Source organism: Phacochoerus africanus, chromosome 15 (genome assembly GCF_016906955.1).
Source record: "Phacochoerus africanus isolate WHEZ1 chromosome 15, ROS_Pafr_v1, whole genome shotgun sequence".
NCBI classification, from domain to species: domain Eukaryota; kingdom Metazoa; phylum Chordata; class Mammalia; order Artiodactyla; family Suidae; genus Phacochoerus; species Phacochoerus africanus.
In genome coordinates this window covers 131,060,908-131,205,086 of record NC_062558.1, presented here as the reverse complement: position 1 = coordinate 131,205,086, position 144,179 = coordinate 131,060,908, and positions in this window count along the sequence as shown.

Genomic DNA, 144,179 nt, shown 5'->3' with positions numbered 1-144,179 from the left:
TTTTTGTTGCTTTCCATCCTGTCACCCCAGGCAGGTCTGTCTGCCCTTTGGGCTTGGTACTTGGTGGTCACCCTCTAACATCTTAATCACCTTGTGGAGGTCCCTTTTCTCCCTTGTTGGGGCCCATGATCTTAAATCTAATTTCTTCCTCTTCCTGCTTTGTTACATTTATATGTTACATATATTCTCTGAAGCTTCCAGAGAAAAAGAAGCATGAAAAGTGTAGCTTGGAGAACTTGCATATCTAAGAAGATCATTAGTTCACCCTCAAGCTCAACTGAGTGTCTGGTTAGATATATAATTCTAATTTGGAAATCATCCTTTCGCAGAATTTTGAAAGCTTTGCTTATGGTCTAACAGTTTGAGAAGTCTGATGCTTAAGTTTTTAAAAGTGATTTTTCTCCCCACAGTTGGCTCACTCTCTCTGCTGGAACACCTATATTCCAGGATGTTGGACCTCCTGGAATTCTCTTCTAATTTTCTTTTCTCTTTATTTCCTACCCCTCTGGTCTTTCTTTCTTCCTCAACTTTATCTTCCAAAATTGTTATTGCATCTTTCATTTCTGCACTCTGATTTTTGGCTTTAGGTTTTTTTTATTGTTCCTGTTTTATGACTACTCCTTTTTTTTATAACTTCTGATTCTTATTTCATGGGTAAAATAATTTCTCTTGACTTTCTGAGAATAGCAGTTATAGTGTTCTTTTAAAAAAAAAAAAGCTTTGCTTTGATTTCCCACAAGTTTATTTTTTAAATTTTGTTATCTTTGGTCTCTGGCTTACAAGCTTGCTCTAGGTTAATGATGCTCCTTGATTGTTTATGATTAAGAGTTTTATGTTTGTGTGTGTGTATGTACATTATTTATTTGTGCACTCACTGTAGGTTGATCCACTTTCTTCATTTGGGAACCCTAAACCTTCAGCACTTCTGGATTTTTCTGTCAAGCCAATCAGTTTTCTAGAGAGGTGTCTTTTCATTCTTCTTCCTGGGAAATGGGAGGCTTGCTTCAAGTTCTTTCATTGCTGAGTGGTGGAAAGCAGCTGGGGTTTTCATAGTCCACTCCGTGACTTCCAGTTATTATTTTTTGTAGCCCAAAATGTTACTGCTCCAAAAAGACCCACCTCAGATCTCTTTTTCCCACTCACTGTGTGCAACTGTCTCTAGGTATTAGATGCTGTTGTCTCTGAGAGTAGGCACCTGTGACTTTTCTTGGGGGAATTTCCCATATGATACTGGAGCACTTTGCTGATATGTGCAGAGTTGCAATGCCTGGGAGTTTACACTGACCTTGCCCCAGCCTAAGCAGTCCTTGACCAATGATTTTCAGGATGGGTGTGAAAGCCTGGCGAGTCCTGGCTCAGGATGGGCAGCTCTGAAGCTTTCCTTACCTTTAGGGTTTTGTGGCGCTTTGCTTGAAATTCCCCCCACTTGCTTAGATCCCTCCCTCTTTCCTTTCCCTGGACTTCCTTACTCGTCTCCCCTGAACCGCTGCTGTATTGCTTGCCTTCCTCTCAAGGACTTTTCAGAGAACTTGATCTAAGACATCCCATTTTCTATATGGTACCCATGCCTGAAGACCCTCTCCAGGGCATCTTATTTCAAGTGTCTGACAGCCTGTCAAGTGAAGAAAAAGTTACACACAGAATATGTAGCTCCAAATGTAGCTTAGGTCTCGGATGGAATTTATCAGGAGGTAGAATTTGGTTTATTAGAAGAGCTCCTTAGTAAGTAGTAAGTTCACCATCCCTGAAGGTATACAAGCCAAGGCTAATGCGTGCTTGATGAAGTGCTTGAAGGTAGGGATTCACACAATTTGTGGGAAGGCCGACCTCAGATTCTGGGGCATTTGTATTTCAATATAGGACCTCTGTAATGAAATAATATAGTGTAGAAGCTACAAAACCTCATTGGGGAAGCAAATTTTCAATTTGGAAGATTTGTTTCAGTACCGTGTGGTACTCTTTTGATATTGTGAGTATAATTAGAGCTTGTAAGATTGCAGCGAGGTACCCATGTATTAATTTTCCAACAGCAATTCAAGCTTGATTAAAAGAGTACCTAAACAATTGCAGTAAAAATGCATTGACAGTAAATGCTTTGTGTGCTGTTGGCATTTCTCTGCCTCACTTTCATTACCAAGAATGTAAGTCAGAATTAAACATTCACATGCTTCCAGAATCACGTGCCTGGAGCTCATTGTTCCTGGGATCTGTTTGTCATCTCCCCAGTGGCAGTGTGTACACATAGAACAGAGTTTGCTGATTCAGCCCATCTAGTCCCTTTGCAGCTCTCTGACCCAACAACCTGGCATTGTTTCCAGCCCTGAAGACAGTCAGGCCGAGAGCACTGGTGATTTCACTTTTGTATAGTTGTAAAGACTGAGGGTATGCCTCTGTCAATGAAGACTGAGATTGGAAACTCAAGGTCAGGTGCAAGGAGCTATTGTCCCCATCACCCCAAGTCATCCCTCATAGTTGTGGAGAATTTAGGCTGGAGTAGTAATTCCATCAGCACATGAGATTCTTGGGTATTTATTACTCAAGTTCTTTAAAACCTAGATGAAAGAAGCACAAATAACCAATTTTTGTAACTTTTAAATGATAAGAAGTTTCTCTTTCAGAAAATAAATATTATAGTCTCTACCTCCATTTATTTTATTTTATTTTTTTGCATTGCAAAAAGTATGGCATAACCTGTAAAGGGCAAATAAGCAAGCACACTGACAGTGCACAAAGCAGCTAAGGGTCCTTCAGTCTTGCCTGACTCTAGAAGCACTAATGCCAGGATGATTTGCTCTAATTTCTGCCTTAGATTCTTTTTAAAAATATTTTTAATTGAAATGTAATTGATGTACAATATTATGTACAATCTACACTATATTCAGATTCTGGACACTGCAGGTGCACTGCGTTAAGCACCTTCCCCTGTGAAATGGGGAATACATTGAGTAACTGTTAGATTCCTTCCTTCTGCTCATTTGGTCAATCCATCAGAAAAGAGATGTTGAGTCTCCACTACTGCCAGAGACCTTCCTAGGAGTCACGATACCCGATAATCCACAATATGGATGTAGCCCCCATCCTTACAAGCCTTCTGTTCTAAGGAAGGAGGCAGCGTGATATAAGATGTCAGTTGGTAAGGAGAGCTCTGATGACAAGTACAGCAGAGGAAGGGACATGTCAGGAGCTGCTCTTCTAGAAGGGTGGTCAGGGAAGACTCTTTAAGAAGCTAAGGGGAATGAGGTGAGGAAGGGAATGGTCCAGGGTGACCGTATTCAGACAGATGGCACATAAGTGAAAAGCCCTGAGGTGGGTACATGCTTGATACATTGAAGGAAAAACAAAGATACCAATACACTACAGGGGACATGGCAGAGAGATTGCAAGAGAAGTAGAGGGGACCAGCCACACCAGGTCTGTGGGTCCATGGAAAAGAGTCAGGTTCTCCTCTGGTGAGGTGGTGAGTCCTGGGAGAAATTCGAGTAGGTGTGTGATATGGTCTGATTTGCATTTCAGGAACCAGCTGGCTGCTGAACTGAGGATGGACTAGGAGGAAATGTTGGAAATACGGGCCAAGTTCTCATGTTCTTTTACTCTTCATGAGAGAGGTGATGGTAGCATAGGCTAAGGGCAGTGGTGTGACTCAGGATTTATTTTGAAGATGTGATTGACCCATTTAGGGGATAAGAGGAGCCATAGGTGATGTCAAGACTTTCAATCTGTGAGCTATTGACTCATGGACCCATTTACTGAACCTGGGCAATGTGGCTGAAACAACTCTACAAATTATGATTCAATTTCACTGAAATGGATAAAGCCACTGTTTATGGGACACTCTACTGGCAACTGGAGATGCACGTGATCTCCTGCGTCTTTGATGTCTGGTCAGCAATCTTCCCCAACTTTTGGTATAGAGAGTTTTGCTAGACTTTAATGTCATTGAGGATAATCCCTCTAAGGCGGGCCCTCACATTCTTGAATTCTGTCTTTAGACTTCAAAGTCCATGGGCATATCCTGGTCCTTGTCTTCTCCATTTCTGTAAATATAACTTTTAGACACCTTACCCTCTGCTCACAAAATCCTATTGGCTCTACCCTGTCCTTAGCTTCCAATAAACCTACCTTTTGAGCTCTGCAAGCCCCGCTCTCTGTACAGCCCTCCCTCCCTACCTGTGCAACAATACCCTCTCTCACCTGGCACGGACCACATCATTTGTGACTTTTATGCAGCACCTTTGGTGCCCCCCCTCCCCGAAACCAGTCTCCAACACTGACTGAATCAAATTCTCAGCCTTCCCTGTTCTTCTTAAGCTAAGCTCTCTCTAATCTTGATAGAGAGGCTTCCAGATATGACTAATGTGATTCTGAATTCAGCTGGACCTTGCTACCCATCTGCTATCTTTGTCTCTATCTGTGGTAGACAGATCCTTCCGTGACTCCCAGTGATCCTGCTCCTATTGCTCATGCTTTTATATGAGGTCTTCCCCTTGAGGGTGGACAGAACCTGTGACTTGCCTCTAACAATAGGATATGGCAAAGGTGTTGGGATGTCACTCCCAGGAGTGTGTACCATTATGCATTAATCCCCCTTAACACACTGCAGGCAGGGACTCTCCTTCCAGGCTTGATGGAATGAGTGACCTGTTGAAGAAGTTCATGTGGCAAGGAACTGCAGCTAGCCCCTAGGGTTCAAGGATGGCTTCCGGCTGACCTCCAGCAAGAGCTGGGGTCCTTGGTCACAGAGCTACAAGGAAATGAGTTTTGACAACAACTTGAATAAACTTGGAAGCAGATCCTTCCCCAGTCACATTTCCAGATGAGAACACAGCCCAGGCAAACACCTCAATCGTATCCCTGTGAGACCCTGAGCAGAGAATCCTGGACAGCCATGTTCATATTCTTCACCCACAGAGGCTGAGGCAGTAAGTGTACATTGTTTTAAGCTGCTAAATTTATGGTAATTTGTTATACAGCAGTTAGGAAAGTATACAGAATCCATGATCCCTTTGTCATTTGCAAGGGATTTGTTTCAACCTTTGCCTGCTTCTCTTCATGCCCCTACTACATGCCAGGGCTAAGTAGAATGGTCTTGAGAGCAGAGAAAATGAGAAACTTGGCTATAAATTCCATTACCTTTCTTCTCCATCACTTCCAAATGTATCCATATGTCCTCCCATTCTCCCTCCTTGTCTCCACCCCTGGACCAGCCTCTCCAACTGTCATTGGACTCAATCTTCCTAAGTCACCCCAGGACCTTGTTATACCCTCTCTTCCCTGTCTATTCAGTTATCACCCCTCAACCTGCTTCTTCCCTTCAGCGTCTCTGCAAAGCTCCCCTCCCTCTCCTCAGAGAATCAAATAGTAAACACACACAAAACACAACAAGTTCCCTTGGCCTTGCTCTTCTGTCAAGGTGTAGTTCTTACTTTCTCACTCTCTTTACTACAAAGTTCTCTACCAAGTAGAGTCGATGTGTCATATCCTGAAACCTTGCATCCCCCCCATTCTCAAACTTGCCGTTTGTCCCCATTACCTCACTGAGGATGCTCTGAGTAAGGACAGCCCATAGGCTTCTAGAAGTCACTGGATTTTGCTCATCACTGCCTTCTGGAACATTTCCCCAGCTCATGTCAAACTACTCTCAGGGGTGTTCCCCTGTGTGTCTGTGGGTTTCTTCTCAGTTTCCTCTGTGGTTTCCCTTTCTACTGTCCTCTGTTATCGTTTGGGATTAAAAAAAAATGTTTCTTTGTAATTAATCAAGAAACCCTCACTCCTGAGTTTTATCTGCTGCCTTTCTCTGGTACAGTTAATCCCTATGGAAATTTTTAGAAGTGATTCTTCAATTCTTAATTATCTACTCTAAACCATGTGGGGTTATTAAGAGATTTCCTCCATAATGCATTTTCTCATTTGTGCCTTTCGCTAATAGAAAACTATGTTAATTAGAATTGGAAAAATTTTGCAAATGATTCCTCAAACTTTTCTGATTTCATGAGGAGAGAAAGGGTGCTGTTTTCTGGGGGCAGAGGAGAAGGAGAAGGGCCATGTGTGAAAATAGAGTAGAAAAGAAATAGATTAGGGATCTCCCACTGTGGCTCCGTGGGTTACAAAACTGACTAGTATTCCTGAGCATGTGGATTCAATCCCTGGCCTCACTCAGTGGGTTAAAGATCCGGCGTTGCTGTGAGCTGTGGTGTAGGTTGCAAACATGGCTCAGATCCCATGTTGCTGTGGCTATGGCATAGGCTGGTAGCTCAGCTCTGATTCAACCCCTAGCCTGGAAACTTCCATATGCCACAGGTGATAAAGAAAAAAACAAAAAGAAAATAAAGGAAAGAAGTAGATTACACTGACACTCAATTTTTGATGGATTGATTGATTAGTTGAATAGTGCCATTTTGTTCACCTGGCCTGTTCATACCGAAATTCTATTCTGCAGTTTCAAGGATAGTTTGTTTCACATTTTAATATTTTAATAATTACAGAAATTTAACTTAGGCATTTAAACCAGTACAATTTTCCCAACTAATCTGAATTTATTGATAAGTAAACATTTATGGATTGTTTACTATGTCTGTGGCATTCTGCCCGTCTTGTGGGTAGGCATCATGAGATGAACCATACAGATCTAAAGAGCTCTGAGCCAGTGGCAGAGACAAAGTGCAGATGTAACCCCTGTGCAGAGATAGTGCTGCTTTGATTTTGCCCCAGCGTTGCCTCTCACTGGTACAGTGGAAGCCCACATTTCCCGGCATTCCTGGCAGGGAGTTGCTAAGCCCATGACTGAGTTGAATTGGGGCCAGGGGCTCTCTCTATGCGGCACTGCCTCCTCTGGGGACACCCGGCATCATGGGCCAAGATTTTTGCCATCACCTGCGTCATCACATTCAGCCAGCTTTGCTCCACTCCAGGACTCTGGTGATCTGCTTATTCCTTTTAGAGTAATGTATTTGCTACCAACTGCTGCTCTCATCATGGTTGGTTCATAATAATAAGGAGTAGCTACTGTTAATTGAGCACCTACTATGTGTAGGAGCTGGCATCTGCCTCCAAAGCCTGTGCTCTTAACAACCATCCTTAGCGCCCTACACCTGCCTGGCACAGGCACTCAGCAAAGGGTGGTTTGTGTTTTTTGAGTTGCATAGAAAGGAAAATGATTGGAGGGCACAAGACAGGTGTCTGCATGTAATTTAAAGCGAAGCTTCATTCTTGGAAGCTAAGCATCCTGGAAGGAGCTGGAGACATCACTCCCATCAGTCCCCACGTGAGCTGTGCGGTCCTCCAGGCTTCATTTTGCTTCAGAGTGAGCTGGCTGTTCTGACAATGCTGTGTTGTTTCTGTCGCTATCGGCTGACCGCCCCAGCGAGCGCACAGCCTCTGTGACTCCAGCCTTATCTCCGAACAGGACACCCTCCTCTGCACATCATTGAGCCGCTTGTGATGCCAGCTCCGCTCCTCAATTGAGCTCTATTCGTCTGTGACCTCAGGCGGGAGCAGAGAAGGGACAGGCCAGCTGCCCCTTTTCCACCTGAGTGGCTGTGATATGAAGTCCCACTTTGGAACACTGAGATGCCCCGAGCCTGGCTGGGCCCCCGGGCACCCGCACCCCTGCATGAAAGGCCCTTCTTGTTCTGCAGAGTGCGGCCAACTGTGAGAGCGCCTCTAAGGTGCTTTTCATGTGGCCGCATCCAGCCGCTCCCCTCTGCATTTTAATAGTCAAGTTAAAGGTAACTTGATAGGCAGATATGCTGGGAGCCTGGGAAGAGGGCTTATACTCATTTATCCCTACTTTTAAATTTTTATTTCTTTATTTATTGCTTTATATGGAGTTTCCCAGGCTAGGGGTCTAATCAGAGCTACTGCTGCTGGCGTACACCACAGCCATGGCAATGCCAGATCTGAGCTGAGTCTGCGACCTACGCCACAGCTCATGGCAATGCCAGATCCTTAATCCACTGAGCGAGGCCAGGGATCGAACCTGCAACCTCATGGATACTAGTTGAGTTCACTAGTTGGGTTCGTTTCTGCTGAGCCACGATGAGAACTCCCTAATCTTTTTTTTTTTTTTTGAGTATAATCAATTTATAGTGTTGTGTCAATTTCTGCTATCATTGCTAATTTCCCCCCTGCTTTCTTAAATATCTCAATGAGCAGTGTAACAAGCAGCTAAATTTACTTTATGGCAAGACGCTAAAGCCCCTGAAATATAATTCGCTTATGTCAGATTTTCCCAGATTTATCTTGTCCGATCCATACATAGCTTCACAGTTGATCCAATAAGCCACGGGGTGCAGATCACAGGACCCTGCTTATCCTCTCATTGTGCGGTCTCTGCTCTCTGCCAGGCTTTAGTGCCTCCTAGAAAAAGCCAGGAGTTACCCAGAGCTAAGTGGAGGGTGAATCAGTTCCTTAAGGAGATGCAAGGGTACTGGAGAATAAATTGAATTTTCATTTTACTTTGGATGTTGCTGTGGCTGGTGGGAATTTGCTCTCCTAGGAAATCCTTGCTGGGTGACCTTGGCAGAGTCACCTTCCTCTCTGAGATTGAGCCTCTAGTCTGTAACAGGAAGGGTCTTTGTACACTAGGGCTGGAGATCAGCTTTGGGAGAAATGTATACTCCCTTTGAGGTTCAGGTTGGTTCCAGAGTGACCAACTATCTGGGTTTGCCTGGGACTGATGGACTTCCTGGGACACTAACATTAGGAAAGTCCTGGGAAAATATGAAGAGTTGGTCATATGATTGCTAACGATTTTATCTCATCTTTCTGAATTCTTTTAATAGTAAAAGCCAGAGGATTTGTGTAACATTTGTGTTTTTAGTAGTAAAAATCTGTGCTTGGTTAGTGGCATTTCTGTCTTTTTCAGACTGCTGGACACTTTCTATGGCAATGGTGGCAGCCACTGTAATAAGACACTGCAACTGTGCTTCTCCATCAGAGAAATTTGTGCTCACAGAGCCTAGGGAGTGAGTCCATCATGACTGTCGAGGGTCCAGGATGCCAATTGTCCTGTAAGAAGAGTGATTTCATCCAAAACACCAGGAGCATCCCTGCTGAGGAGCCCTGGATCTGGCCAGGGTCCTGCCCCCATCCCTGATCTGCTACTTGATGGGTTGGTGGTCCAGTCCATTGGGAGAAATGCAGCCAGTCCTGAGGGTGATGGGGAAGCTACTCTGTAATAGAAGAGGTGCCTCCACATTATTCACCCATGCATTTATGTCAGGGAACATTTATTGAGCACTTGCTATGCATTCTGGGAATCAAGTGGTGAATAAGACATAGTTCCATCCTTATGTTGCTTCTAGTCTAGCAAGGAAAGCAGTACCAAAGATCTGAAGAGGGGAGTTCCCATCGTGGCTCAGTGGTAATGAACCTGACTAGTATCCATGAGGATGCTCATTTGATCTTGGGCCTTACTCAGTGAGTTAACAGTCTGGCATTGCTGTGAGTTGTGGGGTAGGTCACAGACTTGGCTCAGATCCTGCGGTGCTATGGCTATGATGTAGGCTGGCAGCTGTAGCTCCAATTCTATCCCTAGTCTGGTAACCTAGGTCACAGGGGCACAGACCAAAAAAACAGCAAAAAAAAAAAAACCCAACAGCAAAAAATAACCAAAAACCAAACAAACAAAAAAACAAAAAGCTGAGGATTGCTAGGAGAAAGGACACCCAGGGTGATGGGGAGCCCAAGGCAGGGCAGCTCTCTTCATCCAGGGACAGTGAAGAAAGGAGTGCAGGAAATGACTGTCGCCTGGCACCTCCCCTTGGGTAGCTAACAGCGTTATGAACAGTTCCAAAATAGTGCACTGGATTACGCCAAACCCTGCTCTTCCCACAATCTTCCCCATCTAAGAAGAAAGCACTTCCATCCTTCCATGGCTCAGGCCAAAATCTTTGCAACGTCCTTTCTCTCCCATCCCACACCCAATCTGCCAGTAAATTTGGTTGGATAAACCTCACAGTGGAATCCAACCCCATCTCTCCACCTTCCTATTACAGCCATCATCTTGGCTCACCTGGCATTTTGCAACAGTCTCCTAAGTGGACTCTGGGTTTGCCCACTTACAGCCTGTTGTCAACACAGCTGCTGGAGTAGCCCCTTGAAGGGCATGCCTCTTGCAATAATAACAACAGTAAACACAAGTTCATATACCTCTAAGGATGTGCTAGCTAGCCATGTCATTGCTTTGTAAGCAAATTAATACAATAATCCTATGAGGTGAGTATTGGAGTCAGTTCTGCTCTAATGTGGCATATGCATTCCTAAAAATCAGTGTGCAAAATACATAAATACTACCCTAGGTATGGCACTTTCCCTTGGAAAAGACAAAATGTACCTGTCAAAGGGAAGAGTCAGGGTCAGCTTGTGAGCTTATCCCAAGTGGGAAAATGTTGCTCGAAATGATAAAAATAATAAATAATATGTGTACACGTCCAATGTGTGTGGTATTCATCATGAACCAGACACTGGGGTAGTCTCTTTACTCAAAGTGGGACTGAAAAAGCAGAGGTGGGTACCTGTGCTCACCATTTTACAAGTGAGGTGAAAGAGGCACAGAGTAGCTGACTGCCTTGCCCAAAATCACACAGCAGAGCAAGGATGCGAATCTGGATGGTGTCACTAAATCGTCACACTGCTGAGAATGATCTTCCTTTCAGCAAATGGAATGTGATTTTAGAGCAAAGGGACTTGGGATTCATGTGGATCACTTTGTCATTGAAGAGAAGGGCAGTGGCTTGCCCACATCCACACAGCCAACCCGGGCCAATGTCCTCCCTTCCAAGCCTAGTGCTGTTCATCTTGCCACTGCACCTGTTACCTGTGATGGCTGGTGTCCCTGAAATGGACAACCATCTAAGGGCAGTTGAGATGAACTTTTATCTTCAAGGACTTTGAGATCTTGGGCACTTTTCCAAAAAGAAAAACACTTCTTAACACCCACAACATATGGTAGCAATAACCTCCCCTTTCTGAGCGTGTTTGAAACTTGACAGATCTCTGGGTAATTACCACATCATTTGGTAAACGAGCATTACCCACCGGTCTCTAAGGAGTAACTCAATGCCGATCCCTTGTCACAGCCCTGAAACCGACCCCAGCCAAGCAATGGCTTCTGCCATCCTTGTGCCTCCCACAGTGGAGTCACGGTAGGGACAGTGAACAAACGACCAGCTGTTGGAGGGAAGGGGGTTTGCTCAGACTGTCCCTGCCCTGAAGGGCTTCACTCTGCAAGATGATTCTTGGCTCCTGGGGAAGGAGGGCCATGTCCCACTCACCTCCCTCCCACCTCGGTGGACGGTGACAGACAGAGCGCTGAGAACACTCTCTGGGCTCCTGGAGTCAAAAGAGGTTTGGCCTCTAGAGGAAAGATTTTAGGCATATCCTTGATCTTCTTTGAGTCCTGGGATCATGTGGAAATAGGAAATAGATAAAACCTACTTCACAGGTTATTATGAGAATGAAGTTAGGTTAATGAAAGGGCCAGAGTGAAATATTTTCAGCCTTGCAATCTGAATGGGGTCTAGGGTCTGTACATCTCTATTGTCATGGCTCAAAGCAGCCATAGACAATATGTAAACAAGGGGGCATTGCTGAGTCCCAGTAAAGCCTCATTTACAAAAACAGGTGCGGTGGGAATTGACCTTCGGGCTGCCCTCTGATAGAGCATCTCGCTTAAAATCCGGCACATGCTCGGAACTAAGGAGAACATATTGTTATTACTCTTTCATTATAACTATTATTACTATTTCTTTTCTTTCTTTCTTTCTTTTTTTTTTTTTGTCTTTTTGCTATTTCTTTGGGCAGCTCCCGTGGCATATGGAGGTTCCCAGGCTAGGGGTCGAATCGGAGCTGTAGCCACCGGCCTATGCCAGAGCCACAGCAACACGGGATCCGAGCCGCGTCTGCAACCTACACCACAGCTCACGGCAACGCCGGATTGTTAACCCACTGAGCAAGGGCAGGGACCGAACCCACAACCCCATGGTTCCTAGTCGGATTCGTTAACCACTGCGCCACGACGGGAACTCCAACTATTTCTATTACTACTAACACTCTGCCTATTCCACCACTGTGGCTGGATAACCATGGCCAACCCTGATGCTTTGGTGGTGCCGAAATAGAGTAACTTGCTCAAAGCATCTAGCTGGGATTCCAGCCCAGACAATACGGCTTCAGAGCCCAGATAACTTCTAAGGGTACTCGGAGAATACTGTATCGTGATCATTTATTACATGATTCTGTAACACGCTTCTTGGCCTCTTCTTCAAGTGTGATGCCTTCCTGAGGATGCTGGGCACTCTCCTTGCTTGGTCTGCTGCAGAGCTGGCCGGGCCACTGGCCTGGTCCTGTCCTCACCTGGGGCAGAGTCTTCTCCCAGGGCACTCAGCTCCCCATCCTCAGCTCTAATTGCAGGCCGACATGGGAGATGTTTGGGGCACAGCTAATTGCACGCTAGCACCTGGGTCACTCTCATTTACTGGCACTAATTAAATGACTTCAGCGCCAGGGGTGCCCATTACCTAGCTGATTACGTTCCCTCTGCCCATTAACAGTAAAATTACTAGAGCCTGGAAAAGGTCTGCTGGGAGAGAAATAACTTAGTCGGGTGGGACAATGACTTCATTTTTACTATGTATTACGTCCTTTAAAACAAACAACTTGTAGACATCATTTCATTTTGGAACCCTCTTTACTAACCGCCCCCCCCCCATCCAAAATCTAGCAGATCTAGGTGATGGTAAAATTTCCATTTCAAGTGAAATTTTAATTTCTCATGGATGTATTGCCATCTTTCCACCACTGGGTGTATTTCCCTCTGTGTTTAGGGCACTGCATCTCCTTTGAACTTGTCTCCAGCGCCTGCCTGGTATGTGCGGGGGGGTTTGCGAGGCCAGGGAGTGGGCTTTGCTCCCTCCCCAGTGACCTTACAATGGCAAATTCAATCACAAAGGCAAAACGATCCATTCCTTGCTGGAGGCATGAAATACCAGCCCTGGGGAAGGAGACACAGGCGTACCCTCTTGTTGGGCCGCCAGCTGAGCAGGATGATCTAATGGATCTTTTCCACATCTGACATGTGATTCTCTCTCTCATACACACACACACACACACACGAGTGTGGTTCTCAAGTGAGCCAGGCCAGGGGCTGACCACAGAGAACAAACTTTGCCTTATTTCCATTTTATTCTCATCTTTATAGGCTGGGGTCCTGGGTTCTATACATTCTTTCATTGAGCACATGGGGGGAGATGAGTTTTCCATGCATGGCGGGTATTCTTTGAGGCCACACAGTCTGCTGTTTCTGAAACCAAAGCTGGGCCATCAGCCTCCGCTGGGTTTTATTGGGAAACATCAGCATCCTCCGTGCCACTTGCCCATCAGAGGTGGAGAGTGAGCTAGCTCGGGCCAGATGGCATCTCTGCAAGCTCCAGGCTCCCAGATGCAGCTATGTGGGGTGGGAGCGAGGGATGCAGGCAAGGTTTATGGGAGCCGATCAATCCAGAGCAGGAAAGCGGGCGAGCGCTGGATAAAAATAGCACGCGTATGAACTCCTGCCCCCCACTCCTTAATGACTTCTCCGCTGACTTGTGTTTGGCTCCGGGAGGAACAGCGGGCGCCGAGAACTGTTGCTCAACTGGGGCGAAATGGAGGGAGCCCGCCTGCCAGGTGGGTTTTCCAAGCCCTCGCAGCTCTAAACTTCTCCACATGTGAACAAGTGTTTACAGTTTTAAAGATGTGTTGAGTAATTGCACATGCAAGCTATCTCCCCTTTAATGCACACAGCATGTTCCAGGCTCCCCGAGAACACCCTGGTTGACAATGAAATTGTTTGCCTTCCCTGTGTCCAGGCTTAAGGAGGCACTGGTTTGTGTTGAGATATAATTGGTAGCACTTGTGCCTTTGTAGTTCTTTTTTAGCTACTGAAAATTACTGGCTTAATCCACTCTTTACTTTCCCGGATTAGAGAGCGAAGCCCCACGGAGCCCCCTTCACACTAGAGAACAGCGTGGCCATTCTTAAAACTGACTTTGAGGCTCCCCTAATATCTCGGAAGGCTGGTGAAACAGCAAGAAGACGATAACAGCATGATTCGCCTTCGCGTTCTCTCCATTTTCAGGAATTTGGGATTCCCCCCAGAATAATATAATAATTGTTCTTTTGCTACTGGAAAGTCATTGAAAACCTTCCTGTTTTTACAGATGGGTTGCTCCCCCGCCTCTTAATTATTCCTTGCTCTCTTTATTTTCCTGGGAAAATAGCTGGTGTCACCTCAGGGAGACAGGCAGGGCATTCTGCTTTGCTTGTTATTTTTTATAGTGTTCTTTGTCTTCTCTCTGGCTTCCAGCAAAACACGGCCAAAATGGTTTGGCAGATCACTTTGCATTAGCAAAACTCTGTGTCAGCCGCAACCAAGGCCCAGAGTAAAGGACTAGCGTCAGCGTGCAAGTTGGAGAAATGTACCAGGCCCTGAAAATGTCTTCCCATCAGCTTCCCCAAAGGGATTCTGTAGGCAACAAGACCAGTGGGATGGATGACATGTTTCCGCTGCCTGTCACCTGCCTGCTGGTCCCCTGGCTGCTCCGGGATCTCCCCATCTCATCTGACAAATGATGGAAGACCATGACCTGGCCGGTGCCTATCAGTTGACTTCAGGGCTGTATCTTCCAAGTTGAAAATGCTTTTACTACTGTTTTGCAATTTTCCCCACTGAGCACTTTGGCATCAGAGGAAGAATCTCTGAGAAGTGGGGCCCAGGGGAACTGTATCCTCTTTCCCAGTTTGGCAGCTCTGTCTCGGCTCCAGACACCCTGCTGACATGGATTTCATTTCTCCTCCAGCCCTTCCGTGAAGTCAGACACACAGATCCTCACCTGAGGGATGGGTACCTGTTTGGAGAACAGACCTTACAATTTCCAAAATATTTGCAACACCTTTGCAGCCTGAGCCTCTGCCTTGCTGGAATGAGACACTTAAAAGAGAAGTAAAATTTTGTCCCCACTCCAAGCTTTCACCCTTCACCTTTCCACAGGCTCTCACTACCTCCCCTCCCCCTAACCCAGGGTAGGGCAACCAATCCACCAGTGCTCCCTGTGGCAGGATGGTCTGGTGGAGAGACAACTGGAGACGCTGGTCTTTTCTGCCCTCTGCCCCCACCCCCGTAATGGTAACAGCAGAATTGGGGTGTTTGTCATTCTAGGATAGTTATCAGTTTCTTTGCCCTTTGGGGATTCTCAAGAGCGGTTTCTGTGGTCCCTCAGTTTTGAACAACTCTCAGCAGAAGACTTGGAACATATCAGATGCTCAGTAAATATCACGTGAGTGAATCCTAGATTCTCTCTGGACTTGTGCCTAATTCCGAGCTTGGTACTCATCCCAGAATAGGCATGAGAGATAACATGCCTGCTTGGAACAGGGACAAGTGGACTGGACAGGAAATGGAAGCAGAAGACCACACCTGTCTCTGGAGGACCCGGGCGCAGGCAGCAGAGTGGTCAGCGTGGAGGGAACTCCAGCATGGAGAAAGGCAGTGAGCCATGGGCAGTCCTGCAAGGTCTAGACCAGACAGAAGGGTCAAGGCCTCTGTGCAGTCATTAGCAGCCAGGTATCAGGGGAGAGAACCAGGCACTAGGTGGGGTACTGTGGATCCAACGGGAAACAAAAGAGAAGCAATCACTGTCGTCCTTGCCCATACTGCTTACTGAAGGAGGCAGATGATGATATGTCAAACTGGTAACCTTGGGAAGTGCTAGGAAGGAAATGCATGCCTGCCCAGCAAAGGTCAAGGGTAGACCCTAATCCAGGAACCCTGTGGACAAGATCCAGGAAGGGGCTTGGCTTATAGAATCAGAGGAGGCACCTGGGATCCTGACTGGGGAGAAGCAGGGGTGGAATCCCAGCAACGGAGGCTGGGTACCGAATCCCAGAATCCAGGCTCAAGCTCCTTAAGCCCATCCTGCCTTGGGTCAGGATTTGTCCTGAAGAAGGAAGCAGGACTAAGCTTCAGGTTCAGGACAAGTTTCTTTCATTCATTCATTCATTCATTCATCAAATATTTGTAGAGCATCTACCACGGGACTGACACTGTTGTGGGCACACAGAAAGATCAAGACAAAATCACCACCTGTGAATATCTTACCTGACATTGCAAGAGGAACTTGGCTGATGAAGGTTATGGACCAGGAGTTGGGAGGATATCCTGGATGATCTGGTGGACCCAGCCTAATCATGAAAGTCCTTAAAAGCAGAGGCCTTTCCCTGCTGTATCACAGAAATATATGATCTTAGAAAAAAGCGTCAGAGAGATGCAGTGTTTGGAGATGGAAGAAGGGGCCTCAAGCCAAGGAATGCAGGTGGCCTCTAGAAGTTTGAGAGTCAGGGAGACAGATTTCCCTTAGAGCCCCCAGAAGAGAACACAGTCTTGCCAACACATGGACTTCAGCCCAGTGGGACCCATGTGAGACCTCTGACCTACCGAACAATAAGAAAGTTGTGTTGTTTTAAGCTACTAGGTTGGTGGAGATTTGTTTCCGCAGCAATAGGAAACTCATACGGGCTAGAGGCAGAAAAGAGCGTGGTACATGCCAGAGACCATAACGGGGCTGGTATGGCCAGAACCTTGTAGGTGAAACACACAACCAAAGATGTAACTGATTTAAGCAGGGGAGGGGCAGACATAATATTGCCATTTCCATTTTGCAGCTTCCCTTGGATGTTAGGTGGAGAAGGGGTTAGAGGGGGCAGGCGTGGTGGGAGAGACTGGTTAGGGGCTATTTTAGGAACCCTCATAAAAGGTGACAGGTGCTCAGCTTAGGGGGATGTCAGAGACAAGGGAAAGTAGTGGGTGGATTTGAGAGCCGTCTGGATGTGGAATTAATCAGATGTGATGACTGACTGCATTCAGAGGACAAGGGACAAAGAGGAATCAGGGATGACCCCCAGCTTTCCTGCTTGAGCAGAGGCTGGGAGCAAAGGTCGGGGGAATCTGGGAAGAAGGCAGGCGGGACCCCAGCCCATGCAGCCACTGCACAGATGGTCCCACTACCACCAGCAAAGCTGATCTTTGGGAAGCATCTGTCCCTTTAGAAGATGATGGAAAATCCTCTAGGATGCAAGTAAAATGCCTGTTACAAGGCCCATTGGTCGAGACTCTTTTTGAAGATGTGAGTGATGGAAAAACCAGCTCCAAGTGCTTTAAGCCTGAAGAGAATTTGTTTATTTTAAGCTCAAAGTCCAGGGGATACATCCGGCTTCATCACCGCTCCATTCAGGGTATCATTTTTTTGAGTTCCCTTGTGGCACAGTGGGTTAAGGAGCCTGCTTTGTCACTACAGCAGTTGGATAGCACTGCCGTGGCGAATGTTCGATCCCTGGTCTGGGAACTTTCACATGCTGCTGGAGCAGACACAAAGAAAGGATAGGTGCCATCTCCTGGCCTCACTTCCTCCAGTCCTGTGTGTCAGCATCCCCACGCCCAGCAGAGTAAATGACTTTGCCCCCAGAATGCCCAGAAAAACTATGGTGATGACTCTGATGGGACCAGCCCAAATCATGGGATCCATCTCTTGGCCCTCTTCCTTTGTGGACTCAGTAACTACACAAGAGAAAGGCATGGGTTAGAGTCCGGAGGGCTCTCTGTAGGACAGAGAGGAGTGTCTGGCCTCCCTTCCCCCCTCCCTGGCCTCCCTTCCCCCCCTCCCCTTCCACCTTCCCACCACAGGTCCTAGAGCAGGAAAAGGAAGGAGCTGAATGGCTTGGCCTGGGTCATGAGCTCTACTCTTTAAGTTGTGGTCCAAGTGAGTAGGAGGGATGCAGGCCTGAAACAGAAGTCAGGGATGCTACTGGAAAAAGGCAATAGACCCAAATCCCTGTGGAATTTCCCACCCCTCCCCCAACCCCCATGTGCAGAATCCCTTACGCTTTCCAGGTTGGCAGAAAAGTGCGCACAGCCCGGGCATAGGGCTTGTTCACTGAGAACCATGGGAAAGCAAAGCATACTGAGTCCTGGAGACTGTGGCTTCCCCAAGTGCTGGCCATTTACAGTCACAATGGGCAGCGCCACAGAAATACTGGGTTGGAGGACACAGGCCAGTGACAGGAGGAGACGGAACACTTAGGCACTCCAGGCACTGAGGCTGCTCAATGTTAGTGGGGGCGATGCAGCCTTCCCTGGGTATGGCCAGGGGGTGGGGGGGTTCCTCTCTGAGGAGGGGTCCTTTGCCCCATGACACCTTCCTTTGTGTGGAAGAGCAGTGTCTCTTCACTGCTGAGGGTTCTCCCACCCCCACTTCTGGCACCTTGTCTCTTGAGCTTAAGTGGCTGATAATTTCAGAGGGGCGTGGGGAGCTCTCGTCAGTGGCTGCGTGGCTTGACATTGTTTGAGGGGCTGAGCGGGGGCTCGGATCATGGGATCCATCTCTTGGCCCTCTTCCTTTGTGGACTCAGTAACTACACAAGAGAAAGGCATGGGTTAGAGTCCCGAGGGCTCTCTGTAGGACAGAGAGGAGTGTGGTCCTGTCTCAGAAAAGGTTCTAACAAAACCTATAATCTTAAAACCATGGAGCATGGGCAGGGGACATTGTATTCTGTGTAGCCTGTGGGGAGCTTAGACCCATAGCAGATGCTGTGAAGCCCCCAGCCATGGCCCTGCCTTTTCCCCATTCCCTTATGTGCTAAGAGTTGCCCCCAGCCGGGAGGCATTCTGAGGCTGGTGTGTGCATGTCCCAGTCCAGGGCAGGTTGGAGTGCTGGGCAGGTAACCCTCTGGGAGCAGCCCTCAGCCAGAGATGGGTGGGTTTGGTGGGGAAACACCCCAGCTCCCACAGTGCCTTCTGCCCTCAGGAAGACAGCATCTCTCAGAGGTCCCCAGTGGGTGGTGGGGTGCTGCTGAACAGGCTCTGGTGGGAAGAGGGAGCTGAGAAAGTGCCTCAATTATCCAACCAAATCTCTCTCCCCCATTAGGACAGAGGGAGGCAGGCATGACTGTGTGTATTTCTCTCTGATAGTATCTTGGCCTTCCCTATGGGGAACCCCGCTTGAGGTTGTCCATGTAACCAGGGACCAGCACCCCCTCTGATCCTGGCTCCAGGAAACCTGTCTGCCATGGCGGCCTGGAAGCTGTCACTGCCTCTCTGGGCTGGTCATGCTTCCCATCCAGCTGGTGCAGCCCAGCCCCAGCAGGCCCTCTCCAGTTTGGGCTCAGAGCTTCAAGTCACTCTCTAAGACCCTTGGGCAAGGGGCTGAATGGATGGAACCAACAGCCCCCAATTCCCTTCCCAGCATCCCTTCCGTGATGCATCTCACTTTTGCGCTGCCTTGATTTTTGCACCAGAAGATGCTGTCTAGGCTTTACTCTCAGGAGGATTCTTTAAAACAGCGTTTCTATGGTGAAACAATGTCCCTTGTTTGGAAACACACGGAGCTTCTAAAATATGTTCCTGTGTTTTCCTGGATCGGGGCATATGGTAGAGTCTAGGGATTTATTTACAATGAAGAAATTGTTTTTGTGGAATTGTGGTTAAACAAAAGGATCATTTCTGGCGTGCTGAGCAAAGGAGATACTGTTTATTATATTAGTTATTTGGGACACAAGCTGGAAAGGGATGCTCTTACAGGGCATGGGGGGAGGGAAGCGCCATCGAACGGAATCCTCCGTTGCTTTGGGCTGGGCAGGCTAGACGTAAAACACAACCTTCAGCGTACAACTCCTTGTTTCTAAACTGAACTTCACCTTCTCCGCTCCAGCCCTCCCAAGGGAACAGACATCAGCTCTCAGCCTCTCCATACCCCCTTTACCCAGGGTCCCGTCACGCTGTCCCCCCCCCCCCCCCCCCGCCAACGTCCGGGAATAGGAGATTTGCTGTCTGATCTTCCTTATCTTGCTCCAAGGCTTTGCTTCCAAGGAGCTCTCAGCACTTCGGAGACAGAACATCTCCTTCACCCGCCCAAAGTCCCCAAGCAGTAGGGAAACAGAGCGTGTCAGAGTTCACAGGATGAAAATAAGAGCCGAATCCAAAAGCTTTCCATGGTCACAGTTTCATCTTCGGCGCTTTCCCACGTGGCAAAACTGGGGCACAGAGAGGGAGAGCCTCTTAGCGGGACCCCGTGGTCTGGAGGATCCAAGCAGTGGCGTAACTGCCCCTGGGAAGAGAGGTCCTTATTTAAGGAAGCCGTCATCTTCCAGGCCCTACACGTTCTGCATTTTGAATTTGACTTTGGGGGAAGCAGAACAAACATCACTTATTGGTTGTGTGTGGGTGTCTGGGTGTTGGGAGGGGATGAGTCTTGGTAGCCTAAAATATCTACTCCACAAATACCATTTGAACACCTTAGGAGAGCTTGAAGACTCTTCTTTCTGGAGCCCTAGTCTAGTGAAAATATCCCTAAGACGTTGTGAGTTCCTGAGCGAAGAATATTTTGTTAATCTGCTAAATGGTAGGAATTGGTTGGCTGCCAGTAGGAAGAGGATTACAGGTGTGTATGTGGGGAAAAGGCAGGGGAGAGGGAGGTGGCGTGTGGGCTTCGTTCCACTTACTTAGCAGTCCTTTCCACGGCTGGGGACATTGCATTCAGTGTAGATCCTGGGCAGTTCAGACTCATAGCGATTGCTGTTAGGACCCTGGCCTTGGTCCCTCAGTCATCTCTAGGCTCTTACGTGCTAATGGTTTTCGACTCCAACCAACTCAGGCTCCCCATCTGCAATATACTAAATGTTTATGTCCCTGAGAATTCATATGTTGAAATTCTAATGCCCAGAGTGATGGTATGAAGAGGTGGGGCTTTGGGGGGGGGGGTCGTGATTTGATCCTGAGGGTGGAGCCCTCGTGAATGAGATTAGTGCCCTTTCTAAGCCTCCCCAGAGAGCTGGCAGAGAAGCTCCCTGCTTCTGCCACACGAAGACACAGCACAAAGACACAGCAAGAAGAGGGTCATTGATGAACCAGGGACCAGGCCCAAAGTTTCAGGCACCTTTAGCTTGGACATCCAGCCTCTAGAACTGTGGGAAGTAAATATTCACTGTTAAAAACATCCAGTCCATGACATTTGGTTAGAGCAGCCCTAATGGACTAGGACACCAGCCAAGGGCATTTTTCAGCTGGGGGTGGACTCGCCCTGTTCTAGGAACATGGGGCAGGTAACCCTCCTGCAGCAGCTCTCAGCCCACGACTGATGGGTATTGGTGGGTGAACACCCCGGCTCCCCAGTGCCCTCTACTCTGGGAAGACAGGACAAGATCATCTTTCAGAGGTCCCCAGATGGCAGAGGTGTACTGGTAAGCCGGCTCTTCAGGAGGGGACAGACACAGGTAAAGGCTTAATTGGTAGCATTTGTCAGTTTCTGTGGTTAACACTCCCACTGGGGCAGAATTCGAGTCACTATCACATGTGGCTGGAACTCAGAGCTGGGGATGGATGCATACAGTTGGCTCTTGGGAGGCCATCTGAGCAGTCTCAGCACGTCCCTATCAGTGGGTCAGAGGCCTGGTTGCCCCTCGTGGTAACCTGCTCATTAACACCCCCCGGAATTGGCATCGCTCCCTTCCCCGTCTCCACCCCCCACGGCCTCCCCAATGCTTTCTTGGATCACCTCCCAAAGAAACAACTGGCACCCAAATACTTGTTTCAGGATCTGCTTCAGGTGGAATCCAAATTAGAATGAGATAAACTCATCAATTATTGTTCTTTGAACAAAGTGGTCAGAATTCACCCCTGGATGGAGAAATCCGAGTGTTCTCGTTCTGGTCCCAGTCTAGATACCAGCCTCACTCCTCGGAGCCCAGCACCTCTCTCTGGATTTTCTCTCCACCTACCAGCCCCAGGGTTTTGCTCCCTGAACCCTCTTCACCTGACATCCTTTCAAGGGCTATTTCTTAACCCTCCATCATTTCTGCCAGTCTCTCTTTCGGCCGCAGCCTCCTCTTCAAGGCAGTTTCTGGCTGCTCTGGAAGGAATGACAGGCTTCCTCCCTAGTTTGTTGAGCTGTTTTGACCTTGATTATGGCATTTATATATATGTGTTAGCTTTACTTGGGTTTGCGTCCTTCCCTCGCTGCCTGGGGAGCCTGGGGGGCAGAGACCATGAGCGGAACCATTTCCCGCCCAGGTGCTACTGGGCTGGCATCAATAAATGTTCATGAGTCAGAGACAAAACCGACTAATACCCATGAGGATGCGGTTTTCCCCTGGCCTTGCTCAGTGGGTTAAGGGTCCGGCATTGCTGTGAGCTGTGGTGTAGGTTGCTGTGGCTGTGGTGTAGGCTGGCAGCTACAGCTCTGAGTGGAGCCCTAGCCTGGGAACTTCTGTATGCCTCAGGTGCAGCCCTAAAAAAGAAAAGAAAAGGAAAAAAAAAAGCAAAATAAATAGATAAATAAAAAATAAAGGTTTGCTGAAATAAATGAACTTGGTACCGCCCAGAATTGCTCACTCTTCAGCCTCTTTGACTTCCCCCAAGTCCCAGCCAGTGGCACCCCCTCCCCAAAGTAGGTGGCCTCAGTCATGGATGCGAGCCCAGGGAGGGCAGTCCTGGGGTGTGTGTGTGTGTGTGACTGCTCCTTTTCCTAGAGGAGAAAAAATACCAAGCTCCAAGGAAGACTTTTCTGTCTGCCCTCCGGGTGTGTTCCGCACAGCAAGGAGGGGGCAGGAGAATCGCCATTCCCCAGATTTCTCTCAGAGGAGAGCAGGGCATCACCTGGCAGTCACCACAGTCCAGCGAACACTCTCTGACTGGCAAGATCACTGGCCAGGGGAGGGGGGGGCACTTTCGTTTGTTCTTTCATCTGTTAGTTCACTGGGTATCGGGTGCCTGGTCGTGTTCAGGGATTAAGAGCTTTGTCTGAACAGCCTGGGCTGTGAACTTGGCTCTGTCTCTGTCACAAGCCAGGAGACTCTGAATGAGCCATTTAACCCCCAAACCTCTGTCTCCACTCTGCATAATGGGTAGCTACCTCTCAGGCTTTGGGGGATGCTTGGATGCGAAGAGGTGTATGAAGAGTGTGGTGTTTAGCATCTGGCACAGGTATTAAATATGTATATCCGTTATTATCAAAATAAAAACGTGGGCCGGTCTCTGTGCTAAGCCTGAGGAGTGAGCCTTTGAATGGGATGCAGCCTCTGTCCTCAGGAAGGCCACCATCTAGAGGGAGACACGGACCAGACCTGTGACCCGTGAGGGATGCTATGTGGTCTCAGAGTGAAGTTTGCTGGGGGCTCAGAGCCCCGGGGGGAGGAGACCTAGAGCCACAGTCCCCCAGCCTGGGGCTGTCCTTGAATTGTTCCTACTTCTGATGGAAAATGTTTCCTTTGGCATAAAACTCTCCCTATTCTTACTCTGACATGACGGAGCAGGCTGGCTGGGGTAGAGCTGGTATTGATGGAGTAGGCGGGACAGTGGGGAGATGCCAGGGGGCTTTTCGGGCCATCTTCCCCCACCCAAGGCCTCTCCCATCAGACAGGAAGGTGCGGTGAAGGGGTCACAGAGGCGAACCGCACGCTGAGTTAAATCCACTCAACCTCAAGGAACCATGCCTGCTTCCTCTGCAAGTCTATTCTTCCTCCGACAAATTCTTGGATTTTCTCCCAACTACTTAAACTCCTCGATTTGTTTAATCCAGGAAATAAATTGTAAAAGGGGAACTTTCTTACTGAACATCTAGTACGTCTTGGTTTCTCAGAAAGCTAGAAATGATACAGCCCTTCGGGTCTAAGGAAATGGTGGTTTGCAGTGAAGGGGAGAAGGATGTTACTCCCGGGGAGGGGGCGGATTTGGGGGTTCCCCCTGCGGAGGTGCCACTGGGTATCTCTGGGGACAGAGATGCTGCAAAACATCCCACAATGCACAGGACAGTCATACACAATGCACTATCCCTCCAAGGATGCCAACAGTGCCAAGTTGCACGTGCGCATGTGTGCGCGCACGCAGGCACATGCACCCGCATGAAGAGCAAGACGCATAGACAGGGCGCGAGCAGGGACGTGCCAGAGGATTTTTCAAATATCTGCAAAGGCAGGAATGGGCACCATGTTAGATCACCTGGTATAGGAATCAGGCTTCCAGGTCAAGTCAATTAACCAGCACAAATTCCTATTCAGTTTCTAGTGGGAGGCGACTGGGAAACAGATCTGTGAAAGACACCCGTGAAGCCTGAGTTGACTAGAAGGCATTCACGGCACAGCTGAAACTCAGGGGTGCAGGTCCACCATCGTATCTGGTCCTGTGATGGCTGCTGGAGAAACCCGGCCTTCAAAATGCCAAACACGGAAGTTGGGAGTTGTGGGGGGTGACAGGGTGTGGAGTGGAAAAGAGCCTGGTATTACAGATGTGTCTCCCCCCGTCCCACCAGTAACAAGCAAGTGGAGTTCAAAATAAACAGGACGTCCTCCCACCAGGAGGCACAGATGATGCTGATTGGTTTGGAGGTTCATTAGTGAGCATCTGGGGGTGGGCTGGGGAGACCGAGGGCTTGACCAGCCCTGAATCTCAAGCCTGCTCTTCCCCTGGAGGGGCCAGGAAGCAGTGGCGGTAAAACATCTGCCTTGCAGGCCCCTGGGTCCCAGGCCGTCTGGGCCACGATTCTCGTGCAGACTTGCAAACAAGTGGCCTGAAGCCTTTGCCCCCTTTGCAGAGATCTGGCAATTACTCTCCTATTGAAGTGGCCGAGCATTCCAGGGCTTTGGATCTTGTGCAGACTTCTCATCAAGATGGGTCTTGCTCAAGTCACTATCTGAACCCTCCCTGCTTGCACATGGCTCCCGAGGGCCAGCTGCACAGACTCTCCATTTCTGGCTGAAGGCATTTCCAGTGTGGATTGTCCAGGTGGAATGCAGTCAGAGGCGAAAACGTTGAGTGCAGGTGGTCACCACACTTCCTGTGTATCAGCGAGGCCCTAAATTTCCCTCAAGGCCTTCCCAAACCAGGAAAAGACCCCATGACACCCTGTGTTTGGATACAGCCCAGGAAGAAAAAATACAGACCTCGGTGGGATAACCTCCAACATAATCTAGTTTGATCACTTAGTTAGTGGAGGGTGGAGTTCCCGTCGTGGCTTAGTGGTCAACGAACCCGACTAGCAACCATGAGGACGTGGGTTCCTTCCCTGGCCTTGCTCAGTGGGTTAAGAATTTGGCGTTGGCGTGAGCTGTGATGGCAGTTGCAGATGGGCTTGGATCCTGCGTTGCTGTGGCTGTGGCTGTGGCTGGAGGCTAGAGCTCCGATTAGACCCCTAGCCAGGGAAGCTCCATATGCTGCAGGGTGTGGCCCTAAAAAGACAAAAAAAAAAAAAGATTAGTGGAGGGCTCACTATTTTCTCCAGTTGTTAAATTCATTCTTTTAAGTGTCTTAAGTCTCCATCATATCCTTGATAAGAAAATTAGATCCTCGGGTGGAATGGTGTGGAGATGAGAAGTGACAATACACACCTGTCAAGGAGCTTGGGGGCAGAATGTGGGGCCACTCAGAGGCCCTACTCTTTTGTGAAAGCATTTGGGGTGGTGGAATTGGGGTATAGACGGTGCTGGCAGTGAGGTGTGGTACCCGAGAGGAGTTGGCCACTGTGCTGATTTTATTGGATCCCAGACAAACTGTGTGATTCAGTAGCATATAGACGTGGAATCCTCAGTCCCCTTTAAGACATCTTAGGTAAGACTTTGCCATCCATTGGTAGAAATGGTTGAAGCCAAGAAGGCTTTATTTGATGGATCTAAGCTGTCCTGACTCTAGGGCCAGTTGTCAGGCTGGTTTCTACCTATAGGTCAGTTCTAGGCGCCATTAAAAGAAGGGTTTTATGGGAGAATCTACACTTGGCAGGAAAGTGTTCTGACTGATTATTGCTGTCTGCCAAGAGAACAGAATAGGCAAGTGTGGGACAGACACATCTTTGCCTTCCTTCACAGAGCTGTGACCCTTCAAAGCAGCCACTAGGTGGGTGAGTCTTGCCTTCTGCCTGCTATGTGAGCTTTGGGGGGGGATCACATCCTATTTAAATGGTTCTTGTGCATTAATATTCCCCACCACCACCCGCCCCCGCCAAGAGGCTGTGGTGAAGCCCCTGTTACAGAAGACTTTGAATAAGGGGAAAGTCTGTGGTTGTCACCGCAGATACAAAACCTCCTGTCCACTAATCACAGGCTATCTCTGGATGTGCCATCATTGTTTATCTCATGGGAAGTGGTGCTTTGCTTACTCCTTGCAGATCTCCGTGGACACTGAGTTACTGAGGCCAGCTAACTCTTTTAAAGACTCCCTTCCCAAAACCTTGATTGACAGTTTATTGGTTTAAGAGTTCTCATTATGGTTCAGTAGGTTAAGAACCCCGACATAACGTCTGTGAGGATGCCATTTCAATCCCTGGCCTCCTTCAGTGGGATAAAGATTTCGTGAAGCTTGTGGCATAGGTTGCAGATGCGGCTTGGATCCCGTGATTCTGTGGCTGGGGTGTAGGCCGGCAGCTGCAGGTCCGATTCGATCCCTAGCCTGGGAGCTTCCATATGCAGAGGTGTGGCCTTAAAAAGAAAAAAAAAAGTTTATTGTTTTGTTTTCTCTTGTTTCATTTATTAATGTTTTAATGTATTGAATCGTGGCCAGAGTAATCTTATTTGACATATCTAGAGGATCCAAAATTATAGCTTCAAGTGCTTTTGAAACATGGCTAAAGAAATCTTACCATGGAGTTCCCTTCATGGCGCAGTGGTTAAGGAATCTGACTAGGAACCATGAGGTTGTGGGTTCGATCCCTGGCCTTGCTCAGTGTGTTAAGGATCCGGCGTTGCCGTGAGCTGTGGTGTAGGTCGCAGATGTGGCTTGGATCCTGAGTTGCTGTGGTTGTGATGTAGGCCAGCGGCTACAGCTCTGATTAGACCCCTCGCCTGGGAACCTCCATATGCTGCGGGAGCGGCCCTAGAAAAAGCAAAAAAGACGAAAAAAAAATAAAGAAATCTTACCTTGAGGAGGGTCTGAAAATGAAATTGTGGCAGATTTCTGAAGAACCTGCTGCTAAACCTGCAGAGCAATTACTTACCACCTATGAGTCAGCGCAGATCAAGTATTCCCCCCTTTACTTTAAAAATAATGTTTCCAATTTATTCTCCTAAATATGGAAGCAAAATGACATACATTAGAGAGCACTTGGAAAATACAAAGAAGTATACATATGAAAATAAAAATTATCCTTTTCTCCTCCATCAGGGCAATAACCACTGTTAACATTTGGGTGTTTAATTCTTCCAGCCTTTTTCTGTGCATGTATAATGATATGCATTTAAAATATGCTTTATAAATATATACTGTATTTAATGTTATGCCATGCTTTCCCACGACATTGTAACATCTTCCTATGTTACCACATATTCATCAAAAACAAGATTTATAAACATTGTATCATAGTCTCTGGTATAGATTCAACACGGTCCATTTAACCATCATCCTCTTGCTCAACATAAATTATTACCCTTTTTAGAAAAACTATGATGACTAAAAGATAAATATTTCATAAATGTTTGACTGCAAATTTGCTGATTCCCTTAGGATAGTTTCAACAAGGGGTATTACTCTGGCGTAGGACTTGAGTATTTTCAAAGTTCTAGAAGTGCATTGTTGCCTTAGGAAAAAAACATGCTGATCACAGTTCTAGCAATGCTGGGCAGTATCATTAAAAACTGTTTAATTTTAATTACATTTAAAATGTAATAGAAATAATGTTCCATTCTGCAGTGTTTTTTTATTGAAGTATAATTGGTTTACAATATTGTGTTAGGTTCAGGTGTACATATGTATATATTCTTTTTCAGATGCCTTTTCATTATGGATTATTACTAGAGATTGAATATAGTTCCCTGTGCTATACAGTAAATCCTTGTTATTTATCTGTTTTGTATATAGGCGTGTATAGCTGTCAATTCCACACTCCTAAATTATCCCTCTCCTCAGCCTTCCCCCTTTGGTAATGATGTTTATTTTCTGTGTCTCTGAGGTGGTTTTAAACACGTCCGTGGAGTTCCCGTTGTGGCTCAGTGGTAGCGAACCTGACTAGTATCCATGAGGATGTGGGTTCGATCCCTGGCCTTGCTCAGTGGGTTGAGGATCCAGTGTTGCTGTGAGCTCTGGTGTAGGTCGCAGAGGCAGCTTGGATCCCATGTTGCTGTGGCTGTGGCATAAGCCGGCAACTGCAGCTCTGATTTGACCCTTCACCTAGGAACTTCTGTATGCCTCAGGTGCGGCCCTAAAAAGCAAACAAAACCAAAAAATGTCCAAAAAATCTCAAATTCCTCCCATAGAGCGGAGGGATGTGTGGCCCTCCCTATTTGTCTGGTTTGATCTTAGTGACTCATTTGCAATCAATTCACTCAGTACAAGGCCAGGGATGTGATGCTATGTGACGGCCTAGCTTTGGTGAGAAGTGGCCACTTGGTTGTCCTTTTATATTTGCTTACAAGCCAGCTGTGATTTATGAAGTCTGTTCCCCCAAAACCTCTGTGCTGGAGAAGCCATGTGTAGATGGTCTATCCGCAGCCCAGCCGAGCTCCCAGCTCCCAGCCATCATCAACTACTGGCCAAATGAATGACCACCCCTTTTTGGTGGTTTATTCGTGTCCCTTGCCAATTTTTAAATGTAGGGACTAGTGCTTTCCTTAGTGATTGAAAAAATGTCTTATGGCTTATTAAGAATAATTATGCTGGGGTTCCCATTGTGGCGCAGCAGAAACGAATCTGACTAGTATCCCTAGGTTCAATCCTTGGCCTCACTCAGTGGGTCGGTGATCCTGCATTGCTGTGAGCTGTGGTATAGGCCAACAGCTGCAGCTCCGATTCAGCCCCTAGCCGGGGAACTTCCATATGCCATGGGTGCGGCCCTAAAAAGCAAAAATAAATAAATACATAAAAATAAAAGCTTTTTTTTAAAAAAAAAAAAGAATTATACTACAGGCTGAAAATATTTTTCTAAGTTTTCATTTGCCTTTTTAAAAAATTCTATTTTGGAAATCAAAATTGCTGACCAATTAAGTGTTTCATGTGTGATCTCATAAATCATTCCTAGATTAGAAAATGCTCCTTTTAGAGTTCAGTTATTTACCTGTATTTTTGAGTTTTTTTACTTTTCTTTCCTTCCTTCCACATTTAACACTTAAATAGGTCTTTTGCTATTTTGGTGGTTGATAATAATTTGGGTTGATGGCTGAATTTTCCAATAATATTTGTTGAATAATAAACTGTTCCTTATCAATTCATTTATGCTGCTGATTGCTAATTTTACCATGACACACACACACACACACACACACACACACACTTTGTAGAGTCCAATTTAGGGCTACCTCCTTATTTGGTTTGCTATTCAGTCCTTGTTCCAGTTAAATATGGCTTTAAATTCTGATAGGACAAGATAGGCATTATTTTTTAAATTCCAAAATCATTCTTAGCTAGTCTTCCATATTCTTTTGAAAGCCCTTTAAAATTATTTTTCAAATTAAGTTCAGCACATAAGTTTTTGACAAATAAATGAAATCTTTTTTTTTTTCTTTTTGTGGCTGCACCTGCAGCATATGGAATTTCCTGGGCTAGGGGGTCAAATTTGAGCTGCTGCTGCTGGCCTACACCACATCCACAGCAATGCTGGATCTGAGCCACATCTTCAACTTACACCACAGCTTGCAGCAACACTGGATCCTTAACCCACTGAGTGAGGCCAGGGATCAAACCTGCATCCTCAGAGAGATAGCATCAGGTTCTTAACCAGCCGAGCCACAAGGGGAACACCCCCAACTCTTTATTGCCCTGGGTTTTTGTCTTGCAGCACAATACCTTTCTCTATTTCCTCAGATTTTATGCTTGCCAGAAAGTCTCTGGTAGGTTTCATTTGTTGGGAACCTATGTGCAGAAGCCAAGGGCTTTAGAATCCCATGACCTAGACTTCAGTGCTGGTTGCTAAGTACTAGCTGGAGAACCTTGACAAATCACAACTTTGGGGGACCCTCGGATTCTCTACCTATACAATGGAATAAAACTCCAAATGGCATCATCATTCTTATTTTTAAAAGATGAAGAGGTCCATCCATGCTCTCAAATACCCGCATCACTTCTTGCCCCCTCCTTCCCTATATGGAACTTCACAGTCCAGCCATGCAGACACCTTCTACTTGTCTGTGCTGTTCCCCATACCTGAGCTTTGCTCTTTCTCTCTTTTGCCTGGAAGCCTCTTCCACCACACCTTGCCCTGGCCACACCCCTACACATCCTCTGAGAGCCAACTCAGGAGCCACCTCCACAGGAAGCTCTCCAAGACTGGATGGTCCCCATCCAGCATCCACAGCTCCCTAAGGCTGTGACAGGTACCTGGTTGGTAATCGCTCACAGGCCACAGGACACGTCTCTCTCAGGGCACTGGCCGCTTTGTTGTTGGGTTGTCTGTCTTCCCTGTTAGACGAGGAGCATCTCAAAGGCAGGGACTCTGTCTTATTCTCTTATCTTCCTGGTACCAGCCCCCTGCCTCGCCCTTAGAAAGCTTCAGAGCCACTGGCTGCAGTTCAGTGGATTGCATGGATCGACTGAACAGCGTTCCTCTCTTGGAGCATCCGCTTTTAAGTGGGGTGCTAGAGGATTGGGGTGGGAGGAAAGGAAGGATGCCTTCGGGTTAGGGGGAAGACCCACGTGGTGGTAGCCAGACCGGCTTCGCCTTTCAGATGCGGGAGTTGGGCCCATCTGATCCAGAGGCTTCCGGGCAACTTCACTTTCAAATGGAAATGGCTCGTCCTTGCAATGCAGCCCTTGCTCAAGAGCTGGCCCCGTCTCCTTCCTTCTGATGAGAATGGCCAAATTCAACATGCAGGAGGGATGGATACGGAGACACATGTGTCACACCCAGGCAGCTCCCAGCTCCCGGCTCCAAACAAGGCCCCACTGAAAGGATCAAAGGCTGCACATGGCCCAGCAGTGACAAATTTATGAAGTCCCGTCATCCACATGAAAACGTTGTGTATTTAATCTGCCCAGTGGAAATAAATCAATCTCAAGTTTCTGTTGAAGGAATTGCAAGTCAGCTACAACGTCTCCATAAAGACGTAAGGGGTCTGTTTAAAGCAACTTGTACCTCTTTCAAAGCCTTGAGGTCTTCTCTTTGCCATGGAGGCATCTACAGGCACCTTTGTATTCTGCCTTTCACAACGGGTTCTGAACATCGAGCTTCCAATGAGTATACAAGCTTTGTTATTGCACTTAGATTTACAAACAAAATTGTTGGCACAGGAAAGCCTGTGGTAGGTAGGACAGACCACCCGTAAGTGTGCGTATGAAAGCCCAGTTGGAAAATCTCCTCTGTCAGCCAAAAGTGTGACTGCATTTCTAAAAACTTGGCTGTTCTCTTGGTGGTCGAAACAGTGAACCTTTTTGTTCATTGAATGCTGAAAAAACAAGTATGCCAAAAAGTGCCTTTTCCTAAAGGGTTTCAAGACTCTTAGCTATTTTTGACTCTTTTCTCTCAGGGCTTGAGAACATTCAACCAACGTGAATCAGAGATGCTTTATTGTTTCATGTGTATGTTGGTGATTCCAGACCATGGCCAGCAAGCGTTGGCCCATTTGCCTGCCATGTGGCTGACAATAAGGCCTCTTTCTGCCCCTGTCCTCTGGCCCCAGGCAGGGGCGGATGCTGGAGCTATTCACTTCACTTGTTGGGGATGTGGAGAGGCTTCGGCATTGGATGAGCATGAAAGGGAGTATGGTCTTTCGTCCAGGAGCGTCCTTTGTGCAAGATGGCTGACCAAGTCTTGGTCATGCAATTATGCAAGAGAGAAGCTACGTCTCCAGATTAGGAGAGGACTAGTAACTCCTAGTAACTAGGAATTTCATGAGCTTGCTACTTCTCACCAATGGAGCCAACACATTCTCCAAATGTTATGTATGTGTGTGTATACACACACATATATTATAATGCCATTGACATCAATCCCATATATATACTGTGTAAAACTACATATAATGCTGTATGTGTAAGTGGGTATGTAATACTTTATATAATATAGCTGACATAATTTCTCTGCTGTATTCTTGTGTTTTTGTCACAGCCTCTGAGAGATTGAGAAACATTTTTTGAAGTTTTTTTCTTTTTAAGAAAAAGTAATTACATGTTCAAAGCAAAAAATTCAGAGTACAAAATGCTCTGCAATAAAAAAATAACTCTTTCATTCTGATTCCCCAGATTCCTTCCACATGGCAACCACTGTTAATGATTATTATCTAAGCAAATCCTTCCAGAGCAGTACACACACACACACACACACACACACACACACCTTCAAACCATAAGCCGAACCAAATAAGAGCATACAATATTGTTCTGTACTTTTTTCTCTTAATTATTTCTTTCAGATATCCTTCTCTAATAGCTTAGGTTCATCTACCTTATTCTTTTTGATGACGGTGTAGTGTTCAAAATTGAATGTAATTCAGTTATTACACCAGCCCTCACCAAAGAGTACTTAGTTCAGTGCCAGCTCTGTGTCACAATAAACAGCACTGTTGTTTATCTTCCACGTGCGAATGTCTCTAGGGGAATCTCCTAGGTGTGGCTTATCAGTGTCAATGGGTGTAGCATTGTAACATATTATGGCTTTCATTGTCATTGTTTATTATTATTATCATATTTTTATAGATTTCCAAAGTGGTTGAGCTGGTTTACTCACCCTCCGGTGGACCAAGAGCACCTGTTTTGTTATTCATTCATCAGCCCAATGTGTTTTGAATTTTATTCTTTGCCAATCTAATGAATGAAAAATGCCACATTAAATGTTAAGGTTTGTAGAGACAGAGTCTTTATTGCTTTCCCACGATATTATAACAGTGTAGAGCTAAACACTTCTTAGAGGTCATTTAGTCCAATTTTTTCATTTTATGATTTTACAGTTGAGGAAGAAAGCCCGGCATGGGACCTGCCCTCTGCCTGGCCATGTAACACTCCCCCTGACCTCCTTAACCCAACCCCTGCCAGTGCAGAGCCAGCAGCAGAGCTAATGCAGGGCTAAGGTGAAAAAGGATGTTTTACTCTCTCCATTAGTGGCATTTCAAGTATCAAGTCACTGAAATGATGTGTGATGGAAAATTCTTCCTGTGTATGATCTGTGTTTCCAGCAAACATTCATTTCTCATAGTTCTGGAGGCTTGAAAATCCAAGATCAAGGTGCTGGCATATTCAGTGTCTGATAAGAACTTGCATCCTGGTTCGTAAACGATGGTCTTCTGGCTGTATCCTCCCACAGCAGAAGAGACGGTGGTGCTCTTGGGGGTCTCTTTTATAGGGGCACTTATCTCATGACCCAGCCAACTTCCAAAGGCCCCACCTCCGAATAGCATCACTCTGGGGATTCAGTTTCAACCGATGAATGTGGGAGAATACAAACATTCAGCCTATAGCTGAGCCAGGAGACTTCCTGAGCCAGGAGCCAGAGTCAAATGCACAAGCGTTCTAATTCTGGTCCTCTCCTCGTGAGTGCTGCAACTTGGGGCAAGATGTCTAATTCTTCCAGGTCTCAGTTTCCTCATCTGCAAAATGGTGATCAGGATAGGATCCACGTCATATGGTCTCCATGCAGATTGTTATGATAACACAGGAACAGCATTTGACACAGTGCCCAGCGGATGGTTAAGCCCTAGCATGTGAAGGTGTCTGTGTCAGGGTTGTCATTTTCGGCTCTCGTAAGTTTATTTCTTACTTCAATCCAGGGGCCCTTGCTCTTCCTTTCTTAAGCTGCCCTTCTTTTTGCTCCCAGACCACTCTCCTGTACAAGATGTTATCTAAAAAAGAACATTGTCAAAGAAAAAGGACAACCACTTGGAATAAACAAGCCGTACTTCCCAGGAAAGCAGGGGAAAGATGCTGCCCAGAAAGGATATTCCCTCTCCTAGTTGTGCTGAAGTGACCCTGGGAGATTTAGGTGGTGCTATTTGTAACCTGAGTTCATCCAAATGCATTTGGGAAGGGGACACATCAGGGTTTATCTTGACCTGCACAGAACCAACCACGAGAGTCCTTCGGGCAGGTGGACACCGCGGGGCTGTTCTGAACCCCCTGACATTTCTCCACTCGTGTTGGATTTCAGAAGCTGGGCACCTTAACAATAAAACCCCTGGGGCAAGATAAAACAAGAAGGCTGATTGGGATATACAGTTTTTCTAGACTGTGGCAATGTTGAGTAGGAACTACTCCCGTCCAGGGTTTTAAATCTAAAGTTTCTATGTGTTTTAGCACTTTTCTCTCTCCTTCTCTTGTAATGGGACAGTCTGTGGTCTAACTCCTGGGGTTTTGAAGCTGGTGGTTGACTGGTGTTCTTGGCTTTCGGTACTCAAAGCATGCACATGTGTGTGTTGTGTGTGTGTTGTGTGTGTGTGTGTGTGTGTGTGTGTGAGAGAGAGAGAGAGAGAGATGATCTCTTCTTATTAGCCATTCTCTTTATATCAGTAGAACAGGTTTCTAGGAGGTTTGTTAGCTTCTAGGGGATGTATTCTGTGTGACCAGGTTGCAGGTTTGGATATCTATAACCAGTATATTTTTTGGCCTCCTCACAAAAATGTCAGGTCTTTTTGATACAACTGAAACTGATGCTACATCCACTGCTTTACTAGAAAAGATTAACTGTAAAGATTAGTTCCTATAGCTCCCTTTTCACCGAATTTTTATGTTACACATTCTTCTAATTTTCCCAGCACTGCCTCCACCTCAACAATCAGGGCTCTGTCACAGAGCTTTCAGCCATGTTTCAAGCACCTTCAAAAAATAACACATACACCCCCCCCTAAGTATAATGTGAGCATTTCAGTCAGCTTCAACCATAAGAAATCTGTAGAAAAATATAATTAACTCTTTTTTTTTTGGTCTTTTTAGGGCCATGCCTGTGGCATATGGATGTTCCCAGGGTAGGGGCTGAATCAGAGCTTCAGCTGTCAGCCTACACCACAGCTCACAGCAACACCAGATCCTTAACCCACTAAACGATGCCAGGGATCAAACCTGCATCCTCATGGATGCTAGTCAGATTCGTTTCTGCTGAGCCATGATGGGAACTCCAAATTGACTCTTGTTTTATTAAGAGAATGCAAAGGGCAGGAGGCTGGTGGTTACGGGGTTAGGACTCTGGAGTAGGCAGTGACCCTCTCACACTGCAGTGGGCTGTGGTCCTTTGGGGTCCCGTTTCCTCATCTACATCACAGGATATTAATTAGAAGATTGAGGCTGGGCACGGAGCCCTTCCATCCATGATATATCTGAACTCCAAATTCACACTGCTGCTTTTTTATTCCTCACTGGTTTACTTGTGTTTTCCCCCATTTTTGAATACTTACAAAACAAAATAAAAGAAGAAACTAACAATCATTTTATTTCCATCACCTCAAAATCATAAGTGGATATATATGCATCTAGGATCTTCCTCTCCTCTTGTTCTCTTTTAAAAATCGTGCTATTGGGAATTCCTACTGTGGCACAGTGGGTTAAGGATCCAGCATTGCTGCAGCTGCTCAGTTTGATCCCTGGCCCAGGAACCTCCATATGCCATGGGTACAGACAAAACTAAACAAATTTTATTTTTTAAAATCTTTTATTCTTGTGTATATTTTTCCTACTGTACAGCATGGTGATCCAGGTATACTTATATGTATACATTCCTTTTTCTGATATTACGTGTTCCATCATAAGTGACTAGACAAGTTCCCAGTGCTACAGAGCAGGATCCCATTGCTATTCCATCCCAAAGGCAACATTCTGCATCTATTTACCCCAAGTGCCCAGTACCTACCACTCCCTCCCCCTCCCCCTCCCCCTTGGCAACCACAAGTCTATTCTCTAAGTCCATGATTTTCTTTTCCGTGGAAAGATTCCTTTGTGCTGTATATTATATTCCAGATATAAGTGATATCCTATAGTATTTTTTTTTCTCTTTCTGACTTCCTTCACTCAGGATGAGAGTCTCTAGTTCCATCCTGTTGTTGCAAATGACATTATTTTGTTCTTTTTTATGGCCGAGTAGTATTCCATTGTGTATGTATACCACATCTTCCTAATCCAATCATCTGTCTGTGGACATTTGGGTTGATTCCATGTCTTGGCTATTGTGAATAGTGCTGCAATGAACATGCAGGTGCATTTATCAAGGAAATTAAGGGAAATGTAAAGAAATGGAAAGATAGTCCATGCTCCTGGGTTGGAAAAATCAATATTGTAAAAATGGCCATACTACCCAGAGCAATCAGCAGATTCAATGCAATCCCTATCAAATTACCCATGACATTTTTCACAGAACTAGAACAAACAATCCAAAAATTTATATGGAACCACCAAAGACCCAGAATTGCCAAAGCAATTCTGAAGAACAAAAACCAAGCAGGAGGCATAACTCTCCCAGACTTCAGGCAATATTACAAAGCCACAGTCATCAAGACAGTGTGATACTGGTACCAAAACAGACATACAGACCAATGGAACAGAACAGAAAACCCAGACACCTATGGTCAATTAATCTTTGACAAAGGAGGCAAGAACATAAAATGGGAAAAGACTTTTCAGCAAGTATTGCTGGGAAACCTGGACAGCAACATGCAAATTGATGAAACTAGAATACACTCTCACACCATGTACCAAAATAAACTCAAAATGGATGAAAGACTTAAATATAAGACAAGACACCATCAAACTCCTAGAAGAGAACATAGGCCAAACATTCCCTAACAGCAACCTTACAAATGTTTTCTCAGGTCAGTCTCCCAAAGCAACGGAAATAAAAGCAAAAATAAACTAATGGGACCTAATCAAACTGACAAGCTTTTGCACAACAAGGAAAACCAAAAAAAAAAAAAAAAAGACAGTTTACAAAATGGGAGAAAATAGTTTCAAATGATGCAACTGACAAGGGCCTAATCTCTAAAATATACAAACAACTTATACAACTCAACAGCAAAAAAGCCAACAACCCAATTGAAAAATGGGCAAAAGACCTGAATAGACATTTCTCCAAGGAAGATATGTGGATGGCCAATGAGTATTTGAAACAATGCTCAACACCCCTGATTATTAGAGAAATGCAAATCAAAACTACTATGACATACTACCTCACACCAGTCAGAATGACCATCATTAGCAAGCCCATAAATAATAAATGCTGGAGAGGGTGTGGAGAGAAGGGAACCCTCCTGCACTGTTGGTGGGAATGGAAGCTGGTACAATCACTATGGAGAACAGTGTGGAGGTACCTTAGAAAACTAAATGTAGAACTACCATATAACCCAGCAACCCCACTCTTGGGCATATATGCAGACAAAACTCCCCTTAAGAAAAAAAAAACTAAACAAATTTTAAAAAATGAAATTCATGCTATTGATATAATAAATGTGATATATGCTCATGTTAAACAAAAACTGACACACTCAATGCAGAAAAGTACAAAGGTGAAAATGAGTAATAGACATGAAATCCCATCCTCCAGAAACAAAAATTCTTAAAGTGACTGTTATTTATTCCATATACACATGTAAAAGTATTAATAGACATATCAAGTTGATAGAGATGGTTATAAAGATGGATTTAACCGATTCTTTTAATGACAAGTACTTAAATTTAACTTTATTTGAATTTAAAAGAAGAAAATCTGAATCGAGGAGTTTCCTCGTGGCCTAGTGGTTCAGGACTCAGCATTGTCACTGCTATGGCGTAGGTTACTACTGGGGCTCAGATTTGAATCCAGAAATTTCCACATGCCCTGGGCATGGTGAAAAACAACAACAAAAACTCTAGGAGTTCCATCGTGGCTCAGTGGTTAACGAACCCGACTAGCATTCATGAGGACATGGGTTCGATCCGTGGCCTCCTCGCTCAGTGGGTTAAGGATCTAGCATCACCATGAGCTGTGGTGTAGGTCGCAGACATGGCTTGTATCTGCTCTGCTGTGGCTGTGGTGTAGGCTGGTGGCTGCAGCTCTGATTCTACCCCCAGCCTGGGAACTTTCATATGCCACAGGTGCAGCCCTAAAAAGACCAATAAATAAATAAATAAATAAATAAATAAATAAATAAATAAATAAATAAAAGGACTCTTATAAAAAAAAATCTAAACTGAAATAGGTTTTGTTGACCCATAAATTTTTTTGTATCATAGATTATTTTCTAAAAGAATTTTCTAAGGCTGAAAAATTAATTTTTAGCCTATGAAAAGAATAAGTAATTGGCTCATGTCACTAGAAAGTCTTAGGGTGTTAATTCTAGAATCAGCTGGATATAGAAATGATAATGATGTCTCTCTCTCCCTTTTACCCATTTCTCTTGCTCTGTTTTCCTCTGGTTGGGTTCATGCTCATGCAGCTTCACACTTACTCTATGCTAAAGTAGAGATGCTGGAATCGTCAAGCAGCTGGAGCCATTGCATCTTCTGTGGTTTGCTATTTGCTTGCATTTCAGACACTACTCCCCCACTTCCTGCTCTAGGTGATGGGAGCGTTAGCAACATTGTATTTCTTTACTTATCTCCTCCTAGGAGATAGCAATTGCTCCTGATGACTGTGTTTATATTGGCAGGTTTATAACATTCACCTTTCTCATAATTCCCACAGTTGTTTAGTGTTGGTTTGACATAACAGTGAATTTGAGATTTTCTACCAGTCATCTTAATGTGGTTCTCTATTGCCGATGTCACTATTTTGATTTATCATAATTGGTTGGATTTTGTTGTCAAGCAGCTTTGTCAAAATTGTTCAGTATTACTGTACGCTCAATTTTTTTTTAAGTTGGAGGTTGTTTCCATGTTGCTTTTATACTTGAAGGATATCTTAGGTAGATAAAACTATTGTGGACACATTTTCTTTACTTTGGGCCACTTGTCATTGTGCCAATGTCTTCTGCTTTGAATTCTGCTAAAGAGAATTCAGAAGCCAGCTTGAGTCTCTCTCCTCAACCCCCGCAATTATAGGTACCTTTTGGCTTGACAAATTATTTCTTTCTCCTTTACATTTAATAACTTAAAAAGCATGTCTTAATGTTATGCATGTTCCTTCGTGTTTTCCTGGAATACTATAAATTACATAGAGTATAAATATGTTCTATATTTATATAACATATATAAATAAAGATGGGTTTGTGTGTTTGCTTGGGGGGCATCCTTATATACTATATATCTAAATTCATTTTATGTTCAGTTGTATTCTCTATTATAAGGTACCAATTATTTTTATGTTGGATTGTTTTTTCTGACTTCCATCTTTATTGGCTTTTATCACCGTTTTCCCCATCTTTGTGAATTTTTAGAAACTCTATATTTAGGTGAATTATTTCCAACCTCTATAACAGGAATATAAATTTATGTTTTACTTCATATTTACCACTCCAGGTCCTCTTTATTTCATCTTGTAATTTCATTTACTCAGGAGCCCTACAGAAGCAAAAGTGGGGCTGCCACATTAAGATTTTACTAACTGGAGAATAAGCCCTACTTGGCCGCAGACTTGAGCCAATCCCAGTCATTTCCAATGTCATATTGCCCGAAGTTGGCAATCAGTTCCTTCTTCCATCTACAATAGTATCCATTAAGACACGCTTTGGTGCAAATGGCAGAATCTGTCTCAGATTGGCTTGAGCTTGAAGGGGAAATTCATTGACATGCATAACTGGGAAGTCCAGGGATGTGTCATGTCACATGCTGCTTGATCTAGGAGAGCAGATAAAGACACATTTTCCCTCTCTCTGTCTCTCACATAGACCCTTGGAAGAGCTCCCTTGATGAGTGGGCTCCATTCTCAGTAGCCTCTCACCTTGTAGTGGAAAGATGGCCACCCGAGGCCCACTGTGGTCCAGGTTGGAGTCCAGCAGGAATACAAGGGACTGAATGTCTCTGAGTGAGAGCAGTTGCCTCACACAGGCTCTGGCTGCAACGTGCTGCTCCTGGACCCATCACGGTACCAGGAGAATGTAATCCTCTCACGGGCAGCCCTGGGTCAGTGGCTGCCTCCAGATGCAGGGCTGGAGTCGGCTCCACTGAAGCACATGGACTGAGGGTGCAGGAACTAGTTTCCCAGAGGAAAACTGGAACAGTGTCAATAGCAGACAGGTGTTCAGACTCTGGAACCCCATAGAACAACACACCATATTCATCTCAGGGTAGAGTGTTGGTTGGCTGGTTTGTTTGAGGTATTACTTTAAAAATCAATTTTTATGACTTACTTTTCTCAGTATGAGAGTCTCTAGTTCCATCCAAGTTGCTGCAAATGGCATTATTTTGTTCTTTTTTATGGTTGAGTAGTATTCCATTGTCTATATACACACATACACCACAGCTTCTTAACCCAATCATCTGTCGATGGACATTTAGGTTGTTTCCATGTCTTGGCTATTGTGAATAACACTGCAATGATCATGTGGGTGCATGTGTCTTTTTCAAGGAAAGTTTTGCCTGGAGAGATGCTCAAGAGTGGGATTGCTGGGTCGTATGATAGTTCTATGTATAGTTTTCTAAGGGTCACCATGCTGTACAGTTGAAAAAAAAATAATGTATTGGGGAAATTAAAAAATAATAATAAAAAAGATATTCTGAAAAAAAAAATCAAACGTTCTGAATGGCATTAACTTTTCTGTCTATCTCTTGACCTTCAGGGTTTGTCTTAAGACCTACAGAGAACATCCTGGAGGAATCTACCAGAGTTATCCCAGCAGACAATCAGATATAAGAGCTGGATGGCCCCGTCCCAGGCTTATGTGAGGTAAAATAAGTGTTTGAATTTTATTAAAAAATAACTAGTGGCATTCTCTTGCGGCGCAGTAGGTTAATGATCCTGCTTTGTCACTGTAGCAGCTTGGGTTACTGCTGTGATGCAGGTTCAACCTCTGCCCTGGGAAATTCCACATGCTGGGGACACAGCAAAAAAAAAAAAAAAAAAATTCTTACGGGCATTAAGATCACACATCCATTTAAAAATATTTAATATTCTAAGAAAAAAGATACGGTGGAGGCTACAAAAGCCTCCGATTGGCTCCGTTCCTTTCTTCTTTTTTCTCTCTGATTTTTAGAAGAAATAAGACTCTAGTGTGGTGCAGTCTGTTTCTGCAAAGCTTCACATCTTTAGAGAGACATGTGGGTGAAAGGGGTCTGAGAGGCCTATCTGGAATTTGTTTACAGTAAATCAGACAAAACTAAAAAGAAGAGATTGTGCTCCTTTGCTATGTAGCATGAAAAAGAATTATCCTCTAGGATGAGCAGAGCTGGTTTGCGTGTATTCTTTCTTTGGGACACTTACCATTATTTATGATCTCTGTTTCTTGTCACTTCTCAGGTTATCTGGGAACTTTTAAGGCTAATGTGAAGACTGGTTAGTTTCTCTTAATCAGTGTAGGCATCATTTCATCCTTAGCCTGGATTGTGCTGTCCTGGTGGGGAAAGAGGTTATCATCCTGTTACGCGCACATCTAACCTTTGGAAATTAAGAATAAAAGAAAATTCCACATCTGAAGAGCTTCCCAGGTCTCTTATCCCAGTTTGCTGCACGGAGGCCAGTGTTCAACTTGATACTTTTTGGATTAAAAACAGGTTTGAGACGGTCAGAGCTTTTTCTTTTTCCTCTTAAGGGTCTAACCCATGTTTCTGGAATATTTCCAGAATACCCTACAGATACACTGTCTGTTGTCATAGAGGCCAAGCAAAACACCGAAGACTAATTATTATTTCTACAGAAAATATTTTGAGGTTCTTCAGGGTAGGAGGAGGTACATATCGGAGTATTTCACTGCCTACTGTGTAGTTCTCAGAGTTTTCCAAATCTGACTTGTACTCAGTTTTATTTTTATTTATTTATTTATTCATTCATTCATTCATTCATCTTTTTAGGACAGTACTGCGGCATATGGAGGTTTCCAGGCTAGGAGTCAAATTGGAACTGTAGCCACAGCACCAGATCTGAGCCACATCTGCGACCTACACCTCAGCTCACGGCAACGCTGGATCCTTAACCCACTGAGCAAGGCCAGGGATCGAACCCACAACCTCATGGTTCCTAGTCGGTTTTGTTTCTGCTGCGCCATGACGGGAACTCCCCGTACTCAGTTTTATTTAGAAGATAAATAAGTAGCATTTGTAAGAGATGAGGAAATTGGAAACTAAAACTTATAAAATAACCCATTGCAAGTTGCCTGTTATCTGATGACTGCAAAGCCTTTCAGGGTGACCATGGCTTGCCAGAAGTGGCTGGGGGTCCAAAGGTGCCAGCTGAATCTCCTTATGGTTTCTGTCTGAGGGCTGTGCCATTGGGGGAAGGGGGTGCTCTCAGATGACCCACTTGCTTCCCGAAAAGCTAGTGATGCCGGGAGATAAGGAAGCAGGCCTTACGGGATGGCCAGACGTTTTCACCCAGAGAGCTCTCAGGAAAGGTACCTTGCTAAAAGCCCTTCTAGCTTCTAGGTCTGCTCTCCCCTCCCTATCTAGCCTCTGAACTTCAGTTCAGTTGATTTTGAAAAAACATAACCTTGACCCTGTCCCTACCTTGATGAAAACCCAGATGTCACCTTGTCACTGACTGCATGGTTACAACCCTTCAGTGGTCCTCCTCCTCCCTCCAGGATGAAACCCAAATTCCTGGGCTTGCCTTGCAAAGCCTTGGTGGCCTGGCCCCGTGACTCTCCAGCCTCATCTTGTCATATCCCCTCCTACTCTGGTCTTCCGGTGGGGAAGGTACCTGGCTATCCCTTCTTCTCTCCACTCCGCTGAACACCCCACCCGACCTGGCACCTGCCCTCTCTCCTTCTCACCCTCCCACTTATCTTTAAACTCACATACTAGCTCCTGGGGGGTGGGGGAACGCCCTCCCCTCCCCTCCCTAAAATCTGGGCCAGACACCCTCTCTGGACTGAAACTCCTATAGGGAACCATCTTCAGCATGGCCTCCTTGGGGCCCAGCATGTGCCCAGCGTGTAGTGGATGCCCAGGAAATGTTTGTTGAATGAATCTAAGCATAGCTTCCAATTTTTTCAAAGATAGGGCTGAGGAACAGGGAAAAAAAAAACCAAACGGTTGAGAGCGGTTTTCGTTTGTATGTATGTATGTAAAATATATTTATTTATTTATTTTGTATTTTAGGAGGTTCCCAGGCTAGGGGTTGATTGGAGCTGTAGCTGCTGGCCTACGCCACAGACACAGCAACTCCAGATCCTTAACCCATTGAGTGAGGCCAGGGATAGAACCTGCATCCTCATGGATGCTAGTCATATTCGTTAATCACTGAGCCGCAATGGGAATTCCCTCGTTTCCTTTTAAAAGAATTCTTTCCAAAAGGGGTGTCACTTAAGAATTTCTGTGATTTAAAAAAAAAAAAAATTTGTTCGTTTTTAACATCCTTCGGCATCTGCACATTATGAAGGGGCTCTCTTGTTCTAGGCTATCACCACTGAACATCAGATAATGAAAAGCACTGGGCAAGGTTCGCTTGGGTTTGAGGTGGTAGAAGCAAACCAGTGGCTTTCCCGTTTGCCTTCTTTTTTTTTTTTGGTCTTTTTAGGGCCGCACCAATGGCATATGGAGGTTCCCAGGCTAGGGATCTAGTCGGAGCTGGAGGTTTAGCTGCTGGCCTACACCAAAGCCACAGCAACATAGGATCCGAGCCGCATCTGCGACCTACACCACAGCTCACAGCAACACCGGATCCTTAACCCACTGAGCAAGGCCAGGGATCAATCAAACCCGTACCCTCCTGGTTCTTAGTCGGGTTCATTAGCCACTGCACCACGACGGGAACTCCCCATTTGCCTTCTGGACTATGCTTGTTTCTACATAGCGATGAAATATTTCCTCCTGCTTTTTTTCTTTCCTTAAAACATCTTGTCTGAGCAAAGTAGGAGGAAAACTTGGAAAACTGTCCCTTGCAACACTCATTAACTGAAAAATGGTGCTAAAGGAAAATATATGGAGATGCAGTTTAGTTATCTCACATATGGGATGCATTTCACTCGAGTCAAAGAGTTTCTGAAGAAAAGAATTCCGTAAATATACAAACTGCTTTCCTTTGTTATTCAACTCAATTCAAAAGTGCTACAGGGAATTTAATATAAGACGCACTGGCTTTTGAAGACCCCACCTAAAATGTTATTATTGTTGGCATATTTGTTGAAACACGTAGCATAGATGATGGATTTATTTCCATGCTATTTTGCTGAGCTCATGCTTAGATCTTGATTTCTGTTCAAGGCTGACTTTTGTCTTTGGGATCTTGTTTGAAAGATGTTTTAAAATATAAGGATAGATCCTTTTTGACTTTTATTTCTGTAAGGAGCGGAACTGTTTGCATAACTTCCTTTTCAGCGAATGAAGCGTTAAAATTAGATACTGCCGGTTAGAGGGTTTGCTCAGGGCTCCACCTCTTAAGGGTTCTCCAGGTGTCCTCCCCCTCTGGCTTAGATCCCTGGAGCTGGACCACCTGTGTCAGGGTCGTGAACTCATGAGACTCTTTGCTATGGTAATGGCCGTAAGACAGGCTACTTGCCCCAAACATACAATATATGTTTTTTATTTTTTTTTATCTTGCAAGAGCTTCGTCTGGGTTCAGCATCCTAGGCTTCTGTGAGATTTGCTTGTGGCTTCCACCTTGCATTCTTTCTTTGCCAATGCTGGAGCAAAATGCAGTTAAAGAGAAAGAAGGTAAGACCCTGGCCAGCTGAATGGAAAACATATGATACAATGAGTATCTTACCATTAACCCCAGATCTCTTTTCACCAAGTCTATGCCATCTTTGACATGACCAAGGGCCCTTGAGGGAAATAAGCTGGACTTGCATCAAGTAAAGAAAGTTGTCCAAAAAAGTTAGATTGTGAGAATTCCTCTTGTTGAAGGAGGCTCTTTGTGGAAAGGAGGGGACACAGGGCAGAGGGGACTTCAGAGCTTGGCCACGGCTTAATGCCCACCAACCCCTTGGTCCTTCTCTTGCAAAACAACCCACCAGATAGCAGTATCCAGAGACCACTGTGAACCCAACTCTTCTCCTTGCAGATTCTCGAGAGTGACCGGGCTTGTCTTGACTGTAGGTCTGACCCCTCTGTCCTTAAGCTCTTGTGAGCCTAGAAGATTACTAGGCAGTAGCTACTGCTAGGCACTCTTAGCCCTTGAGGGAGAGAATGACCAAAATGCATGCCCTCCCTCTGGGAAATTTCCCAACGGAGCATCTCATTCGGATGGTAGGTTCAGGAACAGAGGCCCCTAAGACAAAAGTCTCCTGTGTTCATCATCACCCCTGGAAGTTTCTAAGGGAGGTGCTGTGTTGGAGAATGATGTACATTCATATTCATCTTTCAGTGTGTCCAACAGTCCATTTTCCCCCTAGTATTGTACCTGATCCCTGCGTCTGGTGAGCAATGAATGAAGTGGTTGACTTATTTCTAGGGGTCATGTTAGAAAAATATGCACTAAATACAAGAGATGTTCATCCTCACAGGTGAACATCTCCCAATAAGGAGGGAAAGAGGGATGGCAGAGAGGATGCAAAAGAGAGAAAACCAATAGACACTTATTTCCCCGCTCACATTTACTCCGGCACCTGCTCGCTGAGGGAGAGCTGCCTGTACTCTTTAAATTGTTGTCTTCTTCTTTCCTTCCCAATCCACTTAGCTTCACCCGTCTGCTCCATGTTTGCCAATAATTGAATGTGTATATGATGTTACTTCATTATAAACCAACGCGGAGACTTCCTGATGATGGGGAGCCTGTCGTTTCAAGCATTCCTATATTGCCAAAGCCTACAGGGAGTGCTACTTGCTGTAAATATTTGTTAAAAAGAAATAAAATATTTAGGAGAGATGACATGAGAAAAGAAAAAATTAATAGTAGACATTCCAAGCCATGTCAAAAGGATAAAATCAGTTTAGGAGTTGAGAGAGGGAGCCCATCAGCTGAAATTGATCATGGACAGCTTCCTCGAGGACTTGGAATCTGAATTGCTCACTGACTGTAGGGTTGCATTAAATGGGAGGTGGAGCCCGAAAGAGATAAAGACTGAATAAACAGAGGCAGGAAACAATGAGGTGAGGGCCTAGAAGTCTGGGTAGACCAGCTAACCAAGATTAGTAGCGCCCAAGTGGAAAAATATAAATTTAACCAAAAAGTTGGACTAAATTGAAGCAAATATATTTCCATGACTTTTATTCCCTTTCTTTGGTATTTGTGTTTTTTGGCCCCCACTCATCCTCTTCAACTTTTCAATTATTTACTAGGTTTCTCTGTGTGGAATTTCCCATAGGTTAGAAAATTATTGGTTTAATGTTCCAGCATCAGATCTCAAGAGGGACTCAAGTGGTATGATTCCTGATGTTGAAGTCCTTGGTGACCGCAGTGGTGAACAGAGTCCGCTATCTCTGTGAAGTAGGGCACAAAAGGGTTAAAGATGTACTTCCAAATATATGCGGCAGAACCAAAGTGAGTGTGACCTGATTTAATGTGATCTCTCTCTATTTTTTCCAAATGTGTATTAATAAGGGAAAATGATGTTTCTTAAAAAGGGACATATCCTGAGTGAAGGTTGCTGATTTGGACAGATGGAAGAATTCATATCCTGAAGATGGTTTAGTTATCGAAAAAGTGCTAACAGATAGAGAATGCAGTCAAGTTTGAAACATTTCTCAGGGTTCTAATGATAGAGCAAATGCAATAATCAGCAGCACATTTCCTGCATTACTATGCAAATCGCGCTACCACTAAATTAATAGTTGTCATTTGTTGTGTTTCCTGGTTTCTCGTATCCCTTTCATTTTGGTATCAGAGATTAAGAAAAAAGGCATACTTCTATTATCAGTCAACTTTCAACTACATGTATTTTCATTCTTTTTGGCCAGGCTCTAGTTCACTGACACAGGCTTAATGGAAAGAAATGACAGTACTATTAAAAAATAATTATGGACCTAAAATAGCAGGCACATTCTTAACCACCATGGTTGTAATGGGAGATGGGTTATGATTAGAATCTTAAGTGTAACTGGGAATTATCTTCCTTCTGCTGTTTGGGGGCAGGGAGAAGAGTACACAGTGGCTCCAAATGATCATTTTCTTTTTAAAAATTGTTTTTGGCTGGAAACATTATTTAAAGGTATCTTTTGCTGTGGCATGCTCTAATGAGCCAGTTTAATGGTGTAGGAGGGATTTCTACAAAGGGGGGTGGGTGGAGGGTGAGCTGCCTATCCGACCCAGCAGGGGTACTTTTTCCATGTAAAGTCCCCTGAAGATTCTAACACATAGCTTAAGGGGGACTATTCATTCCCCCTACACCTTGCCAGCATGATCCACTTTTATTAATTGATTATATAATATTCTTCAGCTGTCTTGGGATATACATGGGTTGAGAACTACCAGCTTGAATGAATTTTATAGCTAAAAAACAAGGCCACTGTTACTTAAATCTCCCGTCCTATAGGATAAGATTAGGTACCAGTTACTGAGGATTTTTATGTATTAGGTACTTTGCTGGGTACTTATGTACATAGAGTCCAGTCTTAATATTGTTCTCACTGTACAGATGAGGAACTGGAGTCTAAGCGAAGCGCATTGTCCAGGACTACCTGCTGAGTGGCATTGCAATGCTTTGCATCCCAGCTTTTCTGGTTCCAAAGCTGAATAAAAAAGCTCACTATTAATTCAAACACCTGGGGCAAAGCTCCATTATGGGCATCTGCCACTGCCTATCTCCATCTCTTCTCTCATAGGGTAGCAGCACCCCACCTCTCCTTTGGGAATCACTCATCTCTCACTCTTAGTTCCTGTGGCTCATTCTCACTGCTGACTCCAGCCTGGGCATTTTCCCTACTTCGGCCAATCCCTCAGCACCTTCTAGAACCTCAGTCACAGGCATGCGTCCAGGGATGGGCACATGACCCTGATGTATATAAGAAGGAGGTGGCTTATGCCATAACAGAGGGAAAGTAGTGCTAAGACCTGCATTGGGAGAGCTGATGGGTAGATGCAGTCCAAGTCCAAAAGCCTGAGAACCAGGAAAGCCAATGATGTAAGTTCTAGTTCTCAGCATGGCAGCCTGGAGACCCAGGAAGAGCTGGCAATTTGGTCTGAAGCTGAAGGCTGAAAAGACCAAAGTCCCAGCTCAAGGAGTCAGGCAGGAGACCCTTTTACTCTTGAGACTGTCTGCCTTTTTGTTCTACTCAGGCTTTCAGTGGATTGGATGGGGCCCGCCTCATTATGGAGGGCAGTCTTCTTTCCTCAATCTGTCAATTCAATTTTTTTTTTTTTTTTGCCACCCCCATGATATATAAAGTTCCCAGGCCAAGGATCGAATCCTGGCCACAGCTGCTACCTGTGCCACAGCTGCAGCAACACCAGATCCTTATCCCTTTGCACCAGGCCAGGGGGTTGAACCCACACCTCCGCAGCCACCTAAGTTGCTGTAGTCAGATCCTTAACCCACTGTGCCACAGTGGGAACTCCTATCCATTCAAAACATTCAGTCGCATCCAGAAACACTCTCACAGCCCACCCGGGATGATGTTTGACCCAATATCTGGGCACTCATGGCCCAGTCAAGCTGACACATAAAATTAACCATCACAGCATCGGAGAACAGAGCTGAGGGATGCTGCAAGGTGGATGACTCAATCCTCAGCAGCCCCGACATCTAGCCAAGCCTCTCCTTCTCCCTTGTGTTTTCTGTGGCTCAGCAGAGATGAATCTGACTAGCATCCATGAGGACACAGGTTCCATCCCTGGCCTCGCTAAGTGGGTTAAGGATCCAGCATTGCCATGAGCTGTGGTGCAGGTCACAGACTCAGCTCAGATGGACCCGCGTTTCTCTGGCTGTGGCATAGTCCAACCGCTGCAGCTCCAATTTGACGGCTAGTCTGGGAACCTCCATATGCCTCGGGTGTGGCTCTAAAAAAGACAAAAAACAAACAAACAAAAACCGCCCTGGTCAGCTTTTTTTTTCTTTTACTTTTCTTTTGATTTTTAAAAAATTCAAACAAAATGACTGATGGATGTCAAATCTTCCTGGGGTCTTGTCCACATCCTTTGAACCTGGTTTTCCTGCTGAGATCTTTGGGGAAAAAAAAAAATCTCAACAGCAAAAATGAGGTCTTGAATGCCTCCTTACTTTTCAGGGTTGTCTTTCAGGCAGTCCTTATGTTCACGTATCTATTTACCACACCTCGCATGTGGACTTTCTTTATGATATAGAAATGGGACTAAAAAGATTTGAATTCTAATTACTTCCCAAGTTGCTTGTCTTTCCTTCCATGTGTCCCTGGGTGCCGCTCCTGGATTCATTCAGAAATGTGTATTTCTAAAAATAAGAGGAATCCTCCCAATCCATTAACCCCAAAGCCCTGTCTTGCAGTAGAACAATATACCTCATTTCTGACAAAAGGCTTCTCTTTGTGCTGCAAAAGAAACCAAGACTTCACTGGAGCTCGTTCATATAAAAACTGTGCCCGACTTAAGCTGGCGTGTACTTGCTGCACCTGTGTCCCACTGATGCCTCCTTAGAATAAAAGCGATAAAGCCATCTGGGCTTGCAAAATGATTAAGATACTTGGAACAGGTCTATAACTCAGAGTCTATCGTCCATAAAATGAGACAGCTGATATATTCTCGGGCTACTCTGCAGGGCAGTTTTGAGAATAAACTGAAGTATGGGGTATGACAAGGCAGGTTAGAATACCCCCAGAGGTAGGTAGGTATTCCATATGATCCTTTGTAACATGGGATGGGCAGGGTTCTAATGGGGTTGGGGGATGAGTAGCTATTTAAATTATGTGAATCCACTTTAGGAAGTTCATAGCCTAAAGTCCTAGGGAAGCCGGTGGAGGAGAAGAGGGGTCCTCGGTCTTTCCCGACCACAGCCTGGATGACAATGCTTATGTGCAGGAAAGCTCGGAATCCTAAAACCTCCACACTCGAGATTTTCTGGGATGCACAGTCCCATATGAATGTGTTGCCGTACCCAGGAGTAAGAGATCAGCAATAGCGGCTCCCTCTGGCTGGTGGGGGCTGGGATGGTGGGCAGGGCAGGGGAGGGTGGAGAGAGTGATGGCATTTCGCTCCCACCCAGCCCCCAGAATTTCTACATCACCACCTCCCTCAAAAGCAGATGAGAAGGCAGAGAGGTGAACACAGGTCATTAGTGGCTAACCTGAAATCTGCTGTAATTTTCTGGTCCTTTAAACTTTTGCAGCATAGCTGTTACAATTCTTACTAACAAAAAAATCCTCGAGGTGTCACTTATATAAACGAGTCATGACCCTGCAGATGAGAATTGCCCATGTGGGGTGGTCAGTAGAGATACTGGGGGAGAGACTGGGCTACCATGTCTAAAAACTTCTTTTCAATATCCAAAGCAGCCCCGGGAGGAGTCCCCTTTGTGGCTCAGTGGAAATGAACCTGACTAGTATCCATGCGGATGCGGGATTGATCCCTGGCCTCGCTCGGTGGGTTAAGGATCCAGCATTGCTATGAGCTGTGGTGGCTTGGATCCTGCATGGCTGTGGCTATGGCTGTAGCTGTGGCCTAGGAACTTTCATATGCCATTGATGTGGCCTTAAAAAAAAAAAAAAAACGAAAAAATAGCCTTGGGATTTCAGAGTGAACTCCCACGTTCTCCTCTATAAAATGGGAGTGGTATTAGGCCTGGGGACCATGATAGAAAGCACCTCACCTGCAGATGCTCAGTAAATGGGAGCCATCCTTTGATGAGATGTAACAGTGGCATGGGCTTTGGGTCACAGGACTCTGAAAGCATTATGAGCACCAAATATTTGCAGTGCATCCTGCTGACGGGAGGAAAATGGAAACAGACAGGGCCTGGAGTCCATGTCCTCCTGGAGTGCCCCCTAGCCGAGGAAGGCAAACGCCAGCTTAAGAAATTCTGCTATGGCTGAGTGTGAATAAAACCTACATGGAAGGGCAGAGAAAGTTCCATGAAAGTAGGATTGGCAGGAGAGGGTAGCAAGGGTTGGCACGGAGCCAAAATGGGTACCATTGTGATGCCCAGGAGCACACCTCGCCCCCCAAGAACTATTCTGCCATTCTACCTTGACACACTTACGGCTGTGCAGAAAGAGTCCTTTATTATTTTCTTACATCGGGCTTGGCTGCTGGGAACACAAAGCCATTTGTCCTTTGGTACCGTCTAAGGAAGCCAAAAGGACATTACCAGAGTGTGAACTACAATGATTACAAAGAAGCTGAGACCTGAGATGCTGTCAAATACAGTGTTCCCTGGCCAGGTACCATCCAGCTCAGGTTTTACTGCACAAAGAAACATACCAGGCAGCAGAGTCCCAGATGGGACATGGAGGGGACAGGTACAGGGGCCTCTTGCAGCCACCAAGAATGTGAGGCTCTTTTCTTTCTTGGAGAATTTTTACCCTTAAAGAAAAGAACTAAATACTTTCCTTCTTCATGACTGTAACAGAGAAGTAAGTGACTCCCAGCCTCCCCTCCTGGGCACTGTCCACCCCCTGGAGGTGCCATTATCTTGCCTCTGTTGTCTCCAAGGCTGGCCTGGGGCCTGAGAGACAAAGAGCCACTCGGCTTTGGCTTGTCGAGTGGCTGCTGGATGTGCAGGCTGCATTCTCGGACCAAGTTCACTCCTTTGTCCTTCCTGCTGTCACACACAGCAGCCTCTGAGGCTGGAGGAGACCTGGCTCCCTTCAAGCCCTATGCCGAGGAAAAGGCTGGAACGATGGCTCGCCTGGAGCCCTGACCCCAGGTGCGGTTGCCAGCGTCTGGTCTAGAAGTAAGGGCAGTTTGTGCAAGCCTTTCACTCAGGAGCCCTGTGATTAATGCAGCAACACGGACATAATTGGATGGGCTTGCTCTTGAAACTGGGTTAGGGGAGGGCAGTCCCGAATGCAGACATTCCCTGTTAAAATATCAGGACAAATCAAAGCTCTCCTCACTCAGCCACTAAGGGAAGGGGCCTTGCATGGTCTGAGCACCAACAGGTTGCTGGCTCTGTGCTGGCTGCTTTCAGTAAGGTGCTTGGTCCAGGCTCATAACAGTATAGAAAGTGGGTATTATAATTTCCATTGTGTAGATGAAGCAGACACTCGGAGATTAAGAGGGTTGCCTGAAGCTGTTGCTTTAAAAAGCCCAATATGTATATAGGCTTTTATGTATATATACATATATAGGCTTTTTAAAGCAACAGCTTCAGGCAACTTTCTTAACCTCTAGTGTCTGATATATACACAGTGGAATACCACTCAGCCATAAAAAAGAACGAAATAATGCCATTTGCAGCAACACGGATGGAACTAGAGACTCTCATCCTGAGTGAAATAAGTCAGAAAGAGAAAGACAAATACCATAGGATATCACTTATATCTGGAATCTAATATAGGGCACAAATGAACCTTTCCATAGAAAAGAAGCTCATGGATTTAGAAGATAGACTTGTGGTTGCCAAGCGGGAGTGGGTGGGGTGGTTGGGGAACTTGGGGTTAATAGATACAAACTATTGCCTTTGGAACGGATTAGCAATGAGATCCTGCTGTGTAGCACTGGGAACTATGTCCAGTCACTTATGATGGAGCATGATAATGTGAGAAAATAGAATGAGTACATGTATGTGTAACTGGGTCACCAAGCTGTACAGTAGAAAAAAAATGCATTGGGGAAATAACTATTAAAAAAATAATAATTAAAAAAAATTTAAAAAGCCTAATAAAAGAAGGGTCCAAGCCCAATCTTGCCAAACTAACACCATTCTCACAGGCTCCCTTCTAGAATGGTCCTCCAAGAGGTCCAGTGCATTGCTATTGTTATTGTGCTTATCAGTTTATCAGCCCAGTATCAGTTCTCAAATGTTTATATGTGTGTCATATATAAAATGTATAATTTATATATAAATAATAATTTATAATATATGATTGATATATATAAATTTTATTTGAGTATAGTTGACTTAGGATGTTGTGTTAGTTTCAGGGATACAGCAAAGTAAATCAGTTATACATATACATATCTCCATTCCTTTTCAGATTATTTTCCCATAAAGATTATTTCACAGTATTGAGTAGATTACCCTGTGCTATACTGTAGGTCCTTGTTAGCTCTCTATTTTATGTATAGTAGTGTGTATATGTCATTCCCAACCCCCCCACACACACTTCCCCTTTGGTAACTATAAACTGGGCTTCAAAATCTTTGATTCTCTTTCTTTTTGATAAGTTCTTTTGTATCATTTTTTGTTAGGTGCCACATACTAGTGACCTCATATGATACTTGTCTTTTTCCATCTCACTTATTTACTATGATAGTTACTGCCAATGACATTATTTCGTTCTTTTTATGGCTGAGTAATATTCCATTGCATATATGTACCACATCTGCTATATCCACTCCTCTGTGGATGGACATTTAGGTTGCTTTCATGTCTTGGCTATTGTAAATAGTGCTGCAATGAATATTGGGGTGCCTCAGTTCTTATACATTTGTTGATGACCAAAGGGCTGTGCTTGTAGGCATGATCTCGTGCCAAGCATAATACAGATGGAGCACTGGGACCCTACCAAGTGCAGATGATGGAATCCAGGAGATGGGATGTCTCCAAACATCTTTTGATCCTTTGCCGTGTGAAAGTGGTGAGTTGGGAGCCACAGTGCGAGACAGGCAGGTGGGCTGCATTGCACAAGCCCAGGGCCACAGGCTCCCACACACTCACTCTCATGCTTATACAGAAGCATGTGTAATGGGGTCGGTGGGGGGGGGGAAGCGGGGCCTCCCCAGCAAGTCTCTGCCTCTGCACTTCCATGAAAGCCAGAACAGCACGACATTGATCAGTTTTCTGTGGTTCAGCTCCTGGTAAGATATCATGTAAAGAGCGGACGCTGTGGTCCAAAGTAGAATCCGCCTTGATTTGGGGCTCTAAAGCTGAAGTCCAGGCGATTTTCAGTGACCTCCCCGAGCCTACCCAGTGGTTACTGGCAAATCCAGAACTCTTCCCAGCCCCACACATCATAGAGCAAAGCCTGGGGCCTTCGGCATCCTGTCCTTCCCTTCTGAGCGCCAGTTGCAAGGCCTCCTCCTGGCAAGATGTGGCTGAAGAAAGATCCAGTGTGAGGCACTGCGAGAGTTGATCTGTGTCAAGAGAGAACTCAAGCTCCCTTTGATAAGAGTAATCTGTTGAGGGCTTCCTCGATGCCAGGGCTGTTCTAGGTGCCTTTCAAGCCTCATCTCATTGAATCCTGGCAGAAACCCTAGAGAAGTACTATCACGATCACTCCTTTGCAAAAGAAAATAGCATTTGCTCAAGTGACTTGCCCAAGGTTGATCCAGCTGTGACCTGGCCCAGGAGGTCCTGGATCTCACCAGAAGCCAATTCCCCTAAACGTGGCAGGGAACACAATAATAATTCAGCCACCTTCCCCATGTACTTTGCATTTCTTCCGGTTACAATATACATGGGTTTTTTTGTTTTTTTTGTTTTTTTTAAATCTAGCAATGGATGCTTGAAAGTGTAGGCCAGGAGATCCTGTTTATTATTTAGGCAACAGTTTCAGTGATGACTTTCATATGAACCTTATCAGTGTCAAACCAAAGTTTACTAACACTTTGCTAACTTATAAACAGGCTCCCACACACTCACTCTCATGCTTATGCAGAGAAATACATGTAAACATTTCAAAACATTTCTGGTGGGCAATTAATTTTTTCCTTTGGGAAAATATCCTATTGATGATAATAGTGAGGCAATGCATATTTTGGAGATAAATAATATTAAAACGGGCGGCTTTGGTCTCTTTCAGGAATTGTGGATACTCAGAAATTGTCATTAAGTTGCTGTGTGTTTAGAGGTCCATTTTTTAGCAGGCGCCAAGGAGTGGGCTCGGGAATTGAAAGTGGAAGAGAGGAGACCAGTGGTGAGGGTTTGGGGCGTTTTGTTTTTTGGGTTTTTTGTTTTGTTTTGTTTTGTTTTATTTGGAAATTCTGGGTCTTCTGGAGACCCAAAGAGCGTTTTTTGGAACATTCTTTGTTGTTTCTAAAGTACAGTGCTGAGCTTCTAAGAACCCTCTCTACAGCTACTTCCAGATTTCTTCCTTGCTGTTTGGTTGGGTTTTTGTTTGTTTTTTGTTTGTTTGTTTGTTTGTTTGTTTTGTTTTGTCTTTTTGTCTTTTCTAGGACTGCACCCGCAGCATTTGAAGGTTCCCAGGCTAGGGGTCAAATAGGAGCTACAGCCACAGCAACGCGGGATCTGAGCCAAGTCTGCCACCTACACCACAGCTCACAGCAATGCTGGATCCTTAACCCACTGCTCAAGGCCAGGGATCGAACCCACAACCTCCTGGTTCCTAGTCGGATTCATTAACCATTGAGCCATGATGGGAACTCCCCCTTGCTGGTTTTTTTTTTTTGTTTTTTTTTTTCCTTTTCCTCTCTCTCTCCTCTCTGTATAGGAAAGGTGATCTGGGAGGGTGGCCAGTGCTGGCAGGGAAATGGGAGCATTTTGATCCTGGTTTAGGGCCCCAGTGTTTCCAAAAGGAGAAATATTCCTGCTGAGCTCCTCTCTGGGTGTGCCGGCCATCTTCAAGATCTTCAAAGGTGCCTCTTCCGGGGGAAGCCCTGTGTCACCGTGACCTGCTTTTCTCCAGCCCCATGAAGATAACATCCTTCCAAGTGAAGACCAGACGGCATTTCTGGCTGAGTGCATCAAGAAAAACACCAGCCTGGAGTTCCTGCCATGGGTCAGTGATAACAAACCCGACCGGTGTCCATGAGGACATGGGGTCGATCCCTGACCCTGCTCAGTGGGTTAAGGGGCTGGTGTAGCTGTGAGCTGTGGTGTAGGTCACAGATGTGGCTGGGATCTGGCATTGCTGTGGCTGTGGTGTAGGCCGGCAGCTGCAGCTCTGATTCAACTCCTAGCCTGGGAACTTCCACATGTTGTGGGTATGGCCCTAAAAAGACCAAAAAAAAAAAAAAAAGAAAGAAAAAGAAAAAAGAAAAAGCAAACCGCCAACAAATTTAAATCTATGACCTGCAGACTTGAATGTTGCGTATCCATTGTCAGTTTTGAGAACCTTTCCCCCTGGGTTCAGAGGAGGGTCCTGGAAAAGTCCCAAGACATGCAGTACCTGTTCTGGAACATGTAGGATTGCCTCTCCTCTCCCTTTGACGTCAAGCGTGACCAGGTGACTTGATTTGGCCCATGAAATGTCAGTGGCAGAGCGAGGAGCTGAGCATGATCGGCCACGTTGGTTTTCCCTCCGCCATCGGTGGCAACCAGCTGTTTCTTAAATGGTGAAGACTCCATCGGCAGAGATACCCATGCTGATCTGGGATGGGCACGTTCTCCATGCTCTAAGTACCCAGTGGATGGGCGGGTCCTTCCGTGAGAAATCCTCTGACTGGGTGAGCGTTGCCTCCTGCGGATCCTCTCCTTTCCAAGTTTCCAATTACGGTGAGATTTTCAGTTGAAAGTTAAAATGGTGCCTCTGTAGTGTGTTTTCTGACTTACACGGAAAGATCCAGCAGGCAGAGTTGGTCTTATTCACTGTGTAAACTTTATTAGTCAAATCATTTAGTCTTCCTGAACACCAGTTCCAAGAATCTAAAAGTGGGGTGGCAATAAGCTACATTATAACATTTTCGAGTTTTGTTTGTGGAAATGGGGTCCAGCCCTTGGGGACGGAAAGCAGTGCCATTATGGCGTCATCAGTCTTAGCTATGAAGGTCCATCGTGTTCACCAACTCCTGGTTGCTGGTGTGGGAGGTTCAAGGGTTGGTGTAGACGATGAATGCATTCGGGTGGGGTCAGAGGCTGGGCTGCCTCACCAGATGGAATGAACTGTTTCTGAACTCAGGAACTGGAGGCCCCACCCTATGCCTACTTTAAAGAGCTCTGCCTCACCTAAGCCCTCTTTTCCAAACATGAGTTCTGCATCTTGGCTCAACCATTTGCAAAACACTCCAAATATCTACCTCCTTTGGTTGATGCTTTACAAAATAACACCTAAGGAAGCAATCGTAGCGCCAGAGGGTCCAGCAAAGAGCTCTAATAGAACATTGCTTCTTTTTCCGTATGAAAAGGCTCAAGATTGCCTTTGACCTGTTGGTCCCAGTGAGTCCCATTTCTGAGGAGCCCAGTCTCATGAATTAATCTTCTTGGCCATTTGCTAGTAGTCAGTGGGAGGCAAGGCAGCCCTTACTAACTTCTGAACATCTGTCTTTCCTAGCAGAGAGATTCCCTTTCTTGGATATTTCCCCACTAATTTGTATGAAATGAATCTCTTGCTGTGGAGTGGATCCTGAGCTTTGACTAATTTTTCAACTCCAAGAAAATGTTTGGATGATTCAGGACGCACCCCCCCCCCCCATGACCTTTTAATTTTTACATTTCTTTTCCTTTCATTGCAACACGATTTCTAATTTCCTACATTTGGCATCACACAGAGGTTCAGAATAACTCAGTTCTTCAAACCTTTTCTTCTTTTCTCTCCCTTCCTCGCTTCCTGTCCTGCAGCTTTTTGACCAGCCGGCTGCTAATCCTGGCTTCTTTGGGGAAGCCAGGGGCTGGACAGCTTCCAAAGCTGCCCCTGGAAGGTGATGGTGGCAGATCAGACGCTTCCTTGGAACCAGCACCCCAAGGACACGTTGCCTCCCCGTTTGGAGCTGTGGTTACAGAGCCGGGTGGGGAAGTCAGACTGTAACTCTTCCATTCCTAAGTCTGGCCTCGGTACGTTGAGAGCAGCCCTCTCCCTTCCCTAGATCCCCCTACCCCAGCCAAACAGTTTCAGCTTATCTCTAACAAGATTAGAGAACCTCTGCCTCATGGCTGGCTTTCTTTCTGTGCCAAAAGGCCTGGGAGATCAAAGTCGACATGACTTCACAGAGCTGGTGGCTTATCTCCTGCCTGTGTCCTAAGACCACTGACCTCTCAATTAAGGTTTTAAACAACAATTTCTTTTGGGGGAGGAAATGCTTATAGGCTGGGGGACAGTTTACAGTACCAGACCTCTGGTCCTGACCCCACTGGCTGCACGGCCCGCTCACCATGCAATTAGGCAGCGTTTTCCAGTTCACTTATGAAGAAAAAAATGTTATTTTTACTGAAAATATCTCCAAGTGTCCGAAAGGGTTCTAGTTTTCATATCTAATGAGGTGACAGTGGAATTTGTTAGATGAACATGACTTTATCAAGCTTTAAGGCTCACACTCCTCGCAGACCCCAGAGCTTTGAGGCGCGTCGAAGGAGACACACTGAGACACTGATGACCCGAAGCCTGGGGTGATGGATGCCTTTGGGTGCATTCCTCTGCTTTCTGGTGCACATCAGCCCCTCACCCCCTGCATAGCTTCAGCCTCCTTGGAGTTTCAGTCGAGACACAGCCTGCTGGTTTGCAAGTTTTGTGTTAATTAAACTGAAATTGAGTTCCAAAGATAAATATTTTGTATCCCGGCTCTGAAAAATTCTCTGAAAGATGTGAGCTTATCAGATAGATCTTGTAAACTGATAAATTATGCGTGCATGTGTGTACATATACATGTGTGTATGTTATACATACGCGTTATGGGTAGATGTGTAGACATGCGCAGGCATCCTTTCATAGAATTTCGTTTTGCTGCACTTCACAGCGTGATTTTCACAAATTCAAGGTTTGTGACAACCCTGCAATGGGCAAGTCTATCAGCACCATTTTTCCCACAGCCTTTGCTCACTTCCTGTCCCTGTGCCACATTTTGGTGCTTTCAAGCTTTTTCATTACTGTTACTTTTTTTTTTTTTGTCTTTGTTGTTGTTGTTGCTGCTATTTCTTGGGCCGCACCCATGGCATATGGAGGTTCCCAGGCTAGGGGTCGAATCGGAGCTGTAGCCACCGGCCTACGCCAGAGCCACAGCAACGCGGGATCCGAGCCGCGTCTGCAACCTACACCACAGCTCACGGCAACGCCGGATCGTTAACCCACTGAGCAAGGCCAGGGACAGAACCCGCAACCTCACGGTTCCTAGTCGGATTCGTTAACCACTGCGCCACGACGGGAACTCCTCATGACTGTTACTTTTGTTACACTGGTCTGTGATAGTGATCTCGAGGCAAAAGGATTATAGGACTTGCTGAAGGCTCAGATGATGGGTAGCATTTTTTTTAGCAAGGAAGTCTTTTTTAAATCAAGGTATGGACATGGTTGATTTGATTTATACATAATGCTATTGCGTACTTAGTAGGCTACAGTACAATGTAAACGTCACTTTTATAGACACTGGGAAGCTAAGGAATTCATGTGACTTGCTTTGCTGCAAAATTTGCTTCAATTTGTCACAATTTGCTTTGTGGCAGTCTGGAACCAAACTCAAAATATCTCTGACACATGCCTACACACACACACACCCCACACACAGACTACACACTTTTTTTTTTTCAACTATAGTTTTGGGTTTTTTTGTTTTTGTTTTTGTTTTTGTTTGGCCGTTTGTGCCAGTTACCCTGAAAAATGCCATAGATGTGCATAACATGTGTCTCCCGAGAAGCTTACACTGTATGGGGCAGTGATGCATTAAGTGCTAGACTACTGCAATAGACTAGAGCTCAGGCTCTGGGGTGGACAGACCCGGGTTCGAGCCTCAGCTTTGCTTGTTACTGCCCCTGCACCCTCAGGAAGATTATTTAACTCCCCAAGCGTCCCTTTCTTTGTCTTAAAAATTGGGAGAAGTATTTTCAGTGCTCCTCAGGGTTGCTGTAAAGATCCAAGGACAGAAAGCGTTAATGTCTGCAGCCCAGGGTACGGCGTATGGTAATTAGTCAATAAAGAATAAAGGCCGGTTGTTTCATTATTATTGTGTAAATTTGGAAAAATCTCATTGTAAAGCGTGAGGTAGAATTTACTAAAAAGCTGGAGTTCCTGCTAAGGAACTGGACTAGGAACCATGAGGTTGCAGGTTCCATCTCTGATGCTGCTCGAGGGGTTAAGGATCCGGTGTTGCTGTGAGCTGCAGTGTAGGTTGCAGCAGGGGATCCCGTGTTGCTATGGCTTGGTGTAGGCCAGCAGCTGCAGCTCTGATTCAGCCCCCTAGCCTATGAACTTGCATATGACACAGGTGTCGCCCTAAAAGGCAAAAGAATAAAGTAAAAACATAAGAGAATTCGCCAAAAAGCAGGGAAGCAGAAAGCCCCCCTCATGGAGCAGAAGCAGACAGGGGCACAGACTGAGCATGGAGGGCAAGCTCGGAAATTCAGGAGCCACTTGTTGGCCCTCTGATTCTATGCCTGCCTTCCCAGTCCTTCAGACCTATCTGTCTGCACGACTTGCCGAGAATTATACTGAGGAAGCTGCAAAGTTAGTTTTCTGTATCTGTTACAGATGAGGGTCAGTTGTCATTTCCATCATAAAATCCATGCTTCATGGATCTAAAGCTTGGAATTTAAAATGACATGGGGCTTAAACTCCACTTAACACTTGATTTAAAACCTCAGAGAACAAGAGCTCTTAAGTCCACACGGCCGATAATGCCATTGCAGGCCCTTTGGTATAAGTTACCTTTTGAAAATGAATTCTGTGTCTGGTTTTGCACAGCCTTCTCAATGACAAATCACTTTAAACAAAGAGTCGTAAAAAATCAACACTTTTAGAAAGCAAATAATCAGCCACATTTGCCTTCTCTGTAGAAGAATGACTGGTGCCTTGGGAAGGGTTCATTTTTGGTCTTTTAAGGACAACTTTCCAAAATGGCTACTTGAGAAAAGGACAATTTAAAGAAAGGCAGGTGAGACATTTTTTAGAGGTTCCTTCCTTAGCCTCTAGAGATGTATATTTAATTCATCTACGTTTTTAAATGGAATTTTCTTTTAAAGATAAAGTGTGTTACATATAACATCAGTAAATGTTTTGTCTTTTGGCTTATGCATCAGACCTCCTACAGCTAACTATGCATCTGTGAGCAGACTGATCTGAACGCATTTTGTTTCAGAAGGAGATCCATAGTCCACGTATCGGATGGCCAGGATCAACCAGGAATTTTAAATTTTTGTTGAAAAAGGAAAGCTTGCTCCGATTTCAACTTTGGAGAGCAATGGAGACGTGACCATGCTCAGAGATGATTCCAGGAGAAGGCTGGACGTTGGAAACACCTACAGGAAGTGCCTATGATCTGGCCGACAATGGAAGGGCTCCACAGGGTTTAGTATCGTGATAAAAACCCTTCTGTGTGAGCACCTTTCGGGAGGACTGAAAAGAAGATGAGGAAGCGGCTGCTGAAGCCTGGAAAAAGACAACACAGGTTACGTGATGGCAGAACCACCATCCCAAACAGTCCAAGGTAACTGAAGGTGTATCACTGAAGGTAACTTGGAAGCTAGATATCACCTATTGAATTCGCAGATCTGGCCAAGGAAATCTCTTGGCAGAATATCGAAAGTGTTCATTGGCGTCTCCTAGCTGCAAGTGATAGTACATGAAGAGAAAGATGAGCCAAAGAATTGTTTACTTTACAAGCAGAATTTAGAGGAAATACAGCAAGCTCGGGATAGACTTGATTAGAAAACAAGACAAGATGAGAAAAAGAATGTATATAGATGCATAACTGGGTCACTTTGCTGTACAGCAGAAATTGACAGACCATTGTCAAGCAACTATAATCCAAAAAATTTTTTAAAAAAGAAAGCAAGACCGTCTCTCTCACACTCCCCATCGCAGCCAAGAAAACATTCTCCAACTGAAGCAAAGACTGGGGCTTAGAATCCATCAAGGGTGTGGCTGTGAGCACTGTTATTAAGATCTCAGAAAGCTTTAAGCTGATGCATAACAGGCTTTCTCAGCTAGACAGTGGGCTTCAAAGAATCTCAGAGGGGTGGCCCACAGCAGGTTCACACTCAGCCCAAAGTAGAGACAGATATGTCTCAAAAAAGAATAATGAGGAGTTCCCAGCGTGATTCAGTGGTTAACGAATCCAACTAGGAACCATGAAGTTGCGGGTTCAATCCCTGGCCTTGCTCGGTGGGTTAAGGATCCGGCGTTGCCGCGAGCTGTGGTGTAGCTCGGATCCTGCATTGCTGTGGCTCTGGCATAGGCCAGAGGCTACAGCTCCGATTAGACCCCTAGCCTGGGAACCTCCATGTGCCACAGGAGCAGCCCTAGAAAAAGGCAAAAAGACCAAAAAAAAAAAAAAAGAATAATGGGTGTGATTTGGGGACACCCCAATCAGAGTTAAGGGCAATCCACAAAGTTTTAAAGACATTGTATTGGGCCTAAAAAGCCAGAGACAGTTCAAAATGAAAAGAGCCTCTGAGCCCCCAACTTTCTATGGAAAGAAAACAGGTAGAGAAAATAGCTACTCAATTGCAAATGTGTGCCATATCTTATGGAAAAGGATGGGCAACTCAGAGGACAGAGCCAAGACCCAGAGAGGGGAGCCAAGAGCCAAGGAAAAGAATAGGTTCTGGACCCCCTCGTATGGACTGAGTGTGTGCCCCTCCAAAGTCCATAAGCCCCACTGTGGGGGTATTGGAAGTGGGGCCTTGGGAGGTAATTAGGTTTGTATCATATCACGGAGGTGGAGAACCCATATTGGTACTGGTGTCCTTCTCAGGGGGTGAAGATGCCAGAACTCTCTCTCTCTGTCTGTCTTGTAAGTGTACAATGAAAAAGAAGCTATCTGCAAATCAGGAACATAGACTCTGCCAGTGCCTTGATCTTGGACTTCCACTCTCTAGAACTGTGACAAATAACTGTTTGTTGTTTAAGCCCCCAGCCTATGAAGACCCCACAGTCTAGTCTATGAGAGCAACCTTAAGTAAGACACAGTCCAAGGGAGAATAAGGGGCCCTGATCAAGGAGTGTGCCGTACCCCTGGAGGAGAGAAATTGGAAATGATGCCTGGCTGGATTTCAGAATGACATGGACCAGCAGCTGCCATGTGCCTCCCATTCCTCCCTTTGAATGGAAGTATCTACTGTGGTGAAATACTTTACTAGATTGCAAAGTAGGAGCAGTTGGCATGTCTCTTTAGTTCAGTTGTCTGATTCAAGAGGTGCTGCACCTGAAGAACTACACCTGAGGAGGCATCTGGACATCTCACCTGTATTTGCATTTAGATGATCTAGGCCATGGACTTTGATATTGAGACTAACTCTATAACAGGATAAGATCTTTGGGCAAGGGGGTTCATGTATTTTGTGGGTGGGACCAGTGAAAAGAATTTTCCAGCCCCTCCTACTGGAAGTGGAAGCTAGTCCATCACCCCTAATACCTAAACTGACCTCATGGCTTCCTTTGATGAATAGAATATGGCAGAAGTGACGTTCAGGGATTCACAAGACCTAGCAGCATCCGCCTTGCCCTCCTGGCTTACTACTGCCCCATGATAGAAAGCCCCAGCTAGATACCAAATGATGGGAAATTGCATGGAGATTGCATCTGCAAACAACCTGACTAAGGCCCCAGTCATGTGAGTTAGGTCACTTTACATTAGACACTCCACACTCAGCGGAGGGCCCAGCTTCCTGAAGCCACATCAGTGAACCCAGGTGAAACCAGAGAACAACTACTCCATCAACCGACAGAGCCATGAGAAGCAATAAATTGTGGTATTAAGCAACTCCATTTGGGGTGACTTGTTACTCGGCAATGAATAACTGATACACTTTCCAACTATTTTTTATGCTCACATTCAACTGAAGGAATTTCAGGAAGAACAGTGTGTTTAAACTTACCACCTATGGGAAAGTAATTATTGCATACAATTTCTGACATAATGCCTTGCCTTCTGTGCAAATCTATCATAATCACAGGCACTGTACCAAACTGAGTATGAAATTCAAGATCAAGAGAACAGATTTGGGTCCAATAACTAAACAAAACCGTTCTAAGCCCACAAATCATGCCACTTGTTTATTTTTATTAATAAATATATGTTTGTGGAGTTTCTGTTGTGGCTTAGCAGAAACAAATCTGACTAGTATCAATGAGGATGTGGGTTCAGTCCCTGACTTTGCTCAATGGGTCAGGGATCCGGCATTGCTGTGAGCTGTGGTGTAGGTTACAGAGGCGGCTCAGATCCTGCATTGCTGTGGCTGTGGCTGTGGCCGGTAGCTGTAGCTCCAATTTGACCTCCAGCCTGGGAACTTTCATATGCCACGGGTGCGGCCCTAAAAAGCAATAAATACATAAATTATACACACACACACACACACACACACACATATACATATACACTTGTATACATATAATTAAAAGGTGACTCGGGGAACTTTCTTCCAAATTAGGAATAAGATTTCCCATCCCAGAACTACCTGGGACATCCTAAAGAGATGTACTTAACTCAGAAAATACTGGTTAGCCACACAGACTGGGAAAGAATATCACTCAGCTGTAACAACACTGTCACTGCAATGAAGGCAAAGAGGAATTTGGGGTCATTGTTTTCAAGTGTGGCTGACTGCGATACTTGCTACTAGAAAATTAAAATAGAGCTTGGTGTTTGAACAAAAGCCTCCACGAGTGAATAGAGCTTTCTTCCTCTCATTGAAAAAAACATTTATATAAGCAGTGATGAATTTCCTTGTCACTACATTTTAACAGAATGAGGGCACATGGAAGCCATAGGAATGTGGAGCCAGCCACTGAGGGTTTTATGTGTTTACTGGCATCCTGCCCATGGCTGGAACATATATGAGTCATTTTAGTTTGTGTCTCTGTTTCTGTTTGTAAGAAGGGAGCTTCTTTTCTCCCCCAGGGCTTGGCTCATTTCAACCCATGGCTGTTCAGAGCTAGCTGATAACTCTAGGATTAAATGCCATTTTAAAGATTCTCCCGGTATTACTCATTCTTCCCTAACTAGGGTTCAAAGGATAGCTCTGAGACTTACTGAGGGGCCCTGGATAAACTGTATGAGTGGGTAGAATCCTCTTCTCTCAGTGTCTCATCTATGCAGAAAAATAATCCCTGTGCCTTCAGGATAGATGTGAAGATTAGCGACAAGATGGGTCTAACTCCTCTCCTGTTGGCGGGAATATAACTGTACCTCTCTTATAGGGATTTTACGTGAACTTCATAAGTTAATGTTTGTAAAGCTCTCAGAACAGTGATTTGCACACAGTAAGAGTTCGCTAAATAAAATTCATAAAAATCTTCTAGGCTCTGTTGAATCAATAGATGCCAGACCCCAAGGAGTTTGCCTCCAGTGGTACATAGGAGGCAAAAACCTCCGTGAAGCATAGGGTCAAAAACCTGATTATTTGTGATCCAGACCAAGTGGTCCAAATGCAAGTGTGCCCCAGTTGCCGTGCAACCTGCACACATAGGATGCCTGCTGTGTGCATCATGTTGGGCATCCTGAAGAGCACACGGGAGAATGGAAGCAGCAGAGGAGTGCTTAGCAAACAGTCACCTGGGTTTTCCAGGACATCTCTGTTGGACATTGGTGTTACCTGCTCAGTGTCTTAGTCTGTTTGGGCATCTATAACAGATACCATAGACTGGGTGGTTTATAATCAATAGGCATTTATTTCTCATAGGGCTTGATGCCGAAAAGTCCCAGATCAAGGCACCGGCAGATTTGGAGTCTGGTGAGGGTTAGCTGCCTGGTTTCTAGGTGGTCCTTTTCTTGTCATGTCCTCATTTGGTGGAGTTCAAGCTCTCTGGGCTCTCTTTACAATATAGGGCACTAATCCCACTCAAGAGGATTCTACCCTCATGACCCTGAGCTCCCCAAGGCTCCACCTCCAGATACTGTCACATCAGGGTTAGAACTTCATACCAGGGAGTTCCCGTCGTGGCGCAGTGGTTAACGAATCCAACTAGGAACCATGAGGTTGCGGGTTTGATCCCTGGCCTTGCTCAGTGGGTTAAGGATCCAGGGTAGCCATAGGCTGTGGCGTAGGTCGCAGATGCAGCTCGGATCCTGCATTGCTGTGGCTCTGGCATAGGCCAGTGGCTATAGCTCCAATTATACCCTTACCCTGGGAACCTCCATATGCCACGGGTACAGCCCTAGAAAAGGAGAAAAAAAAAAAAAGAATTTCATACCAATTTTGGTGGGACGCAAATAGCCCATAAGAGCATCCATCCTCTTCTTCTACTTACTTTGGGGAGCTACCCACCCCAGAGGATACAGTGTGGGTGGGACTGCCCGTCAAGGCATCTTTCTTCTCTGACTAAGAGGTGACCTCTGACCCATCCGGACCAATCAGGAGCATTTTCTCCCTGGGGATCAGACTCTCCAATGAGACCTCACTGGACACTCTGGTTCTGACTCTTCTCTGAAACTGTATCAAGTTTGTGGGGATGGGACTTGGATATTTGTACACTTACCAGGAGCCCTCATGTTCCTAAGGTATGTGTTCCAGACTGGTTTCTGGAGACCATGGATCTGGTCACGCAGAAAAACTAGAATGGCGGGGATGGGGCAGAATAAAACAGAGAAAGAAAAGTGGAGTGTAGACAACAGGGTGAGCCGTATTTCCTTGAACGTTAAAACTTGATCCTCTACATGCGTGAATGTGTTGACGGGCCATGTAAAATGTATTCGTAAATGTGTATCTTCCTGTGGGACTTGGGAAAAAAATGTGAAAAAAAGAGTTATGTGCTGAAATGCATTTATCAAATGTATTTGCTCATAGGAACCCCCAGGGAGCTTGTTAGAAATACAGATTCCTAGGCTACTCACTGGTCATTCAGTGTGGGTCTTCTTAGAACCAGGGAGGAATTTCCTGCTTCCTTCTCATTCTATTTTGGTTTCTTTGAATAACGGGTACCCTGGTGATTCTTATCATCATCAGTTATGTGGGGAAAGGGGGAGGCACTGCCCCGAATCCACCTAAGCTCTGTTTTTGAGGAAAATGGAGCTGGCAGAAAAGGCTAAGGACTCCGTGGCATTGGTATTTGTGGGAAAGCTGCAGAATTGGGATAGATTAAAACTAAACAGAAAGGAGTGAGGAGCGGCGAGCTTGCTAACCATGACCGTGACCGACATATCCATTCGTGAGACCCAGGGCTCGCATCTCCTGAGTCGCCCAAAGGCCCTTTAAGGCCAGGCTGTTTCACTCCTCCCAACCCTTTAAGTACAGAATGTGGGGACAGCCACCCGGACATCCACAGCTGGGAGGAGGCAGAGGTGGACTTCAGACCCATGTTCCTCTGACCCAGTGCCTGGCTTTGTGGCTCTCATTGTCCTCCTCTTGGGTGCTGGCACAGTCCAGCAGACTTCTTCTCCGGCCCTGCCTCCCCAGCTTGCGGGGCGTGTCCTTTTGACCTTGTCCAGCCTCTGCATTCTCCATGGTGACAGAAGATACGCTCAGATAGCAGCCGGGGAGGGGGGACCATTTCTGCGCGCCATGACCCATCAGGAGATTGGCCTGGTGCATGAGAGCTGCTGGGAGAAACGTGATTCCTCAGCTCCGTGCACGCTCCTCTGCCCCTGGGGCTCTTATCAAAACACGGAGGAGGCAGGCTTTTGAGGAGGCTCGGCACCGCCTCTTTGGGACACAGCTGTTCCTCATCATGAAGTAAAACAAAACCCTCACTTGGGCACAGCCCAGAAACCTCTGCCCCATCTTCCTCTCGCCTACAGGGGAAATCTTCATCCCCATCTCACTGAGGCTTCGTGGGAGCAGGGAGGGGCTGGTCCTTGCTCTGCCTCCTGCCCAGAGGACCAGCTGCACTCTGGGTGGGGGCTTAGGAGGGAGGGGAGGAGGATCGGGGGAGCTCCTGGGGTCCAAATTCTGGCCCCTGGTCAGGGTTGGTCCCCTGGGGCCTGACAAGGTTGCCTGCTTCATTGTGACAATAGACCTCCGCAGACCATGAGCCACTAGACAAGGAAGGCTTGGAGCCCACGCTGGCCCTCTTAGAAAATGACTCTTGTCCGTCTTTCCATCTGTCTGCTTGAAGTCTTTACTTAGAAATGTGTCTTGGCCGAGTAGAAACACGAAGAGGGTATTTGGGGAAAATGTCAAATTTATGTTAAATTAGATTTTTTAAATTAAAAAATGTTAAACCAGTAACATGCCCTGGGTGTGTGTGTGTGCGTGAGAGAGAGAGAGAGAGATTGTTCCAGAAAAGTGGCATAAAGAGGCAGAGAGGGCTGTGATCTGAGAAAGAGAACACATGGGCATGAGTCCTGGCTTTATGACTTCCATCAACCTCTGAACCTCAGTTTGTTCTTCTCGGAAATGGGGTAATGATAAATAGCCATCTTGGATTCAACAAAGCCTGGGCAACTCCTGCCACATGCCAGCTCATGTGCGGGGACTTTTCACACACATGAACTTAATGCAGGCTCACACGCAATCACATTTGGTGGAGATACTGCCCATTTTGCAGATGTGGGTTTGGAAAGTTAGTTTTAGGGATTTTCATGGGGTGGGAGACCGGATCCTCTGGATGCTGCACCTCTGCGGCACCACGGTTGCCCCAGGCTTGTATTAAGTGGAAGGTTAGGCTATACGTCATTCATTCACTCATTCATAGATATCTGTCTAGTGCCTGCTGTTTGCTGGCACTGTTCTAAGCGGGGGATACGCTGGTGAAACAGACAGAAAAAGTCCCTGCTCTGGTCAAACTCTTCCCTCTTCTAGAGAAAAATTATAAACAAATAAACAGTTAGACATGAGGTAAGAATAAGTGCTGTGAATAAAATCAAATGGGGCACTAGGATGGAGCGAGTTCAAGGGCCATTGCTTAGAAGGTTCGTGGCCTCCTTCAGAACAACATTGATTAAAATGCAGGCTGGATCCTACTGCCTTTAAGGGACAAGGGTGTCCCACGAGGTGCCCTCAATCCCTGGGAGCCAAGTGCCCGGAGACTCTGGGAGCTTATCTTTATAAGCACTCCTAGCTGTTTGCTGCCCCTCCTGAGTGTTTGTTCGCTCTGATAGCTGTGCATCTTAATCTTCAAAAGAAGATCAGACAATGAGATTAAGAGAGGCCAACAGACAAAACCAAACACATGGTTTTATCTAATGTGAACTCATAGACAGAAACAGACGGCATCATTTAAATAAACCATAATTGTTCTAAAAATGAACGGCTGTGTGTATGAGTGTGTGTGTGAGTGTGCGTGTGAGTGTGTGTGTGCTATTTCCCCTCCTCCCCCTCCCCCTCCTCCTCTTCCTTCTTCTTCTTTTCTTTTTAGGGCCACAAACGAGGAATATGGAAGGTCCCAGGCTAGGTGTCCAATCAGAGCTGCAGCTACAGGACTCCGCCACAGTCACAGCAACACTGGATACGTAACCCACTGAGCAAGGCCAGGGATGGAACCTGCATCCTCATGGAGACCACATCAGGTTCCTAACCTGGGGAGCTCCAACGGGAACTTCGTGATATTTCTTCTGATGAGCAGAAGTTGCTCCGTGGCCGGAACTCATCCATGCACTTCAGCCTCACCCACTCCCAGTGACACCACACCCGTTGTCAGGAAATATACAAAGAATCACTCAAGAGCTGAGGAGCATGGACTTCAGGATCTTGGTGTGCAGAGGATTCAGTCAGATTCCGGCCCCCAGCTGCCCAGTCACATTCGTCCCCTTCACACAACCACCCCAAGGCCACCAGGTCTTGTGTTTGTCCTTACAAAGGAGCAAAGAGAACTCTCAGCTGCAAGGCAAGCTGGGGGCCCATCTGTCATTGTCTCTGGCCTCATTGGTTTCTGGTTACCTCCATGGCCCAGGCAAATACCAAAGGCCGAGCACTGCTCATTTTCTTGCATTGGTTCCCATTTCCAGCATCTACTACTGATTATGCAGAGAGCGCTGTCCCGCTAGATGGGACCTGAGAAATCTTGTTGCTCAGCTGTTTGATTTGATTGATTGATGCATTTAACCATGTACCTACTTAATGGTGTTTTGATCACCACATCCTTGGCTGAAACAAAATTTCATGGAGTTCTAAAATTTAAAGCTGACACAAGAGATAGGGGACCCAGAGTCCCTTCTCCTGGGCTCCCCCACTCCCTGCGGCAGCCTCTAGGGAGACCCTCAAAATACCCGAGATCTTCCCCGCAGCCCAGTCTGGAAAACACGCGCCTCATTCCAACCCCTTCCCGTTACAGGAGGACCAGGGGAAGAGTAAATGACCAGAAGGTAGAAAATGGGTGATTGAGAAGTTCCCGTCGTGGCGCAGTGGTTAACGAATCCAACTAGGAACCATGGGGTTGCGGGTTCGGTCCCTGCCCTTGCTCAGTGGGTTAACGATCCGGCGTTGCCGTGAGCTGTGGTGTAGGTCGCAGACGCGGCTCGGATCCCGCGTTGCTGTGGCTCTGGCGTAGGCTGGTGGCTGCGGCTCCAATTCGACCCCTAGCCTGGGAACCTCCATATGCCGCAGGAGCGGCCCAAAGAAATAGCAAAAAGACAAAAAAAAGAAAAAAAAGAAAAAGAAAATGGGTGATTGAGTGAATCAGTGCGGAAAAGCAAGACCGAATAGAGGTGCAGTCCGGAAGTGGCTACGCGGAAGGGGCTCGGCAGGGTCCGGGGATTGGCTGGGGAAGCGGGATCCTCTGGGTGAGAGGGAGGCAGTGATCCTGATCGATCGCCAAGATGCTCCCCGTGCGCCTCGCCCGAGCGCCGTGGACTCGCGGAGTGAAAGCGGTGATGACAGCTCAGTGATATATTCATCCCCAGGTGCTCTTCGGCGTGTTATGCGTTTTGATATTTTTATTAAACGGGAAGCGGTCAAAGCGGAGCATGGGAGGCAAGAAAGCTGGGTCTGCTGTTGGCCTCCTGCATGACCAAAGTTCCCCTCCCCAGCCGGAGAGCTGTTGGCCTCCGAGTGTGGCGGGCGGGATGCCAGCATCACTCAGGAGCTCATCTCGAGATGCCCTGGGCGTCATCTTAGCTTCACAACCTCTTGGCAAGGGTTTGGTTCCAAGTGTCACGGCAGGAGAAACAGACTGAGGCAAAGTGCCCTGGGCTGGGGGAGGCGACCTGTGCAAGTGAATTAGCAGTGCACCCTGGGAAAGTCTCTTAACCTCTCCGGACCTTACTTTTCTCATTTGTAAAATGAGGGTGACAACCACAGTGTTTACCTTGCAGGGTCAATGAGAGAACTACCCAAGGCAAACCTGATAAACGTGCTTCTAATAGTGACCTGATACAAATTGGTTGTTCGTACTATTCCTGCCTTAGACCTGTTAAGTCCCTTTCCCCCGTCTCACCAAAGGAGGCCAAATCGCAAAAGCCCTGAAGACTTTTCCGAAGAATTTAGTGGAGAAACTTCTACTGCTCCCTAAGGAGCATGTGCAGGGGGTTGTGCAGGAGTGCTTTGTCTGCATTTTGTCATTTGCATCGCACACTGGCCCTGTGAGACTGGACATGCCAGTTCTCTTTAAAGCAAGGCTCGGGAATTTCAGGAATTTGCCCGAAGCCACACAGCCAGTAAACAGGGGAGCGAGGACTAAGCCCTGGGGATTTAATTCCTCTGGGTTTGTGTTTGCTAGTTGTTTTGTTTCCCTTTGATTTTGCAGACTTAGGGGACACAGGCCTGGGGAAGTGATGGATGCTGTTGAACAGGGTGCAGCCACAGCTCAGGGTGGAGACCACACGTAGATGCAAGGTTCAGGTGGGCAGAAGCAGCCTGACTGCTCCCCTCAGAACCCCAGGAACCATCAGGGGGCGGGGCGGGGCGGGGAGGCGTCCTGGAGGCACAGGAACCATGAGCCAGGCTGGGGCACCTCTTTCTTCAGGACGACCTAAGGGAATTCTTTCCTGCAGATTCTGGGATGGAGACCCTGCTTCACTGTGAACCAGACATGTGACCTGGAAAATTCCTCTGAATCTCCCTTGCAGTTGAGTTTCCTCCTCCCAAATATAGGAAAGAGAATTCCTGGCATAGAGCATTATGCCATATAATTTCCTTTAATTAACTCCTAGAGGTGCACCGCGTGCTTTTGTAACGTGTGTGTACTCTCCTTTACACATCAGCCAGCATCGTGAGAACAGCAAATTCAGTGACCAGGAAAAAGCTCGAGAGCCTCACCCGTCAAACCTGAAGAATTCTTTCAAGTTTGGCTGAACGGACTTTTTACACTGCCCCATAAAAACTCTCAAGATGGGAAACCCTCATCTCATGAGCCAAAATCATAGGATCATGCTGAATGCTGATTTCCTGCCACCCTTTGGCTGCTAGAGGGAGGGGAGCTCAGAGGTGTAAGGTTCTGAGGGTTGCTCGCTCTGCCCATATGTGGCAGAGTGCAGATATGAACCCAGATCTGTCTGAGGAGGCCCTGATGCTGCCACTACACCTCCTGATCCCCCTGGGCCACTGGACATTGACAAAAAGAAATCACCAACTGGATTTGATGGTTTGATTCGTGTCCATCTTCTTCAGCCTGTATCCTGCCTAAGCACTGTGATGGGCACAGACAGCCTCTCAGGATCTTCGTGAAATTATGCTGCAGAAAGAAACGTCCAGCTTTGTTCAGTCTTTCTCTTCCCACACATACTAGAGTGGTCCCTGGGCCTCCCTGAGGAGGCAGTTGTCAGGTTCCTTCAGCCCACCTGAATTACACACCCATCTGCAGCTGCCAAGGTGACAGTTCCCCGGGAATCCTCACGCTCATAGCAGCCAACTCTTTGTAAAGTATAGAAAAGCATCTCTCCCGGCTCAGCCCCTGCAGATGGGCTCATTTTCCAACTCTCTCTGCCAGCGGGCCGACTCTATGGTTGATTAGGGTAATGAGGCTTATGCAGGCTTCCTCTGTCCCTCCCCATCGTCTTGGCTCTGAAAGTTAGCCCACTGTCTATCAATACTGTCTGGCACCAGAAAAAAGCCCCTCTCCCTTCCTGCACCCAGCATCTGGTTGCCTGGAAACCAGGACAGAAGCCTAGAGCATCTTGGGTTTCTTTTTAATTTCCCTGCCAGATCCTGAGAGCAAGCAGTGTTTGTTTTAAGCAGAACCTTTGCACTGTGGAGACTTGCCTTAACCTTGCCCAGAATGATTTCATCAACCTGCATAAATGTGATGCGAAGAGGCAGGGGAAGCCACTCCAGGCACAGTGTCACTTGGTTATCGGTACCCGCAGTCATAATTAACAGTGAAAGCTGAAGATGGATTGTTTCAGAGGGAGCCAGGAGGAGGCTCAACTCGTGCATGAGTGTGTGTGTGTGTGTGTGTGTGTGTGTGAGTGTGGTGCGTGCACCCGTGCACATGTGTTGAAATTGGCAGCTTTGTGAATTGCAGCTTGCTGTAGCCACATGCAGAAAGGAAGTGAGAGATTTCTTTTTCCAAAAGAACAAAAGGCCATCTTGAAAATAAATGTCTTTCGGAGGTCATACAATTTGGGATAAAGGCTCTGAGACCGCTTGGCTCACCCCCATGCTGGGCTTCAACAGGAATGTGAACCATCTTCAGACAGAGCCACAGAAGAGGTGAGAACTGGAAAAGTCACCAATAGGAAAGGAACGCCCCATCCCCACCCCTGCCAAGGCTTTGGCTTAACACTGAGACGGCCTGCTAGAGTTTAGGACTGAACCTGGCACCGTTTACCTTGAATGAGTCCTGGCTCATGCCACCTGGATACTTTGTGTCCCAGAGGCTGGGAGGCATTTCATTTGGGGTGGGTGGGATGGGACTTCCTTATCAAGGCTGCTCTGTGTTCCCCAAATAAGAAAACTTGTGAAGGATCATCCAATCAGACCCCAGTGAGAAAGCTGCTTCTTGGGGATTAGGAGCTAAGCATCTTGCCCCCCACTGCACCTCACCACCATAAACAGTCTCCCATTATACAGATGAGAACAGAGAGGCCCAGAGTGGCCGAGCCTCTTGCCTGGGGTAACACACCCAGTAGGCAGTGAAGTCAAAATTTGAACCACAGAGCTTGCTTAGAAATCATTATAAGAAACACTTTATCTGACTTCCTTAACCTAAAGATCTTTCAAGGAAATAATGGCTCTTCGAGCTGACAACCTCTTAGAAAATTCTTATCATTCAGTGAATAAATAGAAATAGAGCTGATAATAGATAGGTGTGTAGCATGTCTGCAGAGATCTATTTGCTATGTCTTCTTGCTAGAGTTTTTTAAGAAATCCTTTCATGTACTCTCTACCAAGAGGTTGAAGTGTGGAATATGTGTCCTCCTTCCATGATTTCCTGGACTTTCTTTGTCTCTATCTTTTGGGGAAGAACTGTGTGATTTGTGGTTTTTTCCTCAATACTGGTGTCTCTGCTTGCCTGAAGAATATTTTAGAGACAAACCAATGTGAAGGCAGGGACTCATGTATTTCCCCCTTATACCTGGAGGCAGAATAGTTAAGCAGCACGTTGTCAACATTCGGGAACCAGCTGCCCTGAGTTCAAATCCTGACTCCACCCATTTCTTGCCTGTATGACTTTGACATGTTGATAACCCATCCAAGCCTCAGCTTCTAATCTGTGAAATTGGGATGATAATGGTCCTGAGTTATTATAAAGATGAATTAATGTGTGAAGTGATGGATGAGTACAGAGCCTAACAGATAGGGGCTCAATACAGAGTAAATACGGTTATTATTTTATTACCAGTGGGGTGGTTATAGGGTAGGCTAAGGCTGTGGGATAAATCAGGACCAGAAATTAGAAATTCCAAATCCTAGGAGTGGTGCTCAAAAGAGGCTTTCCTGATACAAAGAAGGTTTTGTTGCTGATCTTCATCTCATGACTCCTATATTCTTTAAATTTTTTAAATATTTTAAAAATAGTATAGGCCCAGAGGGAAATCTGTTCATACCTAGATCCTTAGTACAGGAAGATACTGTGCACATAGGTGATTTCGATTCCTTTTTTGAAGGCATAACCCTGGATGTTAGTGAAAGCATTTGAAATACGGCCTTAGAGGGGGAAAAAAAAAAAAAAAGAAATGCTATGCCAGGCCCCTCCAAGAGAAATGCCTCTTCAACAGAAATGAAGTGATTGTGTTATGAGCCGGAATGCTGTCATTGCTAAGGGCTCAATTCTTCTGATTTCTGTGTACAAAGCCCTTTACCACTCATCACCATTTCTCATCATTGTAGCCTTGATGGTGTCCGGGGCAAACATGAATGGGGCCCCAATTTGTCTAAGGCAGTGTGTTAAGCATTAAGGGATACAACCTGCTTAAGAAACAGACCCTCCTTTCCGAGGGTTAGTTTCTGGGCCTGACTGACTGCCTCCACATGCATCCCAGTGGATTCTGGCTAAGCCTTGTCACCTGAACCAGCCCTCATCAATCCCTTGGCCTCACACAGCAGGGAGTAGGATGGAATTTACTCCTCTTTGCTTTTGTTCCGGATAGGATGCTAAGGTGATGAAAGGTGCCATCCTGCTTGCCTGTTTGCCGCATCTCTCTCCTCCAGGATCCTCCGTTCCCTTGTGAGCCCCCTCTGTACCTGTTACGCAGAGCCTCTGGTCCATCACTGGGGCTTAGCAGAGAGATAACTCTCTTTGCACAGAAAGATAACTCTTCCTGCCTCTGTCCTTTCAAATTCTTCCTTATCTCCCCCACACCCCAGCAAACTCAGCCCTGCTGACTGTTAATAGGATACCTTCATATGTTTCCCTTCACAGGAAACTGATTTGCATTTTAACGCAACTCTCTTGGCCTCAAAGACCATTGGGGGCACCTAAAGAATTGAGTCTAATGGTGTGAACCTTAGGCGCCAAGGCCTAACATCTGGGTTCATAATTTTAAACATATGGTTTGTTTCGAATCATGCCTTCCACCAGCCAGCTGCTTCACTCCTGTCAGCCTTCCCTGCAGCCATGCACTTAGCGCCTTCCCTGCACCAACTTCCCATTCTTCCAACCAAAAGCAGTTGTCCTCATGGCCATGCGTGGGGGAGGAGCTGACAGTGGTAACCGCTGCTATTTTCGGTTTCCAGCCCTGAGCATGCCATCCTGTCCTTGTATCTGAGCCTCAGCCTGTGAACAGTGATGTCACTGCTTCTGCTTTTCAGAGGCTAACAGTGAAGACACAAAAATGTTCAGTACCTGGTCCAAAGAAGAAAACTCGAGGAAATGCCAACATGCAAACCTGGAAACCCAGGGTCCCGTGATTTTAATCTATCCTGTTGTACCTCGGACCTGGGCAGCAGAGACCTTGAGAGCCATTTCCAGCTCCTAGAGGTCATAATAATGAAAACCAGCAACATCCGCTAAGCAGCTACTGGGAACCAGGCAGTGGGCTTTCCGTGCATTTGTGTTTGACTGTGAAGAATCGAAGGTGGCGGGTACTAACCTCGTGATCACGATGAGATGAGGAAATTGAGAACTTGAGCCACTTGCCAATGCCCAGGGCAATGGAGATGCACTGTGTGCTTAGGCACCGTCTCCTGTAGCCTTGCAGTTGACTCACTATGTGACTTCTGGCAAGTCCCTTAACTTCTGGGAGAGGAGGGGACCTCTCTCATCTGACAAATGCAATCGTTGGCCTGGAAAATGGCTAAGGTTTCCACGTGGACTCCTCTGTGATGAGATCGGGAAGTAGAGCCAGCCTGGCTGCCCTCCTGTCTGTACTCCCAGGGTTTATTTACGCTCTGCGTCTCTGGTGACAACAGCTAGACCATATGGGCCGCCCTGGCATAGGACGGGCTCAGTGACAGCCCTGAGAGCCGAGGTTCTGCTGTCCCTGAAGGAGGGAATCTGGTCCTCCGTATTGCTGGCCTGCTGGGGGGCTGTAGCCCCCAGTTACACCCTGAGTGGTCACCCACTGGCAGCTGCTCTGGCAAACACAACCCCATGGGTCAGAATCCTTGCTGGCTGCTTCTTCTGCTTTTATTGCTTCATTATCTTGCAAGTCAAAAACATGAGGGCTGCAGTTTTGGCTGCAATCTGTTGACTTGCCAGCTCTCAGGGGTTCATCCCTGGCTGAATCCAGCCAATTGCACTATTCTCGCCTTTCTCAACCACTGTCTTATTACACACACCCAGAACTCACAAATTACAGGTCCCCTTCTCTTCTTTGTCCCCAGCTTGACCAACAGCACTGCTCTATTGCAGTGAGATGGATTATTGGGAAGATTTCGTTTGCGTTGTACTCACGTTCACCACTTTGGTGCTTTTTTGTTTGTTATTGTTGTAGTCGGGAGGAAATGACCACCTGAACACTCTGAAGCTGCAGGCTCAAAGCTTTAATCTGCAAGGCCTGGGGACAGTACTTAACAGATTGCTTACAGATCCCGTGTTAGCTATCCTAGAACCTGAGCTAGGGGAAGTGGGCCTGCTTTCACAGGACTGTACACAAATGAGCTGGTTTTTGAGTCTGTGACCAGTACTGAGGGCACCGTGTGACATCTTTACAGTATGATAAAGCTTCCTTATTCTCCCACACTAGGTTAAAGGACTACTTCTTCATTTCTCAATCCTCTGGCAATACCTGGAAAAACTTCTGGAAAGTTGTTTCAAAGACTTGGGATTGTACCAACACTTCTGTTTTTAAAAGGATAAAAACACCAGGAGAGTTGTTTTTCTTTCTCTATGCAGAGGAGGCATTCTATCTTAGAATAGTGTTGTTGAAAAGAAAGACAGAAAGACAAGACAGGGAGAAAGAGGTGAGGAGAGAAAACTCTTTCAGTGGCAACTGGCCCGAAGAGGCCAGGCCAACCCTACCTTTCATGGCCCTGTTTCTCTTTTAAGTGAGGCAGCCTTTCTTCTCTCCCAGAGTTTGTGCCTCACCCCAAGAGACCTGAGCATCTGCGCCTAGGGCTCCTTCTGGACTGTATCAAGTTCAAGGGACAAAGTATGTTAACAGCACATATAACTGCAACCACAGTTATTACCGCCAGTGAACCTGATCTTACAGCAACCTGATCACTGGAGCCTCACTCACATAATCCAGAAACTCAGCCCCCCACCCCCATGTCACCTTGTGTTGTGGGCCTGAGTTTGATGATGATGATGAGATTAGCCCTGTTTGCTTAGTTTCCTTTTGGATTTATGCTAGCTCCTATAAGATCAGCCCTGTTTGATGGTTGCAAGACTTTTCCCAAGGAATGGTTCTTGGAGATCACTTGAAATGGCTGACTCTAAGGTTCTGGGCTCAAGAGGGCAGCAAGGAGGAAGAGAAAGAGGAGGAGGAGCAGGCAGTGACAACCTGGGCAGCCAAGACTACGTGGGCACACACCTGGACTCGAGTGGGCACATCAGCTCACCACCCTTCCAGAGCACTTAAGGGGGCTGGAGCAGGGCCAGAGAAAGAATGAAAACGACTGAGAGGCTGAGGCATGGGGTGAGGACTGGCAGGCAAGAGCGATTGGATCTTTGTATCTGGAATGCTCAAGACCCAAGGAACATAGGTAAAAACTCACAAGCACGTGTGGTGGGAGGTAGGCTGTGTTCACATGCAGGAAATCTCTACCGGGAAGAAGAGGCAGTGGTAGAAACTGGAATGCAGTCCGTGGTGAGGCAGTTACTCACTTGGTTGCCTTTGTGCCAAGAGGGCATTGAGGTTGGGACATTTGAGAGAGAGATGTTGGCGTCCTCGTTGGTGGGAAGTCCTGGGGCTACAGTGAGACATAGCACGTCTGGGTCAGGGTGAGGGTGAGGGTGAGGGTGAGGGTCAGGGTCAGCTAAGCTAACCTACATCAGCTAAGCAAGGGAGCCCGCAAATGCCATTCTTCCTTCCCCTGGCATTTATGGAACGTCCCGCTCAGCCTGGCACTGTTGTCAGTGCTGTGGCCAAATGGGTGAAGAGATGAAGTCCCCACTGTCAAGGAGCTAGAAGACAATCAAAAACATGGTGACTATTGCTAGAGTGGGGTTTTGTGTGAGAGGTCATGGGGAGGCTGACCAGTATAATACCCACCACGCACTGTGTGCTTACTGAATACCAGGCACTGTGCTAGCAATGTGGTGTAAAATACTATGTTGCAGCTGAGTGTGGCGCACTGTTGTGCAGTACAGGACAGCATAGGACAGCATAGTGTAGGGTCGCGTGGGAAGGTTTAGTGTAATATGGTATAGTTAGCATCGTGCAGGACAATATAGTCTAATTCAGTATAGTGAAGTAGAGTGCATTGCGATATAGTGTAGGGTGGGGTAGTCAAGGGTGGTGTGGTACACCACAGCGTTGTACAGTGTGGCACAGCTCAGGGTACCGTAGTAGAGTAGGGTATGGTAGAGCGCAGCGCAGTATAGTGTAGGGTAGGGTAGGGTAGGGGAGTGCGGTGTAATACGCTACAGGGTTGTATAGTGTGGCACAGCACAGCACACCGTAGTACAGTGCAGTGCAGTGCAGTATAGTGTAGGGTAGGGTAGGGAGGTGTGTAGGGTAGGGTAGTGTGTGTAGGTAGAGGGTAGGGTAGGGGAGTGTGGTGTAATACGCTACAGGGTTGTATAGTGTGGCATAGCACAGCGCACCGTAGTACAGTGCAGTGCAGTATAGTGTAGGTAGGGTGGTGTAATGTGGTGTAACACAATACAGGGTTGTATAGTGTGCACAGCACAGCATACTGTAGTACAGTACAGTGCAGTGCAGTATAGTGTAGGGGAGGGTAGGGTGGTGTGTAAGGTAGGGTAGTGTGTGTAGGTAGAGGGTAGGGTAGGGGAGTGCGGTGTAATACGCTGCAGTGTTGTGCAGTGTGGCACAGCACAGCATGCCATAGTACAGTGCAGTATAGTGTAGGGTAGGGTAGGGGTGTGTGGTGTAATACAGCACAGTGTTGTACAGTGTGGCACAGCACAGCACACTGTAGTACAGTGCAGTGCAGTATAGTGTAGGTAGGGTGGTGTAGTGTGGTGGAATATGCTACCGTGTTGTTCAGTGTAGCACAGGACAGCATACTATATTATAGTACAGTACAGTGCAGTATAGTGTAGGGTAGGGTAGGATAGTGTGGTGTAATACGTTACAGTGTTGTGCAGTGTGGCACAGCACAGCACACCGTAGTACAGTGCAGTGCAGTATAGTATAATATGAAGTAGGAGCCAGGATTTGACTCAGGACAGATCTGTCCTCGAAGCTGGCCCTCGATCACTGTATTGCATGCCTTTCCTTGTATAGCATTCGTTCCCGGGAGGGTGACAGGAGCTGGGCGTGAGAGGGGCATTAGCCATGATATGGGGATAGCTGTGCATTCTCCCCAGTGTTCGAGGCTGACATCCTAGATGACAGCCGTGGCCTCTAGTCCACTGTCCTCTGTGCCACAGGGAAGCCAAACCAGCAGGTGTCTCCAGGCCCGAGTGTTCTGCAACCTCCCGGCAGCCAGGCTTCAGCAGCGCCCTCCTCCTCCAGCGCTTTGCTGAAAGAACACTGGTGGCTCAAACCCCACTCTCCTGGGGGCAGGAGGGGTCAACCTCCTGCTTTCTCATCTTCAACCCCAAGCACTGCGTGGGGGCCTGGAGTCTGGGTGGGGAGGGGTCTGCCAGCAGGTCTCATTTCCCTCCAACTCAGAGACTTGGACATCAGAACAGTCTTGCTAACTGCCTCCTCCTGGGATGTAGAAGCTGGATAAGATGCCCTGTTAGATGATGAAAAATGAGGCCCAGAAACAATTTTGCTTGTGGGCCCGGCCCCAGGAGTGTCAGTCTTTGCTTTGGATGCAGGTCCTTGTCTGTTCTTAATTTATTCTCACGGACCTGTTCAAGTGTAGTTTCTATTAAGGGAAAGGAGGAAAGCAGAGAGCAAGGAGCCGAGGGGCCGAGGGGCCGAGGGGCTGTGGGACCGTGATGCTGCTAGTGAGAGGCACACAGACCCAGAGAAATTCCGGCTGGGGCTCCTGAACTGCCTTGTGATTGCAGAAGTAATGGTTCTAGAGTGTTCCATCTTTAGAGAGACACCTGGCTGTGCCAACAGGCCCTTCTCCAGGGACCTGCTGGGGACGTGGACCAAGTCCTACCTGCTCAGGCCTCAGGAGAGTTCTCTCTTCGACTCCCTCTCACTGGCTTTATCCTGAGTCGTTCAAAATGTGCAGGAGAACTTTTAAAGTGAGGGGACCACAGTGAAAGGGAGAGGAGCCACAGACAATGCTGGTCTGGGTGGATGGTCTGTCCAGTTGTATCCATGTAGGAACAGATTTGGGTTTTTCATTGATGCTGGGCTGGTTTCTAACTCCACCTTCTCGCCTGAGAATAAGATGAAAAATGAGAGCGACTAGAGGGGGTAACAACCTGGCCCCTTGGAATCCTTTCCCCAGCCCGTTGCATCTCTCCCCTGAACTCCTTAACAAGGCACCTGGGCCCCCACCTGCCTCCACGCACACGTACTCGGACCCACGGTCTACAAGCGGCCACCAGTACAGGTGCTCTGCTATGCCCACGGGACAGTGCAGCTTGAAACCCTCCTGTGCCCCAGGCTACAGGATAAAGTCTGAGATCTTGACTGTGGTCACTCAGCCTGCTCGAGGTCTGACACCTCCTGGTGTCCACGTGGGCCGCTCTGCCTCCCTCCTGCTCTGTGCTCCCTCCCACAAAGCCCGATGCCTGAATGCCCTGCCTCTGTCCCCCTGGCCTCGCTGCTGGCTGCAGCCCCCTCTGGCTCTATCCCAGAAGTCCTTCTAGAGCTTCTCCTGGCCACACCTGCCTCCTCCATTAGCACCTGCCTTCCGAAGACTCCTCTCCTAAGGAGCTGTCGGAGCCCCACCCTGCCCATCCCCCAACGCCCATGGGTGGGGGTGCCTTCCTCTGTGTCCCTGTAACATCATGTCCATGTTCATTCCCATTCAGCACAGAGCATTGAGAGGTATCTTGAGTACCTGCTCAGAACAGGTGCTCAGCGAATATTTACAGAAGGAAGGAGGGAGAGGAAGAGGTGGACCTGGCAGGAAGAAAGGTGGAGAGGAAGGGGTGTGGGTCCCCCTACTCGCAGTAACCTTATTTAAGACCAGGATTGTCATCAGTCATGTCTGTGGTCCCACATTCGCTCCCAATGTCCAGAGTGGTCCTAATAAAAATGTCATTCCTCAGCTAAACCCACCAACCTCCCTCCAAGTGAAAGGTCCTTATGATGCCCCACAAGTCCCTGCCTGAGCCGGACCACTCAGATCTTAAATCACCGCTAGGATTTCTCTTCCTACTCCCCCTCCCCGCCCCCACTCCAGGCTTGAGGACCCTACGTCATGCATTCTCTACAGGGATATTCCCACTCCCAAGAGCACAAAAATTGGTTCTGGAAGACAAAAAAAAAAAAATCTTACTCATTTTATTTATAAGCATGCATATACAAAAATTACACAAACAGGTATACAATGAAATACAATTTTATTGGGTGATTAGGGGAAAAAGTATCTAAAAAGCCTCCTTAGGAGGGTGATAATTTAAAAAGTGGTTGAGAGACATTCCCTAAGTCATGCCAGGAACGATAGACCCCAGGGCCTTTGCACTTGCTCTTTCTTTGCTTGGAATTTTCTTGCCTGGCTCACTCTCTTATTTCCTTCACTTCTTAACACAGATGTCATCTCAGTGGGGCCTTCTCTGGCCACCCTCACCAAATAGCAGCCTTTCATCCTGCCTCTTCCTGCTTGATAATCTTTTCTCTTAGCGCTAGCCTGTTTGGTACAGTACATATTTTACTTATTTTTATCTTGTTTATTGTCTTTCTGTTGTTATTACCTGAGAGGTGGACTTGACCACTGCTAGATTTTGTTCACTGCTAGATCTTCAATGCCTGGAACAAGCTCTGTTGCAGAGTCAGTGCTCAAGAAATATTCATTCAGTGATTGTTTAGGATGAACCTGGCATGTAATAGGTACTTAACACAACAGTGACCCGAAAGCCTTGTTCTTGGCAGTGGTTTCAACTTTCTCCCCAGCCAAGATGCAGGGAAATGCAAGTAGGCAGCTCAGATGACCCAAGGTCAGAGAGAGGAAGGCAGTCTGAAACTGTGAAAACAGAACCTGGACAGTTGAGAACTAACCGAGTGTGTTCTGTAGCTTAAGCTGTGGAGGGATAGCTCAGTGTGCTTTGGACCAGACACCCATGGGACCCTCTGTGCTGTCATTTTGCTTTGGAATGGACATCAGAGCCTGCAAGGGAAGGGATGCTGGACACTGTCCCAGCCCTGGCCATGTCCTGCTCCCTACCCCTGAAACCTCAGCAAAGTCTATGGAACCGGGCACAGGGACCACAAGTGGGATGACGCACTGCCCCTGCTGACAGCCACACAGGCCAGCTTCTCCCAAGAAATGTGGTCCTTTAAGCTTAACCCACTCACTAGCCGATACCCATCATCAAGAACTAGACATTTTTCTTTTCAAGTCAAGCATGGAGAGTGCTTTCTGATGGTAGTTGAAAACTTCATGGAAGGAATGTCACCTGACTTTGTCATCACTTTTTTAATAAGGGTTCCCCAGCCGGACCCTTAGGAGCTAATACAACGATGGGAAACCCCGTGCCAGGTTCTCACTGAATCAAACAGCTACCTAATGATCATTCAAGAAAATTATAGACATGTATTTTTTCCCGTATTATGAGTTGTTTATAATCCTCCATAACCTAAAAAGTTAAGGTTTATGATCAAGTTCATCATATGAAAAAAGGCAGCCACGAGCGGGTTAAGGATCTGGCGCCGTCACTGCTATGGCAAGGGTTCGACCCCTGGTGCTCATACCAAGGGCACGGCCAAAAAAAAGAAAAGGGAGCCACATTCTCTCCAAAGAAAATGTTGGCCTGAGCTTGTCCAGCCAATGGGTAAATGCCAGCCGCGTATTAGATACTTACTTGGACCTTCAAAATCTTTACTTTGGTTCCTTTTCTTCTCTTGTAAAAAGAGTTGGTTTTGACCACAAGTGAACCTTGGGAAAGGGCTCTCGAACCTACCAGCCCGGGATGAGTCACTCTCCTTTATTTCTTCCCTCCCCGTCCCCTTGCTTCTCTTCAGAGAGTGGCCTTCTCTTCCTCCTCTCTCTGCCAGGCCCTGTTTTTCCCTTTCCTCTACCTTTCTGTTATGCTTATCATCATCATCATCATTATTATTTCTAAAAATTGTAAATGGAAGGAAGCTCATTGTAACAAATTCGGAAAAGAAAGGCAATAATTCAACCACTTGGTGAAAAAATTATATGGGTGTACGTGTATGCACACACACACACACACATACATGTCTATGTATTTTTAAAAACATTTGGATGTACAGATTTCTCCTTCCTTCCCTCCCTTCCTTTCTTTTCCTTTTATTTTTTAAGACCAACTTTATAACCCCTCTTTCTTTCCCATTTGATGTATCATGGCCCTTTTTTCCATATCTTAAGAGTATTTTTCCACAATGTGTTTGGAGTGGATGCTTCGTTTTCCTGAACAGGGATGAGCTGTAATTTATTAAACCAGTCCTGTATTGTTGAGCCTTACGGTAATCCTCCCCACCCATTTTGTTGCTATAAATAACGCTCTAAGGGATGCCTGCAAACAAAATAAATCTTTGTGCAAACTTTGGCTTTTTCTTAGAATAAATTCCTAGAGGTGGGGTTGCAGGTCATAAAGTATGAAGGTTTCTCACTCTTAGACTGATCAGTTCTTGGGAGTCAGATGCACCCCCGACCCTCCACGGCAAGGGCAAGGCTCTTGAGTAAGGGGGCTTCCATGGCTCCTCTCTCGCCTTCACATTTGCCACTGACCTTGGCCCTGAGATCTCCTCTCTTTCTTCCTCGGGGAAGACACGCGAGGGAGCAGCTCTGTATCTGTAAATCCACATTCCCGCTCACCCTGACCTAGGGTTAGCAGTCTTCAAACTCCACTGGAAAAATCCTAGCAATGCCAAGTCCTGGCTAGAGTTGCCATGGTGACAGACAATGACAACAGCCCTTTATCCACCTCCCACCCTAAATCTTCAGCAGCTCTCAAGACTCAGAAGACACTAGGGGAAAATGTCTGTTTTATCAGTGGAGGCATCATAGTCCTAGCCCACCCAACTGAGTGTCTCATGTGGGCAAAGCTAATGGCCGGCCAGATTTCACCTGGATCTTATAAAAATACCACTGCCATGCCTTTTTAAAAATCCTTTTTTTTTTATTTTTTTCTTTTCTCTTGCCTCTTCTGCTTTCAGCATGTCCCCAATAATCCTAGATTTCCAAAAGTCAATCTAAACACATGGCTAGGGCACTGACAAAGAAGGGGCATTAAAAACATGACAACGTAGACCAAATGAAAAAGACCCCTTTGAGACAATCAGGCAAATTTGATTATGACCCAAGGATTGGAGGCCTCCAAAAAGTAAAAATTTAACTCATTCAGATATAATAATGGCCTTGTGGTTACAACAGAACATGACTGTAATTTTCCAAGATGCATACCGAAGTACGTACAGGTGAATGACGTGGTGTCTTGGATTCGCTTTCAAATAGTTTAGCAAAGAAAGAGAGAGTATCAGTGAGGCAATGGGGCCAAATTTTAATAACATTGAACTTTTGATGATAGGTTCAAAAATCGCACTCTTCTCTCTACTTTGAATATGTTTCAAAGTTTCATATAAAAATTAATAAGAACGGTGTAAGGTGCTTTCTATTTATTTTTTTCTAGCAAAGCATTGTAACTGTCATGACAGAAAGACATCAGAGCTCTTATATTTATTCTGTGGCTTAACATTTTCTTTTGAGTTACACGTGGGGTCGCACCACGTCACTTCAGAGCCCTGGTCCCTGTGTCCCAATCCCAAAGCTACAGATGGCCAGTATTGAGACAAAGGCCAAGGGGACCCCTGTCTCTCCTCCAGGGTGGGACCTGTCAACTCCCGAGGGGTTCTCAGCCTCAGTGTCCCATACCCCTTCAGTAATTTAACACTCAAAAATCCATTATTCACACAGAAAAATGTTTCCACTGCAGTTGACACACACAGGAGCCTGTGAATGTCAAGCCGCTTCCCTCCAGCCCTCCTTTGTTCTTGGTTGCTAGGCATCCTATTGCTTATGAGAACAATATTTACTTTTATTTATTTTATTTGCGCTTGTATTTGAAGAGGCTGGGCAGCACCCAGAATGCGGGGCTGGGGATTTTCTAGGGGATCAAATGCTCTGTGAAACAATTTGCCCATGCCTGCATCTTGGTGATAGAGAGATTCTTCCCGCACAAGGTCAAGCCCTGGATTGGTGTTTGGGTCTCTGCTTGAAGCAGCTAGTGTGGGATTCGCATGGGAGACGTGGGTTTAAGGAGCTTCAGAAGGTGGTACAGACATGCTGGCCAATTCACACCCCTCCTCATGTATTCACACTGAAGGTTCTCTTTGCAAAATAGAAGTTTTAAAATAGTCATATTAGGAGTTCCCATTGTGGTTCAGCAGTCTCTGTGAGGATGCGGGTTCAATCCCTGGCCTTTCTCAGTGGGTTAGGGATCCAGCATTGACGCAAGCTGGAGCATAGATTGCAGATGCAGCTAGGATCCAGTGTTGCTGTGACTGTGGCATAGGCCGGCAGCTACAGTTCTGATGCGATCCCTAGCCTGGGAACTTCCATATGCCATGGGTGTGGCCCTAAAAAGAAAAAAATTATGAAAATTCAAATAATAATATGGGGGTAAAATGCAGAAGTCTTGCTCATTCCCCACCCCCAGTCCCTCCTAGTGGTAACCAGCATGTATAATTTGTAATGGTCTCTAGCCTTGTAGATCCCACAGTTCCTCAGAAGTAATGCTAAGGACCTACACGGGATGGGGGATGGTGTGGATACAAGACAAATAAGTTCTGGTTCCTACCCCTAAGAAGCTTATGAGGTTTGGGGCCAAGAGGATCAATCTCCAAGAGGCCTCTCAGGAGAGAGCTCTAAGGGGTGGGTTAGAGTCCAAGTCGTCGGTTGTAGTCACATTCTTAGAGAAGGAAAGCGGAACTCCGTTTCCTCTACTCACAACGCCCCTGATACCAAGTGTGTGGGCATTTTCCCCACACCAACCAATACTCCAACTCTGCAGACAGCAGTTGGGTGTCCTACTGTGCAATGCTGACACTACCCAGAGTTAGTGCAGACCCCACAGGTGAAAGATTCGGTCCCCTAAGTCCACCCCGACTTGAGATGCCAGTCACAAGTTTCAAGCTGTCACCTGAGTGTTGGACGGGCTCTAAATTGGAATTCTCCTGATTCCCCACCTCAGGTTCGATAATTTGCTGGGCTGGTTCTCAGAACTCTGGGAAACACCCATTGAACTGTGTATTATAAAGAATACAGGCGAGCAGCTGGATGGAGAGGTACTTAGGGCCAGATCTGGAAGGTTCCAAGCACAGGAGTTTCTGTCCCCATGGAGATGGGATGTATTACCCTCCTAGTTTGTGGATGTGGTCACCAACCTGGAAATTCTTGGAACCCCACAGTTTAGGAATTTTTACTGAGGCTTCATCTTGTACCCGTGATCAATGATTAACTCTGTCTGTAGCCCCTCTCTTCCCCTCTCCCTGGAGGGGCAGGGGAGGGGTTGAAAGATCCAAGTGTCTAAACACAGCTTGGTCTTTTGATGATCAGCCCCCACCCTGAAGTTATCCAGGAGCCCACCTCGAGTTGCCCCATCAGAACAAAGGAAGTTCCTATCACCCAGGAAAGCCCAAGGGATTTAGGGGCTCTAGGTCAGGAACCAGGATCAAAGGCCAGATATCAAAACAAAAGGTGCTCCTAGCACCCCTCTCACTCAGGAAATTGCAAGGGATTTAGAAGCTCTGTGTCAGGAACTGAGGGCAGAGACCAAGTATCATAATATCTCTTATTATGCCACAAGAGGGAAACAATGAGTGAGAACAGAGGTCATGGGACACTCCAAGTAACATTTACTCCAAAGGATGGGGAAGAGTTAGATCCTGGAGAAGGAAGAATTGCCTGGTAGGGGAGGAGCAGGGGAGCAGGGCCTGGGCTTTCTGCATATCTATAGATAGGCATAGTGATTGTGTCCTTTAGGAATCTTTTGGATGCAAATGATAGAAAAATTGAACCCAGATTGCTTTAGGCAAAAAATTTAATTATTCATGTAATTTAAAAGTTCAGCAGGAAAGTTGAGTTTAGGCATGGTTTGATCCAGGAGCTCATAAAATATCAAACAATATTTCACCCCTCAGTTCTGCTCTCCTTCATGTGGACTTGATTCTTGGGCTACATTTGGTGGCTCAAGATGGTGGTCAGCAGTTCCAGCATCCAAAGTCTTTCGGGTTTAGATGCTGTGGAGAAAAGAATACATCTCAGCCCGGTAACTGAATAAGGACCAGGGTTTACTCTCATAGGACAAATTTATCCTTGAAGCCAGAGATTGAAATTATGCTCATTGATCTGCTTGGGTCACATGCTCAGAGAGAAGGGAGCCATTGTTGTTCAAAGGATATTTAGATTCTATTTCCAGAAAAGGATTCATTTGTGCTCAGAGGAAACCTGCAGAACATGGCCTTTGCAGCAATGCCAAACGTAATGAGAGCTTCACTTGCCTTACTTGCAGAAGCCTGTTCAGGAGCAAAAGGCCACAATGAAGAGATTAGGTCGAGCAAAAACTCTTCACTCAATGAGGGCAACTTAGGAGGGCCACACCCACCTCAGCTGGGGTTCCCAGAGGCTTAAGAGGGGAAGCTGGTTTCCTCTTGTTCAAATCCAAGCCTGGAGGTAGATTGTTCAGTCTTCTGGAGATGATTAGTCACTCAGAGAATCAGGACACAGGAAACCCAGGGAAGTGTTCCTTCTGAGTCTCTGGCCTGATATCTTGGTGGAGTGAGGAGTGAATTGGGGGCCCCCACCTTGGCCATGGCCAAGGCAACCACACTCTGAGCACAAGGGGCACTGAGAAAAGGGATGACATGAGCTCGATGCCCCCAGAGCCCTGAGGCCCAGCTAAGAGGAAGCCCCTTCTGGTGCTTCTCTGGGGCACACCCTCAGGAGAGGCCTGAGGACAGAGTCCTATGACTGTGGGGGTCCAGGAGGCTCCCAGCCACCTATCAGGACTCCTTTACTCCCCAGGAGGGGCACAGAGGGGACCATCACTGCAGCTTCCAACAAACCCCCTGAAACACCAGGAACTTTCCTTTCATTCCTTTTTCTGCTCTTGCCCAAGGACCAGGCGTTGTCTTCCCCTGGAAATGAAAAATATGGGAATGAGACAACGAGGAAGTGAGACCCACAGATGGGAAAGGAAGATGAACTAGAGTTCGGAAGAAAACCAGGTGTAGGCTTGAGATTTAAGTGTTTCCTTGGAAAGTTTATAGAATGAATATGTTGCTTTTAACTGACAACTGGAAGTAAACAGGGAGAAGGGTCTCAGGGCTCCGTTGGGGGAGGGGGCAGGCAGAGGAATTAGCCTTTGGAAAAGTGGTACTTTTCACTTTACTTAAACCATTTTTGAGAGAGATATCGCAGAGTGTTTTAATAGAGTGCTGCACCTCCTAAAACATGAGATATAACAGAATTGTTTATCTTTTTGTCTTGGAGTTGTCACTGTGAACTCAGATGTGATAATACCTTCTGAAATGTTTAGGATTTTTGACAAAACCAGAAGTCCACACAACTCTATGCTGGATATAATTTTGTTTTAAGAAGATAACTGAGGAATACTCAAAAACCAGGAGTGAGAGGAAACTTCTTTAACTTGATGAAGAGCATCTATTAAAATACACACACACATACACACCCACAGCTAACATAATGGTGAAAGACTGAATGTTTTCCTCCTAAAATCAGGTACAAGACAAACTTGTCCATTCTTGCCCCTTGTAGTCAACATTTCACTGGAGATTCCACCCAGGGAAATTTTCCAAAAATAAATAAATACATGGCAGCCTGATTAGAAAGGAAGACGTGGGAGTTACTGCTGTGGCTTAGTGGGTTAAAGCTGCATTGCCACAGCTGCAGCATTGGTTGCAGCAGTGGCTTGTATTCAGTTCCTGTCTAGGGAACTTCTATAAGCCTCATAAATAGAAAATCGCAAGAAATCCACTAAAAAACCTATTAGAACTAATAAGCAAGTTCAGCAAACTTATAGAATATAAGATAAATATATAAAATGAATTGCATTTCTATACAAGAGCAATGAACAATCTGAAAATAAAATTAAGAGAACAATCCATTTACAGTAATATCAAACAGAGGAAAATACTTTAAAATAAATTAAACTGCAAAAAAAAAAATAAGTTAAACCAAAGTAGTTCAAGATTTACGCACTGAAGACTAAAAACCATTGTTGAAAGAATTAAAGAAGAGTTAAATAAATAGACATCATATGTGTGTGTATTGGAAGACTTAATATTGTTAAGATGGAAATACTGCCCAAAGTGATCTATAGATTCAATATAATCCCTGTCAAAATTTTAACTGCCTTTTTTCCCCAGAAATTTACAAGCTGATTCCAAAATTTATATGGAAATACAAGGGTCCCAGAAGAGCCAAAACAGTCTTGAAAAAGAAGAAGAAAGTTGAAGGACTCAAACTTTCTGACTTCAAAACTTACAACAACGTTACAATAATCAGGACAGTGTGTACTGGCATAACGATAGACATATAGATCAATGAAGCCAAACTGACCAGCACTGGACTCCCTCCACACCCCCTAGCATATTTGGAAGTACACACAGAATCTGGATCACAGAGGAAAGGTGTTTCCATCCCACTTATGAAATTTCTTAGGAAGGGAGTGGTAGGTAATGGTATAAATTTCTTATTGATGCTGTAACAAATGCTCCCAAACGTAATTGCTCACTACCATGTGTGGCACAACACAGGTTGTCTTACAGTTCCAGAGTCCAAAGTCCAGGATCAGCGTCACTGGACTAAAGGCTAGATGTCAGCAGAGCTGGTTCCTTTAGGAGTCTCCAGGGGACAGTCTTTTCCTTGACTTTTTTCCAACTCCAACAGCTCCTGTATCCTTTGGCTCTTGACTCTGTCCATTGTCAAAGCCAGCAACACAGCATCTTCTGAGCCCCCTCCCTGTCTCCCACTGCTTCTGTTAGCACATCACCTTGTCTTCTTCTGACTTGAAGCTCTCACTGAGATTCATAAATTCCCCTTATTATGGGTCTCATAAGTACCTTTGTGATTGCATTTCGGATCCACCTGGATAATCCAAGATAATCTTCCCGTCCTAAGATCCTTAACTCAATCACATCTGCAAAATCACTTTTGCCATAAAAAGTAACCACCACAGGCTCCAGGGATTAGGGCCTACATGTCTCTAGAGGACATTTTTCAGCCTACCACAGTGGTGATCACATCCTGTTATAAGTCCAAAACTACTGGAGGCACATGAAATGAGCGGGCCCCTCTCTAACCTTCAGCTGCAAGATTAACCAGCCGGCATGGTTTTGGGACAAAAGTTTCCCATAAGAGCTTTACATGAACCGTTGTTCTGTGCATTGCAATAGTGTGAAATATATCTTTGAGAGGCAAAGTGACCAGCTGTAGGGTGAGCATTTCAAGGCTCTAGTCCTAGAAAGGGTCCTGGAACCCCTGGAACCACCCATGACAGGAACCAGGTGATGCTCTCCACAAAAGACTCTGGGCTGCTCTGTCCTTTGATCTCTGATGTCTAACCATGCTAATTCTCTCTTGCCTCCCTTGCTTTCTGCAGTCTACACCTCTTTGTGGGCTCCCGTGCCTACCTCTGTGTGGTCCCAGGTGACGGGGAGGCAGAAGCAGGTCACAGAGCTTTGACTAGAGTGGGAACATTAACCAAGGAGCCAAAGAAAGGCCTCTCCTATTCTCTCCTGTGTCTATGAGTCCATTTTGATTTTTTATTTTAATCCCTGAGCTTTTTTATTTATTTTTTTTGTCAACACACATCTAAATTTTCTAAGATATTCCAGCTAATCATCTTTTAAATAAATAAAACATGGGTAAACATTGTCTTTCATATTTACTCGCTAGTTACACATTCAGGTGACCTTCACTTCTTTCTGGGCAATTTGAGCTAAGAAGGGGTTAAGCTGTGATTCCAGAGGCCTGTGGTTCCTTTTGGGTTAAACGCTGGTCTTCTGAATGCAAGCACCTCGGTGACTGTTTCCAGGTCCTTTTCTGCAGCTACTTTCTCAACAATATTTGGGACTGGCTTCGTACAGGTAGGGAGAATTATTGGCTGAGTGATTTTTCTGGGGCTCTTCCAGATTCCATCCATCCCACCAGCCCCCATGGTCCTCTCAGGCTCAGCTAAGTTCTCCCGTGCCTGCAGAGTCTTGCCAATTTTGGCAGGACCTGCTCCTTCTTCTCATACCAGGATCCAGTTCCCTCCCCCAGTAAGGAGGCTGCTCACCCCTGAAAGGCTTGATTTTCTCTGGAATTTGATTCCTCAAGGGTTTCTTGCAACCCATGGCTCTTAAGTAGCCTGGCAGAAGAGCATGCTTTTTATTTTGCCCAAGTTTCTCTTGTTGCCACCCCAAGAACAAGGGTCCATGCTCTTAGGCTCTAACCGGAAGCAGACGTCTTGTGCTTTTTTGCTCTGCTTCTGTTCTCTTTTCTCCTTTACACACTGGTGGTTGTAAGACATTAAGGAGGAACAGAGTCTATTACGGGTCCAGGAAGACCACAGAGCTCTGGTTGCCCCAAACCGGTGTCTGGGATGCAAGATGGCTCTACTTCCCCTTGGAATGATGACTGCATTTCCCTCTGTCTAAGGGGAAGCACACACAGTGCTGCAGGTGAGGACACCTGGGTCTTACCTGTAGGTGCTGTTGCCAAACCAGTGTGAGGTCATCATGTCCTTGGCCTTCCCTTTTCTCTTCTGCAAAGTGAGGAGTTTCTGCAACGCTCTCCTAGTGGGAAAGGAAGCGGTAGCACTTTAAGATTCTCGCTCAGCTTTTGCACGAAAGAAAATGAGAAGGGTATTTTGTGGTAGCTGAGTTCCGGTAACGTGAGAAACCCCAGTCACGTCACGCTGTTTCCCTCATTAACTTGTGATGATAATATACACACAAGGCACTAATTCTTTATTTTTAAAAAATAAGATGTTGGCTAATTTGATTTGAATTCTCCAGTCTGGGAACAGGCTTCATGATTTTTAATCCAATTAGCATTGGAGATACTTCTGATTCTAAGGCTCTCTGGTTTCTGCTTATGGTGTAAGTTCTATGCCCCAATGACTCATGTTTCAAGACAGGAGAAGTGGCAGCCTAGAGTCAATAAAAAGAATATGTTTATAGGTTGCTTTGTTTTTTGTTATCAAATGCAAGCTGCAGGGAACAGGCCTTGCTTTTAGCTCAGATTTCTGGAAGCAACAGAAAACCCACAGGCTATTTCAGCTGGAAGGTTTTACATACAAATTAGCATTATTTCTCAATAGGGTCTCCAAACATCCTACTTGAAGGTAAACAAATACTGCCACCCTGACCACCACACTGGGGAACCTTCTGGAAGTCTTAGCCCAGAAGTCAGGGGTCAGCAAGCCCATAGGTCAGCTCTTGGTTTGAGCTAAATTATACAGGCAGCTGACTGCAGTCCCGGACTCTCCCTGTCCTTGCGGCCTTTCTCTACATCTCAGACCTCAGAGCATTTTCACTGAGAAAATAGTGCCCTAATCAAATCTTCAATTCTGTTTGGTTGGCCCCACATCCATTTAATACTCTGAAACATCTAAAAAGAATATATGTTTGTAGTAACATGATGATACGATTTTTTTTTGTCTTTCTCTCTTTTTAGGGCCACACCCGCGGCTTATGGAGGTTCGCAGGTTAGGGGTCTAATCGGAGCTGTAGCCGCCAGCCTACGCCACAGCCACAGCAACCCCAGATCCGAGCTGCATCTGTGACCTTGTGACCTACACCACAGCTCATGGCAATGCCAGATCTTCAACCCACTGATCGAGGCCAGGGATCGAACCTGCAACCTCATGGTTCCTAGTCGGATTCATTTCCGCTGCGCCATGACAGGAACTCCTCACCCTTACGTGTTTGTCATCAGTACAACTCATCACTCTCAAGGTAACATCACTATTAAGAGACTTTCTTCTGTCCTTGGCTGTTGTTGACAAAATCCTCTGAAACCATCCTAGATGTTGACACGAGTTGTGCCCTGTTGCCCCTGTGATAAATCAGACTGTGATCCAATTTGCATGTGACAGGAACGTAAAAAGAAAGCAGAGAAACGTGAAAATGATAGGATAACACTTTGTAGAGCCCATCTGGCTGAGAACGTGTCTTTTAAGCTGCAATCGTGCTTGTGGGATTGGGGAATGACATTGGTAACAAAGCCCAGTCTCCCGTAGCCTTGTTCAGAGGAGAATGTCGCTAAATAGTTCTGGTGTTATTTCACAAGATGGAATGTAATATCTCTGCAGCAGAGGCTCTCAGGTGACCAGAAAAGGGTGGAAGATGCATCTTACATATTTCCAGCAGGGAAAAAAAATTCCCGGGACGTAATGACCCACAATGCCATCTCCAGTGAATCTGGCTCTCTATGTTCAATTAATTATGAAAACATAGATGGGACCAAAGAAAATACTGTACAGAAATTAAAAACAAATACTGTTCCATCAGTAAGTGTTGTGGAGAGTATGAAAAACGTACCTCTGTCAAGAATGTGGAAAACAGGGAGTGGCCTTGAAATAACATTTCTCTTTTTTTTAAGGCTCTAGGAAAATCAAAAGCATACTGAGCTTTGGATCAGAGCTCATGGCAAAAGGGGTAGTGACAAGATTATTTCTTCTTGGCACCTCTAGGCGAGAGGGATTAGTTAATTGAATCTGTGGTTTTTAGATTTGATTGGTGCTTCTGGCATGGCTTCTAGACGGACAGGGTTCTTGGGTCTACTTTCCTGCTGGATCCAATGCCCAGTTCTCCAGGATGAGATGAAAGGATTCTGCAGTCTGTCAGCGCCCCAGCCTGTTGAGAGAGCCTGATGCAATGAGACATGGATTCATTTGTGCATCACAGAGACCTTCAATGTCACTGGGTACCAGGAAGAAAAAAGTTTTTTTCTTTGAAGATGTGGTTTTGTGCTATTATCTCAAGATGGAAAGGAGGAGCGTGGGTGGCGAAGAGAGTAGGGGTGATTTTGAAAGGAGGAATAAAACTCCAGCCTCAAGGAGTTCCCATTGTGGCTCCTTGGGTTAAGATGAGGATGTGGGTTCAATCCCTAGCCTCACTCAGTGTGTTCAGGATCCGGTGTGGCAGCAAGCTGTGGCAGAGGTCACAGAGGCGGCTTGGATCCCGAGTGGCTACGGCTGTGGCATAGGTCTCAGCCACAGCTCTGATTCAGTCCCTAGCCTGGGAACTTCCATATGCTGCAGGTGCAGCTATAAAAAGGAGAAAAGGAAAAAGAAAAATTCCAACCTTGAAAAGATTCCCCAGCCTGAAGAAATGGAAAACAACTAAAATATTTTAATATTTAAGCAGTGGTAGACAACTCATGGATTTCTCTCTTTCACCTAAGACTTTGATAAAACTATTAAGCTCTTGTTGTGGCCTCTCAACAGATTCCCAAATTAAGGGGTGTCACTGAAGACAGAGGACGGAGATCTCCAGGGGATTCCCATATGAACTGGGCTTCCATCCACCTATCAGCACCACCAGTTATTAATCTTTCAGTGTGAAAACAGTGGGATTTTTTATCCTTAACTTATAAACAGGGCATTTATGACCCAAATATCTTCTTTCCTTAAGTAAGATTATTGCCCCTGTTCTATTTCTCTAGAAAAACCCAAACAAAGAACGCTGACAGTTCTTTGGAGAACCTGGAGCCCTCATGCTTTATGGTGATAAACTCCCCAAGTCTAAACTAAGTCCATGATCAGGGGAAGCGGTAATGGCTGGGAGAGCACACAACATCAGCACACACGTTTCACTTGGACAACTGTCCCATCACGTGGCTCCGTGGCTGTGGAAGCCGGGTGACCCGAATGAGTCAATGTCCTCATCCATAAAGAGACAGCTCTGGGACAGATAATCTCAAAAATCTCATCCCCCGCCCCCCAATCTACCACTCTAAAAGCTAATGAAAAAAATCTGTTTTTTCCTTAGCAGTTTAAAGCTCAATGAGTTTGTTAATACCCTAATATCCTAACACATCTGCACTTATAAATTGCACACTTTATAATTTTGGGGGGCCACACCCCCGGCATATGGAAGTTCCCAGGCTAGGGGTCAAATTGGAGCTGCAGCTGCCAGTCTACAGCAATGGGGGATCCAAGCCACGTCTATGACTTACACTGCAGCTTGCAGCAATGCCAGATCCTTAACCCAAAGAGTGAGGCCAGGGATCGAGCTGGCATCCTCATGGATACTAGTCGGGTTCATGACTGCTGAGCCACAATGGGAACTCCAGACTTTATAACTTTTTAGAAGGTTAAGTTAACACTCATGATTCTGAAAAAAAAAAAATACTGCAGTTTAAAAATAGCCAATGATGTCTTTTCAGCAAGTGGTGCTGGGAAAACTGGACAGCCACATGTGAATCAGTGAAACTGGAACAGACCCTCACACCGTGCACAAAAATGAACTCAAAAATGGCTTAAACACCTAAACATAAGACAAGACACCATCTAACTCCCGGAAGAGAACATAGGCAAAACATTCTCTGACATCATCCTTACAAATATTTTCTCAGGTCAGTCTCCCAAGGCAATAGAAATAAAAACAAAAATAAACAAAAGGGACCTAATCAAACTGACAAGATTTTGCACAGCAAAAGAAACCATTTTTAAAAAGGACAACCTATGGAATGGGAGAATATAGTTTCAAATGATGCAAATGACAAGAACTTAATATCTAAAATATACAGACAGCTTATACAACTCAACAGTGAAAAACCAACAACCCAATTGAAAAATGGGCAAAAGAGGAGTTCCCGTCGTGGCGCAGTGGTTCACGCATCCGACTAGGAACCATGAGGTTGCAGGTTTGATCCCTGCGCTTGCTCAGTGGGTGAACGATCCGGCATTGCCGTAAGCTGTGGTGTAGGTTGCAGACATGGCTTGGATCCCGTATTGCTGTGGCTCTGGCGTAGGCCAGTGGCCTCAAGCTCCGATTCGACCCCTAGCCTGGGAACCTCCATATGCCACGGGAGTGGCCCAAAGAAATAGCAAAAAGACAAAAAAAAAATGGGCAAAAGACCTGAATAGACATTTCTTCAAAGAAGATATACAGATGGCCAACAAGCACATGAAAAAATGCTGAACATCACTGATTATTAGAGAAATGCAAATGAGAACTACTATGAGGTACCATCTCATACCAGTCAGAAAAAGTCCATCCTTAATAGGTCTACAAATAACAAATGCTGGAGGGGGTGTGGAGAAAAGGGAACCCTCCTCCATTGTTGGTGGGAACGTAAGCTGGTACAACCACTATGGAAAACAGTATGGAGGTACCTTAGCAAACTAAATATAGAACTGCCATATGACCCAGCAATCCCACTCTTGGGCATATATCCGGGCAAAACTTTCCTTGAAAAAGACACATGCACCCGTATGTTCACTGCAGCATGATACACAATAGCCAAGACAGAGAAACAACCTAAATATCCATCAACAGATGAATGGGTTAAGATGTGATATATACATACACAATGGAATACTACTCAGCTATAAAAGAGAACAAAATAATGCCATTTTCAGCAACAAGGATGGCACTACTCTCATACTAAGTAAAGAAACTCAGAAAGACAAACACCATATGATATCACTTATATCTGGAATCTAATATATAGCACAAATGCACCTTTCCATAGAAAAGACACTCATGGACTTGGAGAACAGACTTGTGGTTGCCAAGGAAGAGATGGGGGGAGTGGGGTCTACTGGGAATCTGGGATTAATAGATGCAAACTATTGCATTTGGATAGATAAGCAATGAGATCCTGCTGTATAGCACTGGGAACTATAGTCACTTATGGTGGAGCATGATAATGTGAGAAAAAGAATGTATATATATGTGTGTGTATGACTGGGTCACTTTGCTATATAGCATAAAATCGACAGAACACTGTAAACCAACTATATTGGAAAAAATAAAAATCACTTTAAATAAAAAGAGCCAGTGAGCATCCTGTTTGCATCCAAATTCTTGGGCAAGTTTGAGAGAGAAGAAAATATTCTTATCACTAATTTATAATTTTTACCATGAGTATATTTTTCCTAAGATGTGAGTATCTTGCCCAAAGAGTCAAATTTTCCAAATGTCAAAAACAAACCAAAACAAGAAAATACAAAAAGAAACAAATAGGGCCTCCTGCCGTGGCACAGTGGGTTAAGAATCCAACTACCGGAGTGCTCACTGTAGTTCAGTGAGTTAAGGATTTGGCATTGTCTCTGTGCGGATGCAAGTTCCATCCCTGGCCTCACTCAGTGGGCTAAAGATCCAGTGTTGCCACAAGCTGCAGTGTAAGTCAAAGATGTGGCTCAGACCCAGTGTTGCCTGTGGCTGTGGCATAGGCCTGCAGCTGCAGTTCTGATTCGACCCCTGGCCTGGGAACTTCCATATACTGCAGGTGCAGCTGTAAAAAAATAAAAAATAAAAAAGAATCCAACTGCAGGAGCTCAGGTCACTACAGAGATGCAAGTTCAATCCCTAGCACAGCGCAGTGGGTTAAAGGATCCAGCATTGCTGCTGCTATGGCTTGGGTCACACCTGTGGCTTGGATTCAATCCCTGGCCCAGGAACATCCATGTGACACAGGTATAGCCATAAAAATAGAAAAAAAGAAGAAAGAAACAACAAGAAAGCAAAACAAGGAAATAGATATGATCCAAATTCTTGGCTTTTACATCATACTAAGACAAGATTATGCCTTCAGATGTTTTCTTTTAGAATTCAGACATTTGAAGTGTTTTACATTTGATCACTCCAGACACCAGCCACCGAGGAGAGAGGAAAATGGGAAAAATGGTTCCTCTCCAACTTGCCTCCCATAAGAGCTTCTAGCAGGGCACTTGAAGTTTCAGCAAGAAGCAGCCTTGACCTGATTCTTTCCCCTCTCCTTCCTTCCCCACATCCTCTGCTTTACTCCAGAAAATACAGGGTGCAGCATTATTTCTTTTTGAAGCAGCCATGTAGAACATTTTGAGAAAATTGCAAGACCGTGGATCTAGTTCCAATGTAGCCATTTGGTAATCATGTGATTTAGGGCAAAACTCCCCAGGACTCAGTTTCCCCATCCTGGAAATTAAAGGTGAAACGAAGATCTGATCCGGCTCTGACATTCCACGGCTCTGACTCATTATCTTTAAATGTTCGGTGAGTTTCCCAGAGATGTAGCCTACTTGTTTGCAGAACTAGAAACTTCTAGAAAGGTTTAAAAAAAAAAAAAAAAAAGGATACTGGGAGTTCCCGTCGTGGCACAGTGGTTAACGAATCCGACTAGGAACCGTGAGGTTGCGGGTTCGATCCCTGACCTTGCTCAGTGGGTTAACAATCCAGCGTTGCCGTGAGATGTGGTGTAGGTCGCAGACGAGGCTCGGATCCCGCGTTGCTGTGGCTCTGGCGTAGGCTGGCAGCTACAGCTCCGATTGGACCCCTAGCCTGGGGACCTCCCATATGCCGCAGGAGCAGCCCAAGAAATGGCAACAAGACAAAAAAAAAAAAAAAAGATACTGACTGCATATTATCTGAAACTCTACATGTAGAGCAGTGTGTGTTGTATCTCTTCCTCTCAATAATTAAAAATCTTCAGTGATATTTATTTAAAATGAACTATTGAACTAGTTTAGAGTTAATTAAGAAAGAACCACATTGGCACTAAGTACTTGCTCATTCCAAGATGACTGAGGTTTTAAATATTTAACTTGTAAATATTGTGATTCAGACAAACATAACTTTACGAACAAGGAAGTTCAAGAGATTAAAATCCAGGAACACCATGGAGCAGTTGGGTCATGTTATAGATTGTGCAACCCTGTGAGTGCATATTCATTGTTTGGGGCAAAAGATTCCAGTTAAAAAATACACAGCTTTGAGTCGTGGAAGCTGGCTTCTTCCAATTACCCTCCATCATTTTTTTTCTTCCTTTGCTCTTTAAAAATTTTGTGTCTCTCTTTGGACAAGTTCCCCCTAGTATCAATGGGTTCTTTGGTTCTGCATGCAACCAGACGTAGGGCATTGATACAATTACTTTAATTGCCAGAATACAGCAGAATCTCAGATTAAGTGCAATCATGAGTCATCGTGTACCAGTTATCAATGGAATACCTCTCAGCTCCAAATTCGCCCTTAATTGCCTGCTCTGGGAAAATGCAGAGAGCTCTTTAAAAAAATTTCCCCCTGCCAGCTGGCATAATACCAAACCTTGTCAGCAGAGGTCGCTGGAGAGACATTACAAAAAGAAGGAGTTTTTCCTTCTGGCTCTGGCCCTGGCTCTGGCACCTTACATCATCTCCCCAGCACCAGGTTTCTGTGGTGCCTGTGGCTTCCCAGGGTCCAGCTGCTACAGTGTCATGGCCAGCAGCATCTAGTATTCAGCAGTTTCCCTTTGTTTCCCCTAGAGCAATGTCTGTCCTAGGAGACGTTACTCTTTGAAGTGTTTGCCCTGGCTTGCTAAGGGGCAGGTTTCTGGCAAGTTTCTCCAGTGTGGTCCTATAGCAACTTGCCTGCCATCCAGTGAGCCATGACAGAATCCTCTGGAACACAATGGATCTCAGCCCTGAGGGTGGGCTGGGTGGGGTACAGGCTCTTCCTTGGGGTCTCTGCACCAGTAGGTCCAGTGACTACTCCTTATCTGCTATAGATATGTTCCTTAGAGTGCTACATATTCATTACAGCCTATTCCCCCTTCTTCCAATCCTATCTTATAGTTAAGAACTCTTTATGGGAAACTTTTCTTATTCGAATTATTGTGTGGTTTCTTTCTCCTAATGGGACCCTGAGGGCTACGTATCCCAGGATGAAAATTGACATATATTTATGGAGAGAGGAACCAAAATGGACAGATTCATTGTTCATGGATTAAAGCTGGGGAGCTAGTGTGGGTGTCCACTCTCTTTTGGGTGGTATTCCTGGGTATTAGTTTGCTAGGGCTGCCATGATAGAATACCACAGACTGGGGCAAATTTCTCACTGGTGGGGAGGCTGGAAATCCAAGAACAGGTTGTCAACAGGCCCGGCTTCTCCTGAGGCCTCTCTCCTTGGTGTGCAGATGGCCTGCTTCTCCCTGTGTCCTCCGGGGGCCCTTCCTCCGTGCACTTTCCCCCCGTCTCTTCATGTGCCCAAATTCCCTCTTGTTATAAGAATAGCAGGCAGAATGGATGAGGCCCCCCACCCCAATGGCCTCATTTTAATGGTCCCCTAATCACCTTTGAAGGGTGCTGTCTGCAAATACAGTCACATTCTGAGGTCCTGGGGGAGTATCCTGGGCTTCAGCATATCAGTGTTGGGGAGAACACAATTCAGCCTGTAACACACTTTCTCACTTGGGTGTAAAAACCACGTAGAAGTAACTCTGTGTTCGTGAACAGGTCATCGGGCTCTGCTTTCCCAGAAATGATTTGGGGCCCAGATACTGCTACAGACCCGCGAGACAAGTTGTTTAACTTGTTGAGTCTCAGTTTTCTCATCAGCGAAATGGGCCGAAAAGGGCATAATGGGAACCCAGCGAGATCCTGGCAATGAAAGTGCTTTAGAACCTACAAAAGACTTTGTAAAAGAAGAGGCATTCCTTGATTGATATATAAAGTCACATATTTTTAAAAACTCCCCCATGACATTTCATATTCATGCTTGTTGAAAAGTAGTTGCCAAGCAATTAAATGGGTGTTAGGTATCAATGATTGTGTCTCCTTGGTGTATTAGACACCAGAAAATTTCTCTAGCCCACCACTGTCTCTGCACATGCCAGGTAACCTTAATTAAACCAAAATGTTGAATGATTATGTTATCTCTTTGGTGTTCTCACTGTCTGCAAAAGTAGTGATATAGTTAAAGCCTCATGAAGTCACTTGACGTATCCCTGTTTTTGGAAAAGATAGAAATTACATGGCTTTTAGAATGACGGCCAGCAAATGTGGGGGCAATTGCAATATTCACTAATGAAGGGATAGAGAAAACCTCTACCTGTTTCTCATTTTACCCAGTATCACAGCATTTCTCTCCAAACCCCGGTATCTCAGTGCTTGCACAGCAGGAAACAAAGGCACCCAGCACCCCATCTTGTCCAGGTCCTGAAGGGAAAGAAAACACTCCTGCATGGAGAAACTGTATGCACAATGCATATTGCATAAATTACGTGGAATCCCCACAACATCCCTCAAAGGTAAATATTATTAATTCCTTCTTCCAGATAAGGAAAACGAGGCTCACAGAATGCAAATACTTTGTCCAGAGCCAAGGGGCTAGTAAATAGTAGATCAGAGATCAGAACTCAGACCTACCTAACTCTGCCACTGCCTATCACCCGCTTTGTCAGCCAAAATGTATTCACAATGGCCTCATTTTCATAGCGCCATGAGCAATGTAAATGTCATCGGATGGAAAACAATTAGCCAATTGAATCTAATAGAGTTTCAATTAATAAAATTCTCCAGGGATTAGTTATGTAAGCATTCTCAAGCTACATTATGGATAATAAGAGTTAAGTGCTGGATCCAGAAAAAAATATTTTTGGCTCATGTGCAACCATATGCTGTAATAGCAACAATTGGCCATTTGCCCCTCCTGCATATATAATCCTTATCTACAATGATATTTATTCTGTTGCCTTTTCAGTTTTCCCTTTGCCATCTGTGTATGCATTGACTTAATCTGTAGAGCAAGTTATGTTCACATATTTATCTAGTAAAAAAAAGTGCACTCATGATAACTATTTATTTTCCTTGTTACTTTTTATATCAGATTCAGCAGCTGAGGAAGAGTACACTTTTATTTATTTGACCCAGACTCTCTTGAGTTTGTACTAGCTCTTTATAAGCCCCTCCAAAAGCTTCACTTTGAAATCTTGTTGGAATAATCTGAAAGATGGATCACATTTCAAAAGAAAAAAGAACTTTGCTGAAAGTGAAAAGACAGGTCGTGAGGCTCAAGGGAGGAATGAATGAAGCCATTGCTTTAATAGAAAGAAGGAGGAAATGACGTCAATTAAGGAGGCCCATTCGTGGGGAACCACCCTCCTTTGAGGTGTCACTCTTGGAGGTTTTCCTTACAGGGCTTTGCATTTCCTTACAGTGCCAGATAAGTTCTTTCAGATCAGGGATCCTTTAACTTGTCTTTACCTCCTCTTCTTCATCACCTCTCAAGGGCCTTCCGGACTTTCACCTCCTCTCCATGGGTCATCACAGTGGCTTCTAGAAGAATACCCTGTCTGATCTTCTGAGCATCACCTCCCTTCCACAAAGCAGTGTGACTGCATCACAAAATCTTGCCCAAGCCAAATACTCAGGCATGTGTCTTCCCATTGCAACTCTTTCCCTGACCCCACCCTCTGCAAGGAAACAAACAGAATGGTGAGATAGTGAGGACCAGGTAGGGGTGGCCTGGGCTACTGACTGAGTGGTCAGAGAAGGGCTCTTTGGGGAGGTGACTCTTGTGTTGGGACATTTTGGGGTTGGCCACACGAAGAAGTACGAAAGAGCTGAAACTGACATACAGAGGTTCAAGTGCAAGGGCCCTGTAGGCAGACAGAGTTTTAAAAGGACCTCCGGGAGCCCAGTGCGCCTGGTAAGAATAGGGGAGATGCAGGAAACAGCACACATTAGGAAGAGGGCAGCTCTCCTACACTGTGAAAAAGACCATAATAAGCCCCTGGACATGTCTACATTATCTTTTTTTTTTTTTTTTAAATCAGCCTTGGCACTGGGTAGAATGAAATGGAGGAGACATCAGTTCCAAATAACTGTTTTCTGGAGTTCCTGTCATAGCTCAGTAGAAACAAATCTGACTAGCAGCCATGAGGATGCAGGTTCGATCCCTGGCCTTGCTCAGTGGGTTGGGGATCCGGCATTGCCATGAGCTGTGGTGTAGGTCGCAGATGCAGCTCAGATCCCATGTTGCTGTGGCTGTGGTGTAGGCTGGCAGCTCTAGCTCTGATTTGACCCATAGACTGGAAACCTCCATATGCCACAGGTATGGCCCTAAAGAGGCAAAAGACAAAAGTAAAATATAGAAAACTAAAAATAGATCTACCATTTGATCTAGCAATCCCACTCCTGGGCATCTATCCAGAGAAAACCATGTCTCGAAAAGATGCATGTACTCCAGTGTTCATTGCAGCACTCTTTGCAATAACCAAGACAAGGAAACAACCTAAATGTCCATCAACAGAGGAGTGTATCAAGAACACTTGGTACATATACACAATGGAATATTACTCAGCCATTAAAAAGAATGAAATAGCAGCATTTTTAGCAACATGATGGATCTAGAAATTATTATGCTAAGTGAAGTCAGTCAGAAAATGAGACACCAACATCAAATTGCTATCACTGACAGGTGGAATCTGAAAAAAGGACACAATGAACTTCTTTGCAGAACAGATACTGACTCACAGACTTTGAAAAACTTACGGTTTCCAAAGGAGGCAGTTTGGGGAATAGGGGCATGCGCTGGTGGTGTGGGATGGAAATACCTTAAAACTGGATTGTGATGGTCATTGTACAACTATAAATGTAATAAATTCATTGAGTAACAAAAAAAATAACTTTTCTAAATTCACCTCTCAGAACATAATCTGTGTATAGATAAGGGATTGTTTATGTCTCAATAAATGGTGAGAAGAACAATGGTATCTTTTGGGGGGCCCACATTTTGAAGTCTCCATGGACTAGGCAAGTGTCAAGACACTTCTTGGGAACTTTTATACAGTTTTGGTAATGCTCTGCTCAGTAAAGGGACAAATCTATTACTAACACTTGCATTCCAAAAATGAACATGTATGAGGTATCCCCTTATACCAGGCATAGTACTTGGCATTGAAGATATAGAGATAAATAAAGGTGATTCTTTAGAATGGAACCAGCTAGTACGGTTCCTGGTAACCCATTTTTAAAGTTCAACTGGTGCCTGATTTTGAGAACTCTTAACCAGCTACGTATTTTAACACTTGATGATGTTACGACACTGCATTCTTTACATCAGCTTATGATCCATTGTGATTTTCAGGTGATATTTTCAGCAAAGTTGCATATTTCTCCTTTATTTCTCAGTGTAATCTGTACAGTTGGGTTTTTTTTTTCTCATATGAGCCTTCAAGGACCCTTTGGTTCCAATGACATTTCTAAGGATGCTTGTAAATTTGCCAACAGATCAGAGATCCCTTCAGAGAAGTCTTTCCCTTTCATAAAAAAAATGGTGCTGGGAGTTCCTGTCATGGCGCAGTGGTTAACGAATCTGACTAGGAACCATGAGGTTGCAGGTTCAGTCCCTGCCCTTGCTCAGTGGGTTAACAATCCGACATTGCCAGGAGTGGGCGGACTCTGGGGTTTGACAGGTTTCTTCTCAGTTTGGGGGGAAACTCCAGTCAGGAAGTGGATTTCTCTCAAGTGGGACTGTGCTTGGGTTTGGGGACAGACCTGAGATTTGCCGAGACTCTGGAAACTTCTGAGGTATGGGCCCCACAGTTATAAAATTCTATCTTGGACAAGTAGCCTATTTTTGAGGAGAAGACTTAGGCTTCTATTCAGAACCGCATTTGTTGCATTTGGATACAGCAGAGAAAATGAAAATCTTGTGTTTGTCAGCAGTGAGGCCAGGGTGCCTATGCCTCATGTTTAAATATCCAGGAATCATCCAGTGGTTTGCTTTTATTGTTCATAAAGTCGACAGAGACAAACCACCTGAGTAGTTCCAGATGTTGAATCAACAAGGCTGTACTTCACAGACCTACATGTAAAAAAGTAAATTTATAGGCTCAAGAAAAGGCTGGGGGGATTGTGCTGTTTGGGGATAGAAAACTACTTTCATTCTTAAAACAGATTAAGCACAGGATGTCCAGCCTGGCAGATGGCAAGTCTAGGTGGCTTCTGCCTTTATTATGCCCCTTGGGGCTTCGCGTGGTAATGCACTCCGCTCTGCTCTCCTTGTCAAGAAGAAATCCCAGGGGTCGGCTGCCAGGTCCAGCGGACTAGACTGTTCTGAGATAGCCAGGGTCTCTTAAATTTTAACGGGAAACTGGAGAGCAACGTGGCAAAGAAAAATTTCTCCACGTTGACTCCAGTTCTAGCGAACACAGAGACACAAATGTGGCTTTTGCTTTTTAAGTCTCTCTGTCCCACTGGTATTTTGGCAGTGTCGCCAGAGATTGTTCTAGGCACCTTGCTTTGTGGGTTGGCGACACGGGGTAACGTTATATGGTGGTAAGTAATGTGACTTGCACGGGCCTGGGGCCAGGAGGTTGGAATTTGTTGCCATAAATCTTGAAACTGTTGAAGGTGTCTTATGTTCAAGTTTATCTGGCACAGCCCAAACAGTGAAAGTTCTGATAGCCAGAATGCCTACATGACTGTAATACATAACCTTACTGAGTGGTAAAGAATTTTTATGGCTACTGGCAGGGATCCAAACAAAGATTCAACTCTCTCTCCACAAGATATTTCAGTGGAGTGACCCGAGTTATCCAAGGAAGATTCTGGCTCATAAATCTGGGTTTGGGATAATAACATTATTCTGTGTCCTAAATATTACATTACAGTGGCCAGAAGATAGAAGCATCTCTATTATTTACACGCAGCACTGCTCCATCGTGATGCTCATACAGCCCAGTGTATTTTGTGTAGTAGCTAAAACCTCACATTTATTGAGAGGTGATTATGTGTCAAGTCCAGTGGCAAGTGGGCTTCAAACATTATCTTGCTCAAGCCTCCCAGGTATTATGGAGGAGGTGCTCTTGACAGATGGGAATTGCAAGCGCAGAGCAGTTGAGCAGCTAAGCACATCGTCCAAGGTCACAAAGTGGTGGAGCCCCCTACTCGCCAGCCCCAGGGTCTCCGCCATGCACTCAACTCCACACTTACAGCCTCTTGTGACAATGATAGAAAATCTTTTTAAACCTCTTGAAATATTAACGACACACAAAAATGTATCCAGAGTAATGGAAGGAATACTCAGGTAGCGTCCCTCTGAGCTTAAGAAATAAAGACTGACAGCACAGTTAGACCCCATTGCCTTTCCCACCCTCCCTACCCCGGGGTAAATCTTACCCTGAACTGGGCACTCGTCATTCCCATGCATTTGCTTTATATGCCCTGCATCAGCATGTATCCTTAAGCTATGCATATCGTATAGCTTGGTACGTTCTCATGAATAGTTTATCATGCCTTACGTGTTCTTTCGCAACCTTCTTCACATGCGTTGTATTTGATTCAACCATATGGACGCATGTGGCTGTAGCTCAGTCCCCTCTCACTGTCAGAGCCTACGCTGTTTGTTTATTTCTCCCCCTCTAAAGGCATCTTCATATCAAGCATGTCAGTGACCTTTACAACCACCTTCTGCATTTAGCAGGATCGGTTCCGATAGCATCATTTTACTGATAAAGAAATGGAAGCTCTGTTCAATGCCTTCCCCAAGGCCTCTGTCCAGCTCTAGTTGCAGTGACAGAATAACACACCCTGGGTGGCTAATAAATGACATTTGTTTCCCACTGTTCTGGAGGTTGGGAGCCCCAGGTCGGGTGCAAGCATGGTTGGGCTCTGGTGGGAGTCTTCCTCCAGGTTGAGAGAGCTGGTGTCTTGTGTCCTCACATGGCAGAGTGAGAAAGAGGCATCTCTGGGGTTCCTTTGATAAGAGAACTAATCCCATTCGTGGGGCCTCCACCCTCATGACCTCGTCACCTCCCAAAGGCCCACCTCCTAATACCATCCCAGTGGGGATTAGGCTTTCAATACATGCTTTGGAGGTGGGGTTGGGCGAGAATAAGCATTTAGTTCACTGTAGCTGCACAACCAGAAAATGGCAGAGCCAACATTTCAACTCAGTTCTGCTGACTCATGATCTGGGGCTTTCTCACCCACTGGACATTGACCTCAGGTAGCACTCTACAAGTCTGCACTAACCCTCCATCTTCTAGGGCCTTTTCTGGCCCTCTTTTGGGCTTCTACTTTTCCTTTTGTGGCTAAAACAATTAAAAACCTTCATCTGGGGCCAGGTCTCCCACCCAGCCTCTTCTCGGAAGCTCTTGAAGGAAGCCAAGGATAAAGGCAGCAGTGACCATCTTATGCCTACAGCAAAGTAAGAGATAAAGACAGTGCCTTCCTTCAAGTAGGCCTGGAGCACAACCCACCCCTTTTATGTTTACTTGTAAAAGACTCTTTAAAGTGTGTGTGTGTGTGTGTGTGTGTGTGTGTACGTGTGTATGTGCGTGCAAGCGCAGGTACATCTTGGAGGAAAGCCCTGAAGAGTGCTTTCACCTTGCCAGGAGCATGAAGGTTGCGAAGTAATTACATTTTGTCATGAAGCATAATACTTGAATTTTGAGGGACTTGAAGGGAGTGAGACAAGATGGGACTGGACACAAAAAGGAATAATTTGGGCCTCAGTTTTAAAGAGGATGGAGGGTGGTTAATAGAGCCAGATGCTAATTATTTCTACATGGGACTTCCTTTCCTGGCATCCTTGGCCATGAGGATCATTCAGGAGCAGAAAGGTCATGACTATTTTGGTTTCCATAGGAAGCACTTCTAGAGGAATAAAATTGGTTATTTGGGGTGGGGGGAGTTCATTTTTAAATTATTATTTTACTATTTAAATCTTGAGCACCCTGGTAAAATTCAGATGAGATTGTCAATTAATGGTATCGTACCAATGTCAGCGTTCCGGTTTTGCTCTTGTAGCATCGTTCTGTAAGATGCCTTTGGGGGAAGCTGCGTGAAGGGCACTCTCCATTTTTTTAAGAAATCTCTATGTGAGTTTTATTTCAAAAAGACAACTTAACAGAATGGGAGAAAATAGTTTCAAATGATGCAACCGACAAGGGCTTAATCTCTAGAATATATAAACAACTTATACAACCCAACAGCAAAAAAGCCAATCAATCAATGGAAAAATGGGCAAAAGACCTGAATAGACATTTCGCCAAAGAAGATACACAGATGGCCAACAAACACATGAAAAAATGCTCAACATCACTGGTTATAAGAGAAATGCAAATCAAAACTACCATGAGATATCACCTCACACCAGTCAGAATGGCCATCATTAATAAATCCACAAATAACAAGTGCTGGAGGGGGTGTGGAGAAAAGGGAACCCTCCTGCACTGTTGGTGGGAATGTCAACTGGTACAGCCACTATGGAGAACAGTTTGGAGATACCTTAGAAATCTATACATAGAACTTCCATATGACCCCACAATCCCACTCTTGGGCATCTATCCGGACAAAACTCTACTTAAAAGAGACACGTGCACCCGCATGTTCATTGCAGCACTATTCACAATAGCCAAGACATGGAAACAACCCAAATGTCCATCGACAGATGATTGGATTCGGAAGAAGTGGTATATATGCACAATGGAATACTACTCAGCCATAAAAAAGAATGACATAATGCCATTTGCAGCAACATGGAAGGAGCTAGAGAATCTCATACTGAGTGAAATGAGCCAGAAAGACAAAGACAAATACCATATGATATCACTTATAACTGGAATCTAATATCCAGCACAAATGAACATCTCCTCAGAAAAGAAAATCATGGACTTGGAGAAGAGACTTGTGGCTGCCTGATGGGAGGGGGAGGGAGTGGGAGGGATCGGGAGCTTGGGCTTATCAGACACAACTTAGAATAGATTTACAAGGAGATCCTGCTGAATAGCATTGAGAACTTTGTCTAGATACTCATGTTGCAACAGAAGAAAGGTTGGGGGAAAAATGTAATTGAAATGTATACATGTAAGGATAACCTGACCCCCTTGCTGTACAGTGGGGGAAAAAAAATAATAATAAATAATTTAAAAAATTATTTAAAAATAAAAATTATTAAAAAAAAAAAAACCTAAGCAGCTTTTTTCACTCTTTGGATTTTGAGCCAAGCAAGCCTCATCAGTGGACATTTTACAGCAATATACTTAGGATACCCAGGAAATAGAAATTTTGAAGCAATACTGGTAGCAGCCAGTAAATTTGCTGGAAGGTAAGATTAGCACTTACCAAAGCATCTTAAGAGGTTTGTGATCGCCCAACCTGTTGTAACACACTAATGGTGGAGTCCAACTCTGAGAGGTTTGATACCTCAGGGTTGATTTCTCAGCTGTGGCATTATTGGCATCTGGGAATGGATGATACTTTGCTGAAGGGGGCGGGCCTATGCATGGTCCAACATCTAGTGGCATCATGCTTTCTACCCACCAAATGCCAGGAGCACCCCGACTGCTGCAGTTCTGACAACCAAAAATATCTCCAAGTATGGCTAAGTGTCCCCAGGGGGGGCAAATTGCCCCTGGTTCAGAATCTCTGCTAAACTCAGTAAACAATCTTTAGTCTCTGCTTTGAAAAGAAGATGAAATTTACTGACTTTATCGATTACAAATGACGGCGCCCTCCCACCCATCCTTCCTTTAGCGTCCAAAACACAAACCCCTTCTGGATTTTTTTAAAAACGTACAATTTCACCCAGTTCCTTTGCGTCTTGGATGGAGGCGGCGGTATTGAAATAAAGGTATTTTCTACTCTTCAAAGAGGGTCTGAAATAGATATGTCAGAAGGAGAAATGTACATAGGGACTCAAAAGAGCAGCGTGGAAACACTGTTGGCAGTAGGATGGAGTATCATATAGAGTTATAATTTCACATGTGAAGGTAATGCGTTACATTAAAACATTCACCGGCTTTAGTTTATTTAAGCCTCTGGGGCTAACACAGCACATTTCTAAATATTATGGGTTCTGTAAAGGTGCATGACGAACAAGCAGACTTGCGGGTACGCTGGAAAAGTGATAAAAATCAGCCCTGAGCTTAATCACGGCTTTCTTCGGAGTGTATATTTATGTGGTGATGTCAGCACGGTATCCTGCAACTGGCTGAAGGTCATGTTCTATGTTCGTCTGCACAGGATTTAGAAACTCTCAAACAGTCTGGCTGGAGAAAAATGGCCAGCTGAGTCGGAGCGCGGCTGCCCCTTCCTGGTGCATGTCGTCCTCCTGCAAAGGAACTTGAACAAAGCAATCTGTCTTTAAATGGATTCCAAACCGCAGCGGATCCGTCTTTGGCCACATGAGTTATTTGAGTTATTGAGGCTGGCTCCAGAGTCAAGCCGTGTATGTTGCCTTAATGTATTTATTTAACCCAGGACTGCCACAGAGAAGGCAAACCCACCTCAGCACGCGAAGGTCCACGACAAAGGGAACATTCAGACCAGATCCAGGGTAACAAACACATCAGGAACTCTGGGAAGGAAAAGATGTTGCAAGTCCAGCACAATGCTGGGCTTTATTCCCCATGTGGAGGCAGGCTGGAGCCAGCCAAACTGTAAACTGTTGTTCTCCGGAGCAGACCCTGCGCGCAGCGGACGCAGAGGGAGAGGGGGCTCCAGCCCGGCTGCGCGGAGGCGTGATGGTGGCGCAGACCCTCCAAGTCCCAGCCATCCCCAGCCTTGTGTTTCCTTTTCAGGGCCCGGGGTTGGCTGGATGCTGCTTCGTGGCTGCTGCACAGAGAGAATCTGGAAGCCAGTTATCCTGCACGGTCTGATCCAGGAGCTCACACAACATTCTGGCTGAGCCCACGGAGTTCCAGCCCCAGCAAACCTCACCCACATCTGGGACTCGATGGGGGGGGTGCGAGGTAGGGGGATGAGGGGAGCGGGGCTACTGCCCGAAAACACTGCCTTCAAGCATCAAGTCCTCTAATGGCAAGGAGTCCACAGATGCCGCGCTCCCTGGGCCAGTCACGAATTAGGCTAATCCTAGCTAACAGTATTCAGTTTGTTTTTTCTTGGTTTGTAGATTTGGCAATTGGAAGGCCAGACAATGGATCTGGGTGAAGTTAGAGGCTTTGCTGTCATGTCGGGTAGACTTGTCTCTCCATCAAATCCCACGGAGATTCCACCCACTCATGAAAGTCACTCTGTTGGCCAAGAATCTTTCCACCGTGAATGAGAGAAACACAAAGCAAACTAATCTCCACCAAAAAATGACCATGTACACTTATGGGCCAGGCACTGTTCCAAGCCTTTTCATATATTAGCATCTTCAGTCTTCACACCTCTGTAAGGTAAGGCTATCATTTTAGAAATAAAGAAACTGAGATACAGGGAAATGCAGTATCCTGCCTCTGAGCCACAGGGTTCTTCAGTGATAGAGGATCTCAGGCAGTCTGGACCCAGTACCCACACGCAGGTACCATCTAATACAGCACATGGATTCGTGGTTGGCTCAGAGGACGGGTTCAGATGCTGGAGTGATCTGCAGCACAGAGTGAGAGCTGCAAAAACTTTGTACCACCTGGCTTTCTCTTTCTGCACTTGTCTCATATGCTCTTGTCTCTGCTTCTCTTCAAATGCTGCCCTAGTCCCTCCTGCAGCCAGCACACCTTCTCTAAGCATGGGGAACATGGCTGCTTGAAGCCTCAAAGCTGAGCGATCCCGTGGAAACGTGAGCTTCTTCTTCCCTGAATTTATGTATCAGTAATTGTCTGGGCTCAGTGAGGACCGCTTGGGTTTGCCCATCATCTGGCCAAGCCTAGGTACCTGCCTCCTGCAGTAGATTGTAGCACTAATGCCCCTAATTCTGCATCTGCCCTGTATCCACGCCCTTTTGCATGAGACTTTGCAGTTCTTCCCACACCCCTTCCTTCTCCATCCCTTCATTCTGTTAACGGATGGCCAATGGGATGTTAACGGATCTGAAGATGACTGAGGTTTGAAAAGCACGTGTGCACTCCTGCTTCCATGTCTAGGGCTCTGCTGCAGCATGAAAACATGTGGGCTAGCCTACTTAAGTCCAGGAGACTTGTGAAGCCAATCCAAGATCCCCCAGTAGCCCTTACAACAGCCGCATGACCCCCAGGCTTGTGAGAGAATCCAGCCAAGACCAGAAGTACTGCTCGGCTGAGCTCAGACTAAATTATCAACCTGCAGACCCATGAGCTAAAGCCTTGTTCTTACGTCTCTGCATTTCTGGTGTGGTTTTTTTGGCATAAGCGGGAAACGGAATGGTCATTGATGCCTGGTGGGATCCAGATGTCAGGAAGGTGGTGCCCAGAAGAAATGTGTTATTCTCCGCAAACAAAGGGCCTAAGGAATGCATTCTGGAGTGACAAGGTAGTAGTTCTAGTCCCAAACTTCTTGCTGAGGACATTATCTGTTATACTATCTAGAGTCCTTTTGCAACAAACCATGTGAATTTCTTCTAGATTTAAAATCCAAAAACTTTGGATTTTCTCAAGGATTATTTTTCCTTATGAGTAATGTACACTTGTTAACCGATTACATTTTCCTTTTTGCCTTGACCACCAGGAATCTCAGAGCCAAAACTGTGGGTCCAATTTAGTAAATTTTTGGACATCAAGATATGCATTTTGTTGTACTAAACTTCCCTCTTTTTCATCTTACCATTTCACCTCTATTTTTCTTTCTTGTGATTTAAAAAACTTCCCGTCTCTCTCTCGCTCACTCATTGTTTTGTATGTGTTTTATTAAACCACCTCAAATTCATCTGAGGATGAGCAGTGATACAACGATGTAACAAAATTAAATATATTTTTAGTGTCAAGTGAACAGCAGTTCAGGATGAACACAGAATGTGTGGTCATGGTACCTTTGACACCATGAGAAGTGTGATTTAACATTAAAGCAGATTACTGAAAAATAAATAAGGTTTCATAATAATAGCAAGGAACATCATGATTATAATGAAATTAGCACGGGTCTAAAAGTTTGATGACACGTCTTGACAGTTGGAATGCAGATTGGCACAACTTTTGTGGAGAACAATTTGAGAGCATTTATCTTAAAATGCACATATTCTTTGACCCAGTCCTTCTAGGAATCCACTTCTGGGAATTTATTCCATTTAATTATTTAATTAAAATTAATATATTTTGCATTCAAATTTCACTTTTAGGAATTTATCCTCCCGCTACACAGTAAATATGCAAAAAGACATGTGTAATGACATTCATTGTGGCTTTTTAGTAATAAAACAGATGTTTGGAAAGAGCTTAAATGTGCTAATGGGGATGGGCTGAAATATGGCATGATCCATATGAGCAGCCATTTAAACCTGAGAATATTATCTATGTGGTAACATGGAAAGGTCTTTAGGATTTAGCATTAAATAAAGAAAAATGTAAAACAATGTAGAAGCACCACTTCTGGGTGTGGGGGGCAGACGGACACAGGTGAACTAAAGCCTATGGATATGTGCTTGTGTGTCCGCAGAATCTCTCTGAAAGTGTATACAAGAAAACCAGGGACAACTATTCATACAAGGGACGAGGGCTCAGGTGACGGAAGCCAGGGGTCAGAGACTTTTAATGTTACTTTAATTGTATGCCCTTTCGTGAGTTTTCAATTTTGTACCAAATTTTAGGTAATCTAGTTAAAGAAAATAATGAGGAAAAAAATTAAATGAGTTCTTACTGGCTTGTTGCATAAGAAATGACCACAATTACTTCTTAATGTGATGGGAGAAAATGAATTGAACCCCTCTAGCGATTCTCCATAGTAAGGCCATTGTGCATTTATTAAATTATAGTCCAGTGATCTGAAAGAATTAATTAATACCCATGCCCCCCCGAAACATGGCTGGGGCCCATAGAACACAGATTTAGATACAGCACCTGTGGCTATACTAGACACCATATCAATCCAATTTAACAAACATTTACTGAGGGCTCCTCATCACTCAGGCTTTTTGTCAGGAACTGGAAACAAAAATACTCATAAAACTCTGTCTTTGTCTTTAAAACGGTCACGCAGGCAACTAACAGACTGTGATGAATTCCAGGATGCTTGAAGACAGGGGCTGTTGATGTTATCTTCGTATCTCTAGCATCCAGCATACAGGAGACACTTCCAGAATGTCTGGAGAATGAATGAGTGAATGAATGAATGAATGAAGTGCTGTACTAGGTGTGGACAAAGGAGACAACAATAGGAAACAAGGCATTGAGTCATGAAGAATGACTCAAATCCACAGTCTCATCACCTGGCACTGAGACCGTGACAAAAGGTGTCCCTGTGAAAGGTAACTCATTACTGATATGAACTATATTTAGTAGGTCAGCAGGTGGGCAACTTTATGGTTGCCTAGAAGAGCCTGAGCCATGGGACCAGAAAGACCTGTGTTAGAAACAAAATCTCCAGGAGTTCCCATTGTGGCTCAAGCAGAAATGAATCTGACAAGCATCCATGAGGACGCAGGTTCAAGCCCTGACCTCGCTCAGTGGGTTAAGGATCTGGCATTGCTGTGAGCTATGGTGTAGGTCGCAGACATGGCTCAGATCTGGTGTTGCTCTGGCGGTGGAGTAGGCCAGCAGCTACACCTCTGATTCTACCCCTAGCCTGGGAACTTCCACATGCTGCAGGTGAGGCCCTAAAAACTAAAAAAACCAAAGTCCTCCATTCATCGCTTAATCTTTCTGAACCTTATCCTTCTCATTTATAAAGTGGACATAATCGAGCTTAATCGAGTCATTTATTCATTCCCTGGAAAATATAGGGAGTAGTTAGTGGGGGCCTGGCCCTGCGCTAGGCACTGATGAATGCAGGTACAGAGTTGAGCCCGGTGATTAAATACAGTAAGTATCAATGCATGGAACCTCTTGGGACTATTAATACAGTTTGGTAGCAGGTCATTCCCTCTGCCCTTCAATCAGCGAGAATTAGGGAAGAGTAACTAGACACTTCTGTTGGTGTGAAATAGTGGAAGGGGCTTCCTAAAGAAAATGAAGATGAGGAGAAGGATACATCCATTTCTGGCTCAGGAAGTTCATGGTTACTCAGACAGAGAGGATTCAGACTCTCATTCACAGTGTCAACTGGGCCTTGACAGGAATCTCACGCTCTTCGTGTATGATGTGTGGTTCCCCCCACCCCAAAGTAGTGGAGGATCAGCAGAGGAAAAATCAAGCAAAATGGAACCAGAAGTAGATGGTCGCCCTCAGGAGGCCCTGAACAGCTTTTCCATCTGAAGCCCTCCTTCTCTTCACCTGACTGAGGAGAGAAGGGCTCACCCACCTCTGAGCCAAGGAGGCTCTGAGTACCAACAGAGATTTGTGCAGGGGGTGAGGAGGTGGGAAGTGGCTAGAATTAGAAGGAGTGGAGACCCTGTTGGAGGAGAGGAGTTGAAGGGCAGAATTTCTGGAGGGAATAGAGAAGGGACAGTCCACAGTGTTCCCTACTGGCCAAGAGGATGCACTAAAGCACTGGATGGTGAGAACTTCTCTCTGTCGTGAATGGAGATAAGACAGGTAAACTCAGGAGGCACCACACCTGACTGAGTCTCCCCTCAACCCCCAACCAATACTGTAGGTTTGGATGACTAACTGTCGTCTTCGAATAATGACCAATGTGCCACTTCGGTGTGCACGTCTGTGCATGCACCTGTGCACATATGCTTTGGGAAGTGTGAAACAGCGATGATCAATGTGGAAGGGGAGAGTTTCCAGGCCCATAGGGATATTTCCAAATGGGCTGTGGGGCTGAAAGGAGACCCACACGCAGATGCCTCTTGGGGCTGAGATGCGCCTGGGGGCGTCCAAGGTGACGGCCTTGGCCTTAGTGCAGAGGCAACGATGACAGGAGCCAGCATCACTCCTCAATCTTGTCCCCTCCCTCTGCCCCCTTGTGAGCCATGCTACAGCCCCTCTTTCTCCCACTCCTGTCTACAGGCTGAGCCTCCTGCCCTAAACAGTTAGCTAACTCCTTTGTGTCCTTCAAAGTTCAGATTGGGGGTACCTCCTCCAAGAAGCCATTTTTGGCCATCATTTCCTTGACTCCCCATGTCCACTGCCTTCAGGCTGGTCCTCCAGCCCCTTGAAGATTATACATCCTACCACTGGGTCTTAAAGTCCTTTACCCCTCTGCCTCTTCTGCTGTTCTTTGGGCTTAAACACAGGTCATGACTCTTGTATCTTTAAGTCCCAGGACCTGTGGCAGTATTTGCTACACCAGTAGGGACTCAAAAAATTGTTGGTTGGGTGAATGTGCCAGTCGCTGGATGACTCTGGAAACCTCAATCCCTGGGAGAAAATTGTTGTTTTTAATCAGGTGCTTTTCCAAGGAGTTTAAAGTGTTTCATGGAGGTAGCAGGTCAGAGCCCACACTTCACCTGCTGCAGGATGTAACAGAGGGAGCAAAGGGGCGGTCCACAGGGTGGAGGAGTGTGCCTGATGTTCAAAGAAGGGACAGAGCCACGAGGAGTCCACAGAGTAATTGGTGGCTTTATGAGATTTTCCTACCAATTCACATGCCAATTCCAAATCCTGCACATAGCCTCTTTGGAAGTGTTCTTGAAATGCATTTTTTCAGTGAGAGAGCAGTTAATGAGCTAGAAACACAGGACTTCATTGAACAGGAAGTGGCTTTTCTTTGTCTTTTTCTCTATAGTTGAAGAACGGAAAGCCCAACCCCATCCCTCTTGAAGATTTACAAACAGACGCGCTCTTCCAGCCCTTAAGCAGCCGCTGTCCCCCAGCCAGCCTCTGGTGGCTTGTAAGGAGCCACTTATCCCCTCCAAGGGCAGAAAACCAATCAGTTTCCTGCATGAAGTCATTACTGTACAGTGAGTTTTCAAGCTATTTGTTTTTTAAACGGCCTATTTCAGCCTTGTACTTGCAAAGCAATTATTGGAATTTCACACCGGCTACATGCAAACATTGGGGGTCAAGGCACAGGCCAGTCTTGTTCTGGTGATCAGCACTGCTGAGCCAAGACAAGCCGAACAGAAGTGGGGCAGAGATGGTCTGATGAAGGGAATGGGAGATTTTGTGGGAGTGGGTGGTTTTGCCAAGACTTCAGGGCCAGGACCCCCATGGAAGGTTCTGGAAGTCCACTGTGGAAGACGGACTCCCTTTGATGACCTTGAGGATGAGGCTTCTAGCACCACTGAGGCTGCTAGATTTAGAAAGCAGAGCCAGTGATGGAATTGTGCTAAATCTAGCCAAAATCAATTTCAAGGAAATACACTTTTGTCCAACTAGTGATAACGAGGGAAGAAACGTGGTATTTAGCTTTGTAGGTTTATTTTCAAAACTCCAGTTTCATCAATAGAGCTGAATGATTTCAGGCAATTCACTTAACAGGACAGAGCTGGCTTTTTTTTTTTTTTTCTTTTTAGGGCTGCACATGTGGCATTTGGAAGTTCCCAGGCTAGGGGTCGAATCAGAGCTACAGCTGCTGGCCTACTCCACAGCCACAGCAACACCAGATCCAAGCCTCGTCTGCAACCTACACTGAAGCTCATGGCAATGCTGGATCCTTAACCCACTGCGAAGCCAGGGATTGAACCTGTGTCCTCATGAATACTAGTCAGGTTCATTACCGCTAAGTCACAACGGAACTCCCAAGAGGACAAAGCTTTAGTTTCCTTCTGTTTACAGAATTCTGAAACTCACCCTGGTGAATCGTTCTGAGGAGTCAGAATAAAGTATAGAATGCACTCAGCACAGTGACTAACACGGCAAAGGTACAGGGTCAACAGTGATACTAGTAAGAGTAACATAGTCATTTGCTTTGAAAAACTTGCTTTTCTAGTAACTGAGCAACACACTGCAAGGGAAGGACATCAAGAAAGAGGCAGCAGGCAAGGTAAAAATGATGGCAGGGTCAAGGCAATGGAATCCCATTTTATTAAAGAAATGACAGGGTGCATGTGGCCTGGTCTAGTACCTTCCTCTTGACAGGTTCTTGCCAGGACCATATATTTTTCATGTTTTGAATAAGGTGGGGCTAAAGGTCTCTCCCAAGAAAACTGGATCATTTCACTGTCAGATGGAAGGGCAGACTGCTCAGAAGGGAGGTTTATTTCATCCATCCTCCCTGAGGCCCCAACTTCCCAAAGGAATTCCATTCCATGCCTTTCCCCCAGTGCGTGGAGCCTGGACCACACAATCAGCCCATCTTTTGGCACCTGAGAGATGCCTAAGAAGCAGGTGTATCTGCTTAATATCCAACCTGTTTTTATTGCCAATCCCAATGACACAAGTGGGTTCGACGTGTCGTGATTTCAGAGGAGTCAGAGTTTGTCATTGTTCCAAGAATACAGTTTCACAACAGCCATAAAATGAGGACTCTGTTCAGCCCAAGGATATTGAATTGGGATGAAGAGCTCCAGCTGTGAAACTAAGAATGATAAACTTTTCAGCAAATTGGCAAGAGTATTGTTATACCCTTCTTTTGTCTTCTTGGGGAGGTCATGAAATGCATCCAAGACCCTGTGTTTGTGTTACAATGAAATGAAGCTCCTCTATCCCCTTCTCCCTGCCTCGGGGGTGCCTGCTCCATGCCTTCTCATGACGCTCAGACAATTCGTAGTCTTGGAAAGTTTAGAAAGGGCATTTAATGAAATCCTTTTCCTGTGAAATGCCAAAAGCACAAACCGAAGGTTATTAACAAATCTGTGGTCTAGCATTCCAAGAACCATTTGTCCACTGCCCGGCTCAGTCTTGGTTCAGGACAAACCGATTCGGCCCTCACTACTGCTGGCATAAAAATAAAGACCTGCCCAGCTATGCTCCAGGAGGGAGAGGGATGGGCCCAAAACACCTGGCAGAAGAGAAGCATCTTTTGCTTATTGCCACCCTGCATTTCCCATCAGAGAGTCACCCCTTCATTTGTAATGGGTCCTTAGGTTCTGGGGAAGCAGACTCTGATGCTGATTCAGGAGGTTAAGTGGTCCAGGCTTCAACCAATCAGCATATTATATTTTCCCTGGCCACTCTGATTGGTTGAGACATGGGCATGTGACTCAGAATCCGTAAGATGAGATGAGAGTTTCATTCTGGGGAATGGTCACTGGCTCTGAAGGGACAGGGACGTGAGAAACTTGTGAGCTCTGAGGTTACTGCAGAAGGAAGCCCATGCCCAGGAAGAGTCAAGTAGTGAACTGAGACAGAGGAAAGAGGGTCTGAGGGTCACCATCTGAGCCCTGCCTTAGGCCTGCCCTCCTAGGCTTTTCTGTTCTGTGATTTACCAAATTTCCTTTTCTGCTTCAGCCACTTTGGGTGGAACTTTTGTCATTTACACCTCTTGATGGCCCCATTGCCTCTCCCTGTGCTTCTCCATCCTTCCTCTTTTTTTACTCTTTTTCTCATTTTAATAGCAATCCATACTTACTTTTGAAAATTTAATAAACATACAAAAAAATGAAACAAAGATCCCACAGCTTTCAGGTGGTTGAGCTATGATGCTGACCCAGCCTGGCTAATGCAGAGGCTGGATTCCTAACCCTCCAATCTACTTTCAGCCTTTCATAGATCTTCTAGGCATTTTAATGTGGATCCTTCTCTCTCTTCCTTCCTTTGAGGTATTCTTTTCCTCATGAGCATGTATACTTATTGTTTTGCAAAGTTGGGATGATATTACAAATAGAGTTTGTGTGTGTGTGTGTTTATACTTAGAAAATACCATGGACGTTTCCCCAAGGTAATTGTTTTATCACAATATCGTTTTTAATGGCTGAATAATATTTCATTTGAACTGAATACATCATAATATACTCAAACATTTTCATGTTATTGGACCTTTAGGTGCTCTGTATTCTTTTCTATTTAAGAAAGCAAATAGGTAGAGTAAGATTTTTAGGGCCTAGAGTGTCTGTATAATACTGTGATGGTGGGCAAATGCCATGCAGGTGTCAAAACCTAGAGACAGAAAGTGTCACAGAAAGTGAACCCTAATGTAAGCTGTGGAATTTAGTTAAAACTAATGATGTAATGATGCATCATCAATTGTAACAAATATACTACATGAATGTAAGATGTTAATAGCGGTATCTGGGAATACTGTGTACTTTCTGCTTAATTTTTCTGTAAATCTAAGCCTTCTCCAAAAAAAATAGTCTATTCATTAAAAATAATGAATGAATGAATGAAAAGTATAAATGAACAAGCCAACATAAAGCAATATATAAATGTTCACCACTTCTGATTACAGTTAACACTTGAATAATGGGGGCTTGAACTGTGTGGGGTCCATTTATACACACATTTTGTATTTATCTTTTTGTTATTATCTTTTTAGGGTCACACCCATGGCATATGGAGGTTCCCAGGCTAGGGGTCAAATTGGAGCTGTAGCCACTGGCCTATGCCACAGCCACAGCAACGCTGGATTCGAGCCGTGTCTGCAACCTACACCACAGCTGCTGGCAATGCCAGATCCTTAACCCACTGAGTGAGGTCAGGGATCAAGTCTGTGTCCTCACGGATACCAGGCAGATGTGTTTCCTGTGAGCCACGACGGGAACCCCTATATGCAAATTTTTGTCGATAAATACGGACTAAAGTACTACACATCTGCAACTGGTTGAATCTGTGAATACAAAAGAACCGTGGATACAGAACCATGGATACGGAAGAACCATGGATAAGAAAGGCCACCTGTGAAGTTACATACACTGATTTTCATCTACAGGGGTATTGGCACCTCTAACCCCTGCCTGTTCCAGGATCAACTCTATTTTCTTACAGTGGATCGCTAGGAATGGAATCACTGAAACAAAGGCTAAAATATTTTAGACATATAGCCTTAGCTTCTTTTCAGGAAAAAAAAAAATGTACCCCTTTACAGACTCCCCACCAATACATGAGAGAGTCTAGTTCATTAGATTCTGAAAATTGAGGTTTTAAACCTTTGTAAGCGTGGTAGGAAAACACAAAGCCTAATACTATGTGCCAGGATTTTTTGTTTTGTTTTGTTTTGTTTGTTTTTTGCTTTTTAGGGCTTTACCCGCAGCATATGGAGGTTCCCAGACTAGGGGTCAAATTGGAGCTGCAGCTGCCAGCCTAGGCCACAGCCACAGCATTGCCAGATCTGAGCCAGGTCTGCGACCTACACCAGAGCTCATGGCAACGCCTGATCCTTAACCCACTGAGTGAGGTCAGGGGTTGAACCCACAACCTCATGCTTCCTAGTCGGATTCATTTCCACTGTGCCACAACAGAGAACTCCTGCCTGTCTTTGATTATTAACTGTCCCAACTAAAACTGTATGACACAGCTTAATGATACAGAACAAATACTTCAGAAACAGAATTAAGTTATTAAAAAAAAAAAAGTGGCCTCACAAGCCAGTGGAAAGGAAGAATTCCTCAGGACAAAGTGAGACAAAGCAGGATCTACATCTCATGCCTTCTCCAGTGGTTCTCAAAGTGTGCGTCCCGTGGAGGGCTTCTTAAAACACAGATGCCAGAGGATGTCACTTATACTCAGAATCTGAAATACGCTACAAGTGGACCTATCTGCAGGGCAGAGACAGACTCACAGACATGAAGCACGGACTTCTGGTTGCCAAGTGGGAGGGGGGAGGGAATGGAAAGGACTGGAAGTTTGGGGTTAGGAGATGCCAACTCTTACATTTAGACTGGATAAGCAATGAGGTCCTACTGTACAGCACAGGAAACGCTCTCCAATCTCTTGGGCTCGATTATGATGGAAGCTAATATAAGAAGGGGAACACATATGTATGGATGACTGGGTCACTTTGCTGTAAAGCAGAAATCAGTACAGCATTGTAAATCAACTATAATTTTAAAAAATTTAATAAAAAAAAGAGTCAACTTGGAGCCAGCCGGTGTCTCTGATCCAGTCCAGGTGGACTTCACGCTCCTCCCAAGTCTCAGGTGCTGCTACTGCCAAGGTCTCCAGGAACCACACTTTGAAAGCCATTCCTTGTACAATAAACACCAGATCAGTGAGAGGGGTGGGTGAAAAAAAAATCAAATTCTACATCTCTCTCAGTTCCTGATAGCTCGAGAATGTAAAATTTATAGATACAGGTGTTCCCATTGTGTCTCAGCAGGTTAAGAACCCAACATAGTGTCCATGAGGATTCAGGTACAATCCCTGGCCTTTCTCAGTGGGTTAAGGATCTGGTGTTGCCATGAGCTGCAGCATAGGCCTGCAGCTGTGGCTCCAATTTGACCCTGAGCCTGGGAACGTCCATATGGCACAGGTGCAGCCATAAAAAGAAAAAAATATAATCTTGATAGTATAATTAATAATATATGTATAGATTAAATTATGTATGAAATATTTAATCTGGTATATGCCTATAACATATAAGTTACATTCGAGATTGTGTGTTCCTTTGACATATTTGTGAAATAGCTATAGGTTTTAACTGTATACTAGGCATAGAGTCCACATCATGCCATAAAGGCAGCCTCAACTTATTTTTTATTGGTAAGAAGAAGAGAGATCACATTTTCTGACCAAAATGCAATAAAGCTAGAAATAAATAAGTAGAAACAAAAGTCAGTAGCTCCTTAACCACTTGGAGAACATGCCTCTCACTCTCAATACTTATTTGCTAAAACAACAATATTGAAACACCTGCTCACCAAAATGCATGAGTTGAAGCTAAAGTTGGCAGAAATTTTGTGGCTATAAATTCTCTCATTACTAACAAAAGAGTGAAACAAATTAATCACACAACTCAAAAATTTAGGAAAAGAATATCAAACCTAAACCAGAAGGAAGAGGCATAAAAAGCATGAGACTGAATTTAAAGTAGAAAACATAAAGCATTAAAACTGATTAATTCAAGAGAGATGAAAAACTTAAAAGGAGATGTCACAATCTACCATAAAGAATAAAAAAAAAAAAAAAAAAAGGAGCTCCCGTCGTGGCTCAGTGGTTAATGAATCCGACTAGGAACCATGAGGTTTTCAGGTTCGATCCCTGGCCTCGCTCAGTGGGTTAAGGATCTGGCGTTGCCGTGAGCTGTGGTGTAGGTCGCAGACTAGGCTCAGATCCCACGTTGCTGTGGCTCTGGCATAGGCCAGAAGCTACAGCTCTGATTAGACCCCTAGCCTGGAAACCTCCATATGCTGTGGAAGCAGCCCTAGAAAAGGCAAAAAAAGACAAAAAAAAATTAAAAAAGAGTAGGAAAATACAAATATCCAAAATTAGACAAGAGAAAGTGCAGAGACACAGAAACAGGGGAAGGTTTTTAAACTATTAAAGAATACTTTGTAAAACTGTGGAACTAAATTTAAAAACTTGGATGATATGGGCAATTTTTCTATAAATAATAAATTTCTTATATCAAGAAGAAATAAGAAATAAAGGAAGCTGTGAAACAATTATGAAGGAGCTTCTCTCGAAAGGGGCCAGGCCCAAACAACCTCCATGACTCAAACCATAAAAGAATAGATATCACAGAAATTATTTAAATTGTTCCATAACTCAGAGGAAGAAGGAGTACTTTTCACTGCTTTTATTGTTTTTATAAAGCCAGCAAAACCCTATACCAAAACCTATTAAAGGCATACCCCAAAGAAAACTATCTGCCTCACTTCACTTACACGTTCTAAACAAAATATTAACAAGTAGACTCCATCAATACCAGTGGGTCATTATTGTTACTGATACATAACTTCTGTCCGAGACAGCACAATAAACCAAAATAAAAGGTGTAAGTATTGGAAAGAAGCAAGCAAAATTGTCGTTATTTGAAGATAAAATGATTTTACACCAGAGAAAACTCAAGAGAGTAAACTGAGAAAACTGTTAGAAACGGTGGTAATGACTCTGGCTCTGAAACAAATAACACAAAAAAGTAATAACTTTCACACTAACCATAATCACTCAGAAAGCATAATGACTAAGAAAATTCTATTCATAATAGCAATTTATATATAGTAACGAATAAGACTTGCTCTATAGAGAAAACAACAAAACCCTATTGATGGAAAATACTTGATACAGGGGAGAGATGTACCTTTTAGATACGCTCTCCTAACTTTTTAAAGAAGGGAAAAAATAATTATTAGTTTTGGAGCTGTAAAACAACTGTTAAATTCCTCTTGGAGAAAAAAGCTGATTTTTTTTTTCTTTTCCTTTTTTTTAGTCAAACATCTGGACAGGATGGGTTTGTTTTGGAAAGCTAAGTCTTATCCTTGCTGTCGTAGACTAGAATTAAGACAGTAAGACTGGGTCGGAGGTGAGCAACCAGGAGAAAGAAGGGTAGAGATCAAAGGGGCCCAGCTGGAGTTTACAGAGAGAGTGAGGACCTTCTTCCTGCGAGAGGACAAGTAGAAGGACTTTTCAGAGTAAATGCATCTGGTATTTATAGTTGTTTGTTGTGCTCTATTAATAAGGTAGCCCCAGCAGTTAATGAATCCAATTAGTATCCATGAGGATGCAGGTTCGATCCCTGGCCTCGCTCCGAGGGTTAAGGATCCGGCATTGCTGTGGCTGTGGTGTAGGCCCGTGGCTCCAGCTCCGATTCGACCCCTAGCCTGGGAACCTCCATATGGCCCTAAAAAGACAAAAAGAAAAAGGAAAAAAAATAAGGAAGCCCATTTGTACAACCCCCAGACCTCTGATGATGATGATAATGATGATGATGGTGATAGTAGCAATGGTGGTGAGGAGGAGGAGGGTGGTGGTGGTGATGGTGGAATAATGATGGTGATGATGGTGGTGAGGAGGAGGAGGAGGATGGTGGTGGTGATGGTGACGATAAGAATAATGGTGGTGGTGAGGAGGAGGAGGATGGTGATGGTGGTGATGGTGACGATAAGAATAATGGTGGTGGTGAGGAGGAGGAGGATGGTGATGGTGGAATAATGATGGTGGTGATGAGGAGGAGGATAATGATGGTGGTCATGATGGTGATGCTGAGACTGATGGTGGTGGTGATGATGGTGATAATGATGAGGATAATGCTGGCGGTGATGATGGTGATGAGGAGGAGGATGGTGGTAGTGGTGGTGGTGATGATGATGAGGATAATGATGAGGAGGAGGATAATGGCAGTGGTGATGGTGGTGATGCTGAGACTGATGGTGGTGGTGATGATGGTGATAATGATGAGGATAATGCTGGCGGTGATGATGGTGATGAGGAGGATAATGATGAGGAGGATAATGGCGGTGGTGTGATGGTGATGGTAGGGATGGTGGTGATGATGATAAGAGCTCATATTTATTGAGCACCTACTTTCTGGGCAAGGCGCAGTAGCTGTGTATATTATTTAATTATCACAAAAATCCTGTTTCCCATTACCGATGAGGAATTCAGGCAGAGAGAAGTTAAGTAACTTGACCAAGTGCACAGCTTGCAAGTGGCATCTAGTAGTTGACCCAGACATTCCGACTCCAGGGCTCAGAGTGTAACTCTTCCCTGAGGTCACCTATCTAGTGTGCTCATGGCCTTGAGTTAATGCTAGCGAAAAGATGGGACAGTCTCCAGTGGGGTGCTGTGGACTGGAGAAGGGACAGATATACGAGCCAGAGCAGAGATCAAGAAGACCATGGAAGCAGGGAATGGAACTGGCTCTGGGAAAAATAAACACCAACCTCCTCCACTGCCATGAAACCCCAGAGAGAGTGAGAAGCATGTTGGGACTTCTATCAGGTGTGAGAGGGGGTGTTGAGACAATTTAATTACATCTTAAAGTAAACGATGACTTCAGCTGGCTGAATGATACAGATTCATGCAAGAAGCTGAAATATGGCTTATAATTATTAAAATGCCAATGCTCCCTAAACGAATCTATAAAAATAAATTCAAACACTCCCCAATTCTAATGGGATTTTTTAACTTACCCAAACTGATCAAATGTATTGAATACAGGTTACACAGGTTGCCAGGAAAGAGCCAAAAAAGAATTAACAACGAAAACTTGACTCCTGAGATAATAAAACACACTTTGAACACATGAATTAACAGTCTATATTTCAAATCAGGAACTAGTCAGTACTAATGTTTGAGCAAATAGATAAACATTTTTAAGAAATCTAGATTTCTCTCTACATCCAACACCAAATACAATTTCCAATGAAACAAAGATGTACATATAAACAAAAATACTAGAAGAAAATATGAGTGAGAGATCTTGGTGTGGCAAAGACCATTCCAAGTTTGACATAACCTCCAGCTCACTCGCTAACTACCAAAAAGGGAAACAGGGATGGCCAACTATTGGAACTTTCAGACTAGATGTGATGTCTAATTGAGCACCTGCAACTATTCCCAGTTCTGCACCAAATCTCACGAAATGTGGGAAAATATATGCTTGAATGATAAAATAATAGCTGATTTGAAAAACAAGAAAGTGTGCCACTGGCACACAAGATATTTTGAAGAACCTCTTTAAAAATCCACCAGGAGGGAGAGAGGACAAGATGGCGGAGGAGTAGGGGGACACGCTTGCCCTCTCCCACAAACACAACAAAAAAAAGCACATCTACAGAATAAATAACTCGAACAGAACAGCAACCAATCACTGGCAGAAGAACCTAAACTCCAATAACGGCAAGAAGTTCATGACATTACGGGGCAGAACGGGAGAAAAGAGGAGAGTGAGAGAAAGTGAATCTGAGCGGGACGGGCGCTCCTGAAAGGGAACTGCGGAGGAGAAAGGGATCCCGCACCCTGGAAAGTCACCTACACGGGGAAAGATCAAACGAACCGGAGGAGTCTCCAGATGCAGGGAAGAGTGTAGCAGTAAGTTGGAGTACAGAAAAGCCGATCAAGAACCGAATGGACCATCTGAACTACGGGCACAGTCACCAAAAATTGAGACGCCTGGGTGGGGGCTGGGCACCGAGACCTCGGCTGCAGAGGTTAGTCCCTGGGCTGGGGGGGCGGGGCAGAGCAGAAACTGCTTGGGAGGTCTAGAAACCATTTGACGGGGCAGAGACTGCCTGGGAGACTAGAAAACAAAGCTGTCGCAGAGGAAGGGAGCAATACTCTAGGGGCGGGGAAGTGGAAAGCCGCATCAGAGGGAACCTGGGAAAAGAGCCTGGTCTGCACCCGTGCTGGGGAGAGGAGAGAAGAAGGGGTGGGTCCCCATAGAATACCCCCCATGCCACAGCAAGCTTACATGCCCACTAGCTAGCTGAAAGCTGTGCTTCCCAGTGCATCCCCTCCCCCCACCCCCGCCACCCCCTACACTCTCGCCAAGCCTGGGGCTGCCTGCCATCCAGGAGGGCTGGCCTCAACAATTGCCTGAAGCCTACCACTGCAGGGGCTGTCCCTGCACAGGCCTGCTTGCCCTTTGGAGGGGCTACACTTCCGCAGAGTAGCACCAAACACCACCAGCCCCCGAGAAAATGCCTGCAGCCCAGAAAAGCTAGAACAAGCCTAGCCAGGCCGTGAATAGATCTGCCTAATTACCGGAGGGTTTTTCTGAGTCGGGCTGCCCCAGGGAGGAGCCTCTTCGGTTTCCAATGGCCCTGCTACCCGCCCAAGCCCCCAGGGGGTGCCCTAGTGGATCAGCTGCATAGGACTGCCAGCTCCAGGCAGGACCCCCTGCAGCCCAGAAAAGCTGCAACAAGGTTGGCCAAGCCGGGAAAAGATCTCAGACGGTCTTTCTGAGTCAGGCTGCCCCAGGGAGGAGCCTCTTGGGTTTCCAGTGGCACTGCTACCCGCCCAAGCCCCTAGGGGGTGCCCCACTCCCGTGGAATAGCTGCTCAGCACCACCAGCCCCCTAGAAGAGCCCCTGCAGCCCAGAAAAGCTGCAACAAGCTTGGCCAGACTGTGAAAAGATCTGCCTAGATTCTCAGGCCATCCTTCTGAGTTGGGCGGCCCTAGGGAAGAGCCTCTTAGGTTCTCAGTGACCCAGATAGCTGCTCCAGCCCCCAGGGGATGCTGCACTCCTGAGGAACACCTGCCCAACACCGCCAACCCCCTGCAAGAACCCCACAGCCTACAAACACCAGAGCAAGCTCTGCATGACCAAGTGAAATCTGCTACCATCGTGGTGTGGACCTCCCAGCCCTGTCTGCCCTCAGGAAGTCCTCCTTTGCTTCAAAGAAACACTGTTAGCCCCATCAACACTCCAGAAAAGCCACACTGCCTCAAAAAAGATTGACCAACAACGCCAGCCCTCAGGAAATATTCCACAGCAGTGACAAGGCAAACCCTGCCCGATAACGGAGAGTACAACTCCCTCAGGAGAAAGAAAACAACAAGCAAGATGAAGAAGCTGAGAAACCACCCCCAGTCAAACCAACAGGAGAACTCACCTAAAACAGTCAACAATGAAACAGATCTCTGCAGTCTGACAGACCTGGAGTTCAAAAGAGACATAGTGAAAATACTGAAGGAATTAAGAGAAGATATGAACAGTAATGCAGATACCCTCAGAAAGGAACTAGAACATATAAGGAGGAGCCAAGAAAAACTAGAACATTCATTTGCAGAGATGCAAACGGAACTAAGGGCAGGAAAAACCAGAATGAATAATGCAGAAGAACGAATCAGTGATATGGAAGATAGAATAATAGAAATCACTCAATCCGGTCAACAGACAGAAAACTGAATCAAAAAACTGGAAAGCAATATAAGAGACCTATGGGAAGATATAAAGCGGGCCAATCTACGCATAATAGGAATTCCAGAAGGAGTAGAAAAAGATAAGGGGATGGAAAATATATTTGAAGAAATTATCAATGGAACCTTCCCAAATCTAAAGGATACTGGGTTCAAGATACACAAAGCACAGAGGGCCCCAAACAAACTGAACCCAAACAGACCCACAGCAAGACACATCATAATAAAAATGGCAAAAGTTAGTGATAAAGAGATGATCCTAAAGGCAGCAAGAGAAAAACAGAATGTTACCTACAAGGGAACCCCCATAAGAATATCAGCTGACTTCTCTACAGAAACACTACAGGCCAGGAGGGAATGGCAAGAGATATTTGAAGTGCTCAAAGGAAAAAATATGCAACCTAGAATACTCTATCCAGCAAGAATATCATTTAAAATAGAAGGGGAAATAAAATTTTTTTCCAACAAACAAAAACTTAAAGAATACTGCAACACAAAACCCAGGTTAAAGGAAATATTGAAAGGGCTTCTCTAAACCAAAAAGAAAGGAAGGAAAGGGAAGAAAAAAGAAAAGAAAAAAAAAGAAGAAGAGGAAGAACTAGGACTGAGGAAACCGCAATCAGAGAGCAGTCACTCAAACAAGCCAGCATACAGATTTAATCATGAACAGGCCTCAAACAAAATAAAATTAAAAAGAAAAAAATAAAAAAGAGTCATCAAAACCATAAAATGTGGGCAAGGGATGTTAGGAAGTAAATAACCCTTTTTGTTTGTTTGTATGTTTCTCTTCTTAATTTTAATATAGTAATGAAGTGTTTGAACTTACAGGACCATCAGGCTAAAACACACAGTTATGGGAAGGGGTTAGCATACTTAAAAAACAGGGAAACCACAAGCCAAAACCAAATATGGCATTTGCAAAAAATGAAAAAAAAATACACTCAAGCAGATAATAACAGGAGACCATCCAACCAAAAAAAAAAAAAAAAGAAAGAAAGGAAGAATGGAGAACCATAGAATCAACTGGAACACGAGGTTCAAATGGCAATAAATAATCATCTATCAATTATCACCTTAAACGTCAATGGACTGAATGCCCCAATCAAAAGACACAGAGTGGCTGAGTGGATAAAAAGGCAAAAACCTTCAATATGCTGCCTACAAGAAACTCACCTGAGGACAAAAGATACATATAGATTGAAAGTGAAAGGATGGGGGAAAATATTTCATGCCAATAGACATGACAGAAAAGCAGGAGTCGCAACGTGCTCATATCAGACAAAATAGACTTTAAAACAAAAGACATAAAGACAGACAAAGAAGGACACTACTTAATGATTAAGGGATCCATCCAAGGAGAGGATGTTACTATCGCCAACATATATGCCCCAAATACAGGAGCACCCAGATATATACAACAAATATTAACAGACATGAAGGGAGATATTGATGGGAATACAATCATAGTAGGAGACCTTAATACCCCCCTCACATCAATGGACCGATCCTCTAGACAGAAAACCAATAAAGCAACAGAGATCCTAAAGGAAACAATAGAAAAGTTAGACTTCATTGAGATCTTCAGGACACTACATCCAAAAAAAGCAGAATACACATTCTTCTCAAATGCTCATGGAACACTCTCAAGAATCAACCACATCTTGGGACACAAAACTAATCTCAATAAATTTAGGAGCACAGAAATTATCTCAAGTATCTTCTCTGACCACAATGCCATGAAATTAGAAATCAACCATGGGAAAAGGAAAGAGAAAAAACCTACTGCATGGAGACTAAGCAACATGCTACTAAAAAACCAATGGGTCAATGAGGAAATCAAGAAGGAAATTAAAAACTACCTTGAAACAAATGATAATGAAGACACAACCGCTCAAAATCTATGGGATGCTGCGAAAGCAGTGCTCAGAGGGAAATTTATTGCAATACAGGCCTTTCTCAAAAAAGAAGAAAGATCCCAAGTTTACAACTTAAACTTCCACCTAAATGAATTAGAAAAAGAGGAACAAAAAAGTCCTAAAGTCAGCAGAAGGAAGGAAATTATAAAGATCAAAGAAGAAATCAATAAAATAGAGACTCAAAAAACAATAGAGAAAATTAATAAAACCAAGAGCTGGTTCTTTGAAAAGGTAAACAAAATTGACAAACCCCTGGCCAGACTCACTAGAAAGAGGAGAGAAAGAACCCAAATAACCAAAATTATCAATGAAAAAGGAGAAATCACAACGGATACAGCAGAAATACAAAAAACCATAAGAGAATACTATGAACAACTCTACGGCAACAAGTTGGACAATCTGGAAGAAATGGACAATTTTCTAGAATCTTACAGCCTGCCAAAACTGAATCAAGTAGAAACAGACCAACTGAACAGACCCATCACTAGAAATGAAATTGAAGAAGTCATAAAATCACTCCCTACAAATAAAAGTCCAGGACCAGATGGCTTCACAGGTGAATTTTATCAAACATATAAAGAGGAATTGGTGCCCATCCTCCTTAAACTCTTTCAAAAGGTTGAAGAAGAAGGAATACTCCCAAAGACATTCTATGATGCCACCATCACCCTCATTCCAAAACCAGACAGAGATACCACCAAAAAAGAAAACTATCGCCCAATATCATTGATGAATATAGATGCAAAAATTCTCAACAAAATCTTAGCCAACTGAATCCAACAACATATCAAAAAAATTATACACCATGACCAGGTTGGGTTCATCCCAGGTGCACAAGGATGGTTCAACATACGCAAATCAATTAGCATCATACACCACATTAACAAAAAAAAAAGTCAAAAATCATATGATCATCTCAATAGACGCAGAAAAAGCATTTGACAAAGTCCAACATCCATTCATGATCAAGACCCTCGCCAAAGTGGGTATAGAGGGAACATTCCTGAATATAATCAAACCCATTTATGAGAAACCCACAGCAAATATAATACTCAATGGGGAAAAACTGAAAGCCTTCTCACTCAAATCGGGAACAAGACAGGGATGCCCACTCTCACCACTGCTCTTCAACATCGTTTTGGAAGTCCTAGCCACAGCAATTAGACAAACCAAAGAAATAAAAGGCATCCATATAGGAAGAGAAGAGATAAAACTGTCACTGTATGCAGATGACATGATACTATACATAGAAAACCCTAAGGACTCAACCCCAAAACTCCTTGAACTGATTCATAAATTCAGCAAAGTAGCAGGATATAAGATTCACATTCAGAAGCCAGTTGCATTTCTGTATACCAGCAATGAACTATTAGAAAAGGAATACAAAAATACAATACCTTTTAAAATTGCACCTCACAAAATCAAATACCTCGGAATACACCTGACCAAGGAGATAAAGGACCTATATGCCGAGAACTATAAAACTTTAATCAAAGAAATCAAAGAAGATGTAAAGAAATGGAAAGATATTCCATGTTCCTGGATTGGGAAAATCAATACTGTAAAAATGGCCATACTACCCAAAGCAATCTACAGATTCAATGCAATCCCTATCCAACTACCCATGACATTTTTCACAGAACTAGAACAAACAATCCAAACATTTATATGGAACCACAAAAGACCCAGAATCGCCAAAGCAATCCTGAGAAACAAAACCAAGCAGGAGGCATAACTCTCCCAGACTTCAAGAAATACTACAAAGCCACAGTCATCAAAACAGTGTGGTACTGGTACCAAAACAGACAGACAGACCAATGGAACAGAATAGAGAATCCGGAAATAAACCCTGACACCTATGGTCAATTAATCTTTGACAAGGAAGGCAAGAACATCAAATGGGAACAAGAAAGTCTGTTCAGCAAGCATTCCTGGGAAACCTGGACAGCTGCATGCAAAGCAATGACACTAGAACACACCCTCACACCATGCACAAAAATAAACTCCAAATGGCTGAAAGACTTAAATATACGACAGGACACCATCAAACTCCTAGAAGAAAACATAGGCAAAACACTCTCTGACATCAACATCATGAATATTTTCTCAGGTCAGTCTCCCAAAGCAATAGAAATTAGAGCAAAAATAAACCCATGGGACCTCATCAAACTGAAAAGCTTTTGCACAGCAAAGGAAACCCAAAAGAAACCAAAAAGACAACTTACAGAATGGGAGAAAATAGTTTCAAATGATGCAACTGACAAGGGCTTAATCTCTAGAATATAAAAACAACTTATACAACTCAACAGCAAAAAAGCCAATCAATGGAAAAATGGGCAAAAGACCTGAATAGACATTTCTCCAAAGAAGATATACAGATGGCCAACAAACACATGAAAAAATGCTCAACATCACTGGTTATAAGAGAAATGCAAATCAAAACTACCATGAGATATCACCTCACACCAGTCAGAATGGCCATCATTAATAAATCCACAAATAACAAGGGCTGGAGGGGGTGTGGAGAAAAGGGAACCTTCCTGCACTGTTGGTGGGAATGTCAACTGGTACAGCCACTATGGAGAACAGTTTGGAGGTACCTTAGAAATCTATACATAGAACTTCCATATGACCCCACAATCCCACTCTTGGGCATCTATCTGGACAAAACTCTACTTAAAAGAGACACGTGCACCCGCATGTTCATTGCAGCACTATTCACAATAGCCAAGACATGGAAACAACCCAAATGTCCATCGACAGATGATTGGATTCGAAAAATGTGGTATATATGCACAATGGAATACTACTCAGCCATAAAAAAGAATGACATAATGCCATTTGCAGCAACTTGGATGGAGCTAGAGAATCTCATACTGAGTGAAATGAGCCAGAAAGACAAAGACAAATACCATATGATATCACTTATAACTGGAATCTAATATCCAGCACAAATGAACATCTCCTTAGAAAAGAAAATCATGGACTTGGAGAAGAGACTTGTGGCTGCCTGATGGGAGGGGGAGGGAGTGGGAGGGATCAGGAGCTTGGGCTTATCAGACACAACTTAGAATAGATTTACAAGGAGAGCCTGCTGAATAGCATTGAGAACTATGTCTAGATACTCATGTTGCAACAGAAGAAAGGCTGGGGGAAAAATGTAATTGTAATGTATACATGTAAGGATAACCTGACCCCCTTGCTGTACAGTGGGAAAAAAAAAAAAATCCACCAGGAGTTCCCTGGTGACCTAGAAGTTAAGGATCCAGCATTGTCACTGCTGTGGCACAAGTTTAAATCCTGGCCAGGAAACTTCACATGCCATGGGCATGGCCCAAAACAAATTCAAATGGATCAGATAAACAAAGGGAGGAAAAAGTTGTGGTGGGGACCGGGGAAAGCCTGCAGGGGACCCATACCGTAGCCATTTGTAGGAAAAACTTCCTTGGATGAGGGGAGAGGTTGGAGGATGCTGGGAGCCCAGAGAGAATGGCCGTGGTGAGAAGGGGACCCTGGAGCTACCGCGTGTGTGTGGTTAACCGAGGACTTGCTTTCAAGGACTGACATTCAGACAAAAGCAGTGAGTCCAGTTCTCACTGGACACTGGGTCCAGAGAACAGGGTGGTGGCTACGAAGCTATGACCCCAAAGATCAGAAGGAGCAACATCTCAGTAAAGCTCAAACACAGCGTTTTCTTTTTTAATTTAATTTTATGGAAGTATAATTGATTTTCAATGTTGGGTTAATTTCTGCTGTACAGCAAAGTGATTCAGCCATATGTATACACATATCCATTCCGATATAGGCTACCGCAGAACACTGAGTAGGTCTTGTATGGCCAGGGCATACTCATATATAGAAAGGATGATCAAGGGGGACCCGCTGTGTAGCACAGGGAGACACCAGCGATCTTTCTTCTCCCTTCAAAACTCCTCTAAAACAAGTCTAAAAAGGAGTTCCCATCGTGGCGCAGTGGTTAACGAATCCGACTAGGAACCATGAGGTTGCGGGTTTGATCCCTGGCCTTGCTCGTCGGGTTAAGGATCCAATGTTGCTGTGACCTGTGGTCTAGGTTGTAGACTTGGCTTGGATTACACGTTGCTGTGCCTGTGGCATAGGCTGGCGATTACAGCTCCAGTTGGACCCCTAGCCTGGGAACCTCCATATGCCTGGGGGAGCGGCCCTAGAAAAGACAAAAAAAAAAAAAAGTCTAAAAATACTTTGTTTTTTCTGAACAGGTAAAATCACAGGGACAAATAGACCGGGGAAAAGAACAACTGCAACAAAACTTGGGATGCTGGAAAACAGATGGACCAATGGCGACTGGCTCCCACAGGAAACAAGGACTGGGTATCGGGGGAGCCAGAAAGCAACCAGATTTATGGGACAGACCTTCCCAAAGGTATGGCACTTCGGCAGCATCAGGAACCTCTGGAGCAGGGAGTGGAAAAAAAAACCGAACAGATGTTTATGAAGTTGGCTCCCTCCACCCAACACCACCACCATTACCACCCAGGCAGAAATGCAGAGCCCCAGCCATGGGAATGGAAAGTCGGGGAGCACCAGGGGCAGTTGAGGGCTGGGGAAGAGGGGTGTAAGTGAACTCTTAACCTAACCAAATGCGGAGTTGTAATCAGTCCCCAGAAATGTGGCAACCAGGACTCCATCCTCCAGGTACAGGATGGAAGACACTGCTCTTAGGAATGTGATCAGCCCAAGAGAAAGACCTAACCATCGTGTGCACGCACGTGTGTGTGTGTGTGTGTGTGTGTGTGTGTGTGTTTTAGGGCTGCACCTGTGGCATACGGAGATTCCCAGGCTAGGGGTTGAACCAGAGCTGTAGCAGCTGGCCACAGCCACAGCAACACCAGGTCTGAGGTGCGCCTGTGACCTGACCTACACCAGAGCTCATGGCAACACCGGATCCTTAACCCACTGAGCGAGGCCAGAGATCGAACCTGCGTCCTCATGGATGCTAGTCAGATTCATTTTTGCTGAGCCAGGACGGGAACTCCGACCTGACCATCTTGCAAGAAGTCCATGGCTTACAAACCTCACTTTCAGGTTCAGAGCTTCCAGTTAACATATTTTTCCTATTCCCAGAGCAGCAATCTATCTCACAACTGCCCTTCTCCCCCAGCACTGAGCACAGCTCCTAGACTTCTCCCCTCAGAGGCGGGGGATGAGCCCAGCCCTGCTGCTGGCTGGCACCACTTCATGGGGAGCTCTTGGCTACTACCCACTTTGCTGCTGAGCGTCTTTGTGAAGCAAACACAGCTGAGCATCATGTGCCAAGTCCTCCAGGAGAGGCTGTAGCAGGTGGTACCCAGAGAGGCAGTGTGGTGTCAGGGTTAGGGACCCACGCTTGGCATCAGGCAGGCCTGGGTCCACATCCCAGCATCGCCCTTCCAAGACATGAACTTCGGGCAAGTCCCTCAGCCTCTCAGAGCCTCCATTTGCCATCTGCAAAACTGGGAAAAATAATATCACTTGCCTCTCACTCCCCCCATCTCCCAGGCAGATGATGATGAGAATTACGTAGTGTTTACCCTCAGCCCCAAGTCTGGTCTGTAAAAACACAATCGTACAATCACTGCTTTCTTAAAATGATCAAATCCTTAAGGCATGCAGTTAGACCACAGCCTCCTTTCTAATGCCAGGAGCAAAGAATACACAAGTTGGACCCTCTCCTGAATCAGAACACATGCTCCAACCTCATCGGTCCTCCCTGTGGTTTTGATTTTTTTTTTTCCATTAGAGATTGTAAAACTTCATAAAAATAGAAATTTTTTTGTTCTTTTGAAGAGCAGGGTATTTTTAATTTTGAGGAAATTATCCATTTTTTTTTGTTTGTTTTATGGTTTATGCTTTTGGTGTTCTACCTAAGACATCTCGGCTTACCTCAAGGTCACAAAGATTTTCTTCTCTGATCTTAGACGTTTACAGTTTTAGCTTTTATGTTTATGAACTACCTCATGTTCATTTTTGTATCTGAGATCCAATAAGGCCTGAGGTCCCACAATTTGTTGAAAAGACTCTTCTCTCCTTTTGAATTACCTTGGCACATGTGTCAGCAGGTAATTGACCGTGTGTGTGAGCTCCTTTCTGGACTTTGTTCTGTTCCATGGTTCTCTACGTTTAGGAGCACGTCACTTTGATGACTGTTGCTTTAGAGGAAGTTTTGAAATCAGGCAGTGTGGTTCTTCAAGGTGTAGCTCTTTTGCAAAATTATTTTAGAGTTCCTGTTGTAGCTTAGAGGGTTAAGGACCCAATATAGTATCCATGAGGATGTAGGTTCCATTCCTGGCCTCACTCAATGGGTTAAGGATCCAGCATTGCTGCAAGCTGTTGCAGGGGTCACAGATGCGGCTCAGATCCCACATTGCTGTGCCTTCCGCCCCTAGCCTGGAAACTTGCATATGCCACAGGTGTGGGCATAAAAAGAAAAAAAATTATTTTGTCCAAAATCATCTTTTGAATGCCCCACTTTACTTTTTAGAGGAAAACCAAGTTTTACCAGACATATGAAAAAAAACCTCTATAATAAGAAAATTAAAAATCAAAATAAAGAAACCATGGGAGCAAGTTAAGTAGAGACATTGCATGCAAGTAGGGAAAACGTCAAAAGAAGTATTAATATCCTCAGATATAAGGGAAGATATTGAATCTATGTACAAAAAAAAAGGATGAAATTAAAAAGAGTATTCAGAAAATGAAAGTGGGAGCAAGTACTTCAAATGACATTATCTTTATTGACCATGTAGAGAAGCACACCACACCCGTTCACGTATTAAGCACCTGCTGCATGTTAAGCACAACACCGGTCCAAGGGACTGGATAAGACTATCGGATGCTTAAGCAGGAAGGACCTTCGCCATCACCCCCATCAATTTCCAGGTGGAGAAATAAACATCCAGGGATGTCAACCGCCTTCCCCAAGGTCACTGCCAGTTGACGGCAAAGCCAAAACCCAAATCCAGGGTTCTTAACATACTCATTGTTCTGTGTGGTTTATTTCATTGCACTGGTTATGATCTTGTCTTTTGAAAGTGCCAAGGAATAAAAGATAACCTGATATTAAAAAGAAAACAATTCAGTTAGTAAAAAAGTCGAGGCAATTTTTTTTAATAAATAGGACTTGGTATGACCTCAGTTCCTTGTGAAATGTCTCATAGAGATGACGGTGCTGCTGCTGAAAAGGATATTCTGTGTACCTAGTGACTGATTTTTTTTTTTTCACATCTTAACTTTTTTTAAGCTGCGAAACTTTGCAAACATCAAAGACTTCAATATCAGGGAAGAATTTGAACTGTTGGTCCTGCTCATCACTTGGAAACAGAATAATCTTTATGATCTGAGGATCCGGCACTCGGGGGTGCTGTGGCGTGGAGTCCTGTGGAGAATTCCTGGCCGTTACCTTCCTGTATTTTCCCGGTGAGTGTTGGTGGGGGGCTGGGAAGTGGGAGCTTGAGGGTGGCCCGTTATCCACAGATGAAAGCCATTTTGCTCTGAACTGTGGATGCTCGTCTCAGTCTGAACAGGCTCTAGAGAAGAAAGCTTGGTTGGCTGATGGGGGATTTTTAATTTGTTTGTTTGTTTGTTTGTGTGGCTGTCCTGAGGCATGCAGAAGTTCCCAGACCAGGGATCAAACCTGCACTGAAGCAGCGACCTGAGCCAATGCTGGATCCTTAACCCACTGCGCCACAGGGGAATTCCAAGAAAGCCTTTGTGGGGATAGGCACATTTTCAGGGCTGTTGTTGTTGCTGTTTTCTTCTTAAGGCCACACCTGCTGCATATGGGAGTTCCAGGCTAGGGGTCAAATCGGAGCTGCAGCTGCTGGCCTACACTGCAGCCACAGCAACACCAGATCTGAGCCCCATCTGTGACCTACCCTACAGCTTGGGGCAATGCCACATCCTTAACCTACTGAGAGAGGCCAAGGATTGCACCTGCATCCTCATGGATGCTAGTCAGGTTCATAACTCACTAAGCCACAAGGGGAACTTCACACTTTTGTTTTTAGCTGCACAATTGGAAAACAAAACAAAACAAAGCACAAGAGTCTCCTGAGTCAGGTTCGAAGAGATGAGATGGATGGCTAGATACAAATCTCATGAGTCGATCCATCTATGTAGATATATAGATGGATCCATGTCTCTATCTACTTGAAGGGGTTGGATTTCTCATGGGCTTTTCTCCATAACCACTCCTCTTGCTGCCTTGCCTCATTCCCGCTGAGGTCTGAGCCGCTCCTATGGTTTTATGCCAACTCCATCCAATTATGCATTTATGGCAGTTCCACACTCTCTTCCCCCAAGCTTCCCACTCTGATCAGAAGGTGTTGGTTCTGGTTTCCTAGAAACCTAGAGCCTCTGATAATGGTCACGTCCTTGATATCTGAACTGTCTCATAAATAACAAAGGAGGAAGAGATTTGTGAAGGTAGAAATCCCTCGCCAGACCTACAAAGATAAGGCTTCAGGCTGTCCTGAATGTCTGTTACACGGAATAAACCGTCAATGTTAGTTTTCCTTATTCATGTAAATGTAACCTTTTCTTCCAGCCTAATCGCTCTTCTCCCATCCTTCAGAGACATCTGATAAATCCTCACCTAGGCTCATAGGCTTGTTTCTCTGCTGTCCCCATCCCAGCCTCACAGGGGTAGTTAGTTTCCTGACCCTACCATGCACACTCATACTTTTGAGCCTTGTGCATGCTGTTCCCTCAATCTGGAACACCATTCCCGGTCCTCTGTGCTTGTTGTGGCCTTCCCTGACCTTCATTACCCACAGGGAGATGTGCCCCCCCACCCCGCCCCACTTTGTGCCTTCACAATGCAAGCTTCTAGACTAGCAGTCTTTCAGACTGCTTATGATGCTGCACCTGGTCAGCATCTTCCTGTATTGAGACCATGACCCCTCCAGAGTGGGAGCTTCCTGGACTCGGGGACTGTTTCACCCTTTCTTTTGCATCTCCAGGGCTGCCACCTATAAAGTCTCGCTTTAAAGAAAATAAGAGCATGATTGTCAAGAAATAACAGTGTTGTCTCAGAACTGTGCATAGGCGTTTCCCCTTCAGTTGGGTTATTTTCTGAAAACTTTTCTGATTTTTATGGATCTGTCCTTAACAAATTCTGGAAATACTTCTTATTCCAATCACTGTCAATTTTCCACAGTTTTGCTAATTTCACATCATCAAAGCAAAGGAAGGGACTTCTAATATTATCATCAAGCAATTGCCTTTCATTGAATTTTTAGAATGATAGACTTTTATACTTTGTTTAACCATAATTACAATAGATTAACCATGTGTATAAAGTATACACGGAGTCTTTCATCTATCCTATGAGAAAGAGTGGCCATAATAGTTCTGTTATTGATACAGGAGTCAGATTTTCTTTGCCATGTGATATGAGCTACTAGAAATGTACAAAGTAACATACAAAGTAACAGAACTAAATACTGTTCCATTCAGCCAGTTGGCTCAGGCCCCACTGTACTTCAGATTGAATATTCTATTTGTACTATGCACAAAATCAGACAATAACAAGGATAGGGGTCCCCTTTGTGGCTCAGAAGGTTAAGAACCTGACATAGAATCTATGAGGATACAGGTTTGACTGCTGGCCTTACTCAGTAGTTTAAGGATCCAGTGTTGCCACAAGCTGTAACATAGGCTGAAGAAGCGGCTCAAATCCAGTGTTGCCATGGCTGTGGCGCAGGCTGCAACTGCAGTTCTGATCTGACCCCTAGCCTGGGAACATCCATATGCTGCATGTATGGCTATAAAAAGAAAAAAAAATGAGAATAGAATTTAGAACACAGCAAACCTCAAACCCCAGTTTATTAAGATGAAGAGGGAGTATACAGAATTTCCCTCCCCATCCCCTCCCCTCTGTTCACCCAAGATAATCCTGCATTGCCATCGACTGCAGGGCTGGTGTGGAGAAAGGCTTTGGAGACCAGTGGGGAGAGAGAAGTCTCCAGAATCTTGGTAGGATGGATGCACAGAGCTGGTGAGAAACACGCCAGTAGAAGAAATTGTCGTGAACTCAAAAAGCCCAGGTAAGGTTTAGAATTCCTTCTTAATTACTTTTTTGGCTGCAAGACTGTGGTTCTTTGAACGCAATGCTGCCCACGTGAGTCCCGGGATTTAGAAGGGTTACAGGAAACAAGGCTACTCCTGACTGGGTTGCTGTGCAGTGCTTCTCTGCCTAAACATGCCTATGCTGCGCTGCACAGACATTTTCTTAAAGGAAGATAATTACTACGAGAAAGAAAAGGAAAGTAGGAAATGACACGTCATCTATAAAACAGTTTCTGAGAAGAAATATATTCCTGCTTGGCACAAGTCAAAGGATCTTTTTTGTTGCCAGAAGAAAGTCAAGGCTATTTTTCAGGACTGTGAAAACCTCAAAGTTTTGCCCAGAGGAATTTCCTCCTACAAGAGAATTTTGAAAACCTTGACTTTGATCTGCCTTGTTTGATCCCTGGCAAGTAATATCGGCAATATCTCAGGGTTCAGCAGAGTACCCCATTAACTTGCCATTACTGTGAGTGGTTCCTCTACTTAAACAGAGGCATATTTAAAATAAGACAGAAGCCTTCAACCAAAGGCATCCCATGTGTCCTGAACAGTCCCCTGGGGTGGACACAGAACCCTTCTCAGTAAACCAAGCAACCCAGCTGGTCTTCAGAAGTCCATACAGACTTACAGGCCAGGGTTTATATTATTTGGGACAAGACCTGGTATGGGGGGTGGGCTCTAGGCCACCTCCATCCCTTGGATCTCAACTGTACTTGTTGATTATAAAATCTGTTTCATATCATGAGCCAGCATGTAGAATGTTATCTGAACAAAGATTGCTATGGTTGAAAAAAAAAAAAAAAAAAAAGGTGTTTGAAAACCATGCGTTGCTCACCCGCGTCTACAGATAGGCTCTGTTTCCAAACAATGTGCAAGCCAGTTCCTTAAAATCCAGAGCACAGGTCCTCTCGCGCAGAGATAACAGTAAAGATTGTGGACAGGGCCCTAAACAGGTCCTTAGATGCTTGCGTTGTTACCCACGGTGTCCCAGAGAAAACCAGGACAGCCTGGAGTTGCCACTGCAAATGCATATGCCAGGAGTGGGAGGCTCCCCGCAGCCCTAATAAAGGACAGGGAATGTTTGTAATGACATTACTTCTGGAGCACACGGTACCTGCCTGGCTTTCTTCTGGGTGGTTGACGTGTGTCATCCCCTGGGTTGTTTGCGTTGACCGTCCTGCGCTCTGACTGTGTGCTGGCCCCTCTCACAGATGTCTCATTTGGACTTCTGAATAACCTACTTCCCAGACAGAAAGACAAAGGCAGAGAGGTTGAGGTATATGCTTTTTCATCTGCTTGTGTTTCAATCACGTCTCCCCGTCCCCGGCAGTGCGGTTCCTTTAAGCCCTCGGCCCCCTGTCTACAGATCTGTGCTTTGGGCGGTGCTGGCAGGGGTGGCAGGCCAGGCTGGAGGTTGTCGCCAGCTGGGCAGCAAGTCGGCAGGACCAGGAGAGGCGGCATGTTTGCGTGCTGAGTTGTTTGACCTCTCTGAGTCCCATTGTCCCCCTCCGTTTACCCAGGACAATAGCAGAATCCAGCTCATGGGGTTTCGGTAAAGATTAAATGGGAAAGCATTCAATGTCCTAGCATGGTGCCCGGTGCTCAGTAGCTATTAGAACTCAGATCCACTCCTGCTTCCCTGAGTCACTGAAATCAAGGCTAAGAGCCTTGTCTCGGCCACTAGGGACTCCTGACCCACAGAAGACTTAAGGCCCTGCTGGCGATGGCTATAGAGACCTAATTATATAATCTAACGTCACAAGAGGAAAACCTGGGAAGAATAACCACCACTCCCTTCTCTGTTGAAAAGTCTGCAACGAGAGGGTGACTGCAGAGGCCCAGGCGTGGGGTCTGGGTCCCAGAACTCCAGACCTCCAGCCAGTATCTCTCAGGGTCCAGGACAAAGGATGGCCATGAAAGGCTTGTGCCCAGGGTACTGCGGGTTTTCCCAAGAGGCCTCATAGGATGGGGCTTCTCCAGCAGGTTTTTAATTTATACTCTCTCTTCTTTTTCATTTATATTCTCTCTTCCTTTATTTTGAAACGTTGTGTATAGAGGGAAGGAAAGCGTACCTTTAAAATGACATTTATTTTGTGACTCCATGAAAGGAAGGATTGGAAAGAGATTGAGAATCACCTGTTTGAGTAAGATAAATGGTAGAACTGGCCCAACACTGCTGGCTACAGGAGAAAAAAACAAGGTGAAGGCAAGCTAGCTCTCCAAAAAAGATGTGTGTGTGTGTGTGTGTGTGTGTGTGAGTATTTATATAATAGGATGACTACAAACTGAAGCCATATAAAGGCTAGCACATAATTTATAAATAATTTAAAAATATTCAAATAATCTTAACTGTAACTTCCATACACCTCTACTGCCCATGTGACTTCCCATTTCTTGAAAAACTCACTGATTTTTGATCGTTTGCAACTCAGTAGTGTCGCAAAATCAGAATATGGATAAATGCTTGAATGCAACTTGAATCAGCAAGATCGGTCACATGGCCGACAAATGGATAGACGTCTAATGAAGACACGGCTAATGTGGGTTGGTTGGTATTTTTATAAAACGAAAGTGAAACAGTGAGGATCTGCATTGGAACTTCACTCATTTGTCAGTGACGTGCGCCTCTTCTTTGCTGAATCAGATGACCGTTTTCTAATACACTGAGACTCTTTCCTCCGTTTGGGGGATACTGCTCCCAATGTGACCGCTCTATACACACACACTTATGTTTAACTGTATCACGAACATTTTCTCCATCCCGCTCTAAAATCGAGACAACAAACCACACAAAGCAATAACTCACACTGATTCCTGCATTGTAAATACCCCTATCCTGGCCATTCCAGGCTTCTAAGGTGAGGTCACTAAACACGGAAGTGGTAAGACAGACCCAGTACTGCTGATACGGTGTAGTTCCACCATGCTGATAGGACTGGTGTGTAAATATCCTAAGAGCATGAGTATTCGCAAAATGTAAAAATCGCTAGGAAGTAATGAGTTTGGAGCATTCATTGCCTCTGACCATAATATGCTAAACTGTACATGTAACTTCAATTGAAAATGACTTTCTTCAGCCAGATTGCAAGATACTTGAACATTTAGGCCTCACTAACTGGCTGGTACAGGAGAGGTCAGCACACCCAGGCTAAGGGAGGGAGCGGAAGGCAGGGG